Source organism: Salvelinus alpinus, chromosome 14, assembly GCF_045679555.1.
Source record: "Salvelinus alpinus chromosome 14, SLU_Salpinus.1, whole genome shotgun sequence".
Lineage (NCBI taxonomy): Eukaryota > Metazoa > Chordata > Actinopteri > Salmoniformes > Salmonidae > Salvelinus > Salvelinus alpinus.
The window spans coordinates 36,222,792-36,366,970 of record NC_092099.1 but is presented as its reverse complement, the minus strand read 5'-3'; the positions used below and the strand labels follow the sequence as shown (position 1 = coordinate 36,366,970).

General features: G+C 42.8%; 5 protein-coding genes across 10 annotated transcripts in view; 2 read left to right on the top strand and 3 right to left on the bottom strand.

Moving 5' to 3' along the window:
* Positions 1-14,411, bottom strand: part of cerkl (CERK like autophagy regulator) — an 89,313-nt gene extending 74,902 nt beyond the window's left edge. The window contains exon 1 of the mRNA XM_071341400.1: positions 13,910-14,411. Within this exon, the coding sequence (XP_071197501.1) occupies positions 13,910-14,261 (352 nt within the window). The 5' untranslated portion in view covers positions 14,262-14,411. The remainder of the gene's footprint in view (positions 1-13,909) is intronic.
* Positions 14,412-23,533: 9,122 nt separating this feature from the next.
* On the bottom strand, positions 23,534-26,601 carry LOC139538877 (neurogenic differentiation factor 1-like). Its single transcript, XM_071341398.1, has 2 exons — positions 26,422-26,601; positions 23,534-25,802 (listed from the first exon to the last, which is right to left on the bottom strand). The coding sequence occupies exon 2, from the start codon at positions 25,791-25,793 to the stop codon at positions 24,723-24,725; it is 1,071 nt and encodes a 356-aa protein (XP_071197499.1). The 5' UTR covers positions 25,794-25,802; positions 26,422-26,601; the 3' UTR covers positions 23,534-24,722.
* Positions 26,602-42,072: 15,471 nt separating this feature from the next.
* Positions 42,073-94,416, top strand: itprid2 (ITPR interacting domain containing 2). Of its 4 annotated transcripts, none has more exons than XM_071341390.1 (18): positions 42,073-42,208; positions 70,154-70,425; positions 70,702-70,744; positions 72,715-72,764; positions 73,420-73,473; positions 76,094-76,136; positions 76,293-76,391; positions 76,676-76,884; positions 79,821-80,482; positions 81,384-81,444; positions 86,828-88,911; positions 89,120-89,194; positions 89,371-89,498; positions 90,675-90,819; positions 91,092-91,157; positions 91,435-91,878; positions 92,520-92,639; positions 92,765-94,416. In XM_071341390.1, the coding sequence occupies exons 2-17, from the start codon at positions 70,221-70,223 to the stop codon at positions 92,625-92,627; spliced, it is 4,476 nt and encodes a 1,491-aa protein (XP_071197491.1). In that variant the 5' UTR covers positions 42,073-42,208; positions 70,154-70,220; the 3' UTR covers positions 92,628-92,639; positions 92,765-94,416. The 4 variants fall into 4 exon arrangements, with proteins under 4 accessions (XP_071197491.1, XP_071197493.1, XP_071197490.1 ...); XM_071341389.1 differs by having other exon boundaries at positions 42,096-42,208; positions 70,175-70,425; XM_071341391.1 differs by lacking the exon at positions 42,073-42,208 and adding an exon at positions 69,476-69,630.
* A 3,397-nt stretch (positions 94,417-97,813) lies between these two features.
* LOC139538876 (protein phosphatase 1 regulatory subunit 1A-like) lies at positions 97,814-119,662 on the top strand. 2 transcript variants are annotated; one of them, XM_071341396.1, is made up of 7 exons: positions 97,814-98,041; positions 99,628-99,756; positions 100,464-100,530; positions 108,000-108,019; positions 108,340-108,406; positions 109,167-109,355; positions 118,744-119,662. In XM_071341396.1, the coding sequence occupies exons 1-7, from the start codon at positions 97,949-97,951 to the stop codon at positions 118,863-118,865; spliced, it is 687 nt and encodes a 228-aa protein (XP_071197497.1). In that variant the 5' UTR covers positions 97,814-97,948; the 3' UTR covers positions 118,866-119,662. The 2 variants fall into 2 exon arrangements, with proteins under 2 accessions (XP_071197497.1, XP_071197498.1); XM_071341397.1 differs by lacking the exon at positions 99,628-99,756 and having other exon boundaries at positions 97,816-98,041.
* A 5,744-nt stretch (positions 119,663-125,406) lies between these two features.
* LOC139538875 (dual specificity calcium/calmodulin-dependent 3',5'-cyclic nucleotide phosphodiesterase 1A-like) overlaps positions 125,407-144,179 on the bottom strand; it is a 110,861-nt gene continuing 92,088 nt past the window's right edge. For both annotated transcript variants that reach the window (XM_071341393.1, XM_071341395.1), the window contains 10 exons: positions 133,854-133,994; positions 133,626-133,726; positions 132,704-132,829; positions 128,686-128,787; positions 127,692-127,812; positions 127,337-127,418; positions 126,952-127,072; positions 126,428-126,615; positions 125,989-126,270; positions 125,407-125,607 (listed from right to left, as the gene is read on the bottom strand). In XM_071341393.1, the coding sequence (XP_071197494.1) occupies positions 125,552-125,607; positions 125,989-126,270; positions 126,428-126,615; positions 126,952-127,072; positions 127,337-127,418; positions 127,692-127,812; positions 128,686-128,787; positions 132,704-132,829; positions 133,626-133,726; positions 133,854-133,994 (1,320 nt within the window). In that variant the 3' untranslated portion in view covers positions 125,407-125,551. The remainder of the gene's footprint in view (positions 125,608-125,988; positions 126,271-126,427; positions 126,616-126,951; positions 127,073-127,336; positions 127,419-127,691; positions 127,813-128,685; positions 128,788-132,703; positions 132,830-133,625; positions 133,727-133,853; positions 133,995-144,179) is intronic.

Genomic DNA, 144,179 nt, shown 5'->3' with positions numbered 1-144,179 from the left:
GGATTGACCACACGTTCTCAATGGGATTAAGGTCTGGGGAGTTTCCTGGCCGTGGACCCAAAATATTGATGTTTTGTTCCCCGAGCTACTTAGTTACCACTTTTGCTTTATGGCAAGGTGCTCCATCATGCTGGAAAAGGCATTGTTCGTCACCAAACTGTTCCTGGATGGTTGGGAGAAGTTGCTCTCGGAGGATGTGTTGGTACCATTCTTTATTCATGGCTGTGTTCTTAGGCAAAATTGTGAGTGAGCCCACTCCACTGCCTGAGAAGCAAACCCACACATGAATGGTCTCAGGATGCTTTACTGTTGGCATGACACAGGACTGATGGTAGCGCTCACCTTGTCTTCTCCGGACAAGCTTTTTTCCGGATGCCCCATGTCACGATCGACAAAGGGAGAGAAAGCGGACCAAGGCGCAGCGTGTGAAAAATACATCTTCTGTTTATTAAGAAGATGAACCAACGAAGCAAAACAACAAATCGATGACCGTGAAGCTATAACCGACTAAATGCAAAACATGCAACCTTGACACAGACCTAGACCTAGACACAGACACAGACTTAGACCTAGACACAGACTTAGACATAGACACAGACTTAGACAATGACCCAACAAAAACATGATGCCTATGGCTGCCTAAAATATGGCTCCCAATCAGAGACAAATGAAAGACATCTGTCTCTGATTGAGAACCACTCAGGCAACCATAGACATACCTAGAAACCCTCACTAAACCATAGACATACCTAGACATATTCACTCAACACAAAACCACACACAAAACCCAACACCCCCTTTACCATATAATCACCCAAAACACAAACATACCCCATGTCACACCCTGACCTAACTAAAATAATAAAGAAAACCAAGAATACTAAGGCCAGGGCGTGACAGTACCCCCCCCAAAAGGTGCGGACTCCGGCCGCAACACCTGACACAGAAAGGGAGGATCCGGGGTGGGCCTTAATATGGCGGCGGCTCGGGTGCAGGACGTGGCCACCACTCCACCATAGTCGATTTCCGCTTCGGTGTCTCTGGTAGATCCTGGCTGAATGGCGGATTCAGCCGATCCTGGCTGGCGGGCGACTCTGGCTGATCCTGGCTGGCGGGCGACTCTGGCTGCTCATGGCTGGCGGGCGACTCTGGCTGCTCATGGCTGGCGGGCGACTCTGGCTGCTCATGGCTGGCGGGCGACTCTGGCTGCTCATGGCTGGCGGGCGACTCTGGCTGCTCATGGCTGGCGGGCGACTCTGGCTGCTCATGGCTGGCGGGCGACTCTGGCTGCTCATGGCTGGCGGGCGACTCTGGCTGCTCATGGCTGGCGGGCGACTCTGGCTGCTCATGGCTGGCGGGCGACTCTGGCTGCTCATGGCTGGCGGGCGACTCTGGCTGCTCATGGCTGGCGGGCGACTCTGGCTGCTCATGGCTGGCGGGCGACTCTGGCTGCTCATGGCTGGCGGGCGACTCTGGCTGGTCATGGCTGGCGGACGGCTCTGGCTGGTCATGGCTGGCGGACGGCTCTGGCTGGTCATGGCTGGCGGACGGCTCTGGCTGGTCATGGCTGGCGGACGGCTCGGGCTGGTCATGGCTGGCGGACGGCTCGGGCTGGTCATGGCTGGCGGACGGCTCGGGCTGGTCATAGCTGGCGGACGGAACGGGCTGGTCATGGCTGACGGACGGCTCGGGCTGGTCATGGCTGACGGACGGCTCGGGCTGGTCATGGCTGACGGACGGCTCGATCTGGTCATGGCTGGCTGACGGCTCGGGCTGGTCATGGCTGACGGACGGCTCGGGCTGGTCATGGCTGACGGACGGCTCGGGCTGGTCATGGCTGGCTGACGGCTCGGGCTGGTCATGGCTGACGGACGGCTCGGGCTGGTCATGGCTGGCTGACGGCTCTGGCTGGTCATGGCTGGCTGACGGCTCTGGCTGGTCATGGCTGGCTGACGGCTCTGGCTGGTCATGGCTGGCTGACGCTGGGTAGACGGATGGCTCAGATGGCACTGGGTAGACGGATGGCTCAGATGGCACTGGGTAGACGGATGGCGCTGGGTAGACGGATGGCTCAGATGGCGCTGGGTAGACGGATGGCTCAGATGGCGCTGGGTAGACGGATGGCTCAGATGGCGCTGGGCAGACGGATGGCTCAGATGGCGCTGGGCAGACGGATGGCTCAGATGGCGCTGGGCAGACGGATGGCTCAGATGGCGCTGGGCAGACGGATGGCTCAGATGGTGCTGGGTAGACGGATGGCTCAGATGGCACTGGGTAGACGGATGGCTCAGATGGCACTGGGTAGACGGATGGCGCTGGGTAGACGGATGGCTCAGATGGCGCTGGGTAGACGGATGGCTCAGATGGCGCTGGGTAGACGGATGGCTCAGATGGCGCTGGGCAGACGGATGGCTCAGATGGCGCTGGGCAGACGGATGGCTCAGATGGCGCTGGGCAGGCGGATGGCTCAGATGGCGCTGGGTAGACGGACGGCTCAGATGGCGCTGAGTAGACGGGCAGCTCAGACGGCGCTTGGCAGACGGGCAGCTCTGACGGCGCTTGGCAGACGGGCAGCTCTGACGGAGCTTGGCAGACGGGCAGCTCTGACGGAGCTTGGCAGACGGGCAGCTCTGACGGAGCTTGGCAGACGGGCAGCTCTGACGGTGCTTGGCAGACGGGCAGCTCTGACGGTGCTTGGCAGACGGGCATCTCTGACGGTGCTTGGCAGACGGGCATCTCTGACGGTGCTTGGCAGACGGGCATCTCTGACGGTGCTTGGCAGACGGGCAGCTCTGACGGCTCGGGGCAGACTGGCAGCTCTGACGGCTCGGGGCAGACTGGCAGCTCTGACGGCTCGGGGCAGACTGGCAGCTCTGACGGCTCGGGGCAGACTGGCAGCTCTGACGGCTCGGGGCAGACTGGCAGCTCCGACGGCTCGGGGCAGACTGGCAGCTCCGACGGCTCGGGGCAGACTGGCAGCTCCGACGGCTCGGGGCAGACTGGCAGCTCCGACGGCTCGGGGCAGACTGGCAGCTTTGACGGCTCGGGGCAGACTGGCAGCTCCGACGGCTCGGGGCAGACTGGCAGCTCTGACGACTCGGGGCAGACTGGCAGCTCTGACGACTCGGGGCAGACTGGCAGCTCTGGCCGGCTGAGACGCACTATAGGCCTGGTGCGTGGTGCCGGAACTGGAGGTACCGGGCTGGGGACACGCACCAGAAGGCTAGTGCGGGGAGATGAAACAGGGCATACTGGACCCTGGATAAGCACATTAGGCCTAGTGCGTGGTGCCGGCACTGGTGGTACCGGGCTGGGAACACGCCTCTCAAGGATAGTGCGGGGAGAAGGAACAGGGCATACTGGACCCTGGAGACGCACCTTAGACCTAGTGCATGGTGCCGGAACTGGTGGCACCGGGCTGGAGACACGCATCCCCGGGCCAGTGCGGGGAGCAGCAACAGGATGCACAGGACTCTGGAGACGCACAGGAGGCCTGGTGCGTGGTACTGTCATTCCCAGACGGTTAACACGCAACTCAGGACGAGCATGGAGAACTGACTCAGGTAACATCACATCCCGCACACGCTCTGTCGGGTGGATGTCGTGCCTCACGCACCAACACAGCAGCTCCCTCTTTTCACTCTCCTCCAAACTCCTCAATAAATCCTTAACAGTCTCTGTATCAATCCCATTGCTCACCTCCAATATCCGAACCACTGGCTCTGGTTCCCTCCTTTCACGCTGCTTGGTCCTGAATGGTTGGGTCATTCTGTCACGATCGACAAAGGGAGAGAAAGCAGACCAAGGCGCAGCGTGTGAAAAATACATCTTCTCTTTATTAAGAAGATGAACCAACGAAGCAAAACAACAAATCGATGACCGTGAAGCTATAACCGACTAAATGCAAAACATGCAACCTTGACACAGACCTAGACCTAGACACAGACTTAGACAATGACCCAACAAAAACATGATGCCTATGGCTGCCTAAAATATGGCTCCCAATCAGAGACAAATGAAAGACATCTGTCTCTGATTGAGAACCACTCAGGCAACCATAGACATACCTAGAAACCCTCACTAAACCATAGACATACCTAGACATATTCACTCAACACAAAACCACACACAAAACCCAACACCCCCTTTACCATATAATCACCCAAAACACAAACATACCCCATGTCACACCCTGACCTAACTAAAATAATAAAGAAAACCAAGAATACTAAGGCCAGGGCGTGACACCCAAACAATCGGAAAGGGGATTCATCCGAGAAAATGACTTTACCCCAGTCCTCAGCAGTCCAATCCCTGTACCTTTGGCAGAATATCAGTCTGTCCCTGATGTTTTTCCTGGAGAGAAGTGGCTTCTTTGCTGCCCTTCTTGACACCAAGCCATCCTCCAAAAGTCTTTGCCTCGCTGTGCGTGCAGATGCACTCACACCTGCCTGCTGCCATTCCTGAGCAAGCTCTGTACTGGTGGTGCCCCAATTCCGCAGCTGAATCAACTTTAGGAGACAGTCCTGGCGCTTGCTGGACTTTCTTGGGCGCCCTGAAGCCTTCTTCACAACAATTGAACCGCTCTCCTTGAAGTTCTTGATGATCCGATAAATGGTTGATTTATGTGCAATCTTACTGGCAGCAATATCCTTGCCTGTGAAGCCCTTTTTGTGCAAAACAATGATGACGGCACGTGTTTCCTTGCAGGAAACATGGTTGACAGAGGAAGAACAATGATTCCAAGCACCACCCTCCTTTTGAAGCTTCCAGTCTGTTATTCAAACTCAATCAGCATGACAGAGTGATCTCCAGCCTTGTCCTCGTCAAAACTCAAATCTGTGTTAACGAGAGAATCACTGACATGATGTCAGCTGGTCCTTTTGTGGCAGGGCTGAAATGCAGTGGAAATGTTTTTTGGGGATTCAGTTCATTTGCATGGCAAAGAGGGACTTTGCAATTAATTGCAATTCATCTGATCACTCTTCATAACATCCTGGAGTATATGCAAATTGCCATCATACAAACTGAGGCAGCAGACTTTGTGAAAATTAATATTTGTGTCATTCTCAAAACTTTTGGCCACGACTCTACACTTGCTCATATTTCAACTTCTATGTAGCATACACATGCTCATGTTGCATTAGCCATCAAGCCTCAAGCCTGTTGCCTGAGATTTATGCTGACAATTAGCTGATAATAGTGTTATATTTCTGTTATAAGAAGGGATTGTAGTTGTTTATTCAAGAAGTAAACTGAAATCCCAATTATCCTCATTGGTTTTCAAGCTTGGACATACGGCATAGATTCTATTCCATAATACATTTTAATCTTTCAAAATAGGACTCGGTTCTAGACAAAAATAAATGTGACTTTCTTTAGACACTACCAAAAACCTCTGTGGGATAATTCAACTCAGAAAACTGGGACTAGGCTGTCCAGGCTGACCAGTAGTGGGGACTGAGTTTTCTGATGAGCCAAGAACTGTCTCAGAGTTTTGGGGATAACAGGTTATTTATACATCTCACTTCAACATCTGACTACCCACAAGTGAACTGGCCAGAGAAATCATATCCCTCTCTTAGGAACTGATCCTGACCAAAAGATATCTAGGCCAGAGTGAAAAAAATAAAATTACATTTCGAAAAAACAAATGCTATGTGTGTCAATCTAAATTGTGATTTAATAATTTAACAAATCTTGTATTCTAAATTGTGAGTTGATCTTGTTTCCTCAGGTGCCTATCATGTAATAAGAGGCATTTGAGAAATGAAGTGGCATATTTTACATGCCATTTAGTCTCTGCTGTAGCTAGAGGCTTAGTAACATACAGTAGCCTAAATATAATAAAGCCTTTACTGTCCTCTTTGATCCGGTCAAGACCATTCGTTCTGACCAGATGATCTGTTCAACATTCAACATGCTCTCTGTGGTCTGCACCATCTCCAATTAACATACCATCCCAACAGACCAACAGATGGCCCAATCTCTATTGCACTCCACACTGCCCTCACCCACCTGTACAAAAGGAATACCGACAGTTGAAGTCAGAAGTTTACATACAATTTAGCCAAATACATTTAAACTCAGTTTTTCCCAATTCCTGACATTTAATCCCAGGAAATATTCCCTGTTTTAGGTCAGATAGGATTACCACTTTATTTTAAGAATGTGAAATGTCAGAATAATAGTAGAGAGAATTATTTATTTCAGCTTTTATTTCTTTCATCACATTCCCAGTGGGTCAGAAGTTTACATACACTCAATGAGTATTTGGTAGCATTGCCTTTAAATTCTTTAACTTGGGTCAAACATTTCGGGTAGCCTTCCACAAGCTTCCCACAATAAGTTGGGTGAATTTTGGCCAATTCCTCCTGACAGAGCTGGTGCTACTGAGTCAGGTTTGTAGGCCTCCTTGCTTGCACACGATTTTTCAGTTCTGCCCACAAATTTTCTATACGCTTGAGGTGAGGGCTTTGTGATGGCCACTCCAATACCTTGACTTTGTTGTCCTTAAGCCATTTTGCCACAACTTTGGAAGTGTGCTTGGGGTCATTGTCCATTTGGAAGACCCATTTGCGACCAAGCTTTAACTTCCTGACTGATATCTTGAGATGTTGCTTCAATATAACCACATAATTTTCCTCCCTCATGATGCCATCTATTTTGTGAAGTGCACCAGTCCCTCCTGCAGCGAAGCACCCCCACAACATGATGCTGCCACCCCCGTGCTTCACGGTTGGAATGGTGTTCTTCGGCTTGCAAGCATCCCCCTTTTTCCGCCAAACATAACAATGTTCATTATGGCCAAAACGTTCTATTTTTGTTTCATCAGACCAGAGGACATTTCTCCAAAAAGTACAATCTTTGTCCCCATGTGCAGTTGCAAACCGCAGTCTGGCTTCTTTATGACGGTTTTGGAGCAGTGGCTTCTTCCTTGCTGAGCAGCCTTTCAAGTTATGTCGATATAGGACTCGTTTTACTGTGGATATAGATAATTTTGTACCCGTTTCCTCCAGCATCTTCACACGGTCTTTTGCTGTTGTTCTGGGATTGATTTGCACTTTTCGCACCAAAGTAAGTTAACCTCAGGAGACAGAATGCGTCTTCTTCCTGAGAGGTATGACGGCTGCATGGTCCCATGGTGTTTATACTTGCGTACTATTGTTTGTACAGATGAACGTGGTACCTTCAGGCGTTTGGAAATTTCTCCCAAGGATGAACCAGACTTGTGAAGGTCTTTTCCCATGATGTCAAGCAAAGAGGCACTGAGTTTGAAGGTAGGCCATGAAATAGATCCACAGGTACACCTCCAAGTGACTCAAATTATGTCAATTAGCCTATCAGAAGCTTCTAAAAGCCATGACATCATTTTCTGGAATTTTCCAAGCTGTTTAAAGTCACAGTCAACTTAGTGTATGTAAACTTCTGACCCACTGGAATTGTGATACAGTGTAAGTGAAATAATCTGTAAACAATTGTTGGGAAAATGACTTGTGTCATGCACAAAGTAGATGTCCTAACCGACTTGCCAGAACTATAGTTTGTTAACAAGACATTTGTGGAGTGGTTGAAAAACGAGTTTTAATGACTCCAACCTAAGTGTATGTAAACTTCTGACTTCAACTGTATGTAGGAATGTTGTTAATTGACTACAGCTCAGCATTCAACACCATAGTCCACTCCAAGCTCATCACCATGCTCAGGACCCTTGGACTGAACACCTCCCACTCCAACTGGATCCTGGACTTCCTGACGGGCCAGGTAGGTAACAACACCATCAACACGGGGGCCCCTCAGGGGTGTGTGCTTAGTCCAATCCTTTACTCCCTGGTCACTCATGACTGGTAACTCCAACACCATCATCAAGTTTGCTGTCGACACGATGGTGGTAGGACTGATCACAGACCACGATGAGGCAGCCTATAGGGAGGAGATCGGAGACCTGGCAGTGTGGTGCCAGGATAACAAACTTTCCCTTAATTTCTTAGGGCTAGGCCCCTTTTTTCTCTCCACTTCCTGCCTGGATGACGTGTCTAAAGTAAACTTCCTGTAGCTCAGGCCCTGAAGCCAGGATATGCATATAAGTGGTACCATTGGAAAGAAAACCCTTTGAAGTTTGTAGAAATGTTAAAATATTGTAGGAAAATATAACACAATAGATATGGTAGGAGAACATCCAAAGAAAAACCAACCAGATTTTTTTTTTGAGAGACCATCCTCTTAGAAATGCAAGAGAAAGGTCATATTGGAAATTAGCCCCCTGGATGCAATTCCTATGGCTTCCACAGAGTGTCAGCAGTCTATGTTCAAGGTTTCAGGCTTGTAACTTCAAAAACGAATAAGAAATATCAGTTTTAGTAGAAGGACACAGTCTTGGAAATTTGTGTTTGCGCGTGCCACGAAGACATTTCGCACCTGCTAAAATCTGTTTCCTATTGAACATACTTCTTTCCGAAATAAATATTATAGTTTGATTACATTTTAGGGTATCTGAGGAGTAAATAGAAACGTATTTTGACTTGTTGAAACAAAGTTTAGGGGTAGATTTTCAGATTACTTTCTCTGCAAATTGAACGAGTGGATTACTCAAATCGATGGCGCCAACTAAACTGACTTTTTGGGATATAAAGTAGGATTTTATCTAACAAAACGACACTACATGTTATGTATGAAACCTGTGCCTGTTGGAAAAATATTTTTATGTGGGGCGCCATCCTCAAACAATCGAGTGGCATGTTTTCGCTGTAATAGCTACTGTAAATCGGACAGTGCAGCTAGATTAACAAGAATTTAAGCTTTCAGCCGATATAAGACACATATGTACCTAAATGTTTAAAATCCATAATATTTCTGATTATTTATTTGAAATAACTTCAGCGAGACAAAGCTTACCGTGAACTACAGGAAACGGAGGGCCGAACACGCCCCCATCCACATCGATGGGGAAGTAGTGGAGCAGGTTGAGAGCTTCAAGTTTCTCGGTGTCCACATCACTAAGGAATTAGCATGGTCCACACACACCCACACAGTTGTGAAGAGGGCATGACAGAAGAGGGCCTCTTCCCCGTCAGGAAGCTGGAAAGATTTTGGCACGGGCCCTCAGATCCTAAAAAAGTTCTACAGCTGCACCATTGAGAGCATCTTGACTGGCTGCATCACCTCTTGGTATGGCAACTGCTAGGCACCCGACCGCAAGGCGCTACAGAGGGTGGTGAGTAGGGCTGGGAATTGCCAGGGACCTCACAATACTTTGGTGCCTATACGATATGTATTGCGATTCTCACAATTCTATATGTATTGCGATTCTCACGATTCTATATGTACTGCGATTCAATACTGTGATTTTATTGCGATTCGGTGGTTCAAACACATTGCTCACCATATGTCTGCTGCAGACAGACAGTTTTTAGTCATAAAAAATAAAAAAATAAAAAATAAAAAAAATGGTCTCCCTATTTAAAAATAAGATGGAGAACAAACTATGAAGGAAAAAAATACTGAAGTTCTGGTGCAGGTAGAGCCAAAAAAATATTGCGATATTGTCAAAATAAATATTCTGAAATGTAACTGTATCGATTTTTTCCCCCCATCACTAGCGGTGAGTAAGGCTCAGTACACTCATACTTACACTGATGCCCCAACACACACACACACACACACACACACACACACACACACACACACACACACACACACACACACACACACACACTCACCACATACACTCACCACATACACTCACCACATACACTCACCACATACACTCACCACATACACTCACCACATACACTCACCACATACACTCACCACATACACTCACCACACACACTCACCACATACACTGCTTTCACTGTCTATTATCTATCCTGTTGCCTTGTCACTTTACCCCCACCAATATGTACATAGCTACCTCAATTAACTCGTACCCCTGCACATCGACTCAGTGCTGGTATAAATACATTTTCAAAATATGTTTTATTGTCACATACACCAGATAGGTGCAGTGAAAAGGGGGGAGTCAGCCATAGTAGTACGGTGCTCCTGGAGCCAATTAGGGTTAAGTACCTTGCTCAAGGGCCCATCAACAAATTGTTAACCTTGTCAGCTTGGGTATTCGAACCAGCGACCTTTCAGTTACTGGCCCAATGCTCTAAGCTACAAGCATATACATATAGCCATGTACACCATGACATAGACTGACCAGGTAAATACAGGTGAAAGCTATGATCCCTTATTGACGTCACTTGTTAAATCCACTTCAATCAGTGTAGGTGAAGGGGAGGAGACCGGTTAAAGAAGGATTTTTAAGCCTTGAGACAATTGAGACATGGATTGTGTATGTTTGCCATTCAGAGGGTGAATGAGCAAGAATAAATATTTAAGCGCCTTTGAACGAGGTATGGTAGTAGGTGCCAGGCGCACCGGGTTTGAGTGTGTCAAGAACTGCAACACTGCTGGGTTTTTCAGGCCCAACAGTTTCCCGTGTGCATCAAGAATGGTCCACCACCCAAAGGACATCCAGCCAACTTGACACAACTGTGGGAAGCATTGGAGTCAACATGGGCCAGCATCCCTATGGAAAGCTTTGGACACCTTGTAGAGTCCATGCCCCGACGAATTTAGGCTGTTCTGAGGGCAAAAGGGGGTGCAACTCAATATTAGGAAGGTAAGCCTAATGTTTAACCCTAACCCTAATCTTTTGTACACTCAGTGTATATAGCCATGTTATTTTTACTCGTTATTGCTATTCCCTGTGTATTTATTCCTCGTGTCACTATTTCTATTATATCTTTAACTCTGCATTGTTGTTAGTCTACACCTGTAGATTACAGGTGTAGACTAACAACACGTCACCCCGCTCCTCCGCTCTCTCCACTGGCTTCCAGTTGAAGCTCGCATCCGCTACAAGACCATGGTGCTTGCCTACGGAGCTGTGAGGGGAACGGCACCTCCGTACCTTCAGGCTCTGATCAGGCCCTACACCCAAACAAGGGCACTGCGTTCATCCACCTCTGGCCTGCTCGCCTCCCTACCTCTGAGGAAGTACAGTTCCCGCTCAGCCCAGTCAAAACTGTTCGCTGCTCTGGCACCCCAATGGTGGAACAAACTCCCTCACGACGCCAGGTCAGCGGAGTCAATCACCACCTTCCGGAGACACCTGAAACCCCACCTCTTTAAGGAATACCTAGGATAGGATAAAGTAATCCTTCTAACCCCCCCCCCCCCCCTTAAAAGAGTTAGATGCACTATTGTAAAGTGGTTGTTCCACTGGATATCATAAGGTGAATGCACCAATTTGTAAGTCGCTCTGGATAAGAGCGTCTGCTCAATGACTTAAATGTAAATGTAATTACGAAGCATGTGACAAATATAATTAGATTTGGAGGCATGAACTCATACAGTACATCACACAGATAACATCAGTCAGTGCTTCTAAGTTTATAATTTCCACTCAAAGATATTATCAACCCCTACAAAAATGTCCATTAATTAGAATCCACATAATAATTCACATTTCCTATTGCTGCAGGATTATTTTTCTGCTGTAGCAAACTGGCTCAAATGAAGATCCTACATCTGTAGGAGCCTCTGGGAAAACACAACACTTCAGTATGTTTACATGGAATTAGAATTCACTATGAATATTATCTGTCTGTGGTGAGTTGATGCATACAGAATAAGAAATGGGGTGATACTGTCTATTGAAGATGGATTCCGTAACGGTGAAACGTCTATTTTGGATATTACAACAAAGAAGTTACTGCAAACAATGAAGACAGTTTTTTCCCCCCTCGGATACCATTGCAAGCATGATAGAACTGCAGAATATTTACTGCAAAAAGAATTGCAACGCTATATAATAAGTGCATGAATTCAGAATAGTATCTACTTCGAAAGGCTCAGTAGGCTACCTCATAAATACCTGTTATTACCTATTCCTCAATAATAACATAAGCTTATTTTCTGTCAATTAAAAACTCCACAACATTGTATATCTTTGAACATTAGGGTAACTTCTGCATGTCAGATATACAGGCAACTGTAAGTTGTATTTCATGTGATGATTGAGACCACTGTTAGGATCTGCTATCCCGGGCAGAACCCATCAAATCGAGAACTTCCAGCGAATCAGACAAAATTGGGGAGAAAAAGGGATAAAAAGTATTACAAAAAATATATATAAAAAATAAGCTTCAGCTAAATGAAGTCTGCTCTCTCTTTCACGAGGCAATTGATTATTTGAGGCATGAAATCTATACTGTACAACAACAAACAACAACATAAAGAGTTGAATGTCTACTGCAAACTCTCCAATATGTTTCAGATCAGGTGTTGATTTTATTTGGATGGAAACGTTTCAACTCAGTATCAACCATTATGGATGCTTTTCATCATTTTTATGGTCTGACTGGACATTAGAAACTGCTAGAATTTAAATTGATTATCATGAAAAGTTAATATTTTTATGTGAAAATTAAAAGTATGAAAAGTTATCTTTGTATGAAAAGTGTTGAGGTAAATCTTCATATAATTCAACTTGGAGTAAAATTGTAAATCTTAAAAATAAATGTGATGGAATACAAATGTTCATCTATATTTGTACATTAAAAAGGAACAACACATTTACATTTAGGATGTTAAAAATGTAGCCAAGTGGGGCTTCCTAAACCACCCCATGATGATCACGATGTCTCATGTATCCATCCTTCAATGTGGAGATGCAGATGTGTTAGTATCCTTTACTTGGACATATTCTAGCTCTGCATCCCAAATGGTACCCTATTCTCTACCCAGTGCACTACTTTTGACAGAAGCCCTATAGGCACTGGTCAAAAGTAGTGTACTATGTAGGGAAATGGGTGCCATTTATGACACACCCTAACTGTCCACAGTAGCGCCAGATGCCGTGCTTTAGGTGTTCAGAACAGTCGGCCGGCTGGTCAGAGACGGAGTCTATTACCAACACATCTGTTACACATGACTTTCTGGCAACGGACACTTTCTCTCTTTTAGTCATCTATTTCAGTGTTGTTTTTTAAATCTATGCAAACAGCTCAGAGAATTCAATACTGATGAACAAATGTAATGTATAATATACTTTGTTATTAAACAAGGTAGCTTCCTGTAGGCCTACACATACAGTATTTGTTTACAACATCTGATGTAGGGCTAGGCCTATTAACTGTTGCTAATCTACCTATCAATATTCAAAACTTTATGGTTCAAAACGTATATTTCTTTAGTTGTCAAGCTATGGCAGAGCAGTCTAAATCAATTTCATCCCTCCTTGTCAACGGTGACATAAATGGATGAGCACAGTCAATGGCCAGCCCCTGCTGTAGGATAATGAGCCTCGGTTAATTGTCATCTCCCTTAAAGTGAGAGTGATATCATGCGACTTATAGGCAGGCATATTATGCTGGAAGACATACTAGGCTACTTTGTGTTGTGTTATGTTTCTGTAGGCCGAAATACATTATTTTAAATTGTATTCGACCACTTGTAGAGCTCAGCCAGCCAATAGCCTAATAAGCCTTCTTTAAACGTTATAGCTGACGCCTCAGCCAAGTAGGGTCTGCACTACGTCATGACTTGCGTTTCATAGGCTGTCATTGATGTTGCTAATTTTCTCCGGTCAGCTACTGAATCAAGGGCTAATCTTGCTTCATGTAGCTGTAGGTTAGTTACATGTTCATCAAGCTTATTCTGACATTGTCACTTCATGAGAATTTATCGAATGCATGAACATTCTGTTTCACTAAAGCTGTGAAAATGGAACACCTGTGTTTTCATGTTAAAATACTATGGTTTATGAATCAACTCCCCGTTGTATGCTAGTGCTACAGTCGGCTGCATCACTGGCAGAAGAAACCAACACACCAGCAGTCTGGCACAGTGAGCTCACCTGTAGGTGTCTCTGGCTGAATAAGACTCCATGTAACCCTCGTCGATGTCAGAAGGACGTCGTGACTCTTCTTCCCTATTTGAAATATCCCTCTCACTATCGGCTCGTCGTAATCGGTGTACCGTTTCTCTGACTGTTCATCTTCCCGATCAAACGACTCCTCCGCGCAAAGCTGGGGAGCTGAGACCGAGCGTTTCTCGTTTTTTTGTTGTTGTGGTTGTTGCCTTCTCTTTTTCTTCTTCTTCCCACGGTTTCCTTTACTCACGGGCGACACCGGTTCCGTCTCGCTCAACTCCTCCTGGCTCTCTGACCAAGCGTTCCGTGCATTTGATTTTAAAGGGGATTCAAACATGATTTAAATACGATAACAGTAAAGTCAAATTTTCGGAATGGTGCCTTGGAGACTATTTACTGGGTGTGCGCGTGCCCGCGACGGTAAGGTTATTATGGCAGGTCCGCCAGTTGAAACTTCCCCCTCGGCCTCGCGCGCCCGTGGAGTGGCCGTCCCTCCCGGTCATGCGCCTGCATGTCCAGAGTTTATTTGTTGAAGTTGCTCACTTGCATCTTATGGATGACATATGGGACCAAGATGACTTTGCTACTTTGATAAATAATACATAACGACTACGTTTATTAAGGATAGAGCATTACATCAGTTTAAGAAGCTGTGAACATATAGGTACTGAACAAAAATCAGAGCTGTAAAAAGTACTCAATTGTCATACTTGAGTAAAAGTAAAGATATCTTAATGGAAAATGACTCGAGTAAAAATGAAAGTCACCCAGTAAAATACTACTTGAGTAAAAGTCTAAAAGTATCTGGTTTTAAATGTACTTATGTACAGTGGTGGGAAAAGTACTCAATTGTCAAAAGTAAATGCTATACATCAAATTCCTTATATTAAGCAAACCAGACAGCACGATTTCCTTATTATTATTATTTTTTTAATTGACAGCCAGGGGCACACTCCAACACTCAGACATAATTTACAAACTAAGTATTTGTGTTTAGTGAGTCTGCCAGATCAGAGGCAGTAGGGATGACCATGTGTTTTCTTGACAAGTGCATGAATTGGAACATTTCCCTGTACTCCTAAGCATTCAAATTGTAATGAATAATTTTGGGTGTCAAGGAAAATGTATGGAGTAAAAAGTACATTATTTTCATTAGTAATGTAGTGAAGTAAAAGTAAATGTTGTCAAAAATATAAATAGTAATGTACAGATACAGTTGAAGTTGGAAGTTTACAGACACTTAGGTTGGAGTCATTAAAACTTGTTTTTCAACCACTCCACAAATGTCTTGTTAACAAACTATAGTTTTGGCAAGTAGGTTAGGACATCTACTTTGTGCATGACACAAGTAATTTTTCCAACAATTGTTTACAGATATATTATTTGACTTATAATTCACTGTATCAAAATTCCAGTGGGTCAGAAGTTTACATACACTAAGTTGACTGTGCCTTTAAACAGCTTGGAAAATTCCAGAAAATGATGTCATGGCTTTTAGAAGCTTCTGATAGGCTAATTGACATCATTTGAGTCAATTGAAAGTGTACCTGTGGATGTATTTCAAGGACTACCTTCAAGCTCAGTACCTCTTTGCTTGACATCATGGGAAAATCAAAAGAAATCAGCCAAGACCTCAGAATTGTAGACCTCCACAAGTCTGGTTCATCCATGGGAGCAATTTCCAAACGCCTGAAGGTACCACGTTCATCTGTACAAACAATAGTACGCAAGTATAAACACCATGGGACCACGCAGCCGTCATACTGCTCAGGAAGGAGACGCGTTCTGTCTCCTAGAGATGAACGTACTTTGGTGCGAAAAGTGCAAATCAATCCCAGAACGACAACAAAGGACCTTGTGAAGATGCTGGAGGAAACAAGTACAGAAGTATCTATATCCACATTTAAACGAGTCCTATAACGACATAACCTGAAAGGCTGCTCAGCAAGGAAGAAGCCACTGCTCCAAAACCACCATAAAAAAGCCAGACTACGGTTTGCAACTGCACATGGGGACAAAGATTGTACATTTTGGAGAAATGTCCTCTGGTCTGATGAAACGAAAAAAAGAACTGTTTGGCCATAATGACCATCGTTATGTTTGGAGGAAAAAGGGGGATGCTTGCAAGCCCGAAGAGCACCGTCCCAACCTTGAAGCATCCTGTTGTGGGGGTGCTTTGCTGCAGGAGGGACTGGTGCACTTCACAAAATAGATGGCATCACGAGGCAGGAAAATTATATGGATAAATTGAAGCAACATCTCAAGACATCAGTCAAGAAGTTAAAGCTTGGTCGGAAATGGGTCTTCCAAATGGACAATGACCCCAAGCATAATTCCAAAGTTGTGACAAAATGGCTTAAGGACAACAAAGTCAAGGTATTGGAGTGGCCATCACAAAGCCCTGACCTCAAGCCTATAGAAACTTTGTGGGCAGAACTGAAAAAGTATGTGCAAGCAAGGAGGCCTACAAACCTGACTCAGTTACACCAGCTCTGTCAGGAGGAATGGGCCAAATTTCACCCAACTTATTGTAGGAAGCTTGTGGAAGGCTACCCGAAACATTTGACCCAAGTTCAACAATTTAAAGGCAATGCTACCAAATACTAATTGAGTATATGTAAACTTCTGACCCCCTGGAAATGTGATGAAAGAAATAAAAGCTGAAAGAAATCATTCTCTCTAATATTATTCTGACTTAAAATAAAGTGGTGATCCTAACTGACCTTGAACAGGGAATATTTACTGGGATTAAATGTCAGGAATTGTGAAAAACTGAGTTTAAATGTATTTGGCTAAGGTGTATGTAAACTTCCGACTTCAACTGTACCCCCAAAAATTACTTAGTATTTTTACTTAGGTACTTTACACCACTGACAAAAATATAAACGCAACATGTAAAGTGTTGGTCCCATGTTTGATTAGCTGAAATAAAAGATTCCAGAAATGTTCCATATGCACAAAAATATTATTGCAGAAATTTGTTTACATCCCTGTTAGTGAGCATTTCTCCTCTGCCAAGATAAGCTATCCACCTGACAGTTGTGGCATATCAAGAAACTGATTAAACATCATGATCATTACACAGGTGCACCTTGTGCTTGGGACAATAAACGGCTACTCTAAAATTAATAGTTTTGTCACACAATGCAATGCCACAGATGTCTTAAGTTTTGAGGGAGTGTGCAATTGGCATGCTGACTGCAGGAATGTCAATCAGAGTTGTTGCCAGGGAATTTAATGTTAATTTCTCTACCATAAGCCACCTCCAACGTTGTTTTAGAGAATTTGGCAGTACGTCCAACCGGCTTCACAACCGCAGACCACGTGTAACCACGCCAGCCCAGGACCTGCACATCCGGCTTCTTCATCTGTGAGATTGTCTGAGACCAGCCACTCGGACAGCTGTGCGTATGCACAACCAAAGCATTTCTGCACAAACTGTCAGAAACCGTCTCAGGGAAGCTCATCTGCATGCTCGTTGTGTGCTCTTCACGGATGAATCCCGGTTTCAACTGTACCAGGCAGATGGCAGACAGCGTGTTAGGCGTTATCTGGGCGAGCGGTTTGCTGATGTCATGGGGCACTATGTTCACAACATTGGTAGTGGTGGGGTTATGGTATTAGCAGGCATAAGCTATGGACAACGAACACATTTAAATTTTTATTGATGGCAATTTGTATGCACAGAGATACCGTGATGAGATCCTGAGGCCCATTGCCGTGCCATTCATCGGCCAGCGTGTTTCACTTCCCACCAATATCTATTCCAGCAACTTCGCACAGCCATTGAAGAGGAGTGGGTCAACATTCCACAGCCTGATCAACTCTATGCAAAGGAAATGTGTCGCACTGCATGAGGCAAATGGTGGTCACACCAGATACTGAATGGTTTTCTGATCCATGCCCCTACTTTTTTTTTATGTATCTGTGACCAACAGATACATATCTATAATCCCAGTCATGTAAAATCCATAGATTATTTTTGTTGTGTAGTTTTGTTTGACACAAGGTTGACTGTCGCTTCCATTAAAATGCTAAGCAAAACTGTATTATCATAGAGTCTATTAGGGATAGTTCACTGTAAAACATTAAACTGAATATAATAGAAGTTCAAAAGAAAATTCATTTTATTTTTCTATATTGAAGTATGTAACACTCTTAAAAATGCTGGATTAAAAACATGTTACGATCGTCTAATGAATAACTGGACCAAGGCGCATCATGCTCTGAGTTCCACATCTTTATTATGTGAAACTTACCAAAACAAAAAAAGAAACAAACAACGAACCGTAACATAAGCGGTGTAACATGCACGAACTCCAAACAAGATCCCAGAAAACACAGTGGGGAAATGGCTGCCTAAATATGATCCCCAATCAGAGACAACGATAAACAGCTGCCTCTGATTGGGAACCATACCAGGCCAACATTGACATACAACAACCTAGATAACCCACCCTAGTCACACCTAACCAACATAGAGAATAAAATGCTCTCTATGGTCAGGGCGTGACAAAACAACCCAATTTGGGGCCTCCCGAGTGGCGCAGCGGTCTAAGGCACTGCATCGCAGTGCTTGAGGTGTCACTACAGACCCGGGTTTGATCCCAGGCTGTGTCGCAGCTGACCGGGGGACCCATGAGACGGTGTGCAATTGGTCCAGCGTCGTCTGGGTTAGGGGAGGGTTTGGCAGGCTGGGATGTCCTTGTCCTAGCGACTACTTGTGGCGGGTCGGGCGCATACATGCTGACTTTTGTTTCCTCCGACACATTGGTGCAGCTGGCTTCCAGGTTAAGTGAGCAGTGTGTCAAGAACTAGTGCGGCTTGGCAGGGTCGTGTTTCGGAGGACACATGGCTCTCGACCTTCGCCTATTCCGAGTCCATACGGGAGTGGCAACGATGGAACAAGAATGTAACTACCAATTGCATATTGCTAAAAAATAAAACAATTTGTGTTTTTTGGTGGGTAAAAATTGGGCAGAACACACGCTGGATTATTTTGACCCAACCAGTTGGGTTACGTGAATAACCCAAATATTGGTTAATTTAACCATTATTTGGGTATTTTTTACTCTCATGCTGGGTTGACCTAGCAGCTGGGTCATTTTTTATGTAATCCTTAGGATATTTTCAGGAGGCGTGTCTTATTATGGGCTTTTTTTATTCAACCTTTATTTAAACAGGGAGTCACATTGAGATTAAACATCTATTTTACAAGAGAGCCCTGTATACATTACAATAAAAAAGGAATAATGAAACAACATACACATATAAAGTACCAGCCAAAAGTTGACACACCTACACATTCAAGGGTATTTCTTTATTTTACTATTTTCTACATTGTAGAATAATAGTGAAGACATCAAAACATTGAAATAACACATCATGTGGAATCATGTAGTAACCAAAAAAGTGTTAAATAAATCAAAATATATTTTATATTCCTCAAAGTAGCCACCATTTGCCTTGATGACAGCTTTACACATTCTTGGCATTCGCTCTACCAGCTTAATCAATGCAAAAAGCAATGCTTTTCCAACAGTCTTGAAGGAGTTCCCACATATGCTGAGCACAGTTTGGCTGCTTTTCCTTCACTCTGCAGTCCAACTCATCCCAAACCATCTCAATTGTGTTGAGGTCGAGTGATTGTGGAGGCCAGGTCATCTGATGCAGCACTCCATTATTCTCCTTATTGGTCAAATAGCCCTTACACAGCATGGAGGTGTGTTGGGTCATTGTCCTGTTGAAAAACAAATGATAGTCCCAGTAAGCGCAAACCAGATGGGATGGCGTATCGCGGCAGAATGCTGCGGTAGCCATGATGGTTAAGTGTGCCTTGAATTCTAAATAAATCACTGACAGTGTCACCAGCGAAGCACCCCCACACCATCACAGCTCCTCCTTCATGCTTCACGGTGGGTACCACACATGTGGAGATCATCCGTTCCCCAACTCTACATCTCACAAAGACACAGCAGTTGGAACCAAAAATCTGGACTCATCAGACCAAAGGACAGATTTCCACCGGTCTAATGTCCATTGCTCATGTTTCTTTGCCTAAGCAAGTCTCTTCTCATTATTAGTGTCCTTTCATTGTGGTTTCTTTGCAGCAATTTGACCATGAATGCCTGATTCACACAGTCTCTTCTGAACAGTTGATGTTGAGATGTCTGTTACTTGAACTCTGTGAAGCATTTATTTGGGCTGGCATTTCTGAGTCTAGTAACTCTAATGAACTTATCCTCTGCAGCAGAGGTAACTCTGGGTCTTCCTTTCCTGTGGCAGTCCTCATGAGAGCCAGTTTCATCATAGCGCTGGATGTTTTTTTTTTAGAAGACAGCACTTTTCCAGAAATTTTCCAGATTGACTGACTATCGTGACTTAAAGTAATGATGCACTGTCGTTTCTCATTGCTTCTTTGAGCTGTTCTTGCCATAATATGGACTTGGTCTTTTACCAAATAGGAAAATCTTCTGTATACCACCCCTACCTTGTCACAACACAACTGATTGGCTCAAACGCATTAAGAAGGAAACAAATTCCACAAATGAACTTTTATTAACAAGGCACACCTGTTAATTGAAAAGGTACTACCTCATGAAGCTGGTTGAGAGAATGCCAAGAGTGTTAAAAGCTGTTATCAAGGCAAAGGGTGACTACTTTGAAGAATCTCAAATATATTTTGATTTGTTTAACACTTTTTTGGTTACTACATGATTCCATATGAGTTATTTCATAGTTTTGATATCTTCACTATTATTCTACAATGTGGAAAATAGTACAAATTAAGAAAAACCCTTGAATGTGTAGGTGTGTCAACTTTTGGCTGGTACTGTATATGTGTATGAAACAATATAATTCAACACACAATTAACCAAAATAAACATATTTAATAAATGTGATCACATTCAACTCCATAGAGGTCCTCAATCAATCATTTAAACTGCCTAAGTGGCACCAGCACATCTAACTGCAGTGAACTCTGCAGATTGTTCCACAAATTAGGGGCAAAAAAACTAAATGCAGATTTTCCCAAATATGTGGAGACTGAAGGGATCTCTAGTGTTATCAGGTATTATTGGTTACCTGCCAGAGTAAATGCCATTCCTGTTCATCGTGTTAAGTTAACCTTAATTATTTTAGCATTTTACACATTCTTCTAGAATATTAAGATTGTTTATTACATATTATAATAAAGTGGTATCTATCCCAACAATGGGATTTGCAGGCTTTAGGGAACTTATACACTTCTGTAAGCCTAATTGAAGCTACAAAAATGTTAATGTTCAACCTTAACATGTGATAACTATACAACAGAACAGATTAATATGTATGGCTAAAATGAACTATCTGAAAGCCATGCCCCTACTTAACTATGCCTCCAGTCTTCTGATCTGATCAGCTGTGTCATATCTCAGTAACACAGCACCAAATAACCCAGCACTAACAACCCAACTTTGCTCTTTTTAAAGAAAACAACTCAACGAAGTGACCCAACGCCTGCAACCCAGCAGTTGGGTAAACCAAACAACGCTGCCTTTTTCAGGGTGTAGGATAATTATTATGCATGGTGTAACCTACAGTTATTAGTCACCCTGACTTTATATCAACTATTTTATATGGTTAAAGTGCTAATGTAATTATAAACCTGGTCTATCAATAGGCTATAACCGTATCCAAATTGCGTATGCATAACGTTTAAGTTATGCACAGGTAGGCTATGGTTGATCTTTTTTTTGCCTATCCTGACGTCTATTATGACATTGCGTTTAACTCTATTTTATTATCAGGGTTTATGACTCAATCGAACTAAATATAGAACAGTGGCCTTTATATAGTTCTGACATTCAATGGAATATGCTGTTATTGTAAGGGCTGTCTCCCTCCTCATCCTCGGACGAGGAGAGGAGAGAAGGATCATCAGACCAAAATGCAGCATTTGGGAAATAAGCCATCTTTTATTTAAACCGACGGCAACACGAAACAAAACACTTTCAAATATACAAAACAAGAAAACGACGTTGACGAAACCTGAACATAAACTTGCATAACTAAACGTAAACTCACGGACAGGAAACAGACGACATCAAAATAAACGAACAGCCAAACAGTCCCGTATGGTACATACATTCGACGACACAGGAGACAATCACCCACCAACAAACAGTGAGAACACCCTACCTAAATATGACTCTTAATTAGAGGAGAACGCAAAACACCTGCCTCTAATTAAGAGCCATACCAGGCAACCACAACCAACATAGAAACAGATAACATAGACTGCCCACCCAAAACACATGCCCTGACCTAAACACATACAAAAACAACATAAAACAGGTCAGGACCGTTACAGTTATATACTGAGCAATAAAGGTATAGGCCTAGACAGGGCAGCTGAGGCACCAATAGCCTTCGCAGCACCATGGACAGTTCCTGATTTAACACAGGAACCCTGCACACCCATTTATAAAGATTCAGATGACACGGAGGGATGCACGTTCCCTGTGATTTGATTGGTCCAGGGTAAAGGTCTCAAATAACAAAACTGTGTGCATGTATGAAATTATAAATAAGTGTTTTGGAAACCCGTTGACAGAGGCTATGGGATACAGATTTCAGGATTGCATATTTCTGTAATTTTTGGGGGCATGCAGTGAGGGTTTACTTTCATCTAAGATGTAGTCATTAAATTATTCCAATGGTTTACCCATGCCAATTGAACGGTGGTGCTTGTATATTATCGAGGAAGGGCGGATACAATACACCACCAATTGTTATTCATACTACTTTAACAGGAAATATATAGCACAATGCAGAATATAACTACCATATTGATGTTGGCTGGCTAGCTCACTCGCTGGGGTTTTCCCTTATGATTGACATTTTGGGTTATAGATGCGGCCAGTGAGTGTTTATGCATACACAATATCATTTTTATAAATTAAAAACCTCCCCTGCAGAAGTAACATATGTGCCTCGCTCGGTTTGCATACACTATGTGGTAAGTCCTAAATGGCACATATCGCGGACTACTTTCGACTAGGACTCGTGGTGTTCTGCTCCAAAGTAGTAGGGTGCCATTTGGGACTTCGCCATTGAGGCATGTGAATGCCCCTTGACTGCAGCTACCCGTGGCATGGCAGGAAAAACGCTTGTTTTGTCCTTCAGCCTTAAGTTCTGCCTACATTTAATAGGGGGGTGATTGCTCCTTTTCACTCATATTAAGTTGCTTTGTAATTTTAATAATTTATTAAGATTTTAAGCAAACAATCTTAAAGGACAATATTGTAGAAGAGAATAATATAGTTTACACATGGGCAAATAAATGTTCACTATCCATCGTGCGTAATAGTGATGCATGAAAAATAATAATCTGGACTAGATTGTCTCGGATGATTTGCCAGACCAAAAGGACTATCCCAAAAGAAGTCAAGGTTATTTTGCAACCATGCAGGCTGAGGGACTTTAAACCATTGCGAAATATTACTTACAAACACGTGGTTTGACAGTTTAAGTTGTACGTTTACTTTAGATGTTATTTTTACTTATAATTTGATTATTAACCTATAATAGAGATGTTGGTAGGTTAACAGACAATAATGATAGAAATTGTAGGCTACTCATTCACTTTATTATGTAAATAATTGAGTGCTCCTCATGAGATATACATTATACATTTATCTCAACGCAATTATGTACACTTGAATCACATTGGGAGAGAATTAAACGTTTAAACCTTCGAAATAAAATATAGGATAAATAACGAACATATAATTTAATAGCGAATAGTAATTTAATGGCACACGGTCCTCTAATGGGCCCTAACACCCTCCTACATTGTAAAATGTTTACAAACAATATACAACACACATTGAATTTGAGCATCAGATGCTGCAAATGGCTCTTCTTCACTGATTTGCACATTCATGCAATGGCACAATGAGATGGTGCCTGGTTTGTTCCAAAATGTGCTGCAGATGATTTCGCATGGGGTATGGCCCACGGTCAATGTACATGTTTTATATGAAATAATAAGTCATTCGTTTTATACATTGAGTATTTCCAGTTGATAGTTACGCTTTTTATACACAATCAAGGTATTTAGGCTACTTTGCAAGTAAGTACCCCCTATGTATTGTCCACCTATTCAGCGATATAACATTCCTGATTGTTAAGTAGCCATAATAGGCTATGTTTTGGGGGAAAATAAAATGTTAAATATTGTGCAGCTTTGCATGAATTGCAGTAAATAATCGCTAAGGCAACAGAGCACTTGCCTCTGTATAGATAATGATCTTTCATAAAACCGTTGCATCATATAAACATGACATAACTATTTTATAAAACATAACATGGAGTTGCGTGAAATGAAATTGGAACTAATAATGAATAATGCTGTACAAAATCACAACTAAATTATTCAGGATAGGATAGATCAGTTGTAAAATGCAGGTTGAAAAATATAGAAATATTTATTATATTTTTTTTATTGTCCCAAGTATTTGTTTATAAATTGCATAGTTTTCCAAATTATTGCTTGTGATTTTGTAACATGGATAATCAACACATTCTCAGTATGGTCACCACTATTTCCACAATGTGACCTGTACCATAATGTAGACGCGAATACAATACAGTACATTAGGTGAAAAATAATATGCATAAGCATCCGCACTTCTAAAGGCAGTAACAACAATAAATACATACAAGCGGATTATAATTGCTATTTTGCATCAGTGGCAAGAGGATACCATATCATGACGCGCGCTTATCAGTCTTTGATGCACGTTCAATGTATTTACGATTCATGAAATATAGCGTTAAGCTGAGCATTCATGACTCTCTCGTGATGAGTGTGTCCTTCGTACGACATAATGTTTTCCATCGGTATCTCACACCGCGGCGCAGAGCTCGGGTAAAGGGGCGCGTGTCCCTGTGAACCTGCCAGTCCCGCAGCAGCCTGGTAGTGCATGGTAAAGGCGTAGTTCTTTTCGAACTCTGACGAAGGCTCGTGTTTGAAGGAAAAGTTCCCGTTGACACTCAGTGGTGGGCTTAAGGGTCCGTCGAATGATGGACTAGTGCAGTCTGTAAGCGGCAGCGCGGTCTCAAAGAATGGCTCCAGCGCGCTTCCGTATGAATGGGGCTTGACGTGGAAGACGTGGGAGCTGTCCATTGTACCATATGGAGGGCTGGGAAGACCCGGAGTCTGGTAGGAGTATGGATGCGCGGCGAAGGAAGCACTTGCTGGTTGCATATGAGATGGTATCTCCTGTGTCTGCTCCGGGAGGAAAGTTCTGGGGTTGAGCTGGAGACAGCCTGCCACTAGGTTAGTAGTGGGCTGAGACAAGCCCCTACACAAGGCCTGGACAAATGATATGACGTCTGGGCTCTTCCCTGACCGCAGGATCTCTGACAGGGCCCAGATGTAGTTTTTAGCCAGTCGCAGAGTCTCGATTTTTGAGAGCTTTTGGGTTTTGGAGTAACATGGCACAACTTTACGCAAACTCTCCAGCGCGTCGTTGAGTCCGTGCATACGATTCCTTTCCCGCGCGTTCGCCTTGTGGCGCCTCATCTTAAACCTCTGCATCCTGGCTTTTGTCATTTTCTTCTTTTTTGGTCCACGACGTTTAGGCTTTTGATCGTCGCCTTCCTCTTCCTCCTCTTCCTCTTCCTCCTCATCATCATCCTCATCCAGTCTGTTTAACCCATCTTCGTCGTCATCCTCGAGGCCCCCGTGCATGGACTCAAGCGCGTCGTTATTCTTCTCCATATCCTGTTCGTTCTGGGAGCGCTGGCATTCGTCAGTCCAGGTCGCAGAATCCTGGGGTTCTGATGACATCATGGTCTGTTCCGTGTAGGATTTAGTCATATTGGAAATCTGTCAATAAAAAAGACAACCGTGAGCAGACTCATTTGGACATCATTTGGTACTTGACTAATAGCCTATTCAGTAAGAGTTCGTTTTGGAACAGGTGCATTGGGCTACTAATCTCAAACAAAAACATATTTTTGTATCAGAACCAATATTACTTTTGCAATACCGATGATTATATGTATCATAAAAATGCATAAGAATTTAAGAGCAAAATGTAGAACATTAATTTGTGGTCAGGATAAACCAAAACATAGGAGCATAATACACCAATTATTCAATTATCACCTAATAGCTTGACATAACAAGTCAATTTGATCAAAATAATTTTCAATTACTTATTTTTAAATCTCCAGTAAATTGAGACATCTGAAATGTCATTGCTGAGTTCAATCAGAATATCTGAATCCCTGTTTCCTTTCTGTAACAGGTGCGAAATGGTCACATCACCTCTCATCTGAGAAGGTTTGTATCAATAAATAATTCAAGCTAGTTCAGAAAACCTTTAACTGCTGAATAATTGTAGCCTGCTTTATGGCAATGTAACAGACAAATTACAGCGTTCCTTTCACCCAAAACATTTGCATAAATAAGTTATTACATTATCTGATTGATAAATAAATACCTATGTTTTGCAGAATGATCTTGTTATGACTCTGGCATGCCCCTCCTGAAGTGTGAGGTCCGGTGAATGGACTGTAATGTGGCTGCGCCGACGGATGCTCGTGTTATATAGTGCTGCTGCTGATGCTGCAAGGGACTGGGAGAGAGAGATGAACCTGTATGTCTCTATGGTTGTATCCCTAATACCATCACCATCGCTTCACCCAATGACTGGCAGGAACAGGCTCCACCCACCCATGGCCTTACTCTCGGCACGCGCCATATGGTCCATCTACGTCAAGCAGAAACGGCCCCAAGCATCACGTGACAAGGTCCCATTTGTATTCGCCAGAGCTCTGTATTCCGCATCCTTTGTGGCCAAAAGAAAGTGGCCATCTGTCGCCAGTTAGGGCCTCCATGGATCCGTGTGGACCCGCAGGATGGATTAACCCTTTCGAGCATAGTACATATTCAATCACTACTAATACTCAAGCCCAACCCATTCCCCACGTGTGTCCTCTTATAAATGGGTTGATTATGATGTTATTAATCATAAATATCATAATTATAGAATAATGTAGTTTTGCACATTAGCCCACTTTGCGGATATTGAACACACATTAAATAGCCTCATAAACACGTCAAGTCACCAAGGCAAGAATAAGGCCCTTGCTGGCCGTAAAGGCCACATACTGGCCCTTCATATCTATTTTTCAGCGAATGATAATGCTGTGAGACATTTTTTCAAATAAAAGTAGGCTATCCACGGAGAAGACCTAATACAATTATATGCTATGCAACATTGTAATTACAACAATGAATTTAGACCAACTGCATTACTTTTTTTTTTTTTGCTCACTGCCGCCTGCATCAGTGTTTATCTGCAGTAGTTGAAGTGTTATTGTCCCCCATCTCTAGCAGTGCGTGATGTTGATTGACAACAGTGGTTGTAATGTCTGGACCGAGCTGGTTGAAGTAATGAACCTGGAGTCTCCCCCTCTTTTCAATCTGCTGGTCGGCACCCGAGCCGCACGCGCACTAACAAACGCCTGTTTCACAGCTCACTACCCTGATGCAACGTCCAAAATCTGCTGTCTTCTGTTCAATATAATGACCCCCAAAAATCGACGTGTTGACCGTTGGACAGAAAGACAGCGTAACAAGTGGGGGTAACAACAGACAATCAAAACAGAACTGAACCACGAGAGAAATAATTAATATTTAAACAGAATAGTTATAGAGCGGGACTATAAAATGTGTCCCATATAAATAATGAAAATGACATCATCTGCTACCCAAACTAAAACCATACGGACTGTCTGGTCATTCACAAAATGAGTAACTTTATATCTTGAGGATAGAATCATTGGTTACTTGCATTTGGTCACATGGAAATGCAACCATAAGCACATAGGGATGAATGATCAATATCGTTAAAGCAGCAATAGCAGTAGAAAAAATAACAAAGCGACTCTCAGCCGTTGTTTTGGTAAAAAGCTGAGGCATGGGGCTGGAGAAATGTACCACTCTCAAATTCATAGACAGAGCTATGGATGCAAGGACTGACCATCCATGGTTTTTAGGCAGTACTTTGTTTACAAACATTGGAGCAAAACAAGTTTATATTTTGGGTTCTGATATGGTAGGACAGTTTAACTAAGCTTATGAGACATTTATAAGTTATATTCTTCAAGAATCAATGGAAATATTTTATTCATTTATACGTCCCTTTAAATTAACCTATTTATACTGAACAAAAATATAAACGCAATATGTAAAGTGTTGGTCCCATGTTTCATGAAATAAAAGATCCCAAAAATTGTCCATATGCACAAAAATATTATTTCTCTCAAATTTTGAAAACAAATTTGTTTACAACTCTGTTAGTGAGTATTTCACCTTTGCCAACATCCACCTGACAGGTGTGGCATATCAAGAAAACAATTAAACAGAATGATCATTACACAGGTGTACCTTGTGCTGGGGGACAATAAAAGGCCACCCTAAAATCTGCAGTTTTATCACACAACACAATGCCACAGATGTCTCAAGTTTTGAGGGAGCGTGCAGTTGGCATGCTGACTGCAGGAATGTCCACCAGAGCTGTTACCAGAGAATTGGATGTGCATTTCTCTACTATAAGCCGCCTTCGACCTCATTTTAGAGAATTTGGCAGTACGTCCAACCAGCCTCACAACCGCAGACCACGTGTAACCACACCAGCCCAGGATCTCCATATCCGGCTTCTTTATCCACTGGATTGTCTGAGACCAGCCACACATACAGCTGATGAAACTGAGGAGTATTTCTGTCTGTAATAAAGCCCTTTTGTGGGGAAAAATGGATCTGGCTCCCAAGTGGGTGGGCCTATGCCCTCCCAGGTCCACGCATGGCTGCGCCCCTGCCCAGTCTGGTAAAATCCATAGATTAGGGCCTAATTTATTTATTTCAATTGACTGATTTCCTTATATGAACTGTAACTCAGTAAAATCATTCAAATTGTTGCATGTTGTGTCTATATTTTTATATATATATATAGATATATATATATATATATATATATATATATATATATATATATATATATATATATATATATATATATGTATATATATAGCCTACAGTAGCCTAGGCCTGCTGATGGATATTTGATAAAATAACTCCCTTCTTTATTCCAAACAAAAGGTGTAACGTAAAACCATTTTGCCTAAATGATGGACAATCACAAAAATGTTAACTTGCAAATGGGAAATATGCCATTGGATCATGGATGCCAAGAAAAGCCAGGCTTCTCTCTGTGTTCATAATTTTCAATTCACAAGAGGCTGTATGTAATGTATCTCACCGTAGAAAGCATCAGGGTGAGCGAAACAGCGCCCCTCTGTCTATGTATGTATAGGTCATCTATCTGATGCTGTCTGGTCCAAAAGAGTATGACATTGTTGCAGTAGCGATGCGTGGGTATAATCACTGGGGAAGCCATACATAAAAGCCATTTTACAACCTGTGTTGTGATAATTGTGTTGTTTGCTCTATGACCTGTTAGTTAATATGCCTTGCAACTGTGATATAGGCCTAAAGGCCGAGACAATAAGACGATACAGTGGCAGAATAAATTCAACCAAAGCTTTGTTTCATCACAAAACCAGAGAGCAACCTCTGTCCAGTGAAGTCCACTAAGCATATTGCATGTAACAAACAGTTACATTACTTAAAGCATGGTCAAGCAAGTTAATGTTTGTGACATTTTCGGACGGACCACTAAACAACTATTGATTTAGAGCCATGGAAAGTTACCACAAGTCGCAAAGAAAACAGGAGCTGCCTCCACTATTCCAGCAACATTTCAACTTCAACATTTCAACATCATCAAATCACCTACACTTAGTCTAAACAGTGACTTCCGAAATGGTCTATCACTCTATCATACAATACAAACTTTTATTTTTTGTTGTCCTAGGCTACCTGGCTAAAATGCTTGTTTGCTAGTCTAACTTCCTTTCATGGGCAATGTTAGCTAGTTCAAATTAGCCTTCTACAACTAGCTACATTGAACTTCCATCCTCTGAAGCCAGGGGCACAATGTATGAATTAATGGCTGGATCAGAATCCCCATTATAATCAAATCAAACTTTGTTTGTCACATGCACCGAATACAACAAGTGTAGACCTTACCGTGAAATGCTTACTTACAAGCCCTTAACCAACAGTGCAGTTCAAGAAGAGTTAAGAAAATATTTACCAAATAAACAAAAAAACATTTAAATAATAAAAAGTAACACAATAACATAACAATAACGAGGCTATATACAGGGAGTACCGGTACCAAGTCAGTGTGAGGGGGTACAGGTTAGATGAGGCAATTTGTATATGTAGGTAGGGTTGAAGTGACTATGCATAGATAATAAACAGCAAGTAGCAGCAGTGTACAAAATAAGTGGGGGGGGGGGGGGGGTCAATGTAATAGTCCGGTGGCCATTTGATTAATTGTTCAGCAGTCTTATGGCTTGGGGGTAAAAACTGTTAAGGAGCCTTTTGGTCCTAGACTTGACGCTCCGGTACCGCTTGCCGTGTGGGAGCAAAAAAAACGATCTATGACTTGGGTGACTGGAGTCTCTGACAAATTTATGGGCTTTCCTCTGACACCGCGTATTATATACTGTAGGTCCTGTACTGCAGGAAGCTTGGCCCCAGTGATGTACTGGGCCGTACGCACTACCCTCTGTAGTGCCTTACGGTCAGATGCAGAGCAGTTGCCATACCAGGCGGTGATGCAACCGGTCAGGATGCTCTCGATGGTGCAGCTGTAGAACTTTTTGAGGATCTGGGAACCCATGTGAAATCTTTTCAGTCTCCTGAGGGGGAAAAGATTTTGTCGTGGCCTCTTCACGACTGTCTTGGTGTGTTTGGACAATGAAAGTTCGTTGGTGATGTGGACACCAAGGAACTTGAAACTCTCGACCCGCTCCACTACAGCCCCGTTGATGTTAATGGGGGCCTGTTCGGCCCACCTTTTCCTGTAGTCCATGATCAGCTCCTTTGTCTTGCTCACATTGAGGGAGAGGTTGTTGTCCTGGCACCACACTGCCAGGTCTCTGACCTCCTCTCTATAGGCTCTCTTATCATTGTTTGTGATCAGGCCTACCACTGTTGTGTCGTCAGCAAACTTAATGATGGTGTTGTAGTCGTGTTTGGCCATGCAGTTGTGGGTGAACAGGGAATACAGGAGGAGACTAAGTACACACCCCTGAGGGGCCCCAGTGTTGAGGATCAGCGTGGCAGATGTGCTGTTGCCACCCTTACCCCCTGGCGGTGGCCCGTCAGGAAGTTGCAGAGGAAGGTGTTTAGTCCCAGGGTCCTTAGCTTAGTGATGAGCTTCGTGGGCGCTATGGTGTTGAACGCTGAGCTGTAGTCAATGAACAGCATTCTCACATAGGTGTTCCTTTTGTCCAGGTGGGAAAGGGCAGTGTGGAGTACGATTGAGATTTCGTCATCTGTGGATCTGTTGGGGCTGTATGCGAATTAGAGTGGGTCTAGGGTATCCAGGAGGATGCCGTTGATGTGAGCCATGACCAGCCTTTCAAAGCACTTCATGGCTACCAACGTGAGTGCTATGAGTGGTAATCATTTAGGCAGGTTACCTTCGCTTCCTTGGGCACAGGGACTATGGTGGTCTGCTTGAAACATGTAGGTATTACAAACTCAGTCAGGGAGAGATTGAAAATGTCATTGAAGACACTTGCCAGTTGGTCCATGTATGCTTTGAGTACACATCCTGGTAATCCATCTGGCCCCGCGGCTTTGTGAATGTTGACCTGTTTAAAGGTCTTGCTCACATTGGCTACCGAGAACGTTATCACACAGTCAGCTGGTGCTCTCGTGCATGCTTCAGTGTTGCTTGCCTCAAAGCAAGCATAAAAGGCATTCAGCTCGTCACTGGGTAGCTCGCATCTGGGTTTCCCTTTGTATTCCGTAAGAGTTTTCTAGCTCTGCCACATCCGACGAGTGTCAGAGCCGGTGTAGTAGGATTCAATCTTAATCCGCTATTGACCCTTTGCTTGTTTGATGGTTTGTCTGAGGGCATAGCAGAATTTCTTATAAGTATCCAGATTAATGTCCCGCTCCTTGAAAGCGGCAGCTCTAGCCTTTAGCTCGATGTGGATCTTGCCTATAATCCATGGCTTCTGGTTGGGATATATGTACGGTCACTTTGGGGATGACGTCGCCAATGCACTTATTGATAAAGCTGATGACTGTGGTGGTATACTCCTCAATGCCATTGGATGAATCCCGGAACATGTTCCAGTCTGTGCTAGCAAAACAGTCCTGTAGCGTAGCATCCACGTCATCTGACCACTTCCATATTGAGCGAGTCACTGGTACGTCCTGCTTTAGTTTTTGCTTGTAAGCAGGAATCAGGAGGATAGAATTGTGGTTAGATTTGCCAAATGGAGGGCGGGGGAGAGCTTTGTATGCATCCCTATATGTGGAGTAAAGGTGGTCTAGGGTTTTTTTCCCTCTGGTTGCAGATGTGACATGCTGGTAAAAAATGTTGTAAAACTGATTTAAGTTTGCCTGCATTAAAGTCCCTGACCACTAGGAGTGCCGCTTCTGGGTGAGCATTTTCTTGTTTGCTTATGGCCTTATAGAGTTTGTTGAGTGCAGTCTTAGTGCCGGAATCGGTCTGTGGTGGTAAATAGACGGCTAAGAATAATATAGATGAGAACTCTCTTGGTAGATAGTGTGGTCTACAGCTTATCATAAGGTACTCTACCTCAGGCGTGCAATACCTCGAGACTTCTTTAATGTTAGACATCACGCACCAGCTGCTGTTGACAAAAAGACACACACCCCCACCCCTCGTCTTACCAGATGTAGCTTCTCTGTTCTGCCGGTGCATGGAAAATCACGCCAGTTCTATAATATCCGTGTCGTTCGTCAGCCACGAATCGGTGAAACATAAGATATTACAGTTCTTAATGTCCCGTTTGTAGGATAATTGTAATCGTAGGTTATCAATTTAATTTTCCAATGATTGCATGTTAGCAAGTAGAATGGATGGCAGTGGGAGTTTACTCGCTCGCCTACGGATTCTCAGAAGTCAGCCCGATCTGCATCCTCTTTTCCTCCGTAATTTCTTCACGCAAATGACGGGGATTTGGGCCTGTTCCCGGGAGAGCAGTATATTCTTCTCGTCGGACTTGTTAAAGGAAAAAGCTTCTTTCAGTTCTTGGTGAGTCGGAGACCGTAGCAGCAACATTATGTACAAAATACGTTTTTTAAAAAAAGTTACAAACAACTAAAAAAAAATTAAAACATAGCACAATAGCACTCTTCGGCACCATCTTAACAGTATGGAGAATTGCCCAGTATGGAGAATGAAGTAAACCACAAGTCCAAATCCCTATTTCCATCCATGGCAAACTTAGGAAAGGGACAATTTTAGCTAGCTAGTTAAACACTGGAGGACAACAACACAATCAGATGCAACAATTCAAGTTTTTTCTGTGTAATGACATATGCTCTCAATGCGATTTAATAGGAGTGATGCCAAATCCAAACTGGCACAGCAGGACCATTCACAGTTGAGCTCACTCACTTTATCTCATTGCTGATGGGCTATTATGTTATACTTTTTTATCAAGGGAGGCCAAATGCTCGCTGCCTTCCCTTGCATTCAATGCTACGGGCAGCAACAATCTCCATCAAAATGCCTAAAGTTAAACTCCATAGTGTCTGACACCCCAAGAAAACACTACAAGTTCACACAGTTTGCTCAGCTCTGAATCATCCGCGTGGGTCTATATTTAACAGGGTCTTTTAAAATTGCCCTGTTGAGCGGCACAGAGCACAGCTCCGCTTGGTGATAACTAGGTAATCTTCAAGTGGCCACAGAACCTGGTCGCCTCGAAGTACTGCCTGAGAGAGAAGCAGGGAACACCTTATCTTGATTCTTTCATAAAACCAGGTCAAGTTGTGTTGGTCGAAAGTACCCTGCTAGAATGCTAGAAGAAGGTCCATCACAGGTCCATCACACATTTTCCCAGACTATATATTTATATGACCATGTAAACTGTGGTAGCAGACGGTTGAGATTTTCAACACCGCCCACAGCACTTCAACACCGCCCAAAGTAGGGTTTCCCAAACTCGGTCCTGTCCCCCCGTTGGTTATTTGAATCGGCTGTGTAGTGCTGGGGCAAAAAACAAAACGTGGGCTGCTCTAAAGGGGGAAAACAACAACTAAATGAAACAATTTGTTTGAGTGTTTTACACACCATTATTACTAACTTAGGCTTCAATAATATACTGTAAGACCTGACTTTTTGGGTCAGGCCCGAATATTCTGCACTGCTGCGATGGTCTAAAAAATGCTGTCAACTGAGTGAGCAATTTAAGATGTGGTTAGAGCTGAGTCACCCAACCGTTATAATCAGGGGTGTAGTGCCACTTCCACGCTCAGCCACTTCTCAGAATGGTGCTATGTCTTGCAAGATCACTTAATGATTCATTAGTATTTTACATAACAAAACGAATACCAAAAACACCACTTAATTTCTTATGACAATTTAGGATTTTTCTCATGTGAATAGAACTCAACAGCGCCGTAGTCTAAAATATGCTTTGAATGAAACAAAATACAGGTGGTCGTGTTCAACTCCATCTGCTCTAAAATTCGATTACACAGTAGTTAAGCTAGTTAGCCTACATCATTCAAGAAGACTGAAATGCATATTCACATGAAACAGATTGGGATCCAATGGTTGGCAAGCATGCAGCATGGGCGTTTTACCTGTAAAAAGTGAAGAATTATTATTCACGATTGACAGTGATGATGGCCTAATTTATAATAAGGTAGGCCTAATTTGGTGTTTTAGGATTGAAAAAATATAACATTTTCATTGAGCTACTTATGTGTAGGCATATGGAATCGTGCAATGGGGAGGATGTAGGCCTATTGTATGTATATTTTACAATGTAGGTATCAACTTTCATTCAGAAATGATGATGTAATAATAATACAAAATTGTGCTCCGGTAGGCTACCTAAAAGCAGGTACTACACCACTGGTTACAATAAATGTGAAGCAATTGCCATGTGTGGTCAACTGATAGTTCCAGCTACGTTTTGATCGTTGCTGCTTTGAGACAAGCCTTCATAAATCAATCAATGTCAGATTGTTGTTTGCACTGAATCTCCTTTTGGATATTTAGTTACAATTATGCTGGGAAATGTTAGCTAAGTGGAGGTGAGTGCTCGTAATCATTAGTCTAGCAATTGAAAGCAATGCAGATATTCTCCACACACACACACACACAGACACACACACACACACACACACACACACACACACACACACACACACACACACACACACACACACACACACACACACACACACACACACACACACACACACACACACACACACACACACACACACACACACACACACACACACACACACACACACACACACACACACACACACACACACACACACACACACACACACACACACACACACACACATTAGGCCTATAGCCTACCTGATGAGCTTCCCTGATGTTTTCCTGAACTTTACAATACTTTTCTGATGCATTTCACTTAGTCTACTGATGCAATCCACTTTTACACCTTTCCTATAGGCTATTCAAGTAATTTGGACATATTTTCTTATTGGTTAAAAAGGTCATAAGCCTACATCGTTTCAAAAACAATCTAGCTGAAACCACTAACCTATTGGCTTCATTGATTTACTGCATTTATTATCTTGTAATTGTAGGCTAGGCTACTTGCTGATACATTATTTTAAATATTATTGTAACAGTAGGCCTACCTACACAATAATCTCCTATTGGGTTACTGACCACAATCCATTCAATTAATAACAAGAAGTGTTGATTATTTGGCCTTAGGGAGAGCACAGCGTACGGAAGAAAACATAACATCGCAGGAAGCAACACAATCTCACATTCAATTCGTCCATATATGTACATAATGCATTTCAGCAAATTTCGTGCGTTTTCAGGAAGAGGTGCTGGAAGTGCCGCAGATAAATTGAAATACATTTGCGAAATTATATAATTACTCCTGTCTCTACAGAAATAAATGAAATAATTGAAAAATACTACACCATAGAGCATAATTTAGCCACAGAGGATTAATAGCTTATTTAAAAAATGTATTGCTGTAGATTGTGTTTTGTCACTTTATGAGCGCATAGGCCTAGAGTTGGGAATCAAGCAAATGGTCAGCCCGCGCGGCAAATATCAAACAGATGACTGTTGAGTTGTTGCTGGTGTCAATGTGGCTGTCAATGAACAGCAGCCAGCAGCTAAATGATATTTTGCATTATTTCAAAATACAATTCAGGGGAAAAAATGTTTGTATAATAAGTGAATGCCACTAGAAAGTCAGTCGACTATAATTTCCTCATCATATTGTAGTCTTGAGATCTGTCTTTTCATTGGCCTATGCTATTGGTTGCATCGAAGACATGGGTCGTCCGTTTTATTGATCTCAGTATGTCAATGTCAGAGTAGCTTGTCATTTTGTGTGGTATAAAAAAACATTATTGAAATGTCTACAGTCATGTAAAGTTACGTAGAATTGCAGGAAATTATTTTCGAAACGGCAATTATTTTCTCAGCCCCGCAACCCCCTCAGCCCCTGGTCTTCAGGATTTTCCCCGAATGTTATGAAACTCTGGTGACTGCCCTAAGACCAGGCTATCGGTTAAACATATTAGCTAAACATATTTGCCAAGCGTTTTCAGACACAAATAGAAGTGTGCAAATTCAACTAATTCCTTTATATTGTAGCCATATTGTAATAGTGTTGTCTTTTTTGCAAATATTATTAATGTATTATGTGCTCAATAATATGATACTTTATTGTTTGCTCTTAAAACCAAAAATGAATTGCAAAAATATAAACCAGGTTTATATTGTGTCAAAATCCGCAAAGCAAGCCGTTTTCCCAGTGACCTCATAGCATAGTTTAACGAATCCTTATTCCGTCTCACCAGAGAGAACATGCATTGTGTTCAACTCGGTGTTTGGTTGCAAACATAACCTAAACCCATTGCAGCTATTTGAATATGAGGATCTGACCTTCCATTCCCTAATCAGAACCCCGCCCGGCCTTGTCTCAGAGCAGGGAAACCATCCTGAGTCCCTAATCCAAGTCTTTCACTAATGCCCTTCCGCTTGAATAGACGCTTAGATTGCAATGAAATGCTAAACGGAATTAATTCACTTTCATCGCACTAATTGCTTATGCAAAAATGCAAATGTGCATTAATTAGTTAGACCACTGATTAGTTATTTGGTATTGGCGTGTAATAAATCACGCTGGAAGGTGCAGACAGAGATAATGTCACAAATGCCACCCTATTCCCTATTTAGTGCACTATTTGTGACCAGGGCGAATATAGGGCTCTGGTCAAAAGTAGTGCACTATGTAGGAAATATGGTGCCATTTGGGATCCGTCCAGTAAAATCCTGGCTCGGGACCCAGCTGTGGCCCATAGCGGGATGGATTTTGGTTTCAATAATATGCTAAGAACACTTCCGGGGGTTTCATATAGCAGGTGACCACCTGCTGCATAAGCGTGCCTGCCTGAACCCCCTATGGAGTGCACATGATCTATATAGCTTATTCGGGAAATTAATAATAACACCAATATCCTAATAATAACAATAAATAATAATCATAATAATGTTGGTATTATTACTATGTCGTAATATAAATATTAACATATTAGGCCTACAGTTGTAATATAATAATAATTAAAGTAGTATAAAAGTATTATAATTTGTAGGGAACTCAGAATGATGTCCAATAGTGCACTACACACAGTGTGTGCAGCTGTAGTGTATGTGAGCATTCACTGTAAGGTCTACGTTGTATTCGGCGCATGTGAGAAATACAATTTGATTTGACTTGGAATAAAAGTTTGGGAAAAAGTAAAGAAATCAATTTTTTTAAGGCAAAAAAACGCACCTCTTCGTAAGGCAAAAATAATGTTCAGGGAATCAATGTTGTAAAATGTTGGGAACTTTAATTGTATGTCTTGTTGTTCTATTAAAACACAGATAACAGTCACCCATATATCATAATTACATCCTTCCTTATCTGTTTTACTACATTCTTCGAAGAAGACAACAAAACGGTAATCGTAACTTTTGTTTTTGTAATTAAGAAAAACAGGTGCCACTCGAATATGTGATGACATTATGAAATGTCATTGTTTATTCGTTAAGAACGGGAACGCATAATATGGGTCAATAAGATTTTAGTTGGCCTGGGTGAAGGAAACCTTGACGTCACTGTCACTGATATGTGCACAGGCACACTGTCAGAGATCTGTATTTCTCACAACAGAGCAATAAATGTTTTTCGCTTCCTAAAAGTTGTAACAATTTTTTGGGAAGGATGCTGCCTGCGGTTGCATTGGAAATACAATGGCGTCGTCTTGTGGTGGATATGAAACATTACATCGGAGGCAGCAGGTGAGTTTATATTATACTTTTAATCTTTAAACTTTGCTATAAAGTTGTAGGGGAGAGCGAGGTAAGTTGTCATTCGGTTAAATTGTCAAACTGTTCATACCTCTAACACTAGAGGCGCAATCTCAAATAGCTACTTTATGTGACCACATGTTCTATGGTCAACTTCGTGTTCACATGTGGTCAAAAGTAAAAAATTGGCAGTTACATTTTATGCAATAAAACTTTGTTAGGTATGAATGTTCAAAATTATAATTTTGCACTGAGTAAAGGAGACAATACCGTGTCTTTTGATACTTTAGTTGCAGTCCTATGTTGAGCTAACCTTGAGATTTAGCCAACAATAGCACACATGTCAGTTTGGGACAAGTGGTCTCAATGATCTTGGGCAAGTCTTCACATGTGACAATTTGCCCCAGTATACATAGACACATAGAACATGCTCAAAAAACATTGTGATATTGTCTAATCAGCTCTGATAATAGTATTAAATGTTACTGTAAATGGATTATCATATATACGTATAGTTTAGAGCAGCAGACATATCCCTGGACTACACAAGACAGGCTTTGGTGTGTGTGTGTGTGTGTGTGTGTGTGTGTGTGTGTGTGTGTGTGTGTGTGTGTGTGTGTGTGTGTGTGTGTGTGTGTGTGTGTGTGTGTGTGTGTCTACTAACACACTACATGCCTACTGTATGAGACAGTATATCCACACACACACACACACACACTACTTCATACAGTGTCATGAATTTAGTGTGGCGTTATGAATTGCATTGTGCCAACAAGGATAGTAGACAGGGAGGTCGGAGTAATAAGCCTGTAATGAATATGTAATTGCAATGAGGAAATGTGTTTTTGAAGGAAGGAAGAAGGAAGGAAAGAAAGAAAGTGGGGAAGGAAAGAAAGATGGTTAGACATTATAAAAGAAAGACAGACAATGGCAGCACACCACCTGGCATAATGTCAAAGGCAGTGAGACAGGTGAAGTTACAGAACAAATCAATCAGGAGTACGGCAAAGGATTTTGACATAAATGACCGTACTCTGACTCTGTATTGTTAAAAGGTTACCAGAGAAGAAGTTGAAAGTCAGACAGCCATGCCAACAACAGTGGTTGGCTATACAAAGCTGCAGCTCCAAATCAGGTGAAAAAACCTGCTGCGGCTTTGTATAGCCAACCACTGTTGTTGGCATTGTTCAGTGTATTACTAGGTCAGCTGACATTTATTTTGGTCTGTCTCTAAGTGAGGTCAGAAGACTTGCCTACCAGTTTGCTGTGGCACACCAGGTGAAGTTCGCGCCAATGTAGCAGAAAAAGAAAAGGCCAGCTCGGAGTGGTTTACAGGCTTCTTAAAGCGGCACCCAAGTCAGAGGCAACTAGCCTTGCCAGGGCAAGTAGATTCAACAGAGAAAATGTTAATGCTTTCTTCGACAATGTATCAGAAGTGCTACAGAGATATCAATTTGAACCAGGAGACATATGGAATGTCGATGAAACTGGGGTGACCACTGTACATAAACCTGACAAAGTGATGGGCAGACGTGGATTCAAACAAGTAGGGTCACTGACCTCCGCTGAAAGGGGAACCCTCGTCACACTGGCCTGTGCTGTCTCAGCCACAGGGAATAGTATACCTCCATATTTTATATTCCCCCGTGTCAACTTCCACAATTATTTCCTGATCAATGGGCCACCTGGCAGCAAAGGAGGGGCAAATCCCTCTGGGTGGCTGAAAGATGTGCACTTTGTTGACTTCCTAAAACATTTCGTCGAGCATACGAAATGTTCAAAGGAGAAGCCCTGTTTACTCCTTTTGGACAACCACGAGTCTCATCTGTCCATTGATGGACTCAATTATGCCAAAGAAAATGGCATAATTGTGCTGTCATTTCCACCCCATTGCTCTCATCGGCTTCAACCCTTAGACAGGTCTGTCTACGGGCCGCTAAAGAGGCACATTAACATGCCTGGATGAGGAACAATCCCGGAAGATAATGTCAGTTTATGACATTCCTGGGATTGTGGCAATCACCTATCCTCTGGCTGCAACCCCCCTTGAACATTCAGGCTGACTTTTGCACCTCAGGCCAGGCAATTTATGTGTGCCAGAACTGTGACTCAGAAGATGAGTCTGATTAGTCAGATACGGATGTAGGTCGTATAAACTGTTACAAAACCGTGCATTAGTGCATCAGTGTTTAAACACCACGTCTGTTTTGTTAAGACTTGAAACATTTAAGCAAGTTATCTGCAGTATTACATTCCATTCCGATTACAACAATTACCGTGGATCTATGTGCACGCCAGAGAATGTTAGATTTCAAAGTTCAGAGTAAGGTGGTCGTGCCACTTAATGAATGTGTGCTCTTCCAGCATTATTGTTTTGATTGAAAGGCATGATTTGCCAGATTCTCTAGGCATGATTGTTTTTATTTTGAGTTCTTTAATGAAGTTGAATTTGGTTTTGAATTTGAAATTAAAATCAATATTCACAATTAATAAGTTGTGTTCTTATTTGTTGATAATCCAATGTGACAACTTACCCGCTGATGGGGAAAATTGTCACAAGTGCATACTTTCTATTTAACGGTCTACAACTCCGTACTGAAATAACATATTAAGATGTAATGAATACAAAATATGTGCCCAAGACTTCCTTCTTTCATTTGGTATGACATTTATACCATTGTGATGTATTGTGCCCAGTAAATGTTAGACAGCGTGAAAAGTGTGACAACATACCTCGCTCATTCTTACTTTCACAGTTGTTAAAATTATAAACACCTAAAACATTTGAAAAGCTTCTGCAATAGTGTAGGCCTAACCTAGTCAAAAGTTCCTGGCATAGCCATTAGGTCAGGTGGGATTTCAAATGTCCATAAATGTGCACAATACAAACGCTTTCCAGAGGTGGATCTGGATGGGTATTTGGCCAATTTATTAGCAGCAAAGATGAAAACACGCATAGTTACAAGGTGTAAATGAGTAAGGTGGTCGTGCCACTTAATGGATGGTAACAAATTACATTTCGATTTTGAATTTCTGAACAAACAAAAAACTGCTTCCCTACTTCCAGGTCACCTGTGTGCCAAAGGCCTAAATGCACGTGATCAGTGACCCATGACTCAACATATAGTGCCCTCTAATGCAGTTTTTAAACCTCTCCTCGGGGACCCCCAGACGTTTCACAATTGTGTTGTTGCTCTGAACTACCTCACTGGATTTGTCTATGCAAGGGCAAGTTGAATCAGGAATAGTTAAAATAATGATTAGTTGACTAATTTAATCAGGAATAGTAAAAATACATGGATTGGGTGGGCGGTCCCGAGGAGAGGTTTGAAAACCCCTGCTCTAGTGTACAAATTAAGTAGAATATACAAAGACAGACTAACTATAGTCTACAAAACAAAACAAAACTCTGGGAAAAATAAAGTTATTACATTTTATTCATTTTGTTTTATTGTCAGGACCTGCTCCGAGGAAGTTCAAATACATTCACATTTTTCACAAAAATTTAAATTTACTATTACTAGGCGCCTACTGTATTTCACTGATGTTTGCACTACTCGTATGCCACCAGCAGGTTACAGAATATCCTAGTGGAAGACGTCATCTCATCCTAGATATGAATACAGACTCGCTGGCCGCCCGCCCCTTGTTATGTTACTTTACTCCCTCCGGAAGCGGAAGACTAGTTTTCTTCGTAAATGAAGTTCGGCAAAGTTTGTCAGATTCCAGTTCAACGGAGCTACTTTTCAACGCTTCAAACTCCTTTCCAACCCGCATCACAATGGTAAGTGTTTATGTTTTTATGGAAACAACATACGAGGATAACTCGAAATCTGATGCCAAACTTTTACCGTGGCGCACTTTGCCTGATGCAATTCACATGGACCTCCCTTGTCACTGATTTCAACCCTCAAGTAATTTTTGGGAAACAAATTGACGACTTTTATATCAACTGGAAATGTACATGGCAAATGGAAGTCACAAAACAATGTAATTACATAACATGTCGGGCAGTGTAGGCTATGTCACGAATAGCTTTTAGAAAGGTAGTTTAGGATAAAAGGCAAAACACTTCAGGTGGGAGACTAACGTTACACTTTTTTTGTGCAAGACGTGTTGTGAGACCCGACGTGTTCCCAATATAGGCTTTCTTTTTCAGACATTGGAGGCTGAGACATCAGCGAAGTAGTCTACTGTTTTACAATTGTTAAGTCAATAGGCCTATCTCCTTTCCAATGTTCCTCGTCCCATACGCCCCCTCATGGGACACATTATAAACATGCAATGAGTAAACCTGCCTGGACTCCAACGTCGAGCAGAAATGAGCGTTTGAATCAGGAACGTTTCCTCTCACGACCTCTACAAGCTAGAATGTTGAATATAATTATATTTTAACATAACATATCATTTTATTAAACATTCTGACTTGTACAGGTCGTGAGAGGGAACTTTCCTGATTCAAAAGCTCATTTCTGCCCGACATTGAATAGCATATAATGCTATATTCTATGTGGGCTTCCCAGGCAATGAGTAAACATAACTCCTATATATCATGCTTTAATTTCGCTGTGTATTTTGGTTGTGTTTAAATACTGTCCACATAACCTTTAAACAGGTTAGAAGTTGCAGTAACAATCCCTCTACTCATAGCCTGCTTTTCAATAACTTTATTTCCTACATGTTCTGTTCATGAATAGATGTGGGAGAGAAAAAAACTCTGCCAACAAATGTGTATATAAATAGCCAAATAATTTGCATAATATTGACCAACGAGAGAGCCTTAGATTCAGCACTTTCAGGTAAAGTAGGTAAAGCACTTTGTACATATTCTATTCGTACAGGAGAAACAGGACTTAGAACTCATGTCTGGTATTCAGTGTTTTACAGGTTACTGTATATCTGAGTAACTTAGATATATATATCATTGAAGTAACTTAGATGACATTTATGTTAATGTTGATGCCTGTATGAGGAAATGTTCACAAAAATGTTTTTACATGTTCAAGATAAACGCTTTGCTGTGTGTGGTGACGCACTGCCTTGAAAACCAGGAATTACGCTAAGGAGGTATGTAGTCTCCTGAGAGGCCAGCCGAACACAGACAGTATTTGGGGCTATAGACAGGCCGTAGACAGAACTGGTGTCTGGCATTCTCTCCGGCGCTAACGTGCTTCTCTGAATACAGGTATTGCACAGGGGAGGTCTGTCATCTCTTCAGAGGCCAGCCTATACCATATAAATAATAATACATTTAATTTCTAGTGGCATTCTAATTTACTTTATATCACCACATTGTGAGCAACCATTAAAATAGGCTTTAATGAATAAGGGCAAAAAACATTAACCAAGAATTAAAAGGTAGCTAGTGGTCTAGTACTTTACAAGATGCACAGAATAATAAAGGTGGCAACAAGGACTAAAACAATAGAACTTGAAAGTAAGATATAGGACCAGCAATAGACATCAGTTGGTAGAGGTATATGCTAGCTATACAGTGGCTAGGGGGCCTTTATTTTCTCCTGCTGTGTTGGTTTTTATCTTACATATTAAACAGTAGGGCACAGACGTTCCTCCTTGAGCAAACTAGCTGCCTATCTGACTTGGGGTCACATGCTTCGTGTGTGTGTCCCAAATGCCACCCGATTCCCTACATAGTGCAATACTTCTGACCAGAGACATATGGGCCCTGGTCAAAAGTAGTGCACTATATAGGGAATAGGGTGGCCTTTGGGACGTGGCCTGTGTTTTTCTTGATGACGTCATACAGGTGGGTGTGCCACACCTGTGCTGATAAGTGAGTGTTTGCAGAACTAACACAGGTGGATCCACCAAGTAGACTATCACAGGATGCGTGTCTGCATTGAGACCATTGACTACATTTCTACCAGACTTGTGAAAGTGTTGCCAGTAGCTTATATTTCTAAAACTACAGGAGAGAGTTAAGGAAAAAGAACAGACCGGCCTGCATGTCAGAAATGCTCTGTTATTATTCTAGGAGAAGGCCCCTGACTGAATGACTCATGCTTGAAGAATTAGGGACATGTAAAATAAAACAACTCGCAAGCCTTTTAAAGACATTTCATGACTTTGATTTCAAAGGCATGCCATATTTTGATTGAATTATTAATGAATTATTCATGTGGTTTGTAATTTCCATGTAAAAAGATCCGTTAGCATCAACAAGTGAAGTTCATAGGAGCATTTAAAATTAGGTGTCAAGTCTATATTTTTGAGAAATGAAGGCATGTATGCCTTTTTCAAACATTCTCCATTAAAATTAGGAATAAGATTAGAAGAAGAAAAAAATTAGGAATAAGTAAACACTTTGATTTATTTTCAAACAAATGTTAAAGGGGTTTACCTGAAAGTATTGGCCTCATTTGAGATTTGTTTCATTAAGAAATGCTAGCGGCCATGAAATGAATTCAAACGTGAGTTGGTTTCGGGTGTGGTTTGATGTGTGTTCGCAGTTTTGAAGAGTTAGCCAAATTATTTTGCCAATTAACTTCAGCCGTGGTGTGCAACCGTGGCGAAGGTGGTTTCACTTTGGATAGCATGATGATAATGTGGTCGGTGACAGTTTGCATCTTGAAACATGAATACTGACATGTCAAACAATTTGGGCTTGTGTCAACAGTGGACTAATGGAAAAAAAAATACCAAGATCTTGTGAGTGGATTTTCCTTTAAGAGTTTCTGAAAAACGTGGTCACATACAAAAACTGATGGAGATTCTACAGCAATTCTGTTACCAAACTTTGCATCTGCACAGTTTTTCCAGTAAATGTGTTTTTGTAAAATGTTCAGTGTAAATTGTTAAAAGTAGGCTAATCCTTGTTCATAGAGTTGTATGGTTTGTTCAACTTTGAAATCAATGTTTTTTGCTTGGCATATAAATGCCAAACATCGTTACCGTGGAATTGCCCTTTTGTACTTTAATAATTTATTTTGGCACAAAGCACAGCTGGTTCAGAACCAGAGCCATGATGTAGAATTACATAAGCTTTCAGCCTGGAAGCATTCCTGGTGTTCAGAGTGGTACAGTACAAACCATATCGCGTAGCCTGGATTTCTTTACACAATCTGACTGAGTGATTATGACTCGTGTTAACCTTGTAGAGCAGGACTAGGGGCATCGTTAGCACTTCATTAAAGAAATGACCAGGGCCCGGCTTCCTAAAAGCATCTTAAAACCTCTTAGTGCAGAAATCTCGTTACCGGGATCAAATTCGACAACATCCGGTGAAATCGGAGCACGCCAAATTAAAAATACAAAATCGTAATATTAAACATTCAGGAAAATACAAGTGTCTTACATCGTTTAAAAACGTAACTTCTTGTTAATCCAGCCACTTTGTCAGATTTCAAAAAGGCTTTACGGCGAAAGCATACCATGCGATTGTCTGAGGACAGCGCCCCGTGTACAAAAGCATTACAAACATTTTCCAAACAAGCAGAAGCGTCACGAAAGTCAGATATAGCGATAAAATAAATCACTTACCTTTGCAGATCTTCCTCTGTTTGCAATCCCAAGGGTCCCAGCTACACATCAAATGGTCGTTTTGTTCAATAAAGTCCTTCTTTATATCCCAAAAAAGTCAGTTTAGTTGGGGCGCTTGATTCAGTAATCCACCTGTTTCCCTCGATCAAATTGCATACAAATGAATCCCAAAAGTTACCAATAAACTTCGTCCAAACAAGTCAAACAACGTTTCTAATCAATCCTCAGGTACCCTAATATGTAAATAAATGATACAATTTCAGACGGAGAATAGTATGTTCATTACCGTAGATAAATAATGAAGTGCGCGCCCTCATCCACGCACGCCACAATACTACAGTCAAAATGTGAGCCACCTAGAAAAACTACAAATTCTAGCTCATTTTTCAAAAAACAAGCCTAAAACTCTTTATAAAGACTGTTGACATCTAGTGGAAGCCCTAGGAACTGCAATCTGTGAGGTATTCCTTTGATTTTCTCATAAACAAGGATTTGGATGGGCAGACACCTCAATTTTTAAAATTTTTATTCCAGATGGATTCTCCTCTTGTTTTCGCCTGCCGTATCAGTTCTCTTATACTCACAGACATTATTTTAACAGGTTTAGAAACTTCAGAGTGTTTTCTATCCAATACTACCAATTATATGCATATCCTAGCTTCATCTGAAATACCGAATACTGCCACCGGCCCTCAAGAAGTTAAGGCTAAGTTCATTGTTAGAACCTTCGTAGGGACATCGTTAAATCTCTGCGCTGTTTCCCAAAACCATCATTATTGACGTTTAACTTGAAAACACTCATCTACAGCCTACCATAGACCACTCGTAGAACAGCTAACACGTGTTAGGTTCTTATTTTTCAGAGTAAATAACTCACGGACACTAGAGAAGCTTTAACCACGTTTAATCTTTCCCAAAAGTTCTGTACAGCTGAAATCAGACCGTAAAAGATTTCAGACATCACAGTTTATATGCATCCTACTTAAGACACTCCTCCTTACAGTTTATGGCTCCACGGGAAAGAAGGTAACCAGATACCAACCCTGATTACTCCCTTAAGGGGAACTGACCTCACCCATCACCTCCTGACCTTAACCCCTTCACCTAATTCACAGATATCCATCTGTCTTCCCTATATCAATACATCGCTCTCCTCCATCAAACACATTCCAAAGCCTTCTGTCTTTCTTCAGAGAACCATTAACTTCTAACACAACACCCAGTCTCTTTCATTTCCTATCATTCATTTACTATGTAAATGATCAATGATCAAAGTTTAGCCGATTCCAACACACGGAACCCAAACCGGCTGCACGTGTGCTCCATCGTGCATAAATGTATTTTGTCCCCCCACACCAAATGCGATCACGACACACAGGTTAAAATATCAAAACAAACTCTGAACCAATTATATTAATTTGGGTACATGTCGAAAAGCATTAAACATTTATGGCAATTTAGCTAGCTAGCTTGCACTTGCTAGCTAATTTGTCCTATATAGCTAGCTTGCTGTTGCTAGCTAATTTGTCCTGGCCTATAAACATTGAGTTATTTTACCTGAAATGCACAAGGTCCTCTACTCCAACAATTAATCCACACATAAAACGGTCAACCAAATCGTTTCTAATCATCTCTCCTCCTTCCCGGCTTTTTCTTCTCTTGACTTTATATTGCGATTGGCAACTTTCATAAATTAGGTGCATTACCCTCGTTCGTCTTTCAGTCACCCACGTGGGTATAACCAATGAGGAGATGGCATGTGGGTACCTGCTTCTATAATCCAATGAGGAAATGGGAGAGGCAGGACTTGCAGCGTGATCTGCGTCAGAAATAGAACTGCTTTCTATTTTATCCCTTGGCAAAGCAGACGCTCGTTGGCGCGCGCAATAATTGAATAATATAGATTTCTAAATGTATTTTGCAGCGCTCGCGACGCGAGTGTAGTCAGCCTGTAAGTGTGTCGCTAGATGCTTTTTTTGCCCTGCCGTGTCACTTTATGCACAGAAATCTCAGCTAAACAGAATCACATGGTTTATCCGCCTCTGTGACCGCCGATAACTTCAGAACAAAGTTGTCTGCAAATACAAACTTTCCAATGTCTTTGCAATTGATACAAACAAGCGACATATAAAAATATGCTTCAAATGAAACAGATGACTGCATTAAAATATAAACAGTGGGCTCTATAGGGCTCTTTCAATCATATAGAAATACGTTTCATGTTCAGTCATTTGAGTTTGTGGAACTTGAACTTGTGGGCTACTGGCTGTATTTGTCTCAACATATTTCATGATGTGTAGCCTAATATATGTACGCATTTTTATTGGGTAAGCATTAGAATAAGCCGCCAGAATATTTGCAGCCGTATGCTGTAATATCTCTCTAGGAGCTGATCCATCGTCAGCATTGTGAAATAATTATAATGTTAAGGAAAGAGTTGAAAGGAGAAAGCTGATCCGAGAGCAGTGCTCTCTTTCTTTCGATCCTATCAGTGTTCACCCATGCTCCAACGACGCACTTAGCGACCATTCGCTCTCTGCATGGTGTTTTGGGAAACGCATGTTACGTCTTCGGCCGTTGTAGGAAAGTTGCAGGGTTAAAACCTAAGCCTAAGTTCCATCACTATCGGGAAACCGGGCCCAGGTATTTAGAAATTATTTTGTACACACTAATAACCTATGAAGTATGAATGGGCTATGGGGTTGTGATGTAAAGTTGACTGCTGGATCTGAATCTGATCCTGTCCTTTCACGCACACTGCTGTGAGAGAATGATCTCAGCCCGTGTGAAATGACCAATCTGTAAACCGATGTTTCAGGTCAGTCAGCACATGAACCAATGTACAAGACATCGTTATCAACATCACAGTTTGTTCTCCATGGTTTGTTTGTCTGGCCTGCTTCAGGTCCTTGTAGTCACGTAGCACAGAAACAACACTGCTGAAGGGGGGGGGGGGGGGGGGTGACAGGGGCTTGTGTGTGTGTTTTCTCAGTGCAATCTGAAGGTCTTGGGGCTCTGCTATGTCTGGACACAGGGAATTAAGTTGGCCTGAGTCCCACAAACAGAATAGCTCCCATTTACTGTAACCATGAGAGGGGGAGAGAGACGGGGTCAATACCAACGTGACATCTGGGGAGTAGTGTGGGTTGCTGGGGAGCTTTGTTTGTGATTTCCAGATGTACAAAACTTCAACCTTTCCGTGCTGTTGATTTCTTCCTGTCACGCTGTTCTTTGAGAGACTTTGAGGGAGAATCCTGAATCTTGTAATCATGTTTTTGTCATAATCATAATTGCGATTGCCAGTAAGCCTCTATTTTGATTCATCTAGCTAAGTATTTGCAGGTGTACTGTAGCAGGCTAAAGTCCTAAGCAGTGTGCTTTTGCCTTCTCATTCCTATTTCATAACCAGGATTTTTTGCAGCCAGTATCAGCAAGATGTCGAACAGCCAAGGAGAAACCTAACGCCTTATTATTCAAAGCCATGTTTATTTTATGAAAATTATTCATGCAATCACTGTAAAATGTAGCCAGCACATCTCTTACAGTACTACCACAGAGTTTCTAAACCCAGAGGCGCAACATCGTAAGACTTCCGGGAATGATTGCGAAATAGACCAAGCAGACCAGGCCGGGGGTTGGGATTGAAAATTAAAGTGCCAAATCTTCCATAGTTGTTCATTTTCTCTATCTAAAGGCGTAACCTTGATTTGAGCCAATGTCTTAAGTAGCTCAACGTGTTGTTACTCTAACCTCGTGAAAGTGACAAACTGACATGTTTTCATTTGTCAATAACAACTTTAACTGTTCATTCTCAGCTGTAATATGAAAAGTAAGCCACTAATGTAACAATCCTCTGCCAGGGTTATTGCATTGCTACAGCTCTCTTGCTCTCTCTACCTCTAATACCTCTTTGCCCATCTATCTCTCCTAGCCTCTTTATCGCTCCAAATGTTTGTTTTACACTAGTCAAACGGAAGCCCAGGGCAACGCTGACCTTGTTGGGTGTTAATGATTTACAATATGATAATGGTGCTGGACGGTACATGGTGTGTTGCTGTATTCTTGGCTGGTGGTATAGCTTTGCTGGCCAGACAGGCAAACAGACAAACAGGGGGACATGTGGACGGACAGGCAAACAGGCGGGCATGAGGGGAGGCAAACAGGCGGGCATGAGGGGAGGCAAACAGGCGGGCATGAGGAGAGGCAAACAGGCGGGCATGAGGAGAGGCAAACAGGCGGGCATGAGGAGAGGCAAACAGGCGGGCATGAGGGGAGGCAAACAGGCGGGCATGAGGAGAGGCAAACAGGCGGGCATGAGGAGAGGCAAACAGGCGGGCATGAGGAGAGGCAAACAGGCGGGCATGAGGAGAGGCAAACAGGCGGGCATGAGGAGAGGCAAACAGGCGGGCATGAGGAGAGGCAAACAGGCGGGCATGAGGAGAGGCAAACAGGCGGGCATGAGGAGAGGCAAACAGGCGGGCATGAGGAGAGGCAAACAGGCGGGCATGAGGAGAGGCAAACAGGCGGGCATGAGGAGAGGCAAACAGGCGGGCATGAGGACATGTGGGCGGAAAGGCAAACAGGCGGGCATGAGGAGAGGCAAACAGGCGGGCATGAGGAGAGGCAAACAGGCGGGCATGAGGAGAGGCAAACAGGCGGGCATGAGGAGAGGCAAACAGGCGGGCATGAGGACATGTGGGCGGAAAGGCAAACAGGCGGGCATGAGGAGAGGCAAACAGGCAGGCATGAGGAGAGGCAAACAGGCGGGCATGAGGAGAGGCAAACAGGCGGGCATGAGGAGAGGCAAACAGGCGGGCATGAGGAGAGGCAAACAGGCGGGCATGAGGACATGTGGGCGGAAAGGCAAACAGGCGGGCATGAGGAGAGACAAACAGGCGGGCATGAGGAGAGGCAAACAGGTGGGCATGAGGACATGTGGGCGGAAAGGCAAACAGGCGGGCATGAGGAGAGGCAAACAGGCGGGCATGAGGACATGTGGGCGGAAAGGCAAACAGGCGGGCATGAGGAGAGGCAAACAGGCGGGCATGAGGAGAGGCAAACAGGCGGGCATGAGGACATGTGGGCGGAAAGGCAAACAGGCGGGCATGAGGAGAGGCAAACAGGCGAGCATGAGGAGAGGCAAACAGGCGGGCATGAGGAGAGGCAAACAGGCGGGCATGAGGAGAGGCAAACAGGTGGGCATGAGGACATGTGGGCAGAAAGGCAAACAGGCGGGCATGAGGAGAGGCAAACAGGCGGGCATGAGGACATGTGGGCGGAAAGGCAAACAGGCGGGCATGAGGAGAGGCAAACAGGTGGGCATGAGGAGAGGCAAACAGGTGGGCATGAGGAGAGGCAAACAGGTGGGCATGAGGAGAGGCAAACAGGTGGGCATGAGGACATGTGGGCGGAAAGGCAAACAGGCGGGCATGAGGACAGGCAACCATGCGGATGGGCAGGCAAACAGGCGGGCATGAGGAGAGGCAAACAGGCGGGCATGAGGACAGGCAAACAGGCGGGCATGCGGACAGGCAGGCAGGCAAACAGACGGACATGTGGACGGACAGGCGGACATGTGGACGGACAGGCAAACAGACCGGCATGTGGACAGGCAGGTAGGCAGCCTCAGCAGGTGAACACAGTACAGGACAATGTTCCCAGACTGTTTTTGGCAAAGAGGCAGTCAGTCTATCCAGTCCTCTCATTGTGGAAGCGCCCTGCAGGGGGCTTGGATAAAGCAGGTGCTGAAAAATGAATTTGCTGCAGATTGTGGAGCTGGTCACTTTGAATTCCAAGATGTTTTTCCGAGAAGCACTGTTAGTCTCATATGACTCGACTCCTTCTCCTCAATTGAGTCTCATGTCTGTCTGCAGGACTGGTCCAAACTTTACAGTGAATTTGTGAGCATTAGGCAAAGCTCCCGAGAGATGCATGTAGATCTAATTAATGGTAAGATTAAAGTGTGAGAGAAATGACAAAATCACTGAATTCTAATTAGGCCGAAGTCATAATGCTGTTTTGCCAGACAGTGATATGTGACCGTCTCATAGATGGCCTTTGTAGTTTTATGGTTATTCATGGGTCTTGTATGAAGCATGTGATCTGTAGATTAGGACTTGGCCCATAAAGTTTTAACTAGCCTAACCCCTGACCTCTGTCTTGCAAATGGTGAGTTGACTTTGCTTATAAAACATGTTATAAAGCCTGAAGATGCAGTACATTTACATTTACATTTAAGTCATTTAGCAGACGCTCTTATCCAGAGCGACTTAGTAGGATAGCTCTAATAGTTTGTGTCCTTCTGTGTTGCTGGCTGGTGCATAGCAGAGCTCCCCTACCCCTGTTCTCCTCTTCTTGTCCCTGTAACAGCATGTTCAGCATACAAAGTGTACCAGTGAGCAGGAACAATGAGGAAAGCAAACAGCCAGAGAGGAACTGAACAGTTTATTACAGTCCTCTCTTTTACCTGGTCATTAAGGCCTAGGGCCTAACTTCTAGCCTGCAGCTCATTGACAGTCATATGACTGAAACTCATGCAAAGCTATGTTAAATGATCCTCATGGGTACTATATAACCACATGTTAATATAATGTTTTCACTAGTGTAATTACAGCATTATTACATCTGAAGGTATAAAAGCACTTTTAATGGTGCACTACTTTTGAGCAGGGCCCCAAATGTGTGTGCTATATAGGGATTATGGGTGCCATTTGGGATACATCCTTAGTGGTTACCTCCGGTCTGCTCGACTCTACAAGGGGATCGAGGGTTAAAGTGACAAACACTCACAACCATTCTCACTCTCAAGCTCACTCTCAAGCTCACACTCACTCTCAAGCTCACACTCACTCTCAAGCTCACACTCACTCTCAAGCTCACACTCACTCTCAAGCTCACACTCACTCTCAAGCTCACACTCACTCTCAAGCTCACTCTCAAGCTCAAGCTCACTCTCAAGCTCACTCCCACTCTCACTCTCTGGAGAGTGTTTCCGCCATGTCAGTCCTGGAGCCTCTTGAGGTCAAGCACAGTTTGATCTTCCTCAAAATGTATCCAAGATTTATCTTACCTTCACAATGCCACGACGACGCTTTGTTTAAATTGAAGTGGAAACGTAGGCCTAAGCTCTACCCTGTTGGAATGTGAGCTTCACTAAAATACCAAAATGCTGAAGGTTGCTATAAGCAATGGGTAAAAATGTTCCTAAATAAAATGCAGTCTTTTACATATTTGAGTTATTTAGATGGAAATGTCAAAGTTATAATATTTAGTGAGCGTTTGAGACTCTTTGACTTAGGTGGATCATTCAGGTTTGTTCGGGATTTAGGCTACTTGAGTCATCTCTCTCCTCTCAATTCAAGGGGCTTTATTGGCATGGGAAACATATGTTAACAATGCCAAAGCAAGTGAAGTATGTAATATACAAAAGTGAAATAAACAATAAAAATGAACAGTAAACATTACACTCTCAGAAGTTCCTAAAGAATAAAGACATTACAAATGTCATATGTGTGTGTATATATATATACACAGTGTATATACAATGTTTATGTATACCATCTCTCCATGCCGCTTTCCACACATACCTAGCCCCGCCCCCTGTCAAGGAGCACTTTTGTTGTTCCTCCACCACAAGACACTTCATGGTCAACAGAGCACATGCAATGTTGATGACAGCAATGCATTTTTTCACTTTGCTTCTTAATATAAATCCACTAGCGTTCTATAATTACACTATTCATTTGTGTGTCTTACATCTGCGAACACCTAGTTTGTCTTTTCTTAGCAAGTTGGGCCTAAAGCTTGTTAGCCGCTAATGCTAATTTCTAGTTAGCTGGCTAGTTATCTAATAAATGCAATTAGCTATACAGCCTGCCAAATACCAGTGATAGTGTAGACCTAAATCAGCATTCACCATATTGTTTGTGCAACAGTATTGTTTAAATCAAAGAGGAATACGCGAAGCATGAATATGTTAGCTACATGAAGTAGCTAAGAGAGAACATTAAATGTAGCCAGAGATTATAGGGTTCCCTAGGAAACACTTGTCAACAATTACCCCTGGCGTTTCCATTCGTTGGCATGTCAAACAACACTGTATTCAAAGTGCCCACTATTATATTCTAGCTATAGAATTTGAATAATTATTATATTTCTGTGATTCCAACAGTTCACCCAAATGTTTTGGCTCTAAATCACAAGTCAAATCGCAATTGCAACATTTTGTTAAAAATAAGGCCTAGGTTTTTTGGCCTTATGGCGCAACCCTTTTAATTTTTAATTTTTTGGCCTACGTCACAGGCTACCCAGAGACACACCCCATCCCTGTCATGTTATTGAGTTGGTAGTTTAGCTCTATATCTCCAGTCCTTAGTGCCTGTTGGTTTCAAATGGTCTTGGGGCTGGTTCCCTAGACTCCCTGGAGAACAAAGAGAAAGGCCACAGGAAGGTGACCCACCTCAGCCCTCCACTGAATCAGGTCGACGCCCTGCGCTACCCTGCTCTCTGAAACAATATCACAATAGAGAATGGAGGGTATTTGTGTCAGTCAGTGTGCTGCAGTAGTAGCCAACTGCCCAAGTTGGTAGCTAGTTAGACACTTTTATCAGAAGAAAAGGTCAGGAGGCTGTGTGCGTGTGACGAAGCAGTAAGGCGGCTGGAGGCCGAGGTATTCTGTTACCGTTCTAGACAAAGCAGGTGCGGCTCAGAACCGATTCTCTCCATATAGTGCACTACTTTTGACCAGAGTCCATAGGGCTCTGGTCAAAAGTAGTTCACTGTGTGGGGAATAAGGTGTCATTTGGGATGCAGACTGCGTCATAATTGACCACAGAATGTGTTGAACTTGATGAAAGAAGTTTGGCATAACGAAATGCCATTGTTTGCACAGATATAGCAGGCCTATTTTTCCAGAAGTAGCCTATGTTCCTTATCATGTAACCTTTATTTTTAGGTCATTCTCATTTAGATCAATTTATTTCGTAAGATAGAGCTGTAGTAAGATTCGATACTGTGGTTGACCCATTTTGACCAGCCATTTGAACTCTGCTTAAGAAAACATCATAGTAGTGCTGCTGTGAAATGATGTTTGTTTTAAAAGGTCATACATAACCGATAGATGGGAAAGAAGAAAAACAGCATAGTAGTTTGTCCCTAGAGGCAAGATCCTTGAGAAACTAGACAGAGAATTTTTATTTGCCGATGCTTTAAAGTTAACCCCCCACCCCACCCCAGAGACATACACACACACACAACCCAAGGGGTTGGAAGCATGATTAAATAACTTGTAGGCCTACACTCCTGAGTTGTCCGTTAATCTCAGGATGTTCTTTCAGGATCTTTGCTCCTATGAGGACTTAACTGTTTACATGTTAACCTACTTGTTGGCTAAGTGGAGTTCTTACTAACAAGTGCTTTGTTTTGTCGGGACTTGGGAGTTGATGCTTGGATCGTGTTCATTATGGTTCACCGTAGCAAAACATTTTGCAATTGAACAGTTAAACAAATGTTTCTTAATGGACAAGTTCATAAATGTTTTTATTCTAATACATTGGATAGATGCAGTGAAATGTGTTGTTGGTCAGCTGTACCTCGCTCCTGGAGCATATTAGGGTTGATTGCCTTGCTCAAGGACACAATACAGATTTTTCACATTGTCAGCTTGGGTATTCGAACCAACGACCTTTCAGTTACTTGTCCAACGCTCTAACCACCTGGCTACCTGCCGCCTATATTCAGTTAGGACCTCGCCGCTTCACTCAGTTTCGGCGCATTTCCTTTTGTGCCTACTGGACACAACCCTGGTCTGTCTGTGTGTGTCTGTATCCAACAGTGCGGTGTCTTTGTCTATCTTTGTTGCTGTTCAGCAGCTTGGGTGTTTGGGACGTGGGGGCTGTCACATCACGATGGGTGGATGGATGATGGGTCACATTTGGCCCATGATGTGGGAACTGAGACATCCTTAGTTCTGTTGAAAGGGGTCAGGGGGTAGAGGGGCTGATGTGTGTAGGGGGTGCAAACTGGGACCTAAATATAGATATCCTCTTTACAACATGTTTGGTCTTGAGGGGGTTTGATGTTAATAGGCGAGATAGCAGCAGAGTAGTGTTTATTCTGACCAAGCTGGACCAGCAGCAGAGTAGTGTTTATTCTGACCAAGCTGGACCAGCAGCAGAGTAGTGTTTATTCTGACCAAGCTGGGCAAGCAGCAGAGTAGTGTTTATTCTGACCAAGCTGGACCTGCAGCAGAGTAGTGTTTATTCTGTTCAAGCTGGGCCTGCAGCAGAGTAGTGTTTATTCTGTTCAAGCTGGACCAGCAGCAGAGTAGTGTTTATTCTGACCAAGCTGGACCAGCAGCAGAGTAGTGTTTATTCTGACCAAGCTGGGCCAGCAGAGACGTGCTGTAGGATACATACATACACACACTTTTGTAGCACACTCCCACTGAACTCCAGCTGTTCTGTTCTCTATGTCCTTGACTTTCAGCTCCAGCCCAGGTGTTTACCATGGTCATTGTTGCTAAGCTAACGTTTCCCTTCTAGTCTCTCTGTGCTGTGCTTGGTTTGTCTGCCTTTCAGACAGGGAAAGTCTGTACTCTGTACAGCAATCCACTATTGTTCTGCAGTGTCAGCACAAAAAAATATTTATAAGGAGGTAAGGACTGGAGATGACAGTTTCAAACGGCCTGGCCTAGCACACCCTGATACGAAATAGCTAGTATCTTTGCTCCAGGCAAGGGGTGTGTCCCAAATGGCACACTATTCCCTATATAGTGCATTACCCATGGAGCTCTGGTCCAAAGTAGTGCACAATGTAGGGAATAGGGTGCCATTTGGGGTGTATCCAAGGCGTTGTTAGTCAGTTTGGGTGTCTGATCCGGTGGATAGGCCTATAAGTGCAAAGAGTGATTATCAACACAGTTGCTATAATAAAGCGACCCCTCACTACACTAATCCGTCTTGGCCTCTTTCCTTCTTTCTCACACTTGTTTATCCAACATCTTATCTGCATATGAGACTCTGCATCTGTGTATATTTGGGCTCAGAGATGATTTAAGCTGCTAGATTACTTCCTCTGTGTCTCAGGGTACGTACCAAATGGCCCCCTGTTCCCTATATAGTACACTATAGGGCCATGGTCATAATAAGTGCACTATATAGGGAATAAGGTGCCATTTGGGATGTAGGCACTGTCTCTTAGGCCAAAAATCAGGATCTGTCTTCAGGAAGCACAATGAATGAATGAATGCTGCTAGCCTGGGTTCTCTAACTGATTGTCCGTGTGTAGAACAGAACTGATTTGTTCAGAACAGAACGTAGCAAGGTAGGCCTTATGACATCCACAGCTGTACTGTTGTCGAGTAGTGTAGCAAGCCAGAGGAGAAGCACATCTGTCATGGCACTGACAGACAGTGGTGACCTGTCCATCTCGCTCTCTCATTCTCACACACACACACCTGTTCTTCCTGTCCCACTGAAGAGAATACCCTAAGAAAAAGAAATGATGAGAGGTGGAAGAGTTGAGGGAAGACGGCTTTGTCATGTGCAGCACACAGTTGGGCTGACTGATCTGTCTGTTGCAGAGTCTCTCCTCCCTCTCTCCCATATCTCTCTCAATCTCTCATAGGCAGTGGAAGGAGTAGGCCTTTGCCCTCACTGAGTTGGGAGGCAGTTATTTAGATAAAGGGGAGCTTCCCCAATCCATCTCCCCCAGCATGTACCCATTTAAAGCAGAGTATGTAGCCTTGTACAGACATGATTGTTTAGTAAAGTGGATGTTTTTCCACAGGTCTAAAATGGAGTGGAGAGAGGAAGGCTGTGGGGTTGTGTTTACAGCTGAAGAACATCCCATTCCCTCCATTTCAAAGATGGACTGGAAACTGTCACTTTGCATATCATTACATTTACATTTTAGTCTTTTCGGTGCCTTGCTCAAGGACACATCGACAGATTGTTCAGTCTGCTCAGGGATTTTAACCAGCAACCTTTCGTTTACTTGCCCAATGCTTTTAACCGCTCGGCTAACTGCCGCCCGTATACTGCCAAGTCGCCAACCAATGTTGAAGGCTATGTCTAGAACTTCACTATTATGGATTCAGTGTCGAGCCTTGGAAGAATGTGATATGATTGATTGGGATGTTTTGCTTGGGAACATTGACTAATATGGGGAGATACTTCCTACAGAAGTAAAAGCTTCTCCCAAGTGGATGTGACACCTACTCCCGTTGCCTGCTGCACTGCTGCTTGGACTCCACCTGGCGAGCTGTTCACCATCTGCCGTGGTTGTCTACCCCCCCCCCCCCCCTCCCGAGCAGTGACTCTGAACTTACAATGGCTAGCCCCAAGTCATTATATATTTAAAAATTGCTATTTGCCTCACGTCTCCTGCATGCTTTGTTGACTGAATTTTCTTTACCCAACCGTGGGACAGACTGTTTGTTCCTACACTCGACTCTGACAGTCTATTGGTTACGCTGACTTTGTCCTCCCATCCTATTCTAACAACCTTTGCCGGCTTTGTATTCATGTTACCTGATGAAATTGCTGTACAATATGCTCTTGTTGTGATCTGATGCACATTCAGATGTCATAAATTATAACTGCAGAGCTCTCCCTGTCTTATGCCGTGCCTTGATTGTATTACTGTTGATGTTATCTGGAAATGTGCATGTACACTCTGGCCCACCTACTGTTGCTAGCCCTTTTCTGACTTGTGCTCTGATATCTGCTTCGCTGATTTCTGCTCTCGTAAATGCCTGGGTTTTCTGTACGTTAACACAAGAAACTTATTACCTAAAATTGATCAATTTTAAAGTGTGGGTTCACAGCTCCAATCCAGATGTGTTGGTCATTACTGAGACATGGTTAAGGAAGGGTGTTTTGAATACTGATGTTAACCTTTCTGGTCAGATCTTCCAAAGGTGGGGGAGTGGCAATCTTTACCAAGGATCACCTTCAGTGCTCGGTTGTCTTCACCAAGGCTATCCCCAAACAATTTGATTTGCTGGTTTTAAGTATTAAACTTTCAAATAGCTCTTTGTTGACTGTTGCTGGGTGCTATCGTCCTCCATCAGCACCGGCCTGTACCCTACCTGCCCTAAGCTCTCTCCTGGCACCTTACACTAAGTCTGAATTGGTCCTGCTAGGTGACTTAAACTGGGACATGTTTAAACCACCTGAACAAGTCCTTTAGCAATGGGACTTCCTAAATCTTTCTCAGATTATTACCAATCCCACAAGGTATGACTGCAAACACCCAGAAAAGGATACTCTTCTTGATGTTATCGTCACAAATAATCCTGATAGGTATCAGTCTGGTGTTTTCTGTAATGACCTTAGTGATCACTGTTTTACAGCCTGTGTTCGTAATGGCTGCTCAGTGAAACGACCTGTCCTGATTTGTCATAGATAGTCTGCTAAAAAACCTTGAATGAGCAAGCATTCCTTCATGAACTGGCCTGTGTAAAATTGTATAGAATCAGCTCGATCCCCTCTGTCGAAGACGCTTGGCCCTTCTTTTTTGATATTTTCAGTGATATTGTTAACAAACACGCCCCCATAAAGAAAAAGATATTAAAAACAGGTTCAGCCCCTGGTTCGACCGTGATCTTGCACAGTTACGCCACCTCAAGAATTGCATTTGGCGAAAGGCTCAGCACACACATACTCAGGCTGACTGGCTCTCGTTCAGGCAAATGAGAAACAAGTGCACTTAAGCTAGTTACTTCAAGGAGCAGTTCTCTCTCTGTGGGTCTAACCCCAAGAAGTTCTGGAAAACGGTTAAAAACCTGGAGAATAAAACCTCTTCACAGCTGCCCATGTCCCTTTATGTTGATGATGTGGTTGTTACTGACAAGAAGCACATTGCTTTGCTCTTTAATCACCACTTCATTAAGTCAGGATTCCTATTCGACTCAGCCATGCCTCCTTGCCCGTCCAATATTTCCTCATCTCCCACCCCTTCTAATGCGACGATCCCCGATACTTCTCCCTCTTTTTCCCTGCCCCGCTACAAAGTTTCTCCCTGCAGGCAGTCACTGAGTCCGAGGTGCTAAAGGAGCTTCTGAAACTTGACGAAAAGAAAAAAAAACATCTGCGTCAGATGGTTTAGACCCTTTCTTCTTTAAGGTTGTTGCCCCTATCATCGCCAAGCCTATCTCTGACCTTTTTAACCTCTCTCACCTTTCTGGGGAGGTTCCCATTGCTTGGATGGCAGCTATGGTACGTCCTTTATTTAACTTCTTATGGCTGCAGGGGCAGTATTGAGTAGCTTGGATGAACGGTGCACAGAGGTGCCCATAGTAAACGGCCTGCTCCTCAGTCATAGTTGCTAATATATGCATATTATTATTAGTATTGGATAGAAAACACTCTGAAGTTTCTAAAACTGTTTGAATTATGTCTGAGTATAACAGAACTCATATGGCAGGCAAAAACCGGAGGAAAAAAATCCAAACAGGAAGTGGAAATTCTGAGGCTGGTAGATTTTCAACCAAGCTCCCATTGAAATTACAGTGAGATATGGATTAGTTTTTTTGTCTGATGTCTCTACTGTAAAGGGGGGCCGAAGGAGACAGGAATGAGTCACCACTGCCATGAGGTGACCATTCTTTCACCATGCGCCTTCACATAAGAGGGAGCTCCGTTCCATCGCTCATCTGAAGTCAATGTAATTCTCCGGTTGGGACGTTATTCAAGATGTATGTTAACAACATTCTAAAGATTGATTCAATACATCGTTTGACATGTATCTACGGACAGTTACGGAACTTTTGGACATTTCGTCAGGTTTTAGTGAACGCGCTTTCCTGACGTTGGATTTGTATACCAAACACGCGACAAAAATAGCTATTTGGACTAGAGGTCGGCCGATTTAATCGGAATGGCCGATTAATCGGGGCCGATTTCAAGTTTTCATAACAATCGGAAATCGGTATTTTTGGGCGCTGATTTGCCGAATTTATTTTATTTATTTTATTTATTTGTTTATTTATTTATATATATATTATATATAAATATATATTTAAAAAATTGACCTTTATTTTATCTTTATTTAACTAGGCAAGTCAGTTAAGAACACATTCTTATTTTCAATGACGGCCTAGGAACAGATTTTTAACCTTGTCGGCTCGGGGGATCCAATCTTGGTAACGTTTGTCAATATATTTTCATAATCCACTCTACAAAAAAAAAGATCTTCGCTTACATTTAGCCAATATTGATCAGAGTTACCTTGTCCTATGGATATCTACACAGTTATAAAATTGACACGGTGGTGTAAGCCTACACAGACCTTATTTTAAGTGAATCTAAAAAATATCCTATGGAATAAATGAAGGAACCGCTTTTCAGATTATGCTAGAAGGTGTCATGGGAATTATGACTCGCAATTTGGTCGTCAATTCTTACCATGCCCAATATTTAAAATAGGATTTCCTGCATATAGAAATTACAGTTTTTGTTTTCAACATTCATCACAGGTAACTTAAACTCTATTTTTATTCAAACAGTTGAGAGTATTGTCTCCTAAGCAGACTCTTCAGTATCATTGTCACTTCAGAGCTGTGTGTGTGTGTATTTATGTATCATATTAAGTTAAAATAAAAGTGTTCATTGTTCATTCAGTATTGTTGCAATTGTCATTATTACAAAAATGTGTGTGTGTGTGTGATATATATAGATTTTTTTATTTTTATAAATCGGCCGATTAATCGGTATCGGCTTTTTTTGTCCTCCAATAATCGGTATCGGTATCGGCGTTGAAAAATCATAATCGGTCGACCTCTAATTTGGACATAAATGATGGACATTACCGAAAAAAACAAACATTTCTTGTGGGAGTCCTGAGAGTGCATTTCGACGAAGATCAGCAAAGGTAAATTAAGATTTATAATGCTTTTTATGAGTTTTGTTGACTGCACAATTTGGGCGGGTAACTGTATGGCTTGCTTTTGTGGCTGAACGCTGTTTTCAGATTATTGAATATTGTGTTTTGCCGTAAAGATTTTTGAAATCTGACACAGCGGTTGCATTAAGAACAAGTGTATCTTTAATTCTATGTAAAACATGTATCTTTCATCAAAGTTTAAGATGAGTATTTCTGTTATTTGACGTGGCTCTCCAGATATTTTGGAGGCATTTCTGAACATGGCGCTAATGTAAACAGAGGTTTTCTGGATATCAATATGAACTTAATCGAACAAGACATATATCTATTGTGTAATATGAAGTCCTATGAGTGTCATCTGATGAAGATCATCAAAGGTTAGTGATGAATTTATCTCTTTGTGCTATTTGTGACTCCTCTCTTTGATTTGTAAGTCGCTCTAGATAAGAGCGTCTGCTAAATGACTTAAATGTAAATGTAATGTAAATGTTTGTCTGGAAAAATGGCAGAATCTTTCTTTGAGTTGGTGGCGACCTAACATAATCGTTTGTGGTGCTTTTGCTGAAAAGCCTATTTGAAATAGGAAACTTTGGTGGGATTAACAACAAGATTACCTTTAAAATGGTATAAAACACATGTATGTTTGAGGAATTTTAATTATGAGATTTCTATTGTTTGAACTTTCACTGGCTGTTGTCATATCGACCCCGTTACCGGGATTGCAGCCATAAGAAGTTAAAGGGGAGATCAAGCTGATCCTAGCTGTTCTATTTTGCCCTGTTTATCAAACGTGTTGGAAAAACTTGCCAGTGTCGTGTCTTTGCTATCGTTAAATTGAAGACTTATAGTTTTTATCAAAGATTCCTGTAATTAGGGATTACGCGATCACTTGAGTAATAACGTAACTAATTAACTATGAATTCGAGGGCACCAGGGAAAGTTATTAGATTACAAAGTTATAATTTCCCAATATAACCTTTCAGATATTTTCATATCTGATCAATAGTCCTCTAATGATTTATTTACTGTACCTCACGTTAGTCTCATTCCAAATGTCGTAAATTGTTGATTATCTGCACGAACCCAGTCTTCACTATGAGTCATCCATACATCAATTGTCTTAAATCATTTATTTATTACTAACTAATTCACAGAAATGCATAAACAAACAAACTTAAAATAGTTACATGAAATGATAGGAGAAATATGCCCTAGTGGGCTGAACCGGCATAGCGGCTTGTTAGACAAAAGGGATGGATGGGGGGTCGATTCAGAAGTCACTACAGAGTATACTCTTTATAATAATTGACATGCTAATCCTTACACATGAACGCTCACTCATTCGGGAACAATTGCAATCAATATATATATATTTACGCTCATTGTGTGTCGTCTTGATCGTTTGAGAGAAGTTCGTTTTTGTTGGAGTTCCTTCTGTCGTAGTTATTGTGGAGAGTTCAGAGTGACATTCGTTATAGAATGGATGTTTCGGCGGTTGTCTGTCTTCGCGTTCAATGATACCGAATTCCTAGCTGCAGACTAGTAGTCAATATCAACGACTTGTTCTTATTCGTCTTAAGAGTTTAACCACGTGGTATGGTTAAAGATTCAGCAATGGAACTCAACCTTCGTTCTCCTCCTAATGGAGAAAAACATGGTTTAATGGTAATTTCTTAGAGTTGGCTTTTATTCAGATAGCAGAGAGGGGCTGTCCCATGGTCTCTGACCCAACTGGCTCAAGGCGGTCCTTGGATTTAGTTCAAATACAACAGGGACTTGTATTTTTCTTCATTAAAACAGTTCAAAATCATATTACACAATTATACAAACAGTATCATACTCACTCATTCATTTTATACAACAAACAGACGTAAACCTCATATCTGAGGTTATTATATAAACAGCGGTATGGTAATGTAGTCCCACAGTCTCTCCTGAGTTTCCCACGTGGTCGCCAATGGGCGTGTTAATAGCTGGACTCCCCACCGATCTTTTATACTTTTGCAGGAATATGAAATATGTTCGTACCTCAAGTTCTGTGAGGTGGAAGAGAATTCCTTTGTCCTGAAAGTTTACCCTCTCTCTTAATACTGTTTGGCCATGAGGAGATTCTCAGGAATTTACGACCTCTCTGTGACCACAGCATGGGTTGAAGAGGCAGGGAAAGGCAGGGAGAGGGGGTGGTGAGGTTTGCAATACCCAAGCAGGCGACGTCATGACACCAGTAATCAACTGACTGACTTTCTTGATGTCTATAGTATTCTTTCTGGTATGCAATCTGGTTTCTGCTCAGGTTATGGATGTGTCACTGCAACGTTTAAGGTCCTTAATGTCACCATTGCCCTTGATTCTAAACAATGTTGTGCTGCTTTTTTTATTGACTTGGCCAAAGCTTTTGATACGGTAGACCATTCCATTCTTGTGGGTCGGCTAAGGAGTATTGGTGTCTCTGAGGGGTGTATAAAGTCAGAAAATCTGTCTCAGCCGCTGCCTGTCACCAAGTGAGTACCCCAAGGCTCAATCATAGGCCCCACGCTCTTCTCAATCTACATCAACAACATAGCTCAGGCAGTAGGAGGCTCTCATCCATTTATATGCAGATAATACAGTCTTATACTCAGCTGGCCCCTCCCCGGATTGTATGTTAAATGGTCTACAACAAAGCTTTCTTATTGTACAACAAGCTTTCTCTACCCTTGTTCTGAACACCTTCAAAACAAAGGTCATGTGGTTTGGTAAGAAGAATGCCCCTCTCTCCACAGGTGTGATTACTACCTCCTGAGGGTTTAAAGCTTGAGGTAGTCACCTCATACAAGTATACAAGTACTTGGGAGTACGGCTAGACGGTACACTATCCTGCTCTCAGCACATATCAAAGCTAAGGTTAAATCTAGACTTGGTTTCCTCTATTGTAATCACTCCTCTTTCACCCCAGCTGCCAAACTAACCCTGATTCAGATGACCATCCTACCCATGCTAGATTACTGAGGAATAATTTATAGATCGGCAGGTAAGGGTGCTCTCAGCGGCTAGATGTTCTTACCATTCGGCCATCAGATTTACCACCAATGCTCCTTTTTGGACACATCACTGCACTCTATACTCCTCTGTAAACTGGTCATCTCTGTATACCTGTCGCAAGACTCACTGGTTGATGCTTATTTATAAAGCCCTCTTAGGCCTTACTCCCCCCTATCTGAGATACCTACTGCAACCCTCATCCTCCACATACAACACCCGTTCTGCCAGTCACATTATGTTAAAGGTCCCCAAAGCACACACCTCCCTGGTCACTTGTCTTTTCAGTTCGCTGCAGCTAGCGATTGGAAAGAGCTGCAACAAACACTCAAACTGGACAGTTTTATCTTAATCTCTTCATTCAAAGACTCAATCATGGACACTTACTGACAGTTTTGGCTGCTTTGCGTGATGTATTGCTGTCTCCACCTTCTTGCTCTTTGTGCTGTTGTCTGTGCCCAATAATGTTTGTACCATGTTTTGTGCTGCTACCATGTTGTGTTGCTATCATGCTCTGTTGTGATGTGTTGCTACCTTGCTATGTTGTCTTACGTCTCGTCTTGATGTGTGTTTTGCCCTATATTTATATATTTTTTAAATCCCAGCCCCCGTCCCCGCAGGAGGCCTTTTGGCTTTTGGTAGGCCGTCATTGTAAATAAGAATTGGTTCTTAACTGACTTGCCTAGTTAAATTTAGTTGAAATAAAAAATATTGTGCTAGAGGGTGCGTTCTCACCCCTCTCCTGTACTCCCTGTTCACCCATGACTGCGTGGCCATGCACGCCTCCAACTCAATCATCAAGTTTTCAGACGACACTACAGTGGTAGGCTTGATTATCAACAACAACGAGACGGCCTACAGGGAGGAGGTGAGGGCCCTCGGAGTGTGGTGTCAGGAAAATAACCTCACACGCAATGTCAACAAAACAAAGGAGATGATTGTGGACTTCAGGAAACAGCAGAGGGAGCACCCCCCTATCCACATCAACGGGACAGCAGTGAAGAAGGTGAAACGTTTGTTTGAAGTTCCTCGGCGTACACATCACGAACAAACTGAAATGGTCCACCCACACAGACAGTGTGGTGAAGAAGGCGCAACAGCGCGTCTTCAACCTCTGGAGGCTGAAGAAATTTGACTTGTCACTGAAAACACTCAAACATTTTCAGATGCACAACCGAGAACATCCTGTCGGTGTATCACTGCCTGGTACGGCAACTGCTCCGCCCACAACCGTAAGGCTCTCCAGAGGGTAGTGAGGTCTGACAAACGCATCACCGGGGGCAAACTACCTGCCCTCCAGGACACCTACAGCACCCAATGTCACAGGAAGGCCCAAAAGATCATCAAGGACAACAACCACCCGAGCCACTGCCTGTTCACCCCGCTATCATCCAGAAGGCGAGGTCAGTACAGGTGCATCAAAGCTGGGACCGAGAGACTGAAAAACAGCTTCTATCTCAAGGCCATCAGACTGTTAAACAGCCATCACTAACATTGAGTGGCTGCTGCCAACATACTGACTCAAATCTCTAGCCACTTTAATATTAAAAAATTGAATGTAATAAATGTATCACTAGTCAATTTAAAAAAATGCCACTTTATATAATGTTTACATACCCTACATTACTCATCTCATATGTACAGTTGAAGTCGGAAGTTTACATACACCTTAACCAAATACATTTAAACTTAGTTTTTCACAATTCCTGACATTTAATCTTAGTAAAAATTCCCTGTCTTAGGTCAGTTAGGATCACCACTTTATTTTAAGAATGAATTGTCAGAATTATAGTAGACAGTGATTTATTTAAGCTTTTATATCTTTCATCACATTCCCAGTGGGTCAGAAGTTTACATACTCTCAATAGGTATTTGGTAGCATTGCCTTTATATTGTTTAACTTGGGTCAAACGTTTCAGGGAGCCTTCCACAAGCTTCCCACAATAAGTTGGGTGAATTTTGGCCCATTCCTCCTGACAGAGCTGGAGTAACTGAGTCAGGTTTATAAGGCCTCCTTGCTCGCACACGCCTTTTCAGTTCTGCCCACACATTTTCTATATGATTGAGTTCAGGGCTTTGTGATGCACTCCAATACCTTGACTTTGATGTTCTTAAGCCATTTTCCCACAAGTTTGGAAGTATGCTTTGGGAGATTGTCCATTTGGAAGACCCATTTGCGACCATGCTTTAACTTCCTGACTGTCTTAAGATGTTGCTTCAATACATCCACACAATTTCCTTTCCTCATGATGCCATCTATTTTGTGATGTGCACCAGTCCCTCCTTCAGCAAAGCACCCCTACAACGTGATGCTGCCATCCCCGTGCTTCACGGTTGGGATGGTGTTCTTCGGCTTGCAAGCATCCCCCTTTTCCCTCCAAACACAACGATGGTCATTATGGCCAAACAGTTCTATTTTTGTATCATCAGACCAGAGGACATTTCTCCAAAAAGTATGATCTTTGTCCCCATGTGCAGTTGCAAACCGTAGTCTGGCTTGTTATGGCGGTTTTGGAGCAGTGGCTTCTTCCTCGCTAAGGAGCCTTTCAGGTTATGTCGATATAGGACTCGTTTTTACTGTGGATCTAGATACTTTTGTACCGGTTTCCTCCAGCATCTTCACAAGGTCATTTGCTGTTGTGGGATTGATTTGTACTTTTCGTACCAAAGTACATTCATCTCTAGGAGACAGAACGTGTCTCCTTCCTGAGCGGTATGACGGCTGCGTGGTCCCATGGTGTTTATACTTGTGTACTATTGTTTGTACAGATGAACGTGGTACCTTCAGGCATTTGGAAATTGCTTCCAAGGATGAACCAGACTTGTGCAGGTCTACAATTTCTTTGAGTTCTCTGAGTTCTTGGCTGATTTCTTTTGATTTTCCCATGATGTCAAGCAAAGAGGTACTGCGCTTGAAGGTAGTCCTTGAAATACATCCACAGGTACACTTTCAATTGACTCAAATGATGTCAATTAGCCTATCAGAAGCTTCTAAAGCCATGACATCATTTTCTGGAATTTCCCGAGCTGTTTAACTTCTCTAGGGTATGTGGGACGGTAGCGTCCCACCTAACCAACAGCCAGTGAAATTGCAGGGCGCCAAATTCAAAACAACAAATCTCATAATTAAAATTCCTCAAACATGCAAGCATTATACACCATTTTAAAGATAAACCTCTCGTTAATCCAACCAAAGTGTCTGATTTCAAAACGGATTTACGGCGAAAGCACACCTTGCCATTATGTTAGGTCAGTACATAGCCACAGAAATACACAGCCATTTTTCTAGCCAAAGAGAAGTAACAAAAAGCAGAAATATAGTTAAAATTAATCACTAACCTTTGATGATCTTCATCAGATGACACTCATAGGACTTCATGTTACACAATACATGTATGTTTTGTTCGGTAAAGTTCATATTTATATCCAAAAATCTGAGTTTAGGCGGGACGCTACTGTCTCACTTGGCCAAAAGCCATTACACACAGGAATAACCTCAACCAATTTCTAAAGACTGGTGACATCCAGTGGAAGCGGTAGGAACTGCAAGCAAGTCCCTTAGAAATCTGGATTCCCAATGAAAACTAATTGAAAATAGGGTGACCTCAAAAAAAAAAAAAAAAATTCTGAATGGTTTGTCCTCTGGGTTTCGCCTGCTACATACGTTCTGTTATACTCAGACATGATTCAAACCGTTTTAAAAACCTCAGTGTTTTCTATCCAAATCTACTAATAATATGCATATCTTCTGGGGATGAGTAGCTGGCAGTTTAATTTGGGCATGCTTTTCATCCAAAATTCCGAATGCTGCTCCCTACCCTAGAGAAGTTAAAGGCACAGTCAACTTAGTGTATGTAAACTTCTGACCCACTGGAATTGTGATACAGTGAATTATAAGTGAAACTATAGCCAAAACCTATAGTTTGTTTTAACAAGAAATTGTTTGTGTTTGTAAACTTCCGATTTCAACTGTATTTATATGTACATATTCTTATTCATTCCTTTACACTTGTGTGTATAAGGTAGTTGTGAAATTGTTAGATTACATGTTAGATATTGCTGCACGGTCGGAACTAGAAGCACAAGCATTTCGCTACACTCGCATTCAACTCTGCTAACCATGTGTATGTGACCAATAATATTTGATTTGAAATAAAAAATATTGTGCAAGAGAGGAGAAGGACTGGATTGTGTTGACACATTCTCAGATACTTTATTTGACATCAGAAAACCCCATGTTTTAAGTTGATCGACACCTGTCATCAAGATGTCTCACTGTACTTCATTGAAAGAGGCAAGCCTATTTGTTGTGTTTTTGTACTGACCCCTTTTTAGATTCCCACACATCTATAGCTAGCCATCACTGCCATTGGTTTGTTTGGAAAGCAGAGTGATCGTCTGTGTTGGTTTAGTCACATTCCTTATTTCAGATGATTACTCTGGAAATAGAAGTAACCTAATAATAGCCTCCTTCATTTGTCCATCGGGGTTTGGCTTCTACACTCCAGTGAGAACTCCATCGGTCTATCCATTTATCCCTCCCTTCAGAAAAGAGCTGATCCACAACAGGAAACAACTCGTAATCTTTTAACTAAACAGACATTTCCTGCTCCAGTTGTTGTCAGTTGGACTTCTAGCTCTCATTAGCTCCTCTGTACTCATCCATTCTTACTGCCTGCCCTCTGTCCCATATCTCTGCCTGGCTGGGAAGGCACTACTTTTAAGTGACATTTCAGACTGCTTTGGAAGTATTCTTAGGATTCTTAGGATACTAGTTCTGGAGGGAGGAGGAATCCCCACCAGGTATTATTAGTGCCTCGTTTCATGCGGATTGTTTTGTTGTCTTGCTTCTTGCAGAGGTTATCACATTTATAAATTTGGTGTTCTGCTCTTAATTCATTTAGCCATCGAAGTTATAGAAAGAAACATTGTGTAGTCGTGTTTTTCATTGTTTATATAATAACTTATTTTACTAAGTCAATTTTGTTATTAGATTATTGGACATTTGCTTGTTTCCAGCTCAATGTTACTGTCATTCCATGCTGTGGCTTTTCTGTTAGCATACATGGTTATCATGCAGTTTGATGGTCTATTACAGGCCTTGCCAGGTTTGCAGAGCTTTCCTTCTAGAATGAAATGGTGTGTTCTTGGCGTGACTGTGCCCGTGTGTGTGTGTGTGTGTGTCCCCTCCCAGTGTGGTGTAATGTAACCTAGCATATTTAGAGAGCCGTACTAAACTCTGTAATAAACTAGTCATAAATTACTAAAGAGGAGGCTTGGCTTCCATTTAGTCTCATGACACCCGCCTCCCTCCTCTCTAATGCAGGTGACTTGCCCCTCACTGTAGCAACCCAGCCTGTGGAGAAGAGGACGCGTGGATCCAGGAGAGGACCATGGAGCAGTGTGAGACTTCTGCGAGCCCCAGCAGAGATCACCCATGGAAGGCAGCAACCATGAAGAGGAGGGCCTGGGCCCAGAGCAGAGACTCCTGGCAGGGCCCCTCTGAGAGTCAGGACACCCAGGATCAGGAGGGTTGCAGCGAGGAGACGGTGTCCCCGGAGCCCACTATGGAGACGACGGCCCCGGCCGAGGAGCCAGGTACGTTGGGAAGAGCTACAGAGGGAGCAGCAGACTAATTCTGGTTTGGGTTTTTGACGGCTTGATATATAGCTGCATGGAAGTCATGATTAAACATTAAACCCTACTTTAAGGTTGTATTGCTCTATTAGTAACTAGCTCAAAAAGGAATGAAATCCTCCAACAGCAAACTGTTTATTTAGATGTTTGAATCCAGTTGTTATGGTTATGGACATTGTAGAATAGTTCCAGGCAGTATGATGTTATATAGGAATTGTACATGTTTTCTTCTCTCAGGGCGCTTCCCTAACAAGATTGCAAGCTGGCTCAAGGACTGCAGGTATAGTGATGTTGTGTTATAATGAAACCTCTACATTGACATGTAAATTGACATTAGGGCACACATTGGACAACGTTGTAAAACGTTGTTCAACAGAAAGCGAAAATGTGTGTTTCTTATTGGACCAGTCAGGGTAGCCCCTCTTTGTTTCAATTGGTTTTCTTCAGTTTGATGTCTAATGAACACAGAAGACAGGGCCCTGGTAAAGCCCTTAATAATGACAGAGAAAGAGCAGCATAGCAACCATGTATTGTGTTTCCTTGTATCTGGAAGCTGTTGTGGTCCAGCTCTCTCCTTGTCAGACGTTATATTTGCTTTGTGAAGGCCGTGCGCTTTATGCTGCTATCTATGCCTTTGGGAAGTTTTTCCGTTAGCCCAGGGCCTATGTTATCAGCAACTGGTCTGGTCTTGCTGTACTGCCTCAAGTTGATTCAACAAACATTACCATGGATCTTAGAATCTGTTTGAGTCAAATTCTAGATGGTAAAAAATCCCCCAAAAAACCGATGTGAGCAAGACGGAGTGATGAAGAGAAAGAGCAAACAAAGTCACATGATGTTGATCATGAGCGTTTACACAATGTCAATGTCTCTTTATGAAATGTTCATGTCATATGACTGGCGCTGGTATAGGCCTACAGACAGCTGTTTCATGCTGTTAACATAGATGTTACTAGTGCCGGGGCGATGCCAGCATCGTGATACTCATTAGTATCGTGGCAATTAAACAAAACATTTCTTTAAGAAAACAGACCTAATGTTAGAAACAACATGTTGTCACCGAGTCACATTTATTTATAGATATAGAACACAATATTTTACATACAGCAGGTTTTTAAAGGACCAAATAGTTTGCTCTGCTTCGTGTTTTCATTTTGGCCATGGGAAAAATATTGCGATGCTGGTATTGTCCTAGATGTTACATGAGCAGAAAGCATATCAACTTGACTTGGTCTGACTCAGTCAGTATTGAAGTATAGTTGCATCCGAGTACAGTAGGACATCAGAAAGCCTATAGACCTGATTAGGTCTGGGACAGTGACCATATGAAGTTGTTTGATCTGTTGACCAAGAGGTGAGCTAGGAGCGTCACAGCGCGGTGTTAGGGATGTTGTGCCACGTTGCTATTTTTAGCCCTTAGACTAGAGCCTTGTGTTTGACTTGCTGTTTTTTCTCACAATGCTCAGCCAGACTTGACTTAGTGTACAGGAAGGCCTGGATGAAACTAACAGTGGAGACTGGAGGCTCTGTTACTGTTCTGTGACTGGGAACATGACAGTCACTGTCTAGTACTACTGTATCTGTGGATGTAGGACTACTGTATCTGTGGATGTATAGTATATTGATCATGCGTATATGGTTAGTTGACTAATAATAAGAAACAGTTGTATTGTTTGTATATGTCTCTGTGTTGTAGACACTGGTGTCTCTAACAGTGTGTGTCTCTGTTGTAGACACTGGTGTCTCTAACAGTGTGTGTCTCTGTTGTAGACACTGGTGTCTCTAACAGTGTGTGTCTCTGTTGTAGACACTGGTGTCTAACAGTGTGTGTCTCTGTGTTGTAGACACTGGTCTCTAACAGTGTGTGTCTCTGTGTTGTAGACACTGGTCTCTAACAGTGTGTGTCTCTGTGTTGTAGACACTGGTCTCTAACAGTGTGTGTCTCTGTGTTGTAGACACTGGTCTCTAACAGTGTGTGTCTCTGTGTTGTAGACACTGGTCTCTAACAGTGTGTGTCTCTGTGTTGTAGACACTGGTCTCTAACAGTGTGTGTCTCTGTGTTGTAGACACTGGTGTCTCTAACAGTGTGTGTCTCTGTGTTGTAGACACTGGTCTCTAACAGTGTGTGTCTCTGTGTTGTAGACACTGGTCTCTAACAGTGTGTGTCTCTGTGTTGTAGACACTGGTCTCTAACAGTGTGTGTCTCTGTGTTGTAGACACTGGTCTCTAACAGTGTGTGTCTCTTCACAGGACTCCTCTTGGGGCGTCTCTGGATGAGCAGAGCAGCACTCAGTCCAAGGGTGAATTTCCCTCTTCTCCTACAACACCAGTCATATGCTATACAACTGTAACTCTCCAATGGAAAAAGAGAATGTGTGTTAGTATATCTGTGCAGATGGTGTGTGTGGGTCAAGAGGGTGTTTGTGGAGTATTCTGCAACTCACTTTCTCACCACACCTTGCAGCCCTAGTGAACTTTGGAGTGTTCTGTAACCAGCTGCTTTACACATCCACCCACACACCAGTTACCAGTTGGTAGCTTTCTCAAACTCTGTCGCTCAGGTCATCTTATTGTCCTTCTAAATCGAAGTAAGAAACAGAGCCAGGCACGATGTGAGTGTCCTGAACTGAAAGGAATAACATTTGGATTCCCTGCATTTGCTTTAAAGTCTTCTGGGCAATGTGAACCTACATGTGCAGCTGGTGCTATCTACAGTAGGTAACACTTACCAACCAGCCACGGTAAATATTTCTCCTAACCAAGCGTAAATATTTGTCGTGGTTTGAAGTGTCTGTCTGTAGTAGGCTACTCTGTTTAAAATGCCTTCAGTTAACCATGTCCGTTGTGTTTTACAGGCACGTGCAGACGTTTTTATGTGAATGGTTATTTAGTCTATTGTAGGGTATAAGTGCTGTTTGAGGGCTTAATGAAAGATCTTCTATCACTACTTCACAGGAGTGATGAAGAATGGATGCAGCTTTGAAGACGACTTGTTTCTGGGAGCTGAGGGTGGGTGACGTGTCTCTCTCTGTGTCTCTCTCTGTGTCTCTCTCTGTGTCTCTCTCTGTGTCTCTCTCTGTGTCTCTCTCTGTGTCTCTCTCTGTGTCTCTCTCTGTGTCTCTCTCTGTGTCTCTCTCTGTGTCTCTCTCTGTGTCTCTCTCTGTGTCTCTCTCTGTGTCTCTCTCTGTCACTAGAGCAATATGACCTAGGATCACACTACTGCTACGGCAGTTTTACGATGCTTATGAGCTGTTTTGAGAGAGACTAGACCTGAATCCCAAATGGCACCCTGATCCCTATATATTATAGTGCACTTCTGGCTGGATCCTGGTCAAAAGTAGTGCTCTTAATAGGCAATAGGGTGCCATTTTGAGACACGGCCTAGAAATCTGTGTGTCCTAACAATTTTGAGCTGGAAGCTTCTTGTTGTTGAAGTGATTTGCCTCTTTAGTTTTTACTAAAGCTGCAATAGGACCTTGGGAGTACTCCCTGCTGTTACTGCTCTTCATGAGCGGACGTGCACATGAGGACTCAAGGACACACACCTAGCTTTCCCAGTCAAAAGGAAAGGAGAGCAGAGCAGTGTGTGTGTGTGATCAGATAGCATATCTAGCTCTCATTTCACCCTCTGGGTGACCTGCCTGTTGGTGGAAGAGTAGAGGAGGATAAATAATGAAAGAGTGGATATATCTCAGTTTAAACTGTCTCCTCGGATCTAAATAGGAACATACATGAGCTTTTATGTACTCTGGCCCTGCTATACAGCTATTTTCTACTCCCCCATGATAACTATCTGGTCTGTCCCTCAACACTTCCCTCTTCTCAAGTCACATAGTTGTAGGCTTACCGTGTTTAGAGCAATGTCCTGTTGTGTCACTTGCAGACCTGGGTTCAAATTGTATTTGATATCTTTCATAATTGTAGCGTTTGCTTTAGGCGCCTGGAGTGCCAGATGAGTTTGTGCTTTTGCTACAATTCCATTAGTTCCATTGCGCCAGGCGAGCTCAATCAAGCCAGCTAATGTATTTTGAAATGATTTCAGTAGTAGTATTTGAGCCCAGGTGTGGTCATTTGCACCACGTTGTTCATAGGACGTTTTTTTGTGTTCATCCCTTTGAAGAGAGGATAGTTATACTTGCTAAATAGATTATTTGATTCATACAATCAGACCTGTATTGAATGGCGTCGAGGCTCATAGTTGGTAGAGCAAGCCTAGGACTGTCAAAGCTGTGGATGAATGTCTCATTCTTCCATTGAAACAGCTGTAGTGATGTATGCTCCCTAATTTGCTTCCGTTTGTTGTTCGTCTCTGAGAGATGGGGTCAGTCAGATTTTGTACTTGCCCGCATGGTTGCACTCCACACATTACTAATGTGTTTGTGCAGACCAGAGACGGTGGGAGGGTAGTTAGTGTGTCGTGCTGGGGTTGGCTCCTGTTATGGTCTGCTCTGACCTGCTTAGTCTCAGGTTGTGGCCCAAATGGCACCCTATTCCCTATATAGGGCTCTGGTCAAAAGTAGTGCTCTAAATAGGGAATAGGGTGCCATTTGGGACATACAAATACAGTGAAGCAAAAGAAAGGGACCTAGTCATACTTGAGATCCGTCTTCCATTGTGCCCATGTCATGCTACAAGTCTCAACAGGCACCTGTATGAGGGCCCTTCTTCCTTCTGGCTCCAATCCACTCCATCAGTGAGTAGCAACAACTTACTGTTAACAGGCTAACACGCACAACAATAGTCATTTAATGGAAAAGCATGCTTTGATGATAATCGAGCTCTTTGAGGCTGAAGAACCAGTTAGGCTGATTTGAGTTTGTTCAGTTTCAGGCAACTGACAGACAACGTGTACTCTCCTGTCTCTGTCTTCACCAGACCTGGGCTCAAGTACTATTAGAAATATTTTAAATACTTTGTGTTTGTTCTAGCCTGCCTGGAGTGCCAGATGGGCGGGGTTTACAGTTGTGGGGACGATTCTATTGGTCCATCAAGCCAAGCAAACTCAACCATGCACAGATAAAGTATTTGAAATGATTTAGAATAGTGTTTGAACCCAGCTCTGGTCTCCACACTAAGGCTTCTGGGGATTGCCCACAGTCCTCAGTTTGCATTCTTTATGTCACTAAGACAACCTGGAAGAGGCCTTCCGACTGAGAGCAGGATTTCTCCTGACAGATGAGGCCATACTTCAGGAGCACTTTCTCTCTGTCTCTACTGTACTCAAGCCATAATTATGTTCCTTGCTGTCTCAGAGCTGAGGATTTCGTTATTTTCTGGGGATTCTCATTTTGACTCTGGCCTCTTTCCCTTCTGTCATATGTGGAAGAGACGGCATGTTAGATGTGGTTTCTTGTAAAAAAACAACAACATATTTTTACAAAGGTAGACATTTGTTGTTGCTTTTATATCAATTTTTTTAACAGCGTATAACGTTAGATTTCGACAGATGGACTTTGAAGAGAAATGCCGGAATCAGCAATTACTGTATATAGTCAGTTGACCACGGCACACAGCAGCATACAAAGCTCCTGTATTCAACTCTATCTTCCTCTCTCTCCCTCCTTCCCCCACTCTCTCTTTCCCCTCTTTCCTTCTCCCTCCCCTCTCTTTCTCTTTAACCTCCCTGCAGCCAACCACCTTCAGCCCAACAGTGCCAAAGCAGAGACACCCTGGTAAGTGAGACTGTGAGACCCCCCTTTATGCTATTGGCCACTCCTCACCCACCCCCTCCTCAGTTCTCACCCCCCTCAGTTCAGTCTTCTGCAGTAGTCTTAGTGGCTGTGGTGTGACTCGTGTACTGATCACTGCATGCCCACTCTGCTCTTCAGCTATGGAATGCCTGCGAAGGACAAGAGGAGCCAGTTCCGGCAGAAAGGCAGGAGTATGAACTCAACAGGATCAGGGAAGAGCAGCACCACTGTGTCCAGGTGAGCAGACAAGTAGACAGTCCCTGAGCCAAGAGCTGTGGTTTGGGGATGACAATCCCTGTAACTGGGACATTTCAGGTCAGGTCCCAAGAAAACCCCAAAAGCAGACATAATAGATCAAGTTTAATACAATATTGGGTCTGACGTTAGCCAGAGGTACTCTGTTAAAGCTCAGGTTTTTCATTTGACTTAACCTCACTAGCTGCATCATTTGCTGTAGAGTGCCGTTATATATGCTTTCATACTTGGAGTCCTGTAATACATGGTTTGTGTGTTCTGTCCAGTGTGTCTGAGTTGTTGGACCTCTATGAAGAGGATCCAGAAGAGATCCTATATAACCTGGGGTTTGGCCGGGAGGAGCCGGACATCGCCTCTAAGATCCCCCCGCGCTTCTTCAACGCCTCCTCCGGAGCTAAGGGCATCGACATCAAGGTCTATCTGGGAGCACAGCTGCAACGCATGGAGATGGAGAACCCCAACTATGCCCTGACAAGTACCAGCTTTAACTTGCTTTTTTCTCATACGCTTTGTGCGTCTTTAGCTTTACCTCGCTTTGTGTCTCTTCCTCGCTGTCTGTCTGTTTCTTTAGCTTTACCTCGCTTTGTGTCTCTTCCTCGCTGTCTGTCTGTTTCTTTAGCTTTACCTCGCTTTGTGTCTCTTCCTCGCTGTCTGTCTGTTTCTTTAGCTTTACCTCGCTTTGTGTCTCTTCCTCGCTGTCTGTCTGTTTCTTTAGCTTTACCTCGCTTTGTGTCTCTTCCTCGCTGTCTGTCTGTTTCTTTAGCTTTACCTCGCTTTGTGTCTCTTCCTCGCTGTCTGTCTGTTTCTTTAGCTTTACCTCGCTTTGTGTCTCTTCCTCGCTGTCTGTCTGTTTCTTTAGCTTTCTGTCTCTATTTTCCCTTCCCCTCATTCTTCGAGCTGTGAAAACACTGCTCATATTGCTGTTCACTGCTATAAAATGGTCCAGACAGACAACAATGTACAACCTACGTACATGCAGACAAACGGGTTGTGATGAAGGAATATGGATAGAGTGTCAGCTGGAGTGCGGAGCAGCGGGGTGATGGTACGGTGGGGATGGTGGTAGTGTTTGGGTGGGTTATGGTTGGAATGAATTGTTGGGATGTGGTACTGATGGTATTACATCAATGGATGATATATCAATACTTTGACTCCAAGTATTGATTTGTAATTTAAAAAAAAAATGTATTCTAAGTAGCATTAGCTAGAGCTAGTTGGCAGTACCTGCGCCAGAATATTTCTCCCTGCAGCTTGTTCTTCATTTCTATTTAAATAGTGAGCCAAGATGTTTTCAGCACTTATTTCCATGACTGATCAAAACTCATTTTGTCAATTTCTCAGACATATAGTGAGCAATATGTTTGGAACATCAAATCACCATAAAATCGTAGTATCAAATCGCAATACATATTGAATGGAGAAAAGCAACACATTATATCAGCACCTAAGTATGGTGATAATATGGTATGGTGAGGTCCCTGGTAATTCCCAGCCCTAGTTACATGTAGGGGTAGTCTGGTATCTTTGTAGGTGGTGTAATAATCAATGGCACACCATCAGTCAATGGGTTCCGTTCCCACCAAGCCATTGCATTGTGGGTAGGTTTCTTGTTCTTCTCTTCCTCTTGGCAGATTTAGCTTCTGTCTGCCAAACAAGAGCATGTAGATCTGGGGGCCTGGGCTGGAAGCTGGGATGGTGAGAGTGAGGGCCCATTCCAGTGCAGCTGGGTGAACAGAGCCGCAGCACAAGGAAGCCTTTGTCTTCTATTGGGCAAACAATGTGGTGACCAGAGCGGCAGAGAGAGAGACAGAGTCTACCTCCCAAATGGCACCCTATTCCCTATATAGTGCACTACTTTTGACCAGAGCCCTCCCTATGGGCCCTGGTCAAAAGTGGTGCACTATATAGGGTGCCATTTAGGACACCCCCAAAAAGAGATGGAGTGGAGGACCTGATTCTTCTCTGTACTCTGCTCACATCGGGCCTCACACACATTGGTCCTGGGTCTGTTCACTCTGCCAGAGCACACAGCACTATGCACCGGCCGTTTTACTCTTTATAGACCCATATTAGCATAACTCCTGCTGTCGGAGACCGAGCTGTGTGAGATCTGAGTTGGGGACAAAGCAGCCACTCTGCATCCTGGCTGGCCAGCCAGAGAGGAACAGGAAGGGGACAGAGAGAGAGTGGCCTCAGCCCTGTAACAGCACTCTCTTGTTGTTTTTAAACTGCTGGACCGAGGCCCAGTAAGCGCTGTTGTAGTAGCTCTCGAGTCAGTTTCATCTTCATCTGGTCTAGATTAGATGTTGAAAGGGGGGATGAGTATCTGTCTTTTCAATCCCTTTTGAAGTTTCACCCCTCCGTTAAGTTAATGTGAGGAGTTTTTGTCGTCTACCTATTGAGTTAGTGGGGCTGCTGCAGCGCAACAACAACTGGATGACGGGCTGTTTCTGTTTCAGAACAGTGGACTGACTTGACTTACAGCACACTGAGCACAGGCAGCTCTGCAGGGATTTAGGAGTCACAACTTCCAAGGGTTCTAGGGATCATAGATCAGTGAGCATTCTCAGAAGGTTTAGACTCTGGAATGTAGAATTCTCATGCTGCTGTCTGTCTCAGGGATGTTCCAACATGTACTGCAGTTAGCAGCTCAAAGTCCTGGAACAGCCCTCTTCTCTTCAATGTCATGTTGATTTTTCTTATGTAAGTCCTGTTTTTTCTCCCTGAGAACGTCCCTGGGATTCTGGCTGTGAGCAGCTAAAAGGCATGGTGCTCTCATCATAAATATAAAGGCCTTGTGAAATTTCACTTCCTACTTCTGTTTTCTTCTGTGGTCTTATTCTGTTGAGTCAGCTGTGGTCAGGGATCAGGAAGAGACTGTGTTCTGGGCTCAGAGAGATAATGGCCAGAGGATGTATTTGTTACTTACTTGCAGAAGTATATTAGTCGCTTACATGCATGTGGTGGGGATAGATATCATGGTGAATGGCGTACTTAGTCACTCGCACTGTTGCGTTATCATGTCATTTATGACACACTGTTAATGTGGGGAGGTTTATTCTCTTCGATGTCATTGCGATGATGGTTCAAGGGAGTTATGGTTGCCCTGTGACAGGCTATGCCTATCTGTGCCCACGGGGCTGGTATTAACGTCAGGATGCAGCTTTGTCTTTCATCATCCTCCAAACTAACTACACCCATGATGAGGGCTGAATCTGCTGCTATAAGAGGACATATTCCCAGGCGTTCTGGGGACTAGCTAGCTTGAGCCCTTGGTCAAAAGACTCAGCAGGCCATTGTTTCTATTAGTTTCCTCTCTTTATCAAGTTAATCAAGTCTTATTCTTTCCCCAAAGCTTGTATTTTAATTCTAGTTTCCACTCTTTCTCCACTCCCCCCCCCCCCCCAAAAGGTCGTTTCCGTCAGATCGAGGTCCTGACCACGGTGGCCAACGAGTTCTTCCATCTCTACTCCCAGGTCTCCGGCCAGACTGTCCAGAAGATCTGCAGCCTAGATGGGGAACCACTCACCATCGTCCCTCCTTCTCCTCTGAGGAGGAACAACTTAGCCCTGAATGCAGCCAAGATCCTGAAGAAGACAATCACTAAACACAACCTGCTGGGTGGGTTGGGGGAGGGGGGGGCTGCTACCATCACAGCCCTGTCTACTACAGAGAAACTGGCAGACCATGTGAGTCCAGGTACAGGGGACAGTGCCGTCACAACTGACTCCGACCATAAGGGTGAGCTCAAGCAGAAGGCCTTTAGGAAGAAGGACTCTCCATCTCTGGCCACGGTGACTGAGGAGAGCCACTCTGGAGGCAGCACTGAGGCCACCCTAAGTGTCAATGGAGACCACCCTGGAGTGAACGGAGATGGCCAGGCATTGACCCAGGAGGGTGACCTGAGCCTGTCCAACGAGGCCGACTTGGAGAAAGAGCACCAAGACATTCAACTGAAGGGCCAGCAAACAATCACATCAACCCCAGATAAAGAACCTAACTACAGCCTGCTGCCCAACCCTCACATCGCCCACCTCCGCACACAGACCAAGGACTCCTTTGAGATGGAAGAGGTAGGGCTATACTCACACACACACAAGGTTTGAAGCAGGGTTCAATTCTTGGCTTAGTTGTACTGTTCTCCTGCCTTTCCAGTTCAGTATGAGTTTTGACTGCACACAGAAGGTTGGGGAGAGGGGTTCAATTCTAGACTTAGCATTACTGTCCTCCCAGTTTGAGATGGAGGTAGAAACGTCTGCACAAACACAGAGTTGAGGAGAGGGGTTCAATTCTTGGCTGAGCTTAGTTATACTGCCCTCTCAGTTCAATGCAACGTTTGTTTTGTTTGGGGTTGCTTACGGGTTCAGAAGGGGGTTCAATTTTGATCGTAGGACTGCCCTCAGTTCAATACAGTTGTATTTTCTTATCTTTCATCGCTTGATTGTGTTTCCCACAATCCTCATTTTAGCTGTCCTAGCAGATATTGTGAGGAAAGCGAAGGACACGAACTCCAGCTTATAAATAAGTTAGAATTGTAAGAGAGAGCATATGGACGACCCTGGAGGCTGTTATTGTGGCTCAATCTGCAGTTTTCCCCTCTCCAGATCTTACAGAACAGTGTTGTTATAGTTCCGGTAACTGGAGGGGGTGTATGTATCAGAAGTGTGTCTGCGTAGAAATGGCCTGGGGGGGGGGAAGCATAGCTCTCAAGTTTAAAATATGACTTGGTTAATATCACTGCGACCTGATGTTATTCATCCGAATAATAATAGTGTAGTTTTTTTTTGTCTTTGTTTTACCACACCATAGATGTAAATGTCTCTGTGTCTGTCTCTGTGTCTCTGTGTCTGTCTCTGTGTCTGTCTCTGTGTCGCTCTGTGTGTCTGTCTGTCGCTCTGTGTGTCTGTCTGTCGCTCTGTGTGTCTGTCTGTCTCGCTCTGTGTGTCTGTCTGTCTCGCTCTGTGTGTCTTTCAGGTCCAGAGTAATGAGGATGAGGCTTTACCTGGGACACACAGCACCTCTAGAGCTGGTAGTGGTGAGTCTGGCCTGCATATTATATACCTTATAACACAGTATAGAGGCTCATACATGCTTATAACAAGTCATAAAGCATTATACCTTTTTAGATGAATGTAAAGTGTTACTGAACTTTCCATAGTGGATGTCCACTAATATGAATAATCACGTTATGACATAAAAACAATATGTTCTCTGCTTCATCAGTAGACTTAGTTAACTGGTCATAATCACTCATCTCTCAAATATATTCAATAACATTTTGTGTCTTATGGCAGGTAATTAAATACCTCAGGTCATTTTCTAGCTTCAGTATACTCTGATGAAATGTTCCATAGTGGCCTTTTAGACAAAACAATACTTATACGTAAAATACTTGTACAAAAGATACTTGTACAAAAAAAGACACAGGTCTTTCCTGTCTAGTTCTGTTCACCGATAATGAATTGTAGCATAAGTTTTAGATTAGTGAAGTCAGGGAAGAAGAGGGTAGATATTTAGGGATGCATCTTCATTATGCTGATTGAATTACGTTTAATTTAGCTTTTATTTCTAAGAACATTGGTACTTAGAACACATGGCCCCATGACAATCCATTACAAGTGGGTGACCCATCTAAAACAGAGGGCCATTTGTAGATAAAACCTTGTATAACCACTAAGCATGTTTCTTTTCCGACTGACCATGATAATCTATTACACCGTAGAGCCTCAGGGGTGTGCTCTTTAGGGAATCACTATACTCCAGACCACAATGTTTACAAATAGAGTTTTCATCTATATTTTTCGTAGCTGTCTATTTACCACCACAAACCGATGCTGGCACTAAGACTGCACTCAACGAGCTGTATGCCATAAGCGAACAAGAAGATGCTCATTCAGAGGCAGGGCTCTTAGTGGCCAGGGACTTTAATGCAGGGATACTTAAATCCGTCTCTACCCGCATTTTACATGTGCAACCAGACCACCTTTACTCCTCACACACGCATACAAAGTTATCCCTCGTCGTCCATTTTGCAAATCTGACCATAACTCTATTCTCCTGATTTCCTGCTTACAAGCAAAAACTAAAGCAGGAAGTACCAGTGACTCGCTCAATATGGAAGTGGTCAGATGACGCAGATGCTACGCTACAGGACTGTTTTGTTAGCACTGACTGGAATATGTTCCGGGATTCACCCGGTGGCATTGAGGAGTATACCACATCAGTCATTGGCTTCATCAATAAGTGCATCGATAATGTCGTCCCCACAGTGACCGTACGTACATACCCCAACCAGAAGCCATGGATTACAGGCAACATCTGCACTGAGTTAACTTCTTATGGCTGCATCCCGCTACCGGGATCGATATGACAGCTGCCAGATAAAGTGTAGGGCGCCAAATTCAAAAAACAGAAATCTCATAATTAAAATTCCTCAAACATACATGCGTCTTATATAATTTTAAAGGTATTCTTGTTGTTAATCCCACCAAAGTGTCCGATTTCAAATATGCTTTTCAGCGAAAGCACTACAAACGATTATGTTAGGTCACCATCAAACCACAATAAGCACAGCCATTTTTCCAGCGAAAGATAGCGGTCAGAAAAAGCAGAAATAGAGAGAAAATTAATCACTAACCTTTGATTATCTTCATCAGATGACACTCATAGGACTTCATGTTACACAATACATGCATGTTTTGTTTGATAAAGTTCATATCTATAACAAAAAATCTTGAGTTTACATTGGCGCGTTACATTCACTAGTTCCAAAAACATCCAGTGATAGTGCATAGCCACATCGTTTCAACAGAAATACTCATCATAAATGTAGATGATAATACAAGTTATACACATGGAATTATATATATATATATATATATATATATATATACACCTCTCCTTAATGCAACCGCTGTGTCAGATTTCAAAAAAACTTTACGGAAAAAGCAAATCATGCAATAATCTGAGACGGAGCTCAGAACAATAGCCAAATTAGCCGCCATGTTGGACTCAACAGAAACCAGAAAATACATGATAAATGTTTCCTTACCTTTGATGAACTTCATCAGAATGCAGTCCTAGGAATCCCAGGTCCACAATAAATGCTTGATTTGTTCGATATTGTCCGTTATTTATGTCCAATTAGCTACTTTGGTTCGCGCCTTCGGTAAACAATTCCAAAGTCAGAAAGCGCCTCCACTATAACGTGACGAAATGTCCAAAAGTTCCGTAACAGTCAGTAGAAACATGTCAAACGATGTACTGAATCAATCTTTAGAATGTTGTTAACATACATCTTGAATAACGTTCCCACCGGAGAATTAGATTGACTTCAGAAGAGCGATGGAACGGACGTCCTACTTATGTGAAGGCGCATGGTGAATGCGTGATCAGCTCGTGGAAGTGATTACTCATTCCTGTCTCCTTCGGCCCCCCCTTCACATTAGAGTCATCAGACAAGGTTCTGTTGACTGTTGACATCTAGTGGAAGCCGTAGGAAGTGAAAACTCATCTATATCTCGCTGAAATTTCAATTGAGAGCTTTGTTGAAAATCTGACACATCAGAAACAATTCAAACAGGAAGTGGAACTTCTCAGGTTTTTGCCTGCCATATGTGTTCTGTTATACTCACAGACATAATTCAAATAGTTTTAGAAACTTCAGAGTGTTTTCTGTCCAATATGAATAATAATATGCATATACTAGCAACTGGGACTAAGGAGCAGGCCGTTTAATATGGGCACCTCTGTGCATCTTTCATCCAAGCTACTCAATACTGCCCATGCAGCCATAAGAAGTTAAAGGGTAGAGCTGCCACTTTCAAGGAGCGGGACTCTAACCTGGACACTTATAAGAAATCCCGCTATTGCACTCCACACTGCCCTTTCCCACCTGGACAAAAGGAACACCTATGTGAGAATGCTGTTCATTGACTGCAGCTCAGCATTCAACACCATAGTGCCATCAAAGCTCATCACTAAACTAAGGACCTTGGGACTGAATACCTCCCTCTGCAACTGGATCCTGGACTTCCTGATGGGCTGCCCCCAGGTGGTGAGGGTAGGAAACAAATCTGCCACGCTGATCCTCAACACGGGGGCTCCTCAGGCGTGCGTGCTAGTCCCCTCCTATGCTCCCTGTTCACCCATGACTGCGTGGCCAAGCACGACTCCAACACCATCATTAAAGTTTGCAGACGACACAACGGTGGTAGGCCTGATCACCGACAACGATGAGACAGCCTATAGGGAGGAGGTCAGAGAACTGGCAGTGTGCTGCCAGGACAACAACCTCTTCCTCAACGTGATCTAGACAAAGAAGATGATAGTGGACTACAGGAAAAGGAGGGCTGAGCACGCCCCCATTCTCATCGACAGGGCTGTAGTGGAGCAGGTTGAGAGCTTCAACTTCCTTGGTGTCCACATCACCAATAAACTATCATGGTCTAAACACACTAAGACAATCATGAAGAGGGCAGGACAACGCCTATTCCCCCTCAGGAGATTGAAAAGATTTGGCATGGGTCCCCAGATCCTCAAAGGTTTTACAGCTGCACCATCGAGAGCATCCTGACAGGTTGCATCACCGCCTGGTATGGCAACTGCTCGGCCACCGACTGCAAGGCGCTACATAGGGTAGTGTGTACTGCACAGTACATCGCTGGGGCCAAATTCCTGCCATCCAGGACCTCTATACCAGGCGGTGTCAGAGGAAGGCCCTAACAATTACCAAAGATTCCAGCCACCGTTGTTATAGACTGTTGTCTCTGCTACTACACGGCAAGTGGTACCGGAGCGCCAAGTCTAGGTCAAAAAGGCTTCTTAACAGCTTCTACCCCCAAGCCATAAGACTGCTGATCAGTTGGCTACACGGACTATTTGCGTTGACCCCCCCCCCCCCAAACCCTTTTTTTACGCTGCTGCTACTTGCTGTTTATTACCTATGCTTAGTCACTTTACCCCAACCTTCATGTAAATATTACCTCAGCTAAACTATACCGCCGCACATTGACTCGGTACCGCCGGTACCCCCTGTATATAGCCTCGTTGTTATTTTGTTTTTCTTTTATTGTTAATTTTTTACTTTAACTCTTAACTATTTTCTTAACTGCATCGTTGTTTAAGGTCTTATAAGTAAGCATTTCACTGTAAGGTCTACACCTGTTGTATTCGGTGCATGTGACATATAATTTGATTTGGAGCTGATCAAGTCTACTCTCTGGTGTATAATACAACTTTTATAGAGGGATTACAAGTGTATTCTCACTGTGTTGCAAATATACTGATGGAACACATGTTTGACTCTACACTGTGAAATGTTAAATTATTTGTTTTGTTTAAACCCAGATTGATGGTCCTTCTTACACTCTGACATCTTCCTTTAATTTCTCTGCGCTACGGATCCCTTTAGCGGGATAATTTTCCTAAACAACCGCTGAATTGCAGGGCGCAAAATATTACAAAAAATATTTATAATCATGCAATCACAAGTGAAATATACCAAAACACAGCTTAGCTTGTTGTTAATCCACCTATTGTGTCAGATTTTGAAAATATGCTTTGCAGCGAAAGCAATCCAAGCTTTTGTGAGTGTATCAATCAATGCTAGAACAGCTAGCCCCAAATTAGCATGGTCAGAAAAGCAATAAAATTAATCGCTTACCTTTGATAATCTTCGGATGTTTGCACGAGACTCCCAGTTACACAATAAATGTTATTTTTGTTCGATAAATATTACTTTTATAACAAAAAAACGCCTTTTGGGTTGTGCGTTATGTTCAGAAAACCAAAGCCTCGTTCCGTTCGACGAAAATTCCAAAAAGTATCCGTAATGTTCGTAGAAACATGTCAAATGTTTTTTATAATCAATCCTCAGGTTGTTTTTAACAAACATAATCGATAATATTTCAACCGGACCGTAACCTATTCAATAAAAGAAAGAAAATGGAGAGCTACCCCTCTGCGCGCAGGAACTAATCAAAGGACACCTGACTACTTTTGAAAAATCTCACTCATTTTTCAAAATAAAAGCCTAAAACTATGTCTAAAGCCTGGTCACAGCCTGAGGAAGCCATTGGAAAAGGAATATGGTTGATACCCCTTTAAATGGAAGAAAGACGGGCAAGGAAACACAGATTAAAATAAATTAAAAAAAAATCACTTCCGGGTTAGATTTCCTCAGGTTTTCGCCTGCAGAATCAGTTTTGTTATAAACAGACAATATTTTGACAGTTTTGGAAACTTTGGAGTGTTTTCTATCCTAATCTGTAAATTATATGCATATTCTACGATCTGGACCTGAGAAATAGTCCGTTTACCTTGGGAACGTTATTTTTTTTTAAAGAATAATAATCTGACCCCTAGCGTCAAGAGGTTAACTCTCTCACTTTCTCTCTCCCTCCCTTTGTCCGTTACAGAGCAACTACTAAGAACAGCCAGCCAGCAGTCAGACAGTAGTGGCTTTGCAGAGGACCCTTCTACTGACGGCTCAGCTAACTATCTAAAGGTACAGGAGAGCTCTGACAGCTGTGACAGTGAGACCACAGTGACGTCTCACGCTGGGGAGGGGACCACTCCTCTAGCCCTGGAACACCCTGCCTTTGGGAGGCTGCAGGGGGAGGAGGGGGAGGAGGAGGTGCAGATTCTCTCTGTCCCACAGAAACACCTTGTGGCAGACGGAAGGAGGAGCTGGAGCCCTAATGGGGAGGAGGAGCAACAGGAGGTGCCACAGTACACCACCCATCAGTTACCTAAACAAGGAGACAGAGGGGTGGCCCAAGACTCAGAGCAGGACCAGAAGCATAACACTGCTGAGGAAGCTGCTTCTGTTCATGCCTCTGACACTCCTCAGTTAACTCCTGAGACTTACCGTACTGCTGAGCCTCACGTGGAGGCTGATCCTGGTTCTACAGAAGACCATGGCTCCGTCCCGGCCCCACACTGCAGCTCTTCTGGTGCCCCAGCCAGGGAGGGTGTGCCTGACAGGGTGGAGATGGAAGCCAGAACTCCCAGCCCTAGCGCCAGTTTCCCTAGCCTAGGTGCCTCAGCCAGGGTCCAAGGGGCCCTTCACAGGGCCCAGCAGAGGGCCTCGTCCTCAGGACTCCAGGTACACCGGATGGAGGGGAAGTTGACAGCCAGGGATCTGTTCAGGAGAAGAGCCCCCCTGACGAGGTCCCGATCCCTGCCTACCTCCCTCCTCACCCCCTCCCGTGTGGTCTCCTCTGTCAGGATCCAGTTTGGCCAGGGTACAGTCAGGCACTGCACCCAGCCAGCCTTCTCCTACCAATACACCCCAGAAGAGGAGGAGGAGGTGGGGTCCATCGTGGAAGAGGAGGAGGTTGTGGAGGATGAGTGTCAGAGGAGAGACAGCTGCCGCTCTACCTTGATTATCAACAGAGGGACCGAGCTATCACATGGCCCCGGGCTACAAAGAGATGGTGAACTGAGAGGCCTTCAGGACAGGGTGCCCCCTTACCCCCTGGCCATCCCCCGCCACCTGACCCGCTCAACCGTCTCACTGCACAGCCACCCTCCTGAGTGGGGAGAGAGGCCTCTGGGGGAGCACCACCGTGCCTGGAGCACCTGTAGCGTACCTAACCTCACCCAACGTAACCTGGCCCACTTCAATAACCCTAACCTCACCCAACGTAACCTGGCCCACTTCAATAACCCTAACCTCACCCAACGTAACCTGGCCCACTTCAATAACCCTAACCTCACCCAACATAACCTGGCCCACTTCAATAACCCTAACCTCACCCAACATAACCTGGCCCACTTCAATAACCCTAACCTCACCCAACACATCAACCCTAACTCCAACCTAACACAGCACTACCTAGCCCAACACAATCAACCTAACCTTACTCAACACAACCTTGCTCAGCACAACACCCCTAACCCAGCCCAGTACAACCCCACTCTGCCCCATGGCAGTGTCCCCAACTTGTTCCAGTATCAGCCCTCCACCCACCACCACCACACCCTCCATAGCCTCCCTACCCATCCATATGGTAGTGTACCTAACCTTCCCCAGCACGCAGCTCCCACCTTACCCCATCATGTGGCCCCTAACTGTCCTCCTTATAGTGCTCCTTACACTAACAACATGGGTAACCTTCTTCCACACAACTTCCCCTGTTCCCTGTACAGCTCCTCCTGTAACACCCCACCTCTTAGTGCCCCCTTCAGTTCAACTTACCATAACTACAACGGTAACCCCTATAGTGGGTCCTACAACGAGCTAAACAGCAACAATCCTTATACTGCCCATAGCTCTTACTCTAACCCTTCATACACACCTTCCAACCTGCCTCATCTCTCTACTGCCCCCTATGGAGGACCATACAGTACTCCATACTTGGGCCACCACCCTCTGATCCCCTACCCCCATGACCCTATGGCTACAACCTCCCGTCTTCCCCCAGCCCTGTCTACCACTGAGATGCAACTGAGAAGGGTCCTTCACGACATCAGAGGAACTGTGCAGAACTTGGCTCAGGTGAGACAAAACAACCACAAACTACATAGGTGTTATACATAGGTGTTGCAAGGCTCTTTGCCGTTTTAACAACTTGTTTCTGACGTGAGCACTATAATGATTAATCATATGCGGTTTCACTTTCCATCCCACCCATAATGCAAACAGACGTTTGCAACACAGTTTATCATTGACTAAGTGTTTTATCTATGGTTTCTCTGCCCTCAAGAATTCATCAGAACGCGGAGCAGACACTCCCTCCGACATGTTCAACCCTCAGAGACCTGCCCAGCCACTGTATGAGGTATAAACTCAGCTGAACTGCCAATCTTAAACAAATGAAATGAATGATTATCAATCCTTTCCTCAAACCTCCCTGTGGGTGTGTCTCATGTGGGTTAGGATAAAGGAGAATCTCTGCCTCTCTGACAACAGACAGTCATCTTCTTCCTCTTCTACATCCCCTCCTCCTCCCTTCAGACTTCTCTCCAGGAGCTGCAGGCTAAGAGGAGGAGTCTGAATGTGTTCCGGACTCAGATGATGGATCTGGAACTGTCCCTGATTAAACAACAGGCGTTAGTCTACCAGCACCTCAGTCACGACGAGAGGTAGGCTAGAGGCCCTCACCCTGGCTAGCGCACGGATGTTGGCATACTCTGTGATAGCCAGGCAGGCAGACAGTGTTAACAGTGGTCTCTCTGTTTGTGGTTGCCAAGCGGGCAGACGGTGTTAAAACCTCTTGGCGCACGGATCCCTTTAGCGGGATAATTGTCATCAACAACCGCTGAATTGCAGAGCGCCAAATTCAAAAGAATTGCAAAAAATATTGATATTCATGAAATCACAAGTGCAATATAGCAAAACACAGTTTAGCTTGTTGTTAATCCACCTGTCGTGTCAGATTTTGAAAATATGCTTTATTTTCAGCGAAAGCAATCCAAGCGTTTGTGAGTTTATCGATCACTAGACAAAACATTACGAACACCTAGCAGCAATGTAGATTGGTCAGAAAAGCAATAAAATGAATCGCTTACCTTTGATGATCTTCAGATGTTTGCACTCACGAGACTCCCAGTTACACAAATGTTCCTTTTGTTCGATAAATATGATTTTTATACCCAAAAACCTCCATTTGGTTTGCGTGTTATGTTCAGTAATGCACAGGCTCGTGCCGGTCTTGAAGGGCAGACACAAATTCCAAATGGTATCCGTAAAATTAGTAGAAACATGTCAAATGTTTTTATAATCAATCCTCAGGTTGTTTTTAACATAAATAATCGATAATATTTCAACCGGAGGGTAAAGTAATTCAATACAAGACAGAAATAAAATGTCGAACTACCACTTTCGCGCGCAAGAACTAATCAAGGACACTGACGCGATTTGATAAATCTCGCTCATTTTTCCAGAATAAAAGCTTGAAACTGTCTAAAGACTGTTCACAACCTGTGGAAGCCATTGGACAAGGAATATGGTTGATATTCCTTTAAATGGTGGATAGGCAGGCAATGGACAGGGATTTTTCAAAATAAGAGGCACTTCCGGGTTGGATTTCCTCAGGTTTTTGCCTGCAAAATCAGTTCTGTTATACTCACAGACAATATTTTGACAGTTTTGGAAACTTTTGTGTTTTCTATCCTAATCTGTCAAATATATGCATATTCTAGCATCTGGGCCTGAGAAATAGGCCGTTTACATTGGGAACGATATTTTTCCAAACATTAAAATTCTGCCTCCTAGCGTCAAGAAGTTAACAGTGCTATCTGTCTGTTTGTGGTTGCCAGGCAGGAGGCGGAGCAGCTGCAGGGTCTACGGTCTGAAGTGAGACAGGAGCTGCAGGAACTAGAGCTTCAGCTGGAGGAGCGGCTGCTGACCCTGAACGAGCAGCTCCGCTCTGCCAGCCAGCACAGTCTCTACCGCCACAGCATGGTCAGTACCTGGAACTACATCTGGAAACACAGGCACACACACACACAGGCGGATACCATCTTTCTGTCTCTTTTCTCAACTTTTCTCCTCCTTGTCATGACTGTTTCCGCTTGGCACCAGTACTGTGAGTTCCTCTGTGTTCTTCTCATTTGACATCAGGCTACATGTACGTCACTACTCTTGTGTTTGTTGTTTAGCCACCCATCATATCATCACCTACCCCTCTTCTCCTGTATTGTAACATTAGTGTTGTTGATATCTCTCTCCTGTAGGGTATGAAGAGAGGTCACAGCATGGACAGCCTGTCTAACAGTTCTGCTCTGAGAGCTATGGAGCCGGTGAGTACCTGCATTGACTCTAGACTGTTCTTTTCTAGGTCATTCCTCTAGACTGTTCCTCCTGTTAATGGTGTGTGCTCTATTCATAGAAATATAAGGAAAAATGAATGTTTTTACTTCCTTCCTAGTATTGGTACCGTCAATGGCTGCCGGTCAACCCATCAGCGCATTGACTTGAAAAGGAATGTCTGTACTAGTCAATCTAATTTTATGGATCTACTGTTGTCACACTTCTTCCCTCACTGTGTGACATGTATGGTGTGGTTTCTCCCTCCAGATGTCGGACCTGCTGAGGGAGCAGCTGTACCTGCAGACAGAGCTGGGCTACGAGGGCAGGGCAGAGGGCGGAGCTAGCATGGCCCCCACCCCCAGCTCAGGCCTCTCTTCCAGGTCAGCCAGTCCAACGAGGTCCTCTGGACGTCACCCTGGCCCATCCCACACCCCGGAGCTGTCCCTCCCAGGTCCCCAGAAGATTGGGATGTACCGGGCTTCCGTCTCCCTCACCCCGGCACCCCCTCCACGGCCTGGTGCTGCCACATGGGTATCCCAGTGCTCAGACCAGGCACTGCCAGTGCAAGGTCCTGAAGACGGAGAGGAGGAGGTGGTTGGAGGAGGTAGAGCAGCTGTAGACCCTCACCTACTGGAGGAGAGGGGCAAAGAGAGAGGAGGACTAGGAGGAGGAAGAGCAGACAACCCTCATCTACAGGAGCTCATCAAGGAGGTTTGTGAGACCGAAAGTTATCTTAGTTTCTGAATAGTAGAGAACATTAAGAAGTTTCCTTACCTGAACTGCCCAAATTGGCCTTGCCCTACAGTATTTGTTGAATAGGGAATGCCAATGTTGCTCAAATGTCCAGGACATGTTTTATTATGTCCTTGGCCGATATGGATAGAAACTTTTTTCTGCTGACCGACGAGGTGATTACATAGCTATTGACTGGCAGTTCTGCTCATGAAAAATAATTTACTGGTCTGATTTTAAGAGCTTGGCAGGGGACAAATGGAGCACATTTTAAAGGTCCAAAAGGAAACTTGGAACTTTTGAATCCTGTTGGCTATGTCTTAGCCATGTGGCCTGATGTAACTGTCTGGCGGTGTCCCAGTACTTCTGAGGGATGAGATGTTCTTTCTCTGTTCTCTGACACCTCTCAGTACAGGATGTTCCTGGTATTCAGTTAGGTGAAACTTTCAGAACATTGCAGATAGAAATGTAATAAATAACAATGTTCCATTATGTTTGTTAAGATATCAAACCTACAGGAAATTGACTTTTCCCTAGTGTCCTTAATTGTATTTTGAGTGAACATAGTACTTGTGTGTTTGAACATTGTTCCATCTCTGTACCTTCTCTCTCCACTTTAGATTAAAGAGAGTCTAGCTGATGAGATCCGACAGGAGATAGTCAATGAGCTCCTAGCTGCCGTGTCTCCACGACGATCACCTGTGTCGACCAGAGAATATCCGCTGTGAACATGACGACAGGTCCAATATCATTAATTCATTAGTTGTATAAATCGATTCTTCGAGCCGGATCGACCTGTTCCAAGTCAACCTATACCCCTTGGCAGGTGCTTCTATTTCTAAAAGAATGTTGTTTTCCCTTGCAGTTGAACACTGATGAGGCCTGGTGTAGTCTACCCAACCTGAACACTGGTGAATCCATGCACTGAACAGCCCAACAACCCCTTAACACTGTTTCAACTATTTCCAGAGATAATGGCAGATACGTTAACACTGTGTTTCTACCATATGAATAGAATTATATTTCTATGGTTTCTACTTCAGAGAGTGTGACGGTGGCTGGTGCCTTAACACCCGTATGCCTGGTGACCTGGGAGACACAAATGATGCTATATATTTGCTTTTATAGTGAACTCTCTTCTTCTGTCTTAACGGTCCAATTTCAAACACAGAATGTTACTTAGTGTGTTTATTTTGCTAAAGACTAACTATGTTGTAAAAAATAAAAATAAAATTAACCCAAAATGATATCATTTTGACATGCAAAAATGTGTTTAAGGTTAATTCTAGGATTTTTTTTCCAATTCCACCCTGGCTGTGTGTGATGTTATGTTATGTTAGGCCTATGCCATGATTCTGACAGTGTGTATGGGTTGTATTTAAGCACGTAGATGTGGGTCAGAGTGCATGTCTTGTCCTGAAGGTGAAAGATGACCACGGTTGAGGAGACTTAAGGCCTGGTTGATGATAATGGTTGTATGGGAGTTTAGTGTCTGCTGTAAATGACCATGCCCTCTTCTAATGCAACCTCTATGAGGAATGAACCAGACCTGGGTTCAAATACTATTTGAAATCTTTGAAGTACTTTGAGCATTTGCTCTTGCCTGCCGGGAGTGTCAGATACTGTTTTGGGACTTATATATTAGTGAATTAATCCAGGCATGCTCAGATAGTCTTTGCACCCAGGTCTAGAACTAACTGTGCAATACATTTCACTGTCTCTGAACTTGAAAAGATCAATAGTAGAAACTGTTTTTGAAACGCACCACTTGAAGACAAGTGTATGCATTATATTAATTCCACACTTTTGTCCTGGGTCGTGTTCATTAGGGTAACAATGGAAAACGTTTTAAAGCATTTTTCAACGAAATGAAAGTTTCTTATTGGACTAATAAGTCCAGTTAGTCTCGCCCTGTTTCAGTCCATTTTCCTCCGTTTGGTGGTTAATGAATCCGACCCAGATGTATGCGTTTTTGTTAGAAAACTGTCTCACGTGAAAAACAAACAAAAAAACGTTCACATTCCTAACTGTATTTCTTATCTTAAACAAATGTTAAAACCACTAAATGTATTTGTCCTGATATATTTTCTTTAAAGGAATGAGGAAAGAGATACTGTAAAAGAGAGACTGCTGTCTTGAACTGGAGAGTAGAATGAACCGTCTATCTCATCTGATAGACTCTGGTAGAACTATCAATAAAGCCTATTGTTCCCGCTCATACTTATGGACAGAATCATTGTGTATTTATGAGTATATTATATTTCAAATGTGAGGATTATAATGTTGTATTTTCCTGCTGGATTTGTAATTATAAGATGAAACAGACATTTATTTTACCACAGATGTTTAATTATATTGTATTCCAAAATGATTTATTGTTACTAACTGATTTATTTCAATATGTGGCTACTTCCTACTAATGGAGAGCTTCTTTTTAACCGGATTTTGTTTATCTTTATCTCGGGATGCATGAGGGATTGTCTCTATAGCAAATAATAAAGATGTATTTATTTTCAATAGATTTGGTGTGGTTTTATTTGTGGTATATTTTTGCTTTTAAATGGCTTTTCAGCAGATTGCATCTGGGATTGGGATTCTAAAAGGTAATTTGAAAGCATGGGACGTCTCCAAATATACAATGTATAGAGCCAAATATATAAAGCAGCTGTTTCAGTTAGGTTACAGTAATGCTGAGTTGATAGCATTGTTTTCATAGTGTGCTCCTCTGTTCAGCGTCCATCTCAAATGTTTGTTTATGACTAAAAATAAAACCACTTTAATTTGATATCGGAGAAATCCAATGTAGCCTGTGATCACCATGGTAACCTGGCTCTGTACAAGATGGCATATTGTAGGGCTCTCAGGTGTGTTGTGGGTAAAAAGGGGATTTGATACAGGGGACCAGGCTATTGTACTAGTGGTTCTTGAATGGAGGAGAATGAACCGCTGATAGAGGTGGTCATTGGAAGTTTACACACACATTCCATTAAGGGATTCAATGATGTTTTTCAATAGATGGTACAGGTACATCAAAACCCCTCTCTTCCCACGCTCTATTTTATTTCATTGATATTTTTCAAGAAGGACCGTGATGGAGTGCTGCATCAGATGACCTGGTCTCTACAATCACCCGACCTCAACCCAATTGTGATGGGTTTGGGATGAGTTGGACTGCAGAGTGAAGGGAAAGCAGCCAACAAGTTCTCAGCCTATGTAGGAACTCCTTCAAAACTGTTGAAAAAGTATTCCAGGTGAAGCTGGTTGAGAGAATGTCAAGAGTGAAAAGCTGTCAAGGCAAAGGCTGGCTACTTAGAAGAATCTATATTTTGATTTGTTTATCACTTTTTGGGTTACAACATGATTCCATATGTGTTATTTCATAGTTTTGATGTCTTCCCTATTATTCAGCAATGTACAAAATATATATATATATATATATATATATATATTAAAAAGAGTAGGTGTGTCCAAACTTTTGACTGGTACTGTATGTTGATATTTTTTGGTGCTTAATGCATACCTGTAGATTATCTGTACTTATGGTCAAGCTCAGACTAACATGCAACTGATAACACCTTCCCCCAATTGCTGAACTGCAGTGGCACCCAGAGTCGCCTGTCTGGCCTGCTCCATACCTCCAGCCCCTGCCTTTAATTCTCCAGAGGTAGTAGGTGTTTAGTGGCTCAGAATGACCTCAGAGCATAAATGGGCACTATTGACAGCAGTGCAAAAACATACTGTCCCAACATGTGGGCACTGAGGTTTGCATCCCAAATGGCTCCCTATGACCAGGGCTCTGGTGAAAGTAGTGCACTACATAGGGAAAAGGGTGCCATTTGTGACAGCCACGGACTTTGGTCCAGTGTGGGCCTGTTTGTGTGTCGCTGTCTGACTTGGCGAGGTGTAAATAACAGGTCTGTGTTGCTGAGGTTATTAATTTTCTCCAGAGCTTTCCTTTATATGGTTTTACTGTGGAAAGCACTTTGACTCCTGGAAAACTAGAGGACTTGGTGTGAACATTACATCAGTGTACTGTGTTTTGTGTCATCTCTTTCCAGCTTGGATCCTCTGCCATTCCTAGACAGATGCCAGACAGAGAAATGGCTCATTTACGGCTCATCTATCAAATTCCTCATTGAGGACTGACGGCATGTCAGTATGTTGTTGTGGTTTTGCCACCTTACTGAAATGGAAAAAGTGTTGATCAGCCCTTGCAGACTACTACACCACCCCCCAAATATTTGATTTATTATGTATTTATTTATCTTTGTACATTTGATTTATATCAGGCTAGAGGAATATTGGAATCCAAGGCAAACAATACATAACATTCTCTTGGATTGTGAGTCTTGCTGTGCTAAGAGAGAACTGCTGAGTTCAGACCACACTAAGCAGTCTGAATGTACAGGCATGACTTTTGAGTGTTGTCTTGTGTTACTCAAGGGTTTTGCTCAATATAAAACTATGAAACATGACAGGTTTGGGCATACATCACAGAATGTTAGCATTTTTCAGTCCCCTCCCCTGGGGAGAGAGAGGGGGGTGAAGAGGCCAGTGACTTCCTGAACTTGGGTTATCAATAATTAACCTTGCACCAGCCTTGTTCCTCCGGGGGCTTATATTGCACTTCTGAGCTGCGGTGTCATTATACAGAGAGAGAGCACTCGACCCAGCTGGGGGAAGGGAGACTGCTGAGGTAGTGAACTGGACACTAGAGGAGTATGTGAGGTTGTGGAGTGCATCTCTCTCTCCTTTTCTCCCTCCCTCTCTCTCTCCTTTTCTCCCTCCCTCTCTCTCTCCTTTTCTCCCTCCCTCTCTCTCTCCTTTTCTCCCTCCCTCTCTCTCTCCTTTTCTCCCTCCCTCTCTCTCCTTTCCTCCCTCCCTCCCTCTCTCTCTCTCCTTTTCTCCCTCCCTCTCTCTCTCCTTTTCTCCCTCCCTCTCTCTCTCTCTCCTTTTCTCCCTCCCTCTCTCTCTCTCTCCTTTTCTCCCTCTCTCTCTCATTTTCTCCCTCCCTCTCTCTCTCTCCTTTTCTCCCTCCCTCTCTCTCTCTTTTTCTCCCTCCCTCCCTCTCTCTCTCCTTTTCTCCCTCCCTCTCTCTCTCTCTCCTTTTCTCCCTCCTCTACTTTTCTCCCTCCCTCCCTCTCTCTCTCCTTTTCTCCCTCCCTCCCTCCCTCTCTCCTTTTCTCCCTCCCTCCCTCTCTCTCCTTTTCTCCCTTCCTCTCTCTCTCCTTTTCTCCCTTCCTCTCTTTCTCTCCTTTTCCCTCCCTCTCTCTCTCTCCTTTTCTCCCTCTCTCTCTCTCTCTCTCCTTTTCTCCCTCTCTCTCTCCTTTTCTCCCTCCCTCTCTCTCTCCTTTTCTCCCTCCCTCTCTCTTTTTCTCCCTCCCTCCCTCTCTCTCTCCTTTTCTCCCTCCCTCTCTCTCTCTCTCCTTTTCTCCCTCCTCTACTTTTCTCCCTCCCTCCCTCTCTCTCTCCTTTTCTCCCTCCCTCCCTCCCTCTCTCTCCTTTTCTCCCTCCCTCCCTCTCTCTCCTTTTCTCCCTCCCTCTCTCTCTCTCCTTTTCTCCCTTCCTCTCTCTCTCTCTCCTTTTCTCCCTTCCTCTCTTTCTCTCCTTTTCCCTCCCTCTCTCTCTCTCCTTTTCTCCCTCTCTCTCTCTCTCTCTCTCTCCTTTTCTCCCTCTCTCTCTCCTTTTCTCCCTCCCTCTCTCTCTCTCCTTTTCTCCCTCCCTCTCTCTCTCCTTTTCTCCCTCCCTCTCTCTCCTTTTCTCCCTCCCTCTCTCTCTCTTTTTCTCCCTCACTCTCTCGCCTTTTCTCCCTCTCTCTCTCTTTTTTTTTCTCTCTCTCTCCTTTTCTCCCTCCCTCCCTCTCTCTCTCTCGGACGGGGCAGGGGGAGGCAGGCTGGGCTGTCCAGTAAAGATATCCCAGGGCTCATAAGGAAGGGAAAGGAACAGAAGAGAAGAGAGGCTGCTGCTGTGTGCAGCTGCTCCCAACGCAGTCCCCTCTCTTCGTCTCTTTCTCTTACTTTCTTTCCTACTCTCTCTTTCCACTCAAAACATGGAGTCCAGCATGGAGTCCAACAGTCCTAAGAAGATCCAGTTTTCTGTGCCTGTGTTTCAGAGTCAGTTGGACCCTCAGGCATCGGAGCATGTGAGTAAGAACATTCAGCTTCGATACGATATGGTAATAAATGTTTTTACCATTATGACATGGTAATGGGATGGTAATGGGATGGTGGGCTTGTTGAAGGAGTAGGGGCTGTGAAGAGCTAGCTCCTCTTGAGACTGACTGGCAGAATAAGCTTTACTTTGATCATATTATGCCTGGTTGGAAAATATGTTTTATGACATGGATTTTCCCCTGCCCCCACCAATTTCTGGATTTATTTGTCACAATCTTAGTTGCCAAACTGTTATTACAACTTCTCAGTGCTTTGAGTGAATATTGATTGGGATTATTTTTTTTTCTATTTGATTGTATCCTTATATGTCACTATTGTGATTTTAGAAAGATTGCTTCATCCCAATTTTTGGCCAACCTCTCCCGCTCCCCACCACCACCTACACAGCCACCCCTCTCCGAACCTACAGTACCAGTCAACAGTTTGGACACACCTACTCATTCAAGGGTTTTTCTTTATTTTTTACTATTTTCTACATTGTAGAATAATAGGGAAGACATCAAAACTATTAAATAACACATATTCAATCATATAGTATGCAAAAAAGTGTTAAATAAATCAAAATATATTTTAGAACCTTCAAAGTAGCCACCCTTTGCCTTGATGACAGCTTTCCACACTCTTGGCATTCTCTCAACCAGCTTCACCTGGAAACCTTATCCAACAGTCTTGAAGGAGTTCCCACATATGCTGAGCACTTACTTGTTGGCTGCTTTTCCTTCACTCTGCAGTACAACTCATCCCAAACCATCTCAATTGGGTTGAGGTTGGGTGATTGTGGAGGCCAGGTCATCTGATGCAGCACCCCATTACTCTCTTTCTTGGTCAAATAGCCCTTACACAGCCTGGAGGTGTGTTGGGTCATTGTCCTGTTGAAAAACAAATGATAGTCCCACTAAGCGCAAACCAGATGGGATGGCGTATTGCTGCAGAATGCTGCAGTAGCCATGCTGGTTAAGTGTACCTTGAATTCAAAATAAATTACTGACAGTGTCACCAGCAAAGCACCATCACACCTCCTCCATGCTTCATGGTGGGAACCACACATGCGGGGATCATCCCTTCACCTACTCTGCATCTCACAAAGACACGGCGGTTGGAACCAAAAATCTCACATTTGGACTCATCAGACCAAAGGACAGATTTCCACCGGTCTAATGTCCATTGCTCATGTTTCTTGGCCCAAGCAAATCTCTTATTCTTATTGGTGTCCTTAAGTAATGGTTTCTTTGCAGCAATTCGACCATGAAGGCCTGATTCACGCAGTCTCCTCTGAACAGTTGATGTTGCGATGTGTCTGTTATTTGAACTCTGTGAAGCATTTATTTGGGCTGCAATTTCTGAGGCTTGTAACTCTAATGGCCTTATCCTCTGCAGCAGAGGTAACTCTGGGTCTTCCTTTCCTGTGGCGGTCCTCATGAGAGCGAGTTTCATCATAGCGCTTGATGGTTTTTGCGACTGCACTCTAAGAAACTTTCAGTTCTTGAAATTTTTACCTTCATGTTTTAAAGTAATGATGGCCTGTCGTTTCTCTTTGGGCTCCTGAGTGGCGCAGCGGTCTAAGGCACTGCATCTCAGTGCTAGAGGCGTCACTACAGACCCTGGTTCGATTCCAGGCTGTATCACAACCGGCCGTGATTGGGAGTCCCAAAGGGCAGCGCGCAATTGTCCCAGCGTAGTCCAGGTTAGTGTTTGAGAGGCTGCTGTAAATAATGTAAATAAGAATTTGTTCTTAACTGACTTGCCTAGTTAAATAAAGAAAAATTATTTGAGGTGTTCTTGCCATAATATGGACTTGGTATTTTACCAAATAGGGCTATCTTCTGTATATCACCCCTACCTTGTCACAACACAACTGATTGGCTCAAACGCATTAAGAAGAAATTCCACAAAATAACTTTTAACAAGGCATACCTGTTAATTGAAATGCATTCCAGGTGACTACCTCGTGAAGCTGGTTGAGAGAATTCCAATAGTGTGCAAAGTTGTCATCAAGGCAAAGGGTGGCTACTTTGAAGTATCTCAAATATAAAATATATTTTGATTGAACACTTTTTCGGTTACTACATGATTCCAGGTGTTATTTCATAGTTTGATGTCTTCACTATTATTCTACAATGTAGAAAATAGTAAAAATACAGAAAAACCCTTGAATGAGTAGGGTGTGTACAAACTTTTGACTGGTACTGTAGGTCATTGATTGTATTGACACTAAACTCTGCTCTACCACTTTGTAAAACATGCACACACAGCAAGTCTGTATCACATGCTACTGGGTTACTGGTGCTTGTTGTCTGTCTCCAGTTATCTTCAGCGCCACACTTGAACACCTCTCTTTCCTGTACTGTCCCGTCCTGTCCTATCCCGCCATGTCCTGTCTCCACATAACAGATCCGTAAGAGGAGACCTACACCAGCTACCCATGTCATCTATCTTCCACCAGACCTAACTACAGCAGGTAAGACACTGCTACTGAGTGAAGAACAGGGTTGGGGTCAATTCATTAAATTCCGGAAATAAACTGAAATTCCAATTCCAATTGTAATTTTCCTCACTGAAAAGCAATGGAATTTGAATTTCTTTTATTTCCTGTGTTGCAATGGAATGTGTGGCCAGAATGTTGAAGCCATTTGCCAAGCCTCACTCCGCATGACTCGCAAACTGTCATGGATGTTATGTGTGTCTTCATGTGACAATTGTTTTGTTTTTTGTTTTGCTCTAGTCTACTGGCATTGAGCATGTTATGCTTCAGTAGAGGCTCATTTGAGTTTAGAGGGGTTTTGTTTATGTATGTATCCCAACTTACTCGAGTTTTACTGCTAAAGAGAAGAATTAAGACTTTTTGGCTCGATCTTATTATGTCAATAAAGTGTTTTCTTTCAGATCCGTCTGTTGATATTTAATGAAGAGCTGTGGGATATGAAGGAGTTTTGTTAATATGGGTTGAATGAGAGCTCGAGACTATTCTTATGGGGTACACAAAATTGAGTGTTACTATAAGAGGTCTGGGGGGAGAAGGATGGATGGAGGGTGATAGAAGGATGGATGGAGGGTGATTGGAGGGTGATAGGATGGATGGAGGGTGATAGAAGGATGGATGGATGGAGGTTGATAGAAGGATGGATGGAGGGTGATAGAAGGATGGATGGATGGATGGAGGTTGATAGAAGGATGGATGGAGGGTGATAGAAGGAAGGATGGATGGAGGTTGATAGAAGGATGGATGGAGGGTGATAGAAGGATGGATGGAGGTTGATAGAAGGATGGATGGAGGGTGATAGAAGGATGGGTGGATGGAGGTTGATAGAAGGATGGATGGAGGTTGATAGAATGATGGATGGAGGGTGATAGAAGGATGGATGGAGGTTGATAGAAGGATGGATGGAGGGTGATAGAAGGATGGATGGAGGGTGATAGAAGGATGGATGGAGGGTGATAGAAGGATGGATGGAGAGTGATAGAAGGATGGATGTAGGGTGATAGAAGGATGGATGGAGAGTGATAGAAGGATGGATGGAGGGTGATAGAAGGATGGATGGAGGGTGATAGAAGGATGGATGGAGGTTGTTAGAAGGATGATGGAGGTTGATAGAAGGATGGATTAAGGTTAATAGAAGGATGGATGGAGGGTGATAGGATGGATGGAGGTTGATAGAAGGATGGATGGAGGGTGATAGAAGGATGGATGGAGGGTGATTGGATGGATGGAGGGTGATAGAAGGATGGATGGAGGGTGATTGGATGGATGGAGGGTGATAGAAGGATGGATGGAGGGTGATAGAAGGATGGAGGGAGGGTGATAGATGGATGGATGGAGGGTAATAGAAGGATGGATGGAGGGTGATAGAAGGATGGATGGAGGGTGATTGGATGGATGGAGGGTGATAGAAGGATGGATGGAGGGTGATTGGATGGATGGAGGGTGATAGAAGGATGGATGGAGGGTGATAGAAGGATGGAGGGAGGGTGATAGATGGATGGATGGAGGGTGATTGGATGGATGGAGGGTGATAGAAGGATGGATGGAGGGTGATAGAAGGATGGATGGAGGCTGATAAAAGGATGGATGGAGGCTGATAAAAGGATGGATGGAGGGTGATAGAAGGATGGATGGAGGGTAATAGAAGGATGGATGGAGGGTGATAGAAGGATGGATGGAGGGTGATAGAAGGATGGAGGGAGGGTGATAGATGGATGGATGGAGGGTGATTGGATGGATGGATGGAGGCTGATAAAAGGATGGATGGAGGCTGATAAAAGGATGGATGGAGGCTGATAAAAGGATGGATGGAGGCTGATAAAAGGATGGATGGAGGGTGATAGAAGGATGGATGGAGGGTGATAGGATGGATGGAGGTTGATAGAAGGATGTATGAAGGGTGATAGGATGGATGGATGGTGATAGAAGGATGGATGGAGGGTGATCGAAGGATGGATGGAGGGTGATAGAAGGATGGATGGAGGTTGATAGAAGGATGTATGGAGGGTGATAGGATGGACGGAGGTTGATAGAAGGATGGATGGAGGTTGATAGAGGGATGGATGGAGGGTGATAGAAGGATGGATGGGGGGTGATAGAAGGATGGATGGAGGTTGATAGAAGGATGTATGGAGGGTGATAGAAGGATGGATGGAGAGTGATAGAAGGATGGATGGAGAGTGATAGAAGGATGGATGGAGGGTGATAGAAGGATGGATGGAGGGTGATAGAAGGATGGATGGATGGTGATAGAAGGATGGATGGAGGGTGATAGAAGGATGGATGGAGGGTGATAGAAGGATGGATGGAGGGTGATAAAAGGATGGATGGAGGGTGATAGAAGGATGGATGGAGGGTGATAGAAGGATGGATGGAGGCTGATAAAAGGATGGATGGAGGGTAATAGAAGGATGGATGGAGGGTGATAAAAGGATGGATGGAGGGTGATAGAAGGATGGATGGAGAGTGATAGAAGGATGGATGGAGAGTGATAGAAGGATGGATGGAGGGTGATTGGAGGTTGATAGTAGGATGATGGAGGGTGATAGAAGGATGGATGGAGGTTGATAGAAGGATGGATTAAGGTTAATAAAAGGATGGATGGAGGGTGATAGGATGGATGGAGGTTGATAGAAGGATGGATGGAGGTTGATAGAGGGATGGATGGAGATTGATAGAAAGATGGATGGAGGGTGATAGAAGGATGGATGGAGGTTGATATAAGGATGGAGGGAGGTTGAAAGAAGGATGATTGAGGCTGATAGAAGGATGAAATAGAGGGTGATAGAAGGATGGATGGAGGTTGATTGGAGGGTGATAGAAGGATGGATGGAGGTTGATAGAAGGATGGATGGAGGTTGATAGAAGGATGGATTGAGGGTGATAGAAGGATGGATGGAGGGTGATAGAAGGATGGATGGAGGGTGATAGAAGGATGGATGGATGGTGATAGAAGGATGGATGGAGGGTGATAGAAGGATGGATGGAGGGTGATAAAAGGATGGATGGAGGGTGATAGAAGGATGGATGGAGGGTGATAGAAGGATGGATGGAGGCTGATAAAAGGATGGATGGAGGGTAATAGAAGGATGGATGGAGGGTGATAAAAGGATGGATGGAGGGTGATAGAAGGATGGATGGAGAGTGATAGAAGGATGGATGGAGAGTGATAGAAGGATGGATGGAGGGTGATTGGAGGTTGATAGTAGGATGATGGAGGGTGATAGAAGGATGGATGGAGGTTGATAGAAGGATGGATTAAGGTTAATAAAAGGATGGATGGAGGGTGATAGGATGGATGGAGGTTGATAGAAGGATGGATGGAGGTTGATAGAGGGATGGATGGAGATTGATAGAAAGATGGATGGAGGGTGATAGAAGGATGGATGGAGGTTGATATAAGGATGGAGGGAGGTTGAAAGAAGGATGATTGAGGCTGATAGAAGGATGAAATAGAGGGTGATAGAAGGATGGATGGAGGTTGATTGGAGGGTGATAGAAGGATGGATGGAGGTTGATAGAAGGATGGATGGAGGTTGATAGAAGGATGGATTGAGGGTGATGGAAGGATGGGTGGAGGGTGATGGAAGGATGGATGGAGGGTGGTAGAAGGATGGATGGATGGAGGTTGATAGAAGGATGGAATGGAGGGTGATAGAAGGATGGATGGATGGAGGTTGGTAGAAGGACGGAATGGAGGGTGATAGAAGGATGGAGGGAGGGTGATAGGATGGATGGATGGAGGTTGACAGAAGGATGGATGGAGGTTGATAGAAGGATGGAGGGAGGTTGATGTCGGCCCTAGTGAATGGGAGTAACCAGAAGAGAGTAAAAAAGAAAGACAAGGCTGTGCACAGCAAGGTGAATGTTCTGTCTGTGTTGCGTCATCCTGAAACAGTGAGATTCGAAACCTAACCTGGGGTGAGAGATCCAGAACATTGTGTGAGAGGGTCACGATGTTACATGAGCACAAATATCTTCCCTGTGACACAGCCACAGCTTACAGCTCAGACTCCAGCACAGCCTGCTGCTTAGCCATAGTCACAACTCATACACTGCAGCACAGTCACAGCAAAACAAGCTGCCTTGTCCCCACTCTGATCCTCCCCACTACTTTTGTAAAGGTCACCATAGAGTAAGACTGGGAGGACCTATGCCAAAAGCCCCCAGGCACAGCTGTGGATGACAGTGAGACAGTGAGAAGAGGCCATAAGGACCAAACTAGAGATGTGTCTGTAACAGAGAGTACAGGAGCTGTCTGTAATAAAACACTGGTGTATGTTTTACACTTCAAAGCTGATAGAAAGCTGTGCGTGCCTGTACAGTATACAAACAGGTTGTATCTGTCCCATTGTACTGAGAAAGGGAAAAGGTTGGTACTGTTAGTTGATGGAGGGTGTGCTGGCCTGTATTTTTCTCATAGAGAGTTCCTGGCAGAGAGTAGGGGGTGTTCTTGTCTGCTTCCCAAATGGAACACTATTCCCTATATCAGGAGTATTCAACTCTTACCCTTCAAGGTCCGGCGCCTGATGGTTTTCTGTTCTAAGTGATAATTTATTGCACCCACCTTGTGTCCCATCTAAATCCCTGATTAGAGGAGAACAATTTAAAATAGCAGTGGAACTGGCTTCGAGGTCCAGAGTTGAGTTTGAGGGCCCTATATAGTGCACTACCTTTGACTCTATTGGCTCCGGTCAAAAGTAGTGCACTTCATAGGAAATAGAGTGCCATTTGGGCCACTTATGTCTCAGTGACAAACCATCAACACAAATCTACTGGGTGGCAATTAAATAGTCTGACAGAAGCCAGGCATCCAGGAGCCAGTTTAGAGGTGTTACATTGTCAGAATGGCATCGGTATGTGTGTGTGTGTTGCATCACAGACCCAGGTTGTCTTTTATCCATGGATTTCTTCCTCCTCAGGTCCAGGTCTGTGTTTTATGGCAAACTTAGGTAACTGGAGATGATTGTGGACTACAGGAAAAAGAGGACAGAGCACTCCCCCATTCTCATTGACAGGGCTGTAGTGGAGTAGGTTGAGAGCTTCAAAGTCCTTGGTGTCCACATCACCAACAAACTAACATGGTCCAAACACACCAAGAAAGTTGTGAAGACGGCACGACAAAACCTATTCCCCCTCAGGAGGCTGAAAAGATTTGGCATGGTCCTCAGATCCTCAAACGGTTCTACAGCTGCACCATCGAGAGCATCCTGACTGGTTGCATCACTGCCTGGTATGGCAACTGCTCGGTTTCCGACCGCAAGGCACTACAGAGGGTAGTACGTACGGCCCAGTACATCACTGGGGCCAAACTTCCTGCCATCCAGGACCTTTATACCAGGCTGTGTCAGAGGAAAGCCCTAAGAATTGTCAAAGACTCCAGCCACCCAAGTCATAGACTGTTCTCTCTGCTACCACACGGCAAGCAGTAGCGGAGCGCCAAGTCTAGGTCCAAGAGGGTTCTAAGCAGCTTCTACACCCAAGACATAAGACACCTGAACATCTAATCAAATGGCTACCCAGACTATTTGCATTGCCCCCCCTTTTACACCGCTGCTACTCTCTGTTGTTATCATCTATACATAGTCGCTTTAATAACTCTACCTACATGTACATATTACCTCAACTAAACGGTGCCAACGCACATTGACTCTGTACCAGTACCCCCTGTATATAGTCTCGCTATTGTTATTTTAATGCTGCTCTTCAATTACTTGTTACTTTTATTTCTTATTCTTATTCGTATTTCTTTTAAACTGCATCGTTGATTAAGGGCCTGTAAATAAGCATTTCACTGTATGGTCTAAACCTGTTGTATTCGGCGCATGTGACTAATACAATTTGATTTGATTTGAACTGCTGCCAATGGGACAGTTCTGCTCCCTTCATGAGCCTGGTTCTATCCCTCCCTCCATCCCTCTTTCCACCTGCGTCTCCATGGGTGTAGTCAATGTTTTCTCCAGCCTAGTTGTCTCGTCAAGCTCTTTGTTTAGTTGATAAATTGTTTATGCTATATGGCCTTTTACAATTACATTACCCTGTCTGTGTGTTGTGAATGGTACTGGGTGGTGTACTGTAATGTAGTGTGGCTGTAGTTTGTCTACTTGTGTCGAGTGAAACTTGTTTTGCTCAGCTCTGTCTGTGTATGTGAGCTGCATACTGTAGGTGGTGTGTGTGGAACCCTTTTCACTATTCACACAGCCATTATTTCAGCTACAAACAGCTCTTTGTCTTGCTGATATTTCCCTGTGAATGTCATCTGAACTGTGTCTCTTGAAGAAAGGCCACTTCGGAAGGTTAATACGGAACCTTACTGTAGTGTTGTGTTCCTGGATTATTGTGTGTCCTGAATCAGAATTGTATCCTTGAAAACCAGATGTGGTTTCAACATATTTGAGAAGCAGTGCCCTATGGCTTAAATTGAACACTCCCAAACAGATATATAATCTGTGAAAACTATGGAGTTGGCCTCAGAGGACAACATACTGTACAATACAGGGCTTGTGTGTTGCCCCTTGCCATGCATTCAACAAATGAGTCATGTTAATGTGTTTCACATGTTGTTCTTCCGTTTATGTTCTCTTGTACTGTGTTGACCTTCAGAATACAACAGAGGCTTGTCTGTGATGCGGTCCAATTCATTTATAAACGTGCTCATGTGTGTTTCACATGTTTGTACTGTCCTTGTGTTCTCCTCATCAAACAAAGGCTAGAAGGTTTTATCAATGGCCCAGTGCTGTTCAATCAACAAAATGGTTAGCTAGTTATTGATTTTAAGCTCCAGCTGTCATGCTCATGGCGATAAAACCCATCATCAGAACTGTCTCAATGACACCCTATGAATCACCCTCTGCTTGCTGGAGATCTCAATTTCAATTCAGAGAAATGTCAATGGAGGTGGAGTGGAATAAAGTGGATGAGTCACCGCTCACCATGAGGCTGAGCGTTTATGGTTCAGTGTCCAGATTACTGCTGACCTCAGCCTCATGGTGACCGTCTCATCTCTCTCCATCTCTCTCCATCTCTCTCCACCTGTCTCCATCTGTCTCCATCTGTCTCCATCTCTCTCCATCTCTCTCCATCTCTCCCAGGGTCTTAGTCTATAATCAACCACGTCACATGTCACACGCTGTGTGTGTGTGTGTGTGTGTGTGTGACCATCTTATCTCTCTCCATCTCTCTCCATCTCTCCCAGTGTCTTAGTCTATAATTAACCATGTCACACGCTGTGTGTGTGTGTGTGTGTGTGTGTGTGTGTGTGTGTGTGTGTGTGTGTGTGTGTGTGTGTGTGTGTGTGTGTGTGTGTGTGTGTGTGTGTGTGTGTGTGTGTGTGTGTGTGTGTGTGTGTGTGTGTGTGTGTGTGTGTGTGTGTGTGTGTGTGCAGAGCCTCAACACACAGATAGGCTGGAGTCAGCACATCACTAACTGTCTGCTTTTCTCTCCCACAGATGACAAACATCAAGGAGAGGTAGGTTATACACACTGTCACTCATACCCGGCTGCTCTGTTTCAAATTCATGTGATGTCACAAATATAATTTCCCATAAAATCTACTTTTATTTAAATGTTGCATGTTTGGATATGGACAGAATAGCCAGATTGCAAAAACCTCATCTCTAGCTGTTGTCTATGGTTCAGGAGGCATTTCTGATGCAGTTGTCAGTGATTCCTGAAATAGCATCAGTGAAATGGGATCTCTGGCTCTGCCTTGTTGGTTCTCATGCTGTTCTTTTCCACCCGCACCATTCCTCCTCTACACCTCCTCCCGCCATCCCTCTACACCACCAGGTCCAGAGTGCAGAGTCGTCTCCTGCTCAGAGGAAACACAGCGTCTACTCTCCACCCACCATGAAAGGTACAGTACAGAACCTTGTTCACACAAACTGCCATAACATGATGAGATGGAAGTGCCATTAGTTCATACTCTCCCTTTTATTCTGGTGAGTGTAGGAAACACTGATGAAACGTCTGTAGTCAGCATTATACCTCCACAGAGACCACTGAAGTGTGTGACAGAGCTAGTCAGGTGCTGACTTAGACAGGAGGTAGCACTGTAAATCTACATTAGATATTGATTGACTGACCAGGGAAGCTACACAATCCTACTTTAGCTGCAGTGATAGACAGGGCAAAGAGAGAGCTACACCATCCTACTGCATGTCTCTCAAATAGATAGTTGTTATTCAGACAATATGGACAGAGGATCACAACTAATTTCAGCACAGCAGCCTATTTATGGTCCAATTTTATACTACAACAAATATTTTCTTCACAAACCTGGCTTGTTAATTAGTGTGTGGATTAGAAAATATCCAACATGGCCAAACACCCCAGGCTGGATGGCCTTGAATTCAGTTGCATGTTGAATCAGTCCAGGTTTGTACATGGCTGGAAGGCATAGGGCTACAGATTATACTGGTAATTAATGCAATTACGGAAACACAAAAACAACATTCTGTGTTCCCAGAAAAAATCTGAAAGGAAATAGAAAACACACATTTCTCAGTCAGGAGAGCAAAGGTTAAGAGTAGGAGACCAATTTCCGTACAAATTAAGAACACCATTATAATTGTGATCATTGAACCTCTATAATGTACTGTGTGTGTCCTCCACAGGCAGAGAGCCCACAGACTGCTGTAGAGGCCACGGTGAAGAAAGAGACAGCCTGCCTCCTACCAGACTGCCCCAGTCCCACACAGACACACTGACCCTAGCAGATGAGCTATCAGGGGATCTGCCACGGCTGGCAGACACACCAAGGCGCAAAGACACCCCCTACCAACACCAGCCTCCCTTTACTCCAGGTAAGGCCATCACAACTCCACACATATGGAGTGAGATAGCTGCCAAAAGGTTGAACGTACGTATCGTTTTGATCGGACGAAAATCCATACGTAAATTGTTAGGATCGTAAGAAAAGCCATGCGTGAAACATAACGTAAATGTTAAATTAGTACGTACAAACCCTATGTTACGACTCTGAATGAACATTCACACTTTCGATTCTTACTTTACGTCACCATTTACTCGGTTACAGATCTTTTTTTATATGTACAAACTTTTGGCAGTAGACAAACAGTAGCTAGTTGAAGTTAGCTAGTCAAACAAGCAACTCTAGCCCAGACGTTAGAGTTGCTTTGCAGTTCCGATTTCATTTTCAAAATAAAAGTCTGGTGTTGCATCCTAAGATGCTGGGTTCTTTTACGGAAGACTCCGAAGCATGCTTATAATAAACGGAACAGATTTATTTTATGTTCTCCTTAACAAATCAAATGTATTTATATAGCCCTTCTTACATCAGCTGATATCTCAAAGTGCTGTACAGAAACCCAGCCGAAAACCCCAAACAGCAAGCAATGCTGGTGTAGAAGCACTCCCTAGAAAGGCCAAAACCTAGGAAGAAACCTAGAGAGGAACCAGGCAATGAGGGGTGGCCAGTCCTCTTCTGGCTGTGCCGGGTGGAGATTATAACAGAACATGGCCAAGATGTTCAAATGTTCATAAATGACCAGCATGGTCAAATAATAGTAATCACAGTAGTTGTCGAGGGTGCAGCAAGTCAGCACCTCAGGAGTAAATGTCAGTTGGCTTTTCATAGCCGATCATTAAGAGTATCTCTACCGCTCCTGCGGTCTCTAGAGAGTTGAAAACAGCAGGTCTGGGACAGGTAGCACGTCCGGTGAACAGGTCAGGGTTCCATAGCCGCAGGCAGAACAGTTGAAACTGGAGCAGCAGCACGTCCAGGTGGACTGGGGACAGCAAGGAGTCATCATGCCAGGTAGTCCTGAGGCATGGTCCTAGGGCTCAGGTCCTCCGAGAGAGAGAAAGAAAGAGAGAATTAGAGAGAGCATACTTAAATTCACACAGGACACCGGATAAGACAGGAGAAGTACTCCAGATATAACAAACTGACCCTAGCCCCCCGACACATAAACTACTGCAGCATAAATACTGGAGGCTGAGACAGGAGGGGTCAGGAGACACTGTGGCCCCATCCGATGATACCCCCGGACAGGGCCAAACAGGAAGGATATAACCCCACCCACTTTGCCAAAGCACAGCCCCCACACCACTAGAGGGATATCTTCAACCACCAACTTACCATCCTGAGACAATGCCCAGACAGGAAGATCACGTCAGTGACTCAACCCACCCAAGTGACGCACCCCTCCTAGGGACGGCATGAAAGAGCACCAGTAAGCCAGTGACTCAGCCCCTGTAATAGGGTTAGAGGCAGAGAATCCCAGTGGAGAGAGGGGAACCGGCCAGGCAGAGACAGCAAGGGCGGTTCGTTGCTCCAGAGCCTTTCCGTTCATCTTCACACTCCTGGGCCAGACTACACTCAATCATATGACCCACTGAAGAGATGAGTCTTCAGTAAAGACTTAAAAGTTGAGACCGAGTCTGCGTCTCTCACATGGGTAGGCAGACCATTTAATAAAAATGGAGATCTATAGGAGAAAGCCCTGCCTCCAGCTGTTGGCTTAGAAATTCTAGGGACAATTAGGAGGCCTGCGTCTTGTGACCGTAGCGTACGTGTAGGTATGTACGGCAGGACCAAATCGGAAAGATAGGTAGGAGCAAGCCCATGTAATGCTTTGTAGGTTAGCAGTAAAACCTTGAAATCAGCCCTTCCCTTAACAGGAAGCCAGTGTAGGGAGGCTAGCACTGGAGTAATATGATCAAATTTTTTGGTTCTAGTCAGGATTCTAACAGCCGTATTTAGCACTAACTGAAGTTTATTTAGTGCTTTATCCGGGTAGCCGGAAAGTAGAGCATTGCAGTAGTCTAACCTAGAAGTAACAAAAGCATGGATTCATTTTTCTGCATCATTTTTGGACAGAAAGTTTCAGATTTTTGCAATGTTATGTAGTTGGAAAAAAGCTGTCCTTGAAACAGTCTTGATATGTTCGTCAAAAGAGAGATCAGGGTCCAGAGTAACGCAGAGGTCCTTCACAGTTTTATTTGATACGACTTTACAACCATCAAGATTAATTGTCAGATTCAACAGAAGATCTCTTTGTTTCTTGGGACCTAGAACAAGCCTCTCTGTTTTGTCCGAGTTTAAAAGTAGAACGTTTTCAGCCATCCACTTCCTTATGTCTGAAACACAGGCTTCTAGCGAGGGCAATAATGTACAGCTGTGTGTCATCCGCATAGCAGTGAAAGTTAACATTATGTTTTCGAATGACATCCCCAAGAGGTAAAATATATAGTGAAAACAATATTGGTCCTAAAACGGAACCTTGAGGAACACCGAAATGTACAGTTGATTTGTCAGAGGACAAACTATTCACAGAGACAACTAATATCTTTCCGACAGATAAGATCTAAACCAGGCCAGAACTTGTCCGTGTAGACCAATTTGGGTTTCCAATCTCTCCAAAAGAATGTGGTGATCGATGGTATCAAAGGCAGCACTAAGGTCTAGGAGCACGAGGACAGATGCAGAGCCTCGGTCTGACACCATTAAAAGGTCATTTACCACCTTCACAAGTGCAGTCTCAGTGCTATGATGGGGTCTAAAACCAGACTGAAGCATTTCGTATACATTGTTTGTCTTCAGGAAGGCAGTGAGTTGCTGCGCAACAGCTTTTTCATTTTTTTTTGAGAGGAATGGAAGATTCGATATAGGCCGATAGTTTTTTATATTTTCTGGGTCAAGGTTTGGCTTTTTCAAGAGAGGCTTTATTACTGCCACTTTTAGTGAGTTTGGTACACATCCGGTGGATAGAGAGCCATTTATTATGTTCAACATAGGATGGCCAAGCACAGGAAGCAGCTCTTTCAGTAGTTTAGTTGGAATAGGGTCCAGTATGCAGCTTGAAGGTTTAGAGGCCATGATTATTTTCATCATTGTGTCAAGAGATATAGTACACTTAAGTGTCTCTCTTGATCCTAGGTCCTGGCAGAGTTGTACAGACTCAGGACAGCTGAGCTTTGGAGGAATACGCAGATTTAAAGAGAAGTCCATAATTTGCTTTCTAATGATCATGATCTTTTCCTCAAAAAAGTTCATGAATTTATTACTGCTGAAGTGAAAGCCATCCTCACTTGGGGAATGCTGCTTTTTAGTTAGCTTTGCGACAGTATCAAAAATACATTTTGGATTGTTCTTATTTTCCTCAATTAAGTTGGAAAAATAGGATGATCGAGCAGCAGTGAGGGCTCTTCGATACTGCACGGTACTGTCTTTCCAAGCTAGTCGGAAGACTTCCAGTTTGGTGTGGCGCCATTTCCGTTCCAATTTTCTGGAAGCTTGCTTCAGAGCTCGGGTATTTTCTGTATACCAGGGAGCTAGTTTCTTATGACAAATGTTTTTAGTTGCCTGGCCTGCACCCTATTTCATTGTGGAGCTAGAGGAGTTAGAACCCTGTCTATGTTGGTAGATAAGATGCGGCCGGCTGCGCCACCCGACTTCTCGGGTGGCGCAGTGGTCTAGGGCACTGCATCGCAGTCCTAGCTGCGCCACCAGAGTCTCTGGGTTCACGCCCAGGCTCTGTCGCAGCCGGCCGCAACCGGGAGGTCCGTGGGGCGACGCACAATTAGCATAGCGTCGTCCGGGTTAGGGAGGGTTTGGCCGGTAGGGATATCCTTGTCTCAGTATGTAAAATGTAATAAAATGTATGCACTCTACTGTAAGTCGCTCTGGATAAGAGCGTCTGCTAAATGACTAAAATGTAAATGTAAAATAAGATGAGAGCACCCTTCCAGCTAGGATGGAGTCCGTCACTCCTCAGCAGGTCAGGCTTGGTCCTGTTTGTGGGTGAGTCCCAGAAAGACGGCCAATTATCTACAAATTCTATCTTTTGGGAGGGGCAGAAAACAGTTTTCAACCAGCGATTGAGTTGTGAGACTCTGCTGTAGAGCTCATCACTCCCCCTAACTGGGAGGAGGCCAGAGACAATTACTCGATGCCGACACATCTTTCTAGCTGATTTACACGCTGAAGCTATGTTGTGCTTGGTGACCTCTGACTGTTTCATCCTAACATCGTTGGTGCCGACGTGGATAACAATATCTCTATACTCTCTACACTCGCCAGTTTTAGCTTTAGCCAGCACCATCTTAACACATTCTAGTCTACTACTCTGTATAGTGTCTTCAGCCCAACACCCCAATACATCATTGAACTTTAACCGCCCTTGCATCTTGTAATCCAATCAGTTCAATGCAAGAAAGGAAACCCCATTGTCATTTGTTAATTCAAATAACTCAACCTCTGCATACAAATCCCATTGGCTATGTGCAACCATTTTAAATCTAAACTCATTAGCACGTAACATATTTCTCAATACACCACACTCCTCCATGGAAATTCTCACTTCCTCTGAAAACATCCTTTTTTGGTTTTCCAAAAGAGTTTCACGTATCAACACATATTCAACCTGTTTACAGATCCAATCGGTCCGGAGGCTTTCTGACTATTTTTGGCCTCTCATGACGCTCTGGACCCTCAGGCTCACAGCCTGGCACAATCTGTGTCTCTGTATGCGTTTCCGTCACAGTCGTAGTGTCCAAGTCCCAATCAGAAATGTTCCACTCTGACACATTCAGGTCTTCTCTTTCATTGTGTTGCATTATCATTTGAGCCACATGCTTCTTACACAATTTTCCCTCAGTCTGCGCCCAGTAGGTTCCAGGACCAAGAACCCTTTTCACAACCCCGGGTACCCATTTCTCTCACTCTCCTCCCCGGTCATCTCGGGCAAGCACTGTTAGTTCACGACTGAAAAGAAACGAAGACGCTTGCCCACCCCCTTGTCCTGTATCTTAGACTGCATGTCAGCTGAAAACTGTGTTTAACCAGTGATAAACCTGTTCTAACCTGTCTTTTTAGGAACAACTCTGCTGGAGTTTTTCCAGTTGTAGCATGTGGCGTATTCCTGTTGGCCAACAGAAAGTTGTCCACACTATGCTGTACAGACAGTCCTGATGACTTGTCCTTCTCTAGAGCCTGTTGTAGATTCTTTATAAGTCACTCTGCTGCGCCATTTTAAGCTGCATGATATGGAACCGACTTCATGTGTTTCACCCCATTCAACTGGAAGAATGTCTCCATCTCTTTTGACACCAGTTGCGACCCATTGTCTGAAACACACTCCTCAACTAACCCGTAGGCTGAGAACATTCCCTGGAGTGTCTCTACCGTGGCTGTAGCTGAAGTATTACTCATACACTTTACTTCTGGCTAGCGTGAGTATGCATCCGTGACTACTAAGAACTGGTGCTTTCCCTTTTGAGCAGGGCCTCTCAGGCCATTTCTAATGATGCACTGGTACAAGGTTCAGCATTAGACTGACACACCTGGCATCTCCTTACCATGTCTTATATGTCTGAGTCTAACCTGGGCCACCAAAAATGGCTCCTTGCAAGAGCTTTAATTTTGACCATGCCCCAGTGGTATTCATGTAGCTCCTTCAGCAGGTCCCGCTGTAGAGTAGCCTTCACCACCGCTCTCATTCCCCATAACACACAACCACTTTCTACAGTGTGCTCATCCCTTCTCACCCAATAAGGCTTTAGTTTGTATTGCTCTCTACCCCAAATATGATCCATAGGGCCTCATTCTCTATTTGGGAATACTTCACCTCTGTCTTAGTGAGTATGCAATATGCCTCTCACTACCGTCAGGCATTGTGTGTGAGATGACAGCACCCACCCCATATGGTGAGGCATCACAAACCAATATTACTGGCATGTGTGGATCATGGTGCACTAACACTGAGGAGGAAGACAGCTGTGTGTTCGTTGTTTCAGATGCCTGCTGAAACTGTTTTGACCACACCCAATGTCTATCTTTCTGTAAGAACTCTCTTTTAGGACAGTAGAGAGATTCTCCATTAACTTACCATAGTAGGTAAGTAAAGCCAGATATGCTTTGAGCCGTGTCACGTTAGTTGGCACTGGAGCCTTTGCTATGGCTTCAATCTTGTCCTGCACTGGATGTAGCCCCTTTCGTGACCTAAGTAAGTGACACTAGACTGAAAAAATGCACACTTGTCCCTGTTTACTCTTAACCCACGCTCTTACAGCCTCTGTAACACTGCTTCTACATTCTGTAAGTGGTGCTCTGCTGATTTCCCTGTGATAAGAATGTCATCCAGAAAGTACACAACCCCAGGTAAACCCTGTAAGACCTGGTCCATATTACGTTGGAATATAGCCAGAGCGCTTGATACTCCATAAGGCAGTCTATTCATCTGGCATAAACCCTTCAGCGTGTTTATAGTCAGGAAATGCTTTGACTCTTGATCTACCTTCCCTTGCTGGTAGGCCTGTGTAAGGTCTAACTTTGTGAACTGTTTACCCCCGGCTAGAGTAGCAAACAAGTCCTGGGTGTTTGGTAAGGGGTACTGGTCCACATCCACCCATGCATTTACAGACACCTTGTAATCATGACATATTCTGACACCCCCGTTTGTTTTTGGAACGCAAACTATAGGTGCTGCCCATTCACTATTCTATGGGTGTGATCATGCCGTGTTTTTCTAGCTCTGTAAGTTGTTTGTCTACTGCCTTTCTGAGTGCATAAGGCACGCCAAGATGTTCAAATGTTCATAAATGACCAGCATGGTCAAATAATAATAATCACACTAGTTGTCGAGGGTGCAACAAGTCAGCACCTCAGGAGTAAATGTCAGTTGGCTTTTCATAGCCGATCATTGAGAGTATCTCTACCGCTCCTGCTGTCTCTAGAGAGTTGAAAACAGCAGGTCTGGGACAGGTAGCATGTCAGGTGAACAGGTCAGTGTTCCATAGCCGCAGGCAGAACAGTTGAAACTGGAGCAGCAGCACGGCCAGGTGGACTGGCGACAGCAAGGAGTCATCATGCAAGGTAGTCCTGAGGCATGGTCCTAGGGCTCAGGTCCTCCGAGAGGAAGAGAGAGCATACTTAAATTCACACAGGACACCGGATAAGACAGGAGAAATACTCCAGATATAACAGACTGACCCTAGCTCCCCAACACATAAACTACTGCAGCATAAATTTGACAAACAGCCACGAAGAAAGGTAAAGAAATGGCTGAACTTAAAATATTGAGGGAAGAGAAACTTGTTATCCAGAATTTATGAGAACACACAATGTTACATTCACTCCTGAGGAGTTTCAAATAGTTGTTAGAGCTGTCCCTAAAGGTGTTATTCTTCTTTTAGGAGAATATAACAATACTCCAAGTGCAACTGTTGAGGATTTTGTAGCCTCAATACAGTTAGAAGGAATTTACATTTTAAACTATAAATGTAATAACGTGTATATAAAAAAACAATATGTCAATATCCTAGGACAAGTGAACTGGAACAAAGGCTTGTTGTTGTCTGGCAAATATTTGATATCTAATAAGGTGAAGTATATAAACTCATTCATAGAATCTACCCTATAAAGACCTTTATTATACACAGATTTAAAATAGCTATTGATAACAAATGTGTATTTTGTGGTTGTGACCCAGAAACTCTTGACCATTTATTTTGGGACTGTTCTTATGTCAGATGATTTTGGAGTGAGTTCATGTTCATTTGAAAGACTCTGATATTATGTTTTATTTTGATCCAAATGATATGGACCCTGATTTTAACTTTCATTGTTCATTTGTTTATCTTTCATGGCATATTCTTTATCCATAAAATGAAATGGGCGGAGTACAAACTGCTCTTCACATTGTTTAAGATAGAATTGAAATATTATTTTGAAATGATCAGTCAGTATAAAAACCAAAAAGCATCTCGATATGTAATACCCGTCTGTTAGGTTTATGTACTCTTGTTGTATGATTATGTTTTGGTATTTGTTTTGTTCATAATAATAATATATATATTTTTAAATTATAAAAAAATATAATGAATAAAGCAGTGCATGGAGAATGGTGTTCTCTATAGAAAAAAGAAAGTAGATGCTTTTTCCACTTGGAACCAGTAGGTTCGCTCGACCGTATTCAGGGTTTCTTCACGCTTAAAGGTGATGGAATTAATTAGAGAATGAAGTCAAGGACAGAATATAGCATATCTGTAGAGCAGAGTTGGCTGGTGGGAGGAGCTATAGGAGGACGTTCTTATTGTAATGGCTCGAATGACAAATGGAATGGAGTCAAACATGTCATACCTTCCCGTTTATTCAATTCCAGAAATTACAATGATCCTGTCCTCCTATAGCTCCACCCACCAGCCTCCACTGCTGTAGACACCTCCACCTTGATTTATTCAAGCTCCACCTTAGACGAATAGTTGGTGAATCTCATGCTATTCTTATGCTTAAGTTCAAGGTTAGAATACACATAGAGAGAAAAGCCATAAAAAGGGAATAACGTTCCATTTACGGTGCGGTTAACTGGAGTTGGAATCTGGGCCTATGTGCTGCCTTGTCACCTCAACGATCTAGGACCAGGCCAGTCAAGTAGGCCAGGAAAAGCCAATGTTGTTTTATTTGTAGAATGATTAGTAACAGATGTAGCTCAATACTGTTGTTTAGGAGGTGAGGGTGAACAAATTCACATTGTCAAGTCTAGTGAGTCACACACTATGTACTGTATTTTCTTGAAACAACAGCTTGTGGGTTAATGTTGATCAGTGCTGTAGTGGGGGGGGGGGGGGGGGGGGAACTAATCACCAGTTGTGTTGAAAAATGTAACGCTCCCTATACTTTCAATGCTTTTTTCCATGAAAAAAAGGTGGGTAAACCACTGCACCACTGATGTAGATTGTAGTCAGCGGATATGAGTCAGAAAGAATATTGAGTCATAAGAGTGGTCATCACTGAGTGTTTATCAAGAGAGTGCAAAAGGCTCTTTGAAACATGAGCTGTTGATTGTAGCTGCAAGTAGCACTCTGGTAACCTTAACTAACAGATGGTCTGGTCACAGGACAGATGACAGTTGACCCCTATGCTGACAAACAGCATCATGCTTACACACAACAACACAGCATCATCCTCTGAAACACTTACTACAGTGGAACCAGTGGAACCAACACTGATGGACATATAGTTTCATCCTTTGATAGCAAGGGGACTACACAGACAGCAATTTTTGTAGTTTAGGCTTGTAGATCATGACACAGTGTGTGTCAGTGTGAAGAGCTAGTAGCTGTTAGAACATACTGGGGGGGTTTCTTATTGATCTCTCTGATGTGACTGCAGTCACAGTCTGCCACATTACCCATGACTATCCAGCACTCTGTCTGTCCAAACCCCAGGGGTCAAGCTGTTCAAGAGCCAATCAAAAGTATCCTTCCCTGAGGAGGAGGAAGAGAAAGAGGAGGAGGGGGAGGAGAAAGAGGAGGAGGAAGACAAGCAGAAGAACTGGGATCCAAAGTGAAGAGGAACACAAACTGTAGATCCATGTTTCTGATGGTTAAAAGTTCAAACACATGACTGGGTTAAGAACTCTTGGTTAGAAATGTATCTACACTTGATCAGGTTATCATTTCTAATCTGATAATCCATTTTATTCAGCCTTGTATTGTTGAGGTCAAGAAAGGACAATTTAATTAATTTCTCTGTATCTCAAACTCTTCTTTTAAGTCTTGGTTATGTATGGTTGATTATCATCGTTATATATTGTAATAAGAGAGTATGTGGGGAATATCAACAGCAATACTGACTGATATGCAGTTAACGTTCACTGGAAATATACAGATTTAAGTTTTCATTTTGTTATAAAAGAAAATAACATCTACTTTTATTTTTGGCATCTCACATTGTCATCTCATAATGTAAAAACACTTGCTGATATTTCACATATATTTTTGTAGTATTTTATACTGAAACTGGGCTTTTGTGCATACAGTATAGCAGACTTGTGTACTACAGTACACTGAGGTACGAACAAAGACGTCCTGCAAACAAGGGTCTTTTCTGGAGTGTCTTATGTCCTAATAAAGTTACTCATTTTATGAACAATTGGCGAAACCTGTATGTTTTTTCATCATTCATTATTGTACAAAAATGACAAACAAATGTCCTTTCTAAAGCCTCATGGACACGTAATATAACATCTATTGCCAAACCCTCTCTTCTGAATGGCAGGCATCATTATTTTAGTAGGCTAATTGTTATCTCAGCAAATGAATTATGGGAAGATTTCATAACACAAAATAAAAATATGTACCCATACATGTAGTTAGTGTATTTCTTGCGTCAATAAAGGGAGTGTAACTGTATGTAAACAGCATTACAAGGGGAAAGGTATGCAACAGCACCCCCAAGTGGGTAATTATTTAGTTACATTAGAGGCCAACGTTCCAATATTACCTCCAGAGCAGGCCTGGGCAATTATTTTCTATGTAGGGCCACATTAGAATATATTTTTGCCATCACGGGCCAGAATCATATTACAGGATTATACAACATGGGTATGACTGTGTTGACAGATATATCTACTGTAAATCATGTCCAGATATGCTACTTATTTTACTTTTTTAACGTGCACAGAAGTAAATCACATCCACGTTCTCCTTTTAGTAGGTATTTTCATTATTAAACATGCAATGAACTACACGGAGGGAAAAGTACACTGTGCATTCAGCACCACGGACAAAACTCTTGTTAACGGGTATGCACAAAAACACAAGAAAGAGAGAGAGCTCAACATTACATTTAAACTACTCAATCAATGTGAGGAGTGAAGTCTCTGATGTGCATTTACTAGAGCAGTGAAGTCAGGTATAGTTTCTGACATCGCTATGCACTCGATTGCTGAAAGGTGAGAGTCCGTAAGAGTTTCTGTGCCTTGACTTGTTATATTTCATCACTGAAAATGTCTGTTCACATACAGTGGGGAGAACAAGTATTTGATACACTGCCGATTTTGCAGGTTTTCCTACTTACAAAGCATGTAGAGGTCTGTCATTTTTATCATAGGTACACTTCAACTGTGAGAGACGGAATCTAAAACAAAAATCCAGAAAATCACATTGTATGATTTTTAAGTAATTCATTTGCATTTTATTGCATGACATAAGTATTTGATCACCTACCAACCAGTAAGAATTCCGGCTCTCACAGACCTGTTAGTTTTTCTTTAAGAAGCCCTCCTGTTCTCCACTCATTACCTGTATTAACTGCACCTGTTTGAACTCGTTACCTGTATAAAAGACACCTGTCCACACACTCAATCAAACAGACTCCAACCTCTCCACAATGGCCAAGACCAGAGAGCTGTGTAAGGACATCAGGGATAAATTGTAGACCTGTACAAGGCTGGGATGGGCTACAGGACAATAGCCAAGCAGCTTGGTGAGAAGGCAACAACTGTTGGCACAATTATTAGAAAATGGAAGAAGTTCAAGATGACGGTCAATCACCCTCGGTCTGGGGCTCCATGCAAGATCTCACCTCGTGGGGCATCAATGATCATGAGGAATGTGAGGGATCAGCCCAGAACTACACGGCAGGACCTGGTCAATGACCTGAAGAGAGCTGGGACCACAGTCTCAAAGAAAACCATTAGTAACACACTACGCCGTCATGGATTAAAATCCTGCAGCGCACGCAAGGTCCCCCTGCTCAAGCCAGCGCATGTCCAGGCCCGTCTGAAGTTTGCCAATGACCATCTGGATGATCCAGAGGAGGAATGGGAGAAGGTCATGTGGTCTGATGAGACAAAAATAGAGCTTTTTGCTCTAAACTCCACTCGCCGTGTTTGGAGGAATAGAAGGATGAGTACAACCCCAAGAACACCATCCCAACCGTGAAGCATGGAGGTGGAAACATCATTTTTTGGGGATGCTTTTCTGCAAAGGGGACAGGACGACTGCACCGTATTGAAGGGAGGATGGATGGGGCCATGTATCGCGAGATCTTGACCAACAACCTCCTTCCCTCAGTAAGAGCATTGAAGATGGGTCGTGGCTGGGTCTTCCAGCATGACAACGACCCGAAACACACAGCCAGGGCAACTAAGGAGTGGCTCCGTAAGAAGCATCTCAAGGTCCTGGAGTGGCCTAGCCAGTCTCCAGACCTGAACCCAATAGAAAATCTTTGGAGGGAGCCGAAAGTCCGTATTGCCCAGCGACAGCCCCGAAACCTGAAGGATCTGGAGAAGGTCTGTATGGAGGAGTGGGCCAAAATCCCTGCTGCAGTGTGTGCAAACCTGGTCAAGAACTACAGGAAATGTATGATCTCTGTAATTGCAAACTAAGGTTTCTGTACCAAATATTCAGTTCTGCTTTTCTGATGTATCAAATACTTATGTCATGCAATAAAATGCAAATTAATTAATTAAAAATCATACAATGTGATTTTCTGGATTTTTGTTTTAGATTCCTTCTCTCACAGTTGAAGTGTACCTATGATAAAAATTACAGACCTCTACATGCTTTGTAAGTAGGAAAACCTGCAAAATTGTCAGTGTATCAAATACTTGTTCTCCCCACTGTACATAGGTTGACCCAAACAATACAAACATCTTCTGAGCATGACTCCTAATCTTTGGAAAGTTTTGTTCATCGAGAGATGCATAGAACCTCGTCAGTGACATTGGAGAACTATTCAAAACAATCACTGCATCAGACTGAAGGTCGATAAGCTCAAGTTGCAGGTCAGTGGGAGCGTTATCCACATTGAAGGCGAAAGGAGAGGAAACGAACAGCATGTCATTTTCCAACACTTTGAAATCCTCAAAACGACAAAAAAACTCACAGTTCAAAGCACACAGCAGCGATGTATACTTCTCCCGCTGGTCATCTGATAGCGAACAGACTAGTAGTGTCGGAAGGTGGGTGAGATTGTTGGCTTCTACTTGGTGGGTCAGGAGGAGTAATTTTCCCTTGAAGGCTTTGACAAGGCTGTACATCTGATGTGCAAAAAGACCCTTCCCTTGTAGTTTGGAACTCAGTTCATTCATGAGGGCCATGATGTCCACGGTGAAGGTAAAATCAGCCAATCATTCTTTATCTTGCAGTTAAGGGAAATCCACATGTTCCTTTAATTTGCAAAAACTCAGCAATCTCCGACTTCAGATCCCACACCCTTTTAAGCACCTTCCCCAAACTCAGCCATCTCACTGTCATGACATGGCCCTTTCTGGGTATAGAGCGTGGCATCCTCCTCTCTCTCTCTCCTACACCCAGGTTCTGTTATCTCACGTCGTAAATTCCTGCAGGAGACTCTCTCCTCCTGGCCATGCAGTATATAGAGAGAGAGTTTCAGAGTAGAACAAAGGAACTTCTTCTACATCACAGAACTTGAGAACTGAACAATATCCATGTTTTGGAGAATGTGTAAATGGTCGGTGGAGAAGCCAGCTACGACCCGGTCCATTTTGTTTAATGTTTTTGACCTCATGAAAGACAATACAGCCACATTACCATAACTCTGCTTATACAGGTGCCTCCATTATGAGGTTTGCGGCTAATTATTGTATAAAATGAATGAGTAAAGATGAAACTATTTGTGAAATGATGTAATGATGTTAATGTGAGAGAATTGTATTCCCTTTAACGTTTAACTAAGTCATTGGCCCGCCCCCATGAGCACATAATAAAACGAATAAAACCCCCACCTGAAGAAACCCTCTTCAGACCATGCGTACCTCGGTCAGCTGAGGGGGCGAAGGTTTGAGTAGAGACCACAAAAACCTTAGTGTCCGCTAAGGTTACAATGGTTGTTGAATTCCTAATCATACCATGTGGAGCCTTGGCTACACGGGTGGAAATGGAAATCTTAGACACTAATTACTAGTCTGCAGCTAGAAATTATGTACCATTGGATGAGAAGACCGACAACCGCCGAAACATCTATTCTATAAGAACATTTCTGAATGGTACTCTGAAGTATCCCTTCTAACCAAGAAAGACTTCAGGGAAGCAGAGAGACGCTCGGATGAACTTTCCAACAGAAGGACTGACGATTCCAACAGAGATCACGGCGACACAATGGGCGTAAATATATATTGATTGCAATTATTCCCGAATGAGTGAGCGTTCATGTGCAAAGGATTAGCATTTCAATTAATATAATTATCAACTGTGTAGTGACTCTTTTGTAATTCCCACCCTTCTCAGTCTACACCCACTTCCCTTTGTCCACCAAGCCGTCATATTGGCTGAGCCCACTAGGGAACCTCCTCTATCATTTCCTTGTAACCATATCTACTGTTTGTTTGTTTGTGCATTTCTGTGATTATTTAGTTAGTTAGTAAATGAATGATTAAGACAATTGATGTATAGGTGATTCATAGTAAAGGCTGGGTTCGTGCAGATAACCAACAATTTACGACGTTTGTAATGACACTAACGTGAGGTAAAGAATAATTAATTAATTAGAAGACTAATTGATCAGATATAAAAATATCTGAAGAGTTATATTAGGAAAATTATAACTTTGTAACTGAAGATTTTCCTTGGTGCCCCAACTTCCTAGTTAATTACATTTACATGATTAGTTTAATCACGTAATAATAATTACGGAGAATTGATTTGATAAAATAACAGTCTTCAATTTAATGATGCCAAAGACGCGACATCACGTTTGTGTGGTAGGGGAGATCTGCATGACCCGACTCTGTCTCTTCCAACAGTGAGACAAACTGCCTGTGGTTTATAGATTTTGCTCTTATGAAGTTTACCACTTTAGTGACTTTATCCACAACATGGCTCATTTTCAGAAAACATTTACAGAGCACCTCCTGATGAATAGTGCAATGCAGGGGCAAAAAATCTGTTTTTTAATGTCAAGTTTGGGCGCCTATCAGTGGTCACACTGGATAACTTTTCAAAACTTATTAACCTCCTCCAATAAATATTTCTCTCTGGTTGTGCTCTTCATTGACTGCACTGAAGCAAGCTCCTCTGTAACTTCAAAGTCTGGGGTTATGCCTCGTAAGAATATCAACAACTGCGCCATGTCACTGCTCTCATCCAGTGCCAAGGAGAAATAAGTGAAATCCTTTACTTTGTCTTTCAATTGTTGCTCCATATTCTCTGCGATGTCCTCAACACACAGGGAAACATTTCAAACATCTCTTTCTTGTTGGGGCAAAGTATTGCTGCAGAGTCAATTAAACATTCTTTAATGAATTCGGCCTCCGCGAATGGCTTGCTATGTTTAGCATTTTTGTGGGACAGTACATAGCTAGCTCTCGCAATTCTGTCGTTTGCTGAATGCAGCTTTGTGAAAAGTCCTTGCTCCTTTTGCAACTGAGAAAGCAACTCTTTTGATGCACTTGCCCTCTGCCCAGAAGACATTCCTATATTTCTCTGCATGCTTCGTCTGGAAGTGTCGGGATAAATTGTAGTCTTTCAAGACAGTGATGTTCTCTTTGCACACTAAGCACACAGCTTTCCCTGATACCTCAATAAAGATATATTTCAATGTCCACTCTTGTTGGAACACCCTACATTCATTGTCTACTTTCCTTTTCTTTGAAAACCTCCTCTTTGCGCAATTTCTAGCTAGCTACTATTTGTAACTGTGACGTGTGTCATCCTGTCAGTTACTGTCTGTGCTCGTGCGGTTGTTATTTATACATTCCTTCAAAATAAATGTTCCACAAGCGGTGGGAGTTAAATCATTACGGAAAGGCAAGTATTCATTGGGCTTTAAATTTGAACAACAAATACGTTCTTCAAAACTTTACTATCACAAATTCTTTATGTGATCTGAGCATGATTCCGCGGGCCGTATTGAATCAGGTCGCGGGCCGCATACGCCCCCCGGGCCGGCCTTTGCCCAGGCCTGGTCTAGAGTCAAATCTGTGTATGTCAACAGATCAACAGAGAACACTATCGTGACCGTCCTATTCTCACACTTGCAGTCTAATATAGTGAGTGTGTACGGTGCAGACCCATCTAAAAGACCGAATGAAAATAGACAGATAAATAGACCATAAAGACTGAATGAAAATAGACAAAAAACACTTCCGGTGAAAAGTGGAGCATGAAGACCCCTATCTTTAATAAATAACAATAAAATCAATCAGAACAATTTTACAATAAAAAAACTAAACAAATATAATGCCTGTTGAATCAGGAAGTGGCAGTGTTGTTGGGTAGCCTATCAAAATCAAGGGCTCTGAAGAGAGTCCTCCCCCTGCTCAAGGACTGGCTCAGGGCTTTCTCCTGCAAGCAACAACAGTTACCATGACAACACAGCATCACTCAGCTGTAACCTTGACAACCCTCCACTCGGCAGCTATCTATCTCTTCGACACTTGGTCACAGATGGCTGTAACTGACAACACAATTATAGAAACGAGAAAAATACCACATAGCTATAGCTTACTGAGAGGGCAACAGCATTGTTAAAAGGCATGACTGTTGGTTTCACTGTGCTATTGTGCTGTGTTGTATTGTGTTGTATTGCATTGCATGTTGTTGTGTTGCGTTATGTTACGTTGCACTACATTATGTTGCATTGTTGTATTGTACATTCTATCGTATATTGTGTTGTATATCATATCGTATATTGTATCATATCATATCGCTAGCTAGCATTCCTACCGTTCCATGGTAGGTGTTCAGGAGAGATGGAACCATGTGATGTTGTCTCTTTATCCTCAGACGGTGACTGAGGCCTGTGAGGACTGTGGTCCAGCTCTGAGTCCTCCTGGGAAGAGTTATTGGAGTTTGTGTTTGTGTTGTTCATCAGTTCATTGAAGGGCTCTGATTGAAGCTCCTGGCTGTGTCTCTCAGGGCTGGTGTGAGTCAACGTAACCTCTGTGTTCATCAGGGACTCTTTCTCTGGGTCAGAAGTCAACTCAGCTTGCTCTTTCCTCGCCAACTCTGAAGAAACGAGATAACACAAGCAACAGGAATGAACCTGTAATGTCATGTCATAGTCTTCTGACAATGGAAAGAACATAAAACACTGAAAGAAGGATAGGTATTCAGGTGAGTGAAGAAGAAAAAAAAGGAAGAAGAGCAACAACAACAACTATACCTTGTACAGAGAGCTCCTTCCATCTGTCTTTGTTGTGTTGGATGACCTCTGCCAGTGTGTGTCTGACCCGTTTCAGGTCGATGCCAGTCAGGCTATAGTCTGTAGTGAGCCCCTGGTCAACTCCCTGGCTGGACCCTCGACCACTGTGTCTCTGGACTGACTCCACCACCGACCCACTACCTGTCAAACTGAACCAACAAGCAACATACAACAGAAACTCAAATTACGTCCATTCTGTCAAATATATGTTGACGCCGTAAGTCAGAATGACAATGACACCAACTCTTTGTGTGGCTGTCCTAATATGGACATATTATATAGAACAGAAAACACTGGAGTAATACTTGGTTGCTTATTCCACAACATAGAACGACCATAGAGATAGAAGACAGAGAAATTCTGAGTGTGAGTGGTACTGGTGATACTGGTAGGCATTTTGAATACGTCAGAGATGCTAATCTGGGAAAACTGAGCCGGGAAAACTGGGATTTTCCAGAGTTTATAATAATGGGAATGTATCTCACCTTGACCTGCGGACACCAGTGTCGTGTGACTTTAAGGTATCCTCTATGAGAGGTGTAATGATCTTCTCTGTCGTGTCCACCAACACAGAGAATGTGGGTTCTACTATGAAGTCAATGAACCCTGGGAGACAGACAGATAAACTGATGATTGTACTTTTCAGAGAAACAGGAGAAAAAAACTGTGTGTGATGTTACAGCAAATGTAATTTATGATGACAGACAGTGAAGTTTCCCATGCCTTATCGTAGCAAGGGAAAAATATCTGATCATTTCTCAAATGTCCACATGGTGGCGCATTTGCACTATGGCCTGTCTGAGTACACAAACCCTTCAGAGCTGTATGAAACAGATCACAGGGGGGGCAATAACAGGGTGTGATGCTCACCTATTTGTGACTGGGCAATCATGGTAGCTTTACGATCACACAGAGGAGAGAATGGCAGCCCTAACTCAACCTCCTTATCGCCCTGTAAAAAACAACAACAATACCAGCCTTTATAACCATATCAATGCAGAATGGCAGGAGTGGCTCTACTGTATAATGTAATATGATTCACTACAATACCCATAATGCTCAATGTAACATATCCAGTTGATCCAAGTGAAGATATTCCTAAAGCTATTGGAATGGTATCCCATATCCTTAGCAATACAGGATACATACATAATACAGTGGTCAAGTTTCCCTCTCCCATGGTATCTGTCAGGGACTTTAGGGTGGGACGTTGTTTGTACTGTACCTGTCTGAAGAACTCCTCCATCAGGGCCTGTGTCCATCGGTAGTGCAGCTTCCAGGCCTTGGCTGGGTGACTGATGTCAGCTGCATGCAGCATCAGAGATAGGGCTTTAGCCTTGTCTACTCTGTAGAAACAACAGTACATCAGCTAACACAAATACATACATACATGCATACATGCAGGCGGGCGGGCAGGCAGGCAGGTAGGTAGGAAAAACTCAGTCAAAACAGAAAATGTGTGTCAGTCTGTCTCTTGTGAAAACGGTGAACAACTTGTGAACATTTCTGAATTATAATAATCTACAGTCTGCTGTCATTCTGATCTAAGAATATTACTCCTGCTTATTATGAAGAAAAAATACATCTGTTTAACTTTGGTGTAAACTAAAGGTGTGTTTTGAATAATTTTTGTTGTATTAATGCTATTTAATCTCTCCTCAGACTAATATTATTCTGTTTGTCCTGTGGGTACCTTTGCCACTGTTCCACCCCTTGTGTATTGCGCTGTCATGGTGTATTTGTATTGTTGAAAATAAGAAATCCATGACTACTGTTGATGGGGGTCGTCTAATTTTGGAAAGGAAGATGGTATCAGATAGAGCCATGACTGGACTATTTTACAGGCACATCCAGCGTCAACCCAGATCAGTTGGCTCTGCAAAAGGCAAAATAGTGTATGTGCCTTGTGGAGATTACCCTTATCAACCATACTAGTAGCAGTACTACCACTACAATAGATAGATAGATAGATAGATAGATAGATAGATAGATAGATGATAGATAGATAGATAGATAGATAGATAGATAGATAGATAGATAGATAGATAGATAGATAGATAGATAGATAGATAGATAGATAGATCATACAGGGACACATAAAGGATCAAGATGAAAGGCATGGTCCAGAGAGCTGGGGCTATAGGTTAGAAGTTAGGGTTTAGCAGTTGGGGCTAAGGGTTCAGGGGTCGTAGGTCAGGGTCCAGAGACAGTCCACTCACCCCTCGGGCTGCTGCAGGGCGTTCCTCATGGTTTTGATCTGCTGGAAATGGCAGGACATGTCTGTACTCATCACCATCTCAATCACCAGGGTCCGCAGTTCTCTGACAGACAGACAGGTTAGAGTTAGGTGAAAGAGAAATGGCAGGACATGTCTGTACTCATTACTATCTCAATCATCAGGATCCGTAGCTCTCTGGAAACACACACAGGAGAACAGGGTCAGTTTCCACCTAGCCACTCCAGCTGTTCTTGGATTCTCAAGGACAAGAACACAGTGTGATGTCTAGCACCGCTTCTTCATGACAAACCCCAGTCATTAGCATAGCATTTCTATACAGTACATACTGATCGGGGTGAGCTGTGGAACTTTCCATAATCACTGAATCACAGCCAGAAGATGACTGACCACCCCTTAGAGCCTGGTTTCTCTCCAGGTTTCTTCCTAGGTTCCTGCATTTCCAGGGAGTTTTTCCTAGCCACTGTGCTTCTACATTTGCATCGCTTGCTCTTTGGTGTTTTAGGCTGGGTTTCTGTATAAGCACTTTGTGACAACTGCTGATGTTAAAAGGGCTTTATAAATACACTATCTATACAAAAGTATGTGGACACCCCTCTGCTATTTCAGCCACAACTGTTGCTGACAGGTGTACACAATTGAGCACACAGCCATGCAATCTCCATAGACAAACATTGGCAGTAGAATGGCCTTACTGGAGAGCTCAGTGACTTTCAACGTGGCACAGTCATAGGATGCCACCTTTCCAACAAGTCAGTTCATAAAATTTCTGCCCTGCTAGAGCTGCCCCGGTCAACTGTAAGTGCTGTTAATGTGAAGTGAAAACGTCTAGGAGCAACAACGGCTCAGCCGCGAAGTGGTAGGCCACAAAGCTCACAGAACGGGGTCGCCGAGTGCTGAAGCGTGTAGTGCGTAAAAATCGTCTGTCCTCGGTTGCAACGTTTACTACTGCCTCTGGAAACAACGTCAGCACAAAAACTGTTCGTCGGGAGCTTCATGAAATGGGTTTCCATGGCCGAGCAGCCGCACACAAGCCTAAGATCACCATGCGAATGCCAAGCGTTGGTGGTGTAAAGCTCACCACCATTGGACTCCACCATTGGACTCTGGAGCAGTGGAAACGCGTTCTCTGGAGTGATGAATCACGCTTCACCATCTTGCAGTCCGACAGACTAAACTGGGTTTGGCGGATGCCAGGAGAACGCTACAATGCCTTGCAAAAGTATTCATCCCCTTTGGCGTTTTTCCTATTTTGTTGCATTACAACCTGTCATTTAAATAGATTTTTATTTGGATTTATGTAATGGACATACACAAAATAGTCCAAATTGGTGAAGTGAAATGAAAAAAATAATGGAAAAGTGGTGCGTGCATAATGTATGTATTCACCCCCTTTGCTATGAAGCCCCTAAATAAGATCTGGTGCAATCAACTACCTTCAGAAGTCGCATAATTAGTTAAATAAAGTCCACTTGTGTGCAATCTAAGTGTCACATGGTCTCAGTATATATACACCTGTTCTGAAAGGCCCCAGAGTCTGCAACACCACTTAGCAAGTGGCACCACCAAGCAAGCGGCACCATGAAGACCAAGGAGCTCTACAAACAGGTCAGAGACAAAGTTGTGGAGAAGTACAGATCAGGGTTTGGTTATAAAAAAAATCTGAAACTTTGAACATCCCATGGAGCACCATTAAATCAATTATTAAAAAATTGAAAGAATATGGCCACAACAAACCTGCCAAGAGAGGGCCGCCTACCAAAACTCATGGACCAGGCAAGGAGGGCATTAATCAGAGAGGCAACAAAGAGGCCAAAGATAACCCTGAAGGAGCTGCAAAGCTCCACAGCGGAGATTGGAGTATCTGTCCATAGGACCACTTTAAACTGTACACTACACAGAGCTGGGCTTTATGGAAGAGTGGCCAGAAAAAAAGCCATTGCTTAAAGAAAAAAAAAAGAAAACACATTTGGTGTTCACCAAAAGGCATGTGGGAGACTTCCCAAACAATATGGAAGAAGGTACTCTGGTCAAATGAGACTAAAATGTAGCTTTTTGGCCATCAAGGAAAACACTATGTCTGGCACAAACCCAACACCTCCCATCACCCTGAGAACACCATCCCCAGTGTGCAGTGAAGCATGGTGGTGGCAGCATCATGCTGTGGGGATGTTTTTCATCGGCTTGGACTGAGAAACTGGTCAGAATTGAAGGAATGATGGATGGCGCTAAATACAGGGAAATTATTGAGGGAAACCTGTTTCAGTCTTCCAGAGATTTGAGACTGGGACGGAAGTTCACCTTCCAGCAGGACAATGACCCTAAGCATACTGCTAAAACAACACCTGAGTGGTTTAAGGGGAAACATTTAAATGTCTTGGAATGGCCTAGTCAAAGCCCAGACCTCAATCCAATTGAGAATCTGTGGTAGGGCCTCCCGGGTGGCGCAGTGGTCTAGAGCACTGCATCGCAGTGCTATGCTGCGCCACCAGAGTCTGGGTTCGCGCCCAGGCTCTGTCGCAGCCGGCCGCGACCGGGAGGTCCGTGGGGCGACGCACAATTGGCTTAGCGTCGTCCGGGTTAGGGAGGGTTTGGCCGGTAGGGATATCCTTGTCTCATCGCGCTCCAGCGACTCCTGTGGCGGGCCGGGCGCAGTGCGCGCTAACCGAGGGGGCGGGTGCACGGTGTTTCCTCCGACACATTGGTGCGGCTGGCTTCCGGGTTGGAGGCGCGCTGTGTTAAGAAGCAGTGCGGCTAGGTTGGGTTGTGCTTCGGAGGACGCATGACTTTCGACCTTCGTCTCTCCCGAGCCCGTACGGGAGTTGTAGCGATGAGACAAGATAGTAATTACTAGCGATTGGATACCACGAAAAATTGGGGAGAAAAGGGGATAAAAAAAAAAAAAAAAAAAAAAAAGAGAATCTGTGGTATGACTTAAAGATTGCTGTACACCAGCGGAACCCATCCAACTTGAAGGAGCTGAAGCAGTTTTGTCTTGAAGAATAGGCAAAAATCCCAGTGGCTAGATGTGCCAAGTTTATAGAGACATACCCCAAGAGACTTGCAGCTGTAATTGCTACAAATGGTAGCTCCACAAAGTATTGACTTTAGGGGGTGAATAGTTATGCATGCTCAAGTTTTCAGTTTTTTGTGGTGTTTCTTGTTTGTTTCACAATAAAAAATATTTTGCATCTGTACCTCCCTGAACGCATTGTGCCAACTGTAAAGTTTGGTGGATGAGGACAGTTTTTCATGGTTCAGGCTCCTTAGTTCCAGCGAAGGAAAATCTCAATGCTACAGCATACAATGACATTCTAGTCAATTCTGTGCTTCCAACGTTGTGGCAATAGTTTAGGGAAAGCCCTTTCCTGTTTCAGCATGACAATGCCCCTGTGCACAAAGTGAGGTCCATACAGAAATGGTTTGTCGAGATCTTCACTGGCCTACACAGAGCCCTGACCTCAGCCCCATTGAACACCTTTAGGATGAATTAGAATTGCGAGCCAGGCCTAATCGCTCAACATCAGTGCCTGACCTCACTAATGCTCGTGTGGCTAAATGGAATCAAGTCCCTGCAGCAATGTTCCAACATCTAATGGAAAGCCTTCCCAGAAGAGTGGTGGCTGTTATAGCAGCAATAAGGGAACCAACTCCACATTAATGCCCATGGTTTTGGAATGAGATGAGTAGATGTCCACATACTTTTGGTCATGTAGTTTGATTGATTGATTGAGACACATTCTCTCTGTCATCCAGGTTATATAATAGTCTTCCATTGAAATACACCACACCACATTCGTATCCAAACCTAAAATGAAGGCTAAGTATCCAGGTTATGTTACAGTTCTTGCCCCTTCGTTCTTTGAAGTGTTGATCTCAATCAATTCATCAAATGTATTTTATAAAGCCCTTTTTACATCAGCAGTTGTCACAAAGTGCTTTACAGATATCGAGCCTAAAACCCCAAAGCTTGAGGATCTGAGGAGTCTTTCTTAACTCACCGCCAGTCATCTTTTGACAGGTTGACCAGTATGTTCATCTCATCTTCTTGCATAAGTCTGTAGGCAGCACTGACATGGTGGTTCTCCAGGACTGACCGATCATTGTACAGGATGGCCACCTCTGACCTGGAAAGAGGAAGAGAAGAAGCAGAAAAAGAGGGAAGAGAAGGTGTGATTATTCATTGTGCCACATGGGGCTTCCCAGACTGGATAACTTTACCAGGTAGCCAACTACCCCAGTGAGCAAAACTGGTTGAAGCGGCTTCATTCCGACCAGTTTTGAAATGACGATAGTGATTATGAAAGCGATGGTAGCAACTCGAGATGGTAGCGATTTTAGAACACATAATCACAGAAGGGGAGTTTGAACAATACCTTCATTTTCCATCTCACCACACAACAACCCTCATGTCTAAAGGACCAGAGGCCTTTCTGATCATTGTTCTTAGACTAGAAAGCCATGCAGAGGTTTAAACTAAGTGAAGGGTTTAATCTCTCTCCCTCTCTCACACATTCTCACTCTGTCTCTCTTTCGTTGCTATCCCTTGTTATCACTGAGGTCAATGCTGCAATATTGATTATTCTTATTGTGCACTTCCCTTTAATGGGTTGTTTAAATGGGTGCCTTCACTTAAATGGGTTCTTTATACGGTCATGCTCCTTTCTTCAGGCTCCATTGGCATTCATTAGTCAGGGTCAGACTGGCTGCACTGTCTGTCTGTCTGGGAGACAAGTGGTGTACTAAAAGTACAATACAAGGACATCTCAGTTTAACATTGGTATTGATAGGATGGAATGAATGGAAATGGCAATAAATAATTATCGTTGAGTCATCAATCAGTCTATTAGGTCAATTACTATCAGTGGTACAGTAGCTTAGGAATTAAAATATCTACTGACTGAAGAATACGGACACACTCACCTGGTCTGAATGTGAAAGTTGTTGGTTGTCCCAGTGTGTTCAAAGTCATGGATAGCTGCAGCAAACACCATGGCTAGAATGTCCAGTTCAGTGAGCCAGTGCTGAGAGAGGGAGGGAGAGAGAGAGAGAGAGATGGTAACAAGAAACACAATCAGAACCTGTCCTTTGATTTGTGTATGATGCTGGGGGATAATTCATTGCACGAACGTGTGTGTGTGACAGACTCACCATAATGCCAGTGTGGAGCATCAGATAGTGTGCTGTCTGTGTGACGTCAGCAGCGTGGATCAGGTTGTGGTAGGGGTTTCTGTGTTTGCTGTAGCCCACCTCTAGAGCCTCTACGAAGGACACCAGAGATGACACTGGAATCTGGGGAAAAACAGGGAGGTTAAGACACCAGCGGCAGGTAGCCTAGTGGTTAGAGCATTGGACTAGTAACCGAAAGGTTGCAAGATCAAATCCCCAAGCTGACAAGGTACAAATCTGTTGTTCTGCCCCTGAATAAGGCCATTAACCCACTGTTCCTAAGCTGTCATTGAAAATAAGAATTTGTTCTTAACTGACTTGCCTAGTAAATAAAGATAAAATAAAAAAAGATGACACTGGTATCTGAATAGGGAGGTTATGACACCAGAGATGACACTGGTATCTGGGTTAGAACAGGGAGGTTAAGACACCAGAGATGACACTGGTATCTGGGTTAGAACAGGGAGATTAAGACACCAGAGATGACACTGGTATCTGGGTTAGAACATATCTGGGTTAGAACAGGGAGGTTATGACACCAGAGATGACACTGGTATCTGGGTTAGAACAGGGAGATTATGACACCAGAGATGACACTGGTATCTGGGTTAGAACAGGGAGGTTAAGACACCAGAGATGACACTGGTATCTGGGTTAGAACAGGGAGGTTAAGACACCAGAGATGACACTGGTATCTGGGTTAGAACAGGGAGATTAAGACACCAGAGATGACACTGGTATCTGGGTTAGAACAGGGAGATTAAGACACCAGAGATGACACTGGTATCTGGGTTAGAACAGGGAGATTAAGACACCAGAGATGACACTGGTATCTGGGTTAGAACATATCTGGGTTAGAACGTATCTGGGTTAGAACAGGGAGGTTAAGACACCAGAGATGACACTGGTATCTGGGTTAGAACAGGGAGGTTAAGACACCAGAGATGACACTGGTATCTGGGTTAGAACAGAGAGGTTAAGACACTGGAATCTGGGTTAGAACAGAGAGGTTAAGACACCAGCGTTGACACTGGAATCTGGGTTAGAACAGAGAGGTTAAGACACTGGAATCTGGGTTAGAACAGAGAGGTTAAGACACTGGAATCTGGGTTAGAACAGAGAGGTTAAGACACCAGAGATGACCAGATACCAGTGGTTAAGACACACACACACACACAAGACACCAGAGATGTATCTGGGTTAGAACAGAGAGGTTAAGACACCAGAGTTGACACTGGAATCTGGGTTAGAACAGAGAGGTTAAGACACCAGAGATGACCAGATACCAGTGGTTAAGACACCAGAGATGTATCTGGGTTAGAACAGAGACGTTAAGACACTGGAATCTGGGTTAGAACAGAGAGGTTAAGACACCAGAGTTGACACTGGAATCTGGGTTAGAATAGGGAGGTTAAGACACTGGTATCTGGGTTAGGTCTGCCTGATAAATTGTAAAAATGGGATGCACTCCACCCCCAAAATAATTGTAAAAATCAAGTATATTCTGTCTTTTAGTCAAAGATCACAATTTTAAAAAGACAGAAACAGAAGCCAGAGCTCAAAGTTTCAGCTAGATGAACAACTAGAAGGTGATTGGCTCTGTGCTGGGTCATGGAGGGCCAGTTTCACCACAGACAACCACTAACACAGTGGGTTCCAGGCAACTGGAGAGAGAGAAGTGAAATGTTATCACGCACATCACCGACTTCATTACAGAAAAGAGAACTCCTGCACACTCCTGCAATATACTGTATTACATCTGCACGTTGTTTATTGTCCAAATTGTTATGTGTGCGGGAGTTCGCTTTTCTACAATGAAGCTGGAGAGATAAAGAGATACACGTGTGGGGGCTTCGTGTACATGTACTGTAGCTTGTGTGCAAGCTTAACTTCAATTGTTTAATCAGACTAAGAGCAGAGCATGGCCCAGAACACTGCTCTTCCTAAATCCACTATCTGTAGGCGACTATCTATGGGTGACTATATATACAGTAGGCAACTATCTGTAGGCGACTATCTATGGGTGACTATCTGTAGGTGATTATCTATGGGTGACTATCTGTAGGCGACTATCTATGGGTGACTATCTGTAGGCGACTATCTATGGGTGACTATCATTAGGTGACTATCTGTAGGTGACTATATATACAGTAGGGGAATATCTGTAGGTGACTATATATACAGTAGGTGACTGTCTGTAGGTGACTATATATATAGTAGGTGACTATCTATGGGTGACTATGGTCCTGTTCCTCTGCTCAGACATTTTTTGCTGACACACGCCATATGTTACAACACCTGGATAGGTATTTTATATCAGCTAACCACATCATATGTTACAACACCTGGATAGGTATTTTATATCAGCTAACCACAACATATGTTACAACACCTGGATAGGTATTTTATATCAGCTAACCACATCATATGTTACAACACCTGGATAGGTATTTTATATCAGCTAACCACATCATATGTTACAACACCTGGATAGGTATTTTATATCAGCTAACCACAACATATGTTACAACACCTGGATAGGTATTTTATATCAGCTAACCACATCATATGTTACAACACCTGGATAGGTATTTTATATCAGCTAACCACATCATATGTTACAACACCTGGATAGGTATTTTATATCAGCTAACCACATCATATGTTACAACACCTGGATAGGTATTTTATATCAGCTAACCACAACATATGTTACAACACCTGGATAGGTATTTTATATCAGCTAACCACATCATATGTTACAACACCTGGATAGGTATTTTATATCAGCTAACCACATCATATGTTACAACACCTGGATAGGTATTTTATATCAGCTAACCACATCATATGTTACAACACCTGGATAGGTATTTTATATCAGCTAACCACATCATATGTTACAACACCTGGATAGGTATTTTATATCAGCTAACCACAACATATGTTACAACACCTGGATAGGTATTTTATATCAGCTAACCACATCATATGTTACAACACCTGGATAGGTATTTTATATCAGCTAACCACATCATATGTTACAACACCTGGATAGGTATTTTATATCAGCTAACCACAACATATGTTACAACACCTGGATAGGTATTTTATATCAGCTAACCACATCATATGTTACAACACCTGGATAGGTATTTTATATCAGCTAACCACATCATATGTTACAACACCTGGATAGGTATTTTATATCAGCTAACCACATCATATGTTACAACACCTGGATAGGTATTTTATATCAGCTAACCACATCATATGTTACAACACCTGGATAGGTATTTTATATCAGCTAACCACAACATATGTTACAACACCTGGATAGGTATTTTATATCAGCTAACCACATCATATGTTACAACACCTGGATAGGTATTTTATATCAGCTAACCACATCATATGTTACAACACCTGGATAGGTATTTTATATCAGCTAACCACATCATATGTTACAACACCTGGATAGGTATTTTATATCAGCTAACCACAACATATGTCACAACACCTGGATAGGTATTTTATATCAGCTAACCACATCATATGTTACAACACCTGGATAGGTATTTTATATCAGCTAACCACATCATATGTTACAACACCTGGATAGGTATTTTATATCAGCTAACCACATCATATGTTACAACACCTGGATAGGTATTTTATATCAGCTAACCACATCATATGTTACAACACCTGGATAGGTATTTTATATCAGCTAACCACATCATATGTTACAGCACCTGGATAGGTATTTTATATCAGCTAACCACATCATATGTTACAGCACCTGGATAGGTATTGTATATCAGCTAACCACATCATATGTTACAACACCTGGATAGGTATTTTATATCAGCTAACCACATCATATGTTACAACACCTGGATAGGTATTTTATATCAGCTAACCACATCATATGTTACAGCACCTGGATAGGTATTTTATATCAGCTAACCACATCATATGTTACAACACCTGGATAGGTATTTTATATCAGCTAACCACATCATATGTTACAGCACCTGGATAGGTATTTTATATCAGCTAACCACATCATATGTTACAGCACCTGGATAGGTATTTTATATCAGCTAACCACATCATATGTTACAACACCTGGATAGGTATTTTATATCAGCTAACCACATCATATGTTACAACACCTGGATAGGTATTTTATATCAGCTAACCACATCATATGTTACAACACCTGGATAGGTATTTTATATCAGCTAACCACATCATATGTTACAGCACCTGGATAGGTATTTTATATCAGCTAACCACATCATATGTTACAGCACCTGGATAGGTATTTTATATCAGCTAACCACATCATATGTTACAGCACCTGGATAGGTATTTTATATCAGCTAACCACATCATATGTTACAACACCTGGATAGGTATTTTATATCAGCTAACCACATCATATGTTACAACACCTGGATAGGTATTTTATATCAGCTAACCACATCATATGTTACAACACCTGGATAGGTATTTTATATCAGCTAACCACATCATATGTTACAACACCTGGATAGGTATTTTATATCAGCTAACCACATCATATGTTACAGCACCTGGATAGGTATTTTATATCAGCTAACCACATCATATGTTACAACACCTGGATAGGTATTTTATATCAGCTAACCACATCATATGTTACAACACCTGGATAGGTATTTTATATCAGCTAACCACAACATATGTTACAACACCTGGATAGGTATTTTATATCAGCTAACCACAACATATGTTACAACACCTGGATAGGTATTTTATATCAGCTAACCACATCATATGTTACAACACCTGGATAGGTATTTTATATCAGCTAACCACATCATATGTTACAACACCTGGATAGGTATTTTATATCAGCTAACCACATCTTATGTTACAACACCTGGATAGGTATTTTATATCAGCTAACCACAACATATGTTACAACACCTGGATAGGTATTTTATATCAGCTAACCACAACATATGTTACAACACCTGGATAGGTATTTTATATCAGCTAACCACATCATATGTTACAACACCTGGATAGGTATTTTATATCAGCTAACCACATCATATGTTACAACACCTGGATAGGTATTTTATATCAGCTAACCACATCATATGTTACAACACCTGGATAGGTATTTTATATCAGCTAACCACATCATATGTTACAACACCTGGATAGGTATTTTATATCAGCTAACCACATCATATGTTACAACACCTGGATAGGTATTTTATATCAGCTAACCACATCATATGTTACAACACCTGGATAGGTATTTTATATCAGCTAACCACATCATATGTTACAACACCTGGATAGGTATTTTATATCAGCTAACCACAACATATGTTACAACACCTGGATAGGTATTTTATATCAGCTAACCACATCATATGTTACAACACCTGGATAGGTATTTTATATCAGCTAACCACATCATATGTTACAACACCTGGATAGGTATTTTATATCAGCTAACCACATCATATGTTACAACACCTGGATAGGTATTTTATATCAGCTAACCACATCATATGTTACAGTACCTGGATAGGTATTTTATATCAGCTAACCACATCATATGTTACAACACCTGGATAGGTATTTTATATCAGCTAACCACATCATATGTTACAACACCTGGATAGGTATTTTATATCAGCTAACCACATCATATGTTACAACACCTGGATAGGTATTTTATATCAGCTAACCACATCATATGTTACAGCACCTGGATAGGTATTTTATATCAGCTAACCACATCATATGTTACAACACCTGGATAGGTATTTTATATCAGCTAACCACATCATATGTTACAGCACCTGGATAGGTATTTTATATCAGCTAACCACATCATATGTTACAACACCTGGATAGGTATTTTATATCAGCTAACCACATCATATGTTACAACACCTGGATAGGTATTTTATATCAGCTAACCACATCATATGTTACAACACCTGGATAGGTATTTTATATCAGCTAACCACATCATATGTTACAACACCTGGATAGGTATTTTATATCAGCTAACCACATCATATGTTACAACACCTGGATAGGTATTTTATATCAGCTAACCACATCATATGTTACAACACCTGGATAGGTATTTTATATCAGCTAACCACATCATATGTTACAACACCTGGATAGGTATTTTATATCAGCTAACCACATCATATGTTACAGCACCTGGATAGGTATTTTATATCAGCTAACCACATCATATGTTACAACACCTGGATAGGTATTTTATATCAGCTAACCACATCATATGTTACAGCACCTGGATAGGTATTTTCTATCAGCTAACCACATCATATGTTACAACACCTGGATAGGTATTTTATATCAGCTAACCACATCATATGTTACAACACCTGGATAGGTATTTTATATCAGCTAACCACATCATATGTTACAACACCTGGATAGGTATTTTATATCAGCTAACCACATCATATGTTACAACACCTGGATAGGTATTTTATATCAGCTAACCACATCATATGTTACAACACCTGGATAGGTATTTTATATCAGCTAACCACATCATATGTTACAGCACCTGGATAGGTATTTTATATCAGCTAACCACATCATATGTTACAACACCTGGATAGGTATTTTATATCAGCTAACCACATCATATGTTACAACACCTGGATAGGTATTTTATATCAGCTAACCACATCATATGTTACAACACCTGGATAGGTATTTTATATCAGCTAACCACATCATATGTTACAGCACCTGGATAGGTATTTTATATCAGCTAACCACATCATATGTTACAACACCTGGATAGGTATTTTATATCAGCTAACCACATCATATGTTACAGCACCTGGATAGGTATTTTATATCAGCTAACCACATCATATGTTACAACACCTGGATAGGTATTTTATATCAGCTAACCACATCATATGTTACAACACCTGGATAGGTATTTTATATCAGCTAACCACATCATATGTTACAACACCTGGATAGGTATTTTATATCAGCTAACCACATCATATGTTACAACACCTGGATAGGTATTTTATATCAGCTAACCACATCATATGTTACAGCACCTGGATAGGTATTTTATATCAGCTAACCACATCATATGTTACAACACCTGGATAGGTATTTTATATCAGCTAACCACATCATATGTTACAACACCTGGATAGGTATTTTATATCAGCTAACCACATCATATGTTACAACACCTGGATAGGTATTTTATATCAGCTAACCACATCATATGTTACAGCACCTGGATAGGTATTTTATATCAGCTAACCACATCATATGTTACAACACCTGGATAGGTATTTTATATCAGCTAACCACATCATATGTTACAGCACCTGGATAGGTATTTTATATCAGCTAACCACATCATATGTTACAACACCTGGATAGGTATTTTATATCAGCTAACCACATCATATATTACAACACCTGGATAGGTATTTTATATCAGCTAACCACATCATATGTTACAACACCTGGATAGGTATTTTATATCAGCTAACCACATCATATGTTACAACACCTGGATAGGTATTTTATATCAGCTAACCACATCATATGTTACAACACCTGGATAGGTATTTTATATCAGCTAACCACATCATATGTTACAACACCTGGATAGGTATTTTATATCAGCTAACCACATCATATGTTACAACACCTGGATAGGTATTTTATATCAGCTAACCACATCATATGTTACAACACCTGGATAGGTATTTTATATCAGCTAACCACATCATATGTTACAGCACCTGGATAGGTATTTTATATCAGCTAACCACATCATATGTTACAACACCTGGATAGGTATTTTATATCAGCTAACCACATCATATGTTACAGCACCTGGATAGGTATTTTATATCAGCTAACCACATCATATGTTACAGCACCTGGATAGGTATTTTATATCAGCTAACCACATCATATGTTACAACACCTGGATAGGTATTTTATATCAGCTAACCACATCATATGTTACAACACCTGGATAGGTATTTTATATCAGCTAACCACATCATATGTTACAACACCTGGATAGGTATTTTATATCAGCTAACCACATCATATGTTACAACACCTGGATAGGTATTTTATATCAGCTAACCACATCATATGTTACAACACCTGGATAGGTATTTTATATCAGCTAACCACATCATATGTTACAACACCTGGATAGGTATTTTATATCAGCTAACCACATCATATGTTACAACACCTGGATAGGTATTTTATATCAGCTAACCACATCATATGTTACAGCACCTGGATAGGTATTTTATATCAGCTAACCACATCATATGTTACAACACCTGGATAGGTATTTTATATCAGCTAACCACATCATATGTTACAGCACCTGGATAGGTATTTTATATCAGCTAACCACATCATATGTTACAACACCTGGATAGGTATTTTATATCAGCTAACCACATCATATGTTACAACACCTGGATAGGTATTTTATATCAGCTAACCACATCATATGTTACAACACCTGGATAGGTATTTTATATCAGCTAACCACATCATATGTTACAACACCTGGATAGGTATTTTATATCAGCTAACCACATCATATGTTACAACACCTGGATAGGTATTTTATATCAGCTAACCACATCATATGTTACAGCACCTGGATAGGTATTTTATATCAGCTAACCACATCATATGTTACAACACCTGGATAGGTATTTTATATCAGCTAACCACATCATATGTTACAACACCTGGATAGGTATTTTATATCAGCTAACCACATCATATGTTACAACACCTGGATAGGTATTTTATATCAGCTAACCACATCATATGTTACAGCACCTGGATAGGTATTTTATATCAGCTAACCACATCATATGTTACAACACCTGGATAGGTATTTTATATCAGCTAACCACATCATATGTTACAACACCTGGATAGGTATTTTATATCAGCTAACCACATCATATGTTACAACACCTGGATAGGTATTTTATATCAGCTAACCACATCATATGTTACAACACCTGGATAGGTATTTTATATCAGCTAACCACATCATATGTTACAACACCTGGATAGGTATTTTATATCAGCTAACCACATCATATGTTACAACACCTGGATAGGTATTTTATATCAGCTAACCACATCATATGTTACAACACCTGGATAGGTATTTTATATCAGCTAACCACATCATATGTTACAACACCTGGATAGGTATTTTATATCAGCTAACCACATCATATGTTACAGCACCTGGATAGGTATTTTATATCAGCTAACCACATCATATGTTACAACACCTGGATAGGTATTTTATATCAGCTAACCACATCATATGTTACAGCACCTGGATAGGTATTTTATATCAGCTAACCACATCATATGTTACAACACCTGGATAGGTATTTTATATCAGCTAACCACATCATATGTTACAACACCTGGATAGGTATTTTATATCAGCTAACCACATCATATGTTACAACACCTGGATAGGTATTTTATATCAGCTAACCACATCATATGTTACAACACCTGGATAGGTATTTTATATCAGCTAACCACATCATATGTTACAACACCTGGATAGGTATTTTATATCAGCTAACCACATCATATGTTACAACACCTGGATAGGTATTTTATATCAGCTAACCACATCATATGTTACAACACCTGGATAGGTATTTTATATCAGCTAACCACATCATATGTTACAGCACCTGGATAGGTATTTTATATCAGCTAACCACATCATATGTTACAACACCTGGATAGGTATTTTATATCAGCTAACCACATCATATGTTACAGCACCTGGATAGGTATTTTATATCAGCTAACCACATCATATGTTACAACACCTGGATAGGTATTTTATATCAGCTAACCACATCATATGTTACAACACCTGGATAGGTATTTTATATCAGCTAACCACATCATATGTTACAACACCTGGATAGGTATTTTATATCAGCTAACCACATCATATGTTACAACACCTGGATAGGTATTTTATATCAGCTAACCACATCATATGTTACAACACCTGGATAGGTATTTTATATCAGCTAACCACATCATATGTTACAACACCTGGATAGGTATTTTATATCAGCTAACCACATCATATGTTACAACACCTGGATAGGTATTTTATATCAGCTAACCACATCATATGTTACAACACCTGGATAGGTATTTTATATC

Bases quoted from the DNA above. Each gene is read 5' to 3' on its own strand.
- itprid2 (XM_071341389.1), top strand. From the start codon at position 42,123: ATGAAGTTCGGCAAAGTTTGTCAGATTCCAGTTCAACGGAGCTACTTT. The intron at 70,745-72,714 runs GTATAGTGATGT...GTCTCTTCACAG, and splicing joins AGCTGGCTCAAGGACTGCAG to GACTCCTCTTGGGGCGTCTC. The intron at 81,445-86,827 runs GTGAGTCTGGCC...TGTCCGTTACAG, and splicing joins CACCTCTAGAGCTGGTAGTG to AGCAACTACTAAGAACAGCC.
- LOC139538876 (XM_071341396.1), top strand. From the start codon at position 97,949: ATGGAGTCCAGCATGGAGTCCAACAGTCCTAAGAAGATCCAGTTTTCT. The intron at 98,042-99,627 runs GTGAGTAAGAAC...TGAGTGGCGCAG, and splicing joins ACCCTCAGGCATCGGAGCAT to CGGTCTAAGGCACTGCATCT. The intron at 109,356-118,743 runs GTAAGGCCATCA...TCCAAACCCCAG, and splicing joins CCAGCCTCCCTTTACTCCAG to GGGTCAAGCTGTTCAAGAGC.
- LOC139538877 (XM_071341398.1), bottom strand. From the start codon at position 25,793: ATGACTAAATCCTACACGGAACAGACCATGATGTCATCAGAACCCCAG.